The sequence below is a fragment of the Artemia sp. Qi Xiang Cuo genome, chromosome 12, assembly GCF_049724085.1.
Source record: "Artemia sp. Qi Xiang Cuo chromosome 12, ASM4972408v1, whole genome shotgun sequence".
NCBI classification, from domain to species: Eukaryota; Metazoa; Arthropoda; class Branchiopoda; order Anostraca; family Artemiidae; genus Artemia; species Artemia sp. Qi Xiang Cuo.
The window spans coordinates 64,261,716-64,391,317 of record NC_142805.1 but is presented as its reverse complement, the minus strand read 5'-3'; the positions used below and the strand labels follow the sequence as shown (position 1 = coordinate 64,391,317).

The window sequence follows — 129,602 nt, the reverse complement described above, 5'->3', positions numbered from 1 at the left end:
GTTTTGGTTTCATCTATTCTTTAATAGTAATTTCTGATTGTTTCGAGTTTAAATTTTAAATGGTATTTGCATCTGCTGAGCTTAAGTTTAAAATGACTTTTACTTTTCTTTTGAAAACATATTTTTCGGAAAGTTTTTTAATTAATTTTTGTTCGTTTTTAATTGCAAAAAATTTCATGTTTTTAAAAATTTCTTATTTCATAATCATACCGAAAATTTCCAAGAAACATTATTAAATTTCTGCATTTTCCAAAATCCCACTCTACATTTCAAACTTCCAGTCAAGTGTTAACTGCTTTAGCCAGCTATGCATGCTCCCTCACCATATAGGATGAGCGGTCTATACTTACATTCTTAGGAGTGATTAATTATAAGTATGTTTACAGAAAATTTACGTTTCAGCAATTATTCAACTTTATTTCTGCTCTCTTTGCTCTCTTTATCTCTTTATCGTATTTATCGTAGAAAATAAAAATTACATTTGTTCATTTTCATAAATCTCACTTTACGTTTCCAGCTTTATAAGTCAAATCCATTGAAGTATTAACTACTTTTGCTTCTTTAAACTAAAATATAAACTCAGTCATAGCTGATCGTTTTGGTTTCATCTATTCTTTAATAGTAACTTGATTTTTCTTCATGAAACTAAAGTATAAGAATAATACTTACCTTTTTAGGAGTGATTAATTAGAAGTATGTTTACAGAAAATTTACGTTTAAGCAATTATTCAACTTTATTTCTGCTCTCTTTGATTTAATGTTGTAGCTCTTTACTTTTCATTGAAAAACATAGTTCTTGGAAAAGTTTTTTTCCTCGTTTTATCACAGACATTAAATCTCATACAGGCTTCTATCAATGACATTAAATCTCGCTCCGTATTTAAAATATAATAAAAAAAAAACCAACATCTGGCTAATTGATGAATTTTAGACATACAAAATTATAGATAAAATGAAAAAAATAAGTAACCCTGTTTATTACATTTATAGAACACCCCTCAGTATATTCATGAAGACTATACCTTTCCACAGAGCTTTTGACCATAGTGTTCTCAACCTTTTTAGGATGTATGGAGCGAGTGGGGGCTCACTATCGAGGAGGAGGAGAATCTTCTAGCTACATGTGCAGAGACCGAGAACATCGAGATCACCCCTGAGGAGGAGGAAGAACGTCTCTGTACATGTAGAGCGGTGGATCTCTTGAGGAGTGGGTCCTCGGTTCGAGTACATATCCCGCGAGTTCGAGTGCGTGAAGATTTATTTGCGGAGGAGATACCCTCTCTCATAAATATTGTGCCAGTGGAGGGGGATCTGTTGAGGAGTGGGTCCGAGGATTTATTTGCTGATGAGATACCCTCTCCCATAAATATTATATCAGTGGAGGAGGATGAGGTTCAAATAATAGAACCTCCTGAGGTAGTATACATAAAAACAGTGATAAATATGGATATTACAAAGGAATAAATATTTGAACATAGATTGTTTGTAAATTTGTTCATTAATAAAATGCATATATATATACAACAATGTCTTTAAATCTTCACTTTAGATTTCTTCATCTTCGATGTATAGGCAACTATCGTGAACCACTAATGCTGGTAAATCATTTGGATTCATTGTATGTTTATCTTGATTGACTGCAAAGTCATGGTCACATTTTCTTCCGTACAATGTAACTTCACTCTTGTCATATCTCTTTGTATATTCAATTATACTATTTTCATTCATATTATGAAATTCAAGAGTTTCAATCTGTCTATTTGAAGCAATATCACAAACAATGTTTTCAAGTGGTGAATCACATTCCGTCACAGCCAAATAAAAATCACTTGGTTTATAGTCATAGTAGGTGTTGTCTTCACAGCGATGACGTAGAAACCAAAGTGTCTTGTTAGCCCAACAGTTGAATCGTAAGCCAGAGTCCTAGTCCCAAAATAATTTAAATTCGCGATGTGACCAATCTCATAGCAAGAAACGGAACTCACATTGGGGATTCTTTCCGACCATAGTTGGGTAAGTGTTCTCCCACTGATCACAGTTATAATTGAGACACTTATAGCACAGGTGCCCTCTCGGATGAGAGTCACACACCTACTCAAGACATGAATTACATCCTTTAATTTGTACTGAATAGCCTCTATGTAATTTACAAGGATTACATAATTTACACTTTTCACTATAGTCATCAATATTTGTACAATTCCAACTGACAAGAGTGTAAATGCACAATGGACATATATAGAACATTATTCGGTTTCCTATGTCAACTCACTCACAGCTAAAACTAAAATGATCCTCTTCGTTCGATAAATTCACTGTGAGGGGAAATGGTGGGAGAGAGGAGTAGCTCTGTGACGTTACCTCCTTCGAATGATGGGGGGAGCCATCTACATTGAATCCATTGGTAATGTTTTCAAAAGTATATCCACAATATGATTCTACTTTGTTCAAATTAATATATCAACAAATTGATTATATGCATTTGAATCGCATTTTAAAAGCTTCATGCACTAGTCCAATGGGGGGGACTCACTCCTCATTATATTGTCAATTGTTCACCGACAAGAGAATATTCTGTGTTTAAGAGATAACTCGAGAAAATCATCATCCAAAATCAAATGTTTTTCCATAAACACTGGATTTGATATAATTATCTCTTTCTCAAATTTATTCATTTTTCAGTCCTTTCAATCAAACTGCTGACTCTAGACTGACCCTGCTTCATTAGCCCTAACCAGAAAAGAAAAGGGAACATTTTCGATTTCGAAACAATTTTACTGAATAATTACAACAACAACAACAACATCAATAATACAGAGCATGTACAATCAGCGATACTGTTTATTGTCTTCAATATGTTTCACCAATGCACTTAAAGCACATTGAAGTCTATTCACGTGTGCTATATCAACTGTAGCGGCGAAACATAATTGATCCTCCATTTTAAATTTGCTCAAGGATATCACATATCTTGCATATACTGCATCCCATTCCAGACAAAGCCGTGATCCTTTCGTGATTTCCACCGCAATGTTTGGTGCTCTTGTACTATTATCATCAAGTCCACTATCAACTTCTAATAGGGTAAACATTCCACTCATCGCCATCGTCAACACACACACAATATATATCCAAAATGAGTAAAGTCAAAACTGTTCTTCTTCTCACTCCTTTGAATTTTATTCACAGACTAATAAAACTATATCAAAAAAACCCGTTCCTTATATTCCCACCGCCCGCTAATATGTAAGCACGTCTCTGATTGGCTGAGAAGGGGGATGTAACCGACTCGCTGATTGGCTGAGAAGGACACACGTGATCTAACTGTTTCCCGTTATCGGATCAATAAAATTCCCACTCGATTACGCAATCAAGTTCTCGGAAATTCACTTCCCCCTCGAGTCCTAGATCAATAACACTGTTCCCGTTCGACTTCAATGCGCATGTGCAACCTTCGACCCCCCCGAGTTATTACACATAGAAACAACAAATATATCGACCGTGGAAAAAGAGGTCATTGACTGATTACGTAATCATTCCCCCTAGGGACTCTATGATCATATTGTTTCATAATTTCCCCCGCTCGTGAATCAATAATTCCCCCATCGATTATGTAAATCACCCCGCATGTCATTCGCACATGGCCAAACGATAACAGAACGATTGACCTTGACACACCCACATTAGACTCGATCGATAATCCTTGAATAAATTATGTCCCGTCAGCATTAAACTAAATTGTAGATGGCAGCAGGGGTGCGTGACACGAGCTCATGATAGGGTTCTACTTACGGGTATCTATTTCCTAATTAAAGTAAATATAAGAAACGAGTTAAGATTACTTTGACCAGTTCTAGTTCAGTCCTTTTCGTGTTAACTTTTTTTGTTCCAACTTATAAATTAAATATTAAAAAAACAAGTTTTTTCAACTGAAAGTAAGGAGCAACATTAAAACTTAAAACGAAGAGAAATAATTGCGTATATGAGGGGGTTTGCCCCCTATTCAATACCTCGCTCTTTACGCTAAAGTTTTTTTTAGTACTTTCTTAAGAGCTATCTATTCTAATTAAACGGCCTTTGTGATTCAGGAATTTGTGATTTGAACAAAATTCGAACTTTATCGTAAAGAGCGAGGTATTGACTAGGGGGCAAACCCCCTCATATACACAATAATTTCTGTTCTTTTTATGTTTTAATGTTGCTCCTTACTTTAAGTTGAAAAAACTTGTTTTTTTATTATTACTAAGGAATGGCTTATTTTGGTCTTTTTGTAGTCCATTTGGCACTCGGGTTCGCTAGAGCTACGAATTCGAAATAAATACCATGTCTCATGCGTGCTAGCAACGGATTGAGCCTCAGAAATGGTAAAGAAATAATTTCTCAGATAAAGTAACCGTAGGCACACATGAATATAGATTCGGCAGCCTATGCTAGTTTTTTCCAAGAACTAAACAATCTCTCCGGGTAGGGAAAAATGATCTAATCAAAATAAAGACAATTAAGACTAAGGAAAATAATAATTACCATTCATGAATCAGCTACAAATGGCAATTATTTCTCTTGAGCAAGTTTTTTCTTATGAACATGTTTTTAAAAATTTCGGTTACTACGGACTGTTTTGAGCCCCTTTAAAATTTTAAGGGCTGAAAATACAGTTTTCCTAAGAATCAATTATTGAATTATAAAAGAATAAAAAAAAACACATCAAGTGATATATCCACCTTCATCCTAGCTAAAATATATTATGAACTAAAAATTCATTGATTTGGCTTAGGCTAACAGTTTTTCTGGTGGGAATTCATTCAGAAATTCAGCGTTTATATTGCATCACTATTTTGGGTTGCTATTATTTTATTATGACTTTTGTCTCATATTTTTTTTATCTAATGTAGCTAAAAACCAAATAGAAAACTACCTTTCAATTTATAGAAGCAAACACGTGGTCAAAAATGCCAAAAAAGTTTACTTATATATGAAAAAAAGCACCCAACACCAGGGTTGCCACCCTGACCCGGAAGAATTTACTAATTCAGAGAGGAAAAATTTACTAGATCGCATCTGTTTTTACTAAATGGTCAAAAAAAATGTGGTGATGGTCAAAAAATGGTCAAAAAATGATGGTGCGCGTGCGGCTATGCCGCACGCGCACCATCAAGCATCAATTTTTACTATAGGAGGATGATCAATACGATTTTCACAATCTTTTTTTCTTTTTTTTTCTCTTTTCCTCTTTTCTTACGTTTTCATAGTATGATTGAAAATTCCGGAAACCTACAAGTTCAAAAATCCTTTTTTTGGATATATATATATATATATATATATATATATATATATATATATATATATATATATATATATATATATATATATATATATATATATATATATATATATATATATATAAATGTTACATTTCTACTTACTTTTAATTTCTCTCAGCAGGCTCCTTTTTAGACGCCGGAAGCGAAGTGTCTGCTTATGAAAATAGGTGACTGCTTGTCTGTCTCTGAGACAGACAAGCAAAATTGTAGATTGTAAAACAGACAAGCAAAAACTGTCATAAGTTTACGATAATTTTTTCCCCTGAATTTATGGAAAATAAAAAAAGTTTTGTTTACTATAAATCATGACTTTTTACTAGATTTCGGGAAATTTACTAGACCCTCTAGAATTTTTTTTTTTTACTAGATCTAGTAAAATCCTACTGACGGTGGCAACCCTGCCCAACACGTTTATAAGGTTTTTCCAACTGTTTGCTAACAGTTATTTGTTTGGACGACGGAAATATAATTGTCAACTACATGCTATTATTCCCCAACTAATATTTGATTCGTTAAGGATATTCTCTTACAATCTTAGCTAAAATTTCTAGTCGAAACGGAAAAAAAGCTACATTATTAGCTAGTAAATTTTGTTTGATCGGCAGATATACAAGTATTAAGCTGTAGCCTGAAATCAGAGTTAACTATTTTCAAGGCTAGTCAGCTTTTCAAAAATTGTTTAGTTACTTTATTTTATTTTCCTTCTAAACTTGTATAGTTGACAGGATTTCTTATAACAATGCAGATATATTAAGTTACCCAAATTAATATAATTGGTATAAATGTAAATCACAGAAAAAAAGTTTTATACAATATTTTTGATTAACTTATTATTTATAAAATGTTGGTCATAATACAATTTTTCAGAATCTACCTCAAATATAGCTGAAAATGATATGAAACACATATTCTGTAAATAAATTAACTCAAATGGAGAGTTGCAACACAAACAATGAGGCCAAATAGATATTTAATAACAAGAAGTTTCTACATTATTTCTTAGGATATGTCGTAAAATTAGAAAAGGGCACCTTCTTGGTTAAGGGTTTATAATTTTTGGGAAATTCACTTACCTTTAGAATTGAAAGAAACGTGAAGGAGTTTTAATTTTGGATCACCTATTGTCATCATGAACGAGGGGCTACGTAATTCGACTGACTAGTTTACTTTTCTAATATTTTACCAGAGTCTATTTGTAGTAGCCTAATTATAGGAAAGCCACTGATAGCTTTACAGTAACACCTTTGTTTGATAAGTTTATACTGAAAGTATTAGTACTCTCGGATTTTGTCAATTATATCGACCACAACCAAGAAGTGAAGTTAGGTTAATCCTAATAAAATATACCAACATATGATGCAAATATATTACTTTAGAATTTTTTTTATGGAAACTGCAACAGAGAATTATGGAAAGCAGGCCGCATAGAACGCATTATATAGGATACCTAACCTAACCAATTCTATATATTAAGCATTTAATTAAGATATATCTGTATTGTAGTTTATATCACTGAAACTAAGCTAATTATCTCCGAATGCAGATAGACAAACCGGTTTTGAACAAATCAAACGGATCAAACTTCTTGGTGTGGTCGACATAATTGACAAGACTTTCATATAGTCTCATGCAATACATCTTATATAATATTTTGAGGTGATAACAGCTTCATTTTGAATTTACACATGTACAGAAAAAATCATAGGCAGCGCAATAGAGCTGCTTAAATAAAGAGCTATGTGGGCAAAATGAATTATTTATATATTTATTTTTCTGACGAAGGCACTTCGTATAAAAAGGAGTTGAAGGAAACTTCGAAAGCAACTCATTGGATTGGAAATTAAAAATTCTGGTGGCCTTTTTAAGAGTTAAAAGTTATTGAAGGGCAGCCAACCCCCCTCCCGTCCCTGCAAGCCCATCATTTTCTAAACACATGAAATCAAATATTTGGAATTGTTTTGTCTTTTTGACTCGCCGTAGAGTTATTTCTTATAAATTGTTTGCCAAGACTACTTTAGTGCGCTCTGCTTGAAGATATTCTTTGTCTCTTAATAGCGTTGCATGTATACCCCGACAACGCGCCGATAAGGGAAGACCGGTGGTGGAGGGGCCAAAAATAGCAGTGGCGGCTTGCCGCCGGCGTGCCGCCAATAATTGTTTTCGCGCTGCCGGCGCGATCAATGTTGATTGCGACCATCAATGTTTTCATCAGTGTTTCTCAAATCCCAGCTTGAAGTTAAAAAAGATTCGGGCCTATTCATGAGTTAAAAACTTCGCAAGTCGCTTGCTGGACGCTGGTCTTCTTCGTTATTAAATAAAAAAAAGTTTTTTTTAACTGAAAGCAAGGAGCGACATTAAAACTTAAAACGAACAGAAATTATTCCATATATGAAAGGGGCTGTCCCCTCCTCAATACATCGCTCTTTACGCTAAAGTTTTTTATTGTTTTAAAAAATAAATTTGGGTGGCAGATTCAAACTTTATCGTAAAGAGCGAGGCGTTGAGGAGGGTACAGCCCCTTTCATATACGGAATAATTTCTATTCGTTTTAATTTTTAATGTCGCTTCTTACTTTCAGTTAAAAAAACTTGTTTTTTTTATGTAATTTCTGAATTGTTTTGAATTAATGCAGGTTTGATTTTGGCTCACCGTACATGAATAATTAAAACGAAATTTGCTCATTAATTTTACTTTTTTGGCTAAATGGCTTTCTCGAAATTTTGTTTTGACGTAACTTACGAATTAACTTACGTAACGAACTTCTACATTCGTATGTTTATTACGTAGATTAGGGAGTTTTCTCCCTAGTCTATACCTTGCTTTTTACGCTAAAGTTAAAATTTTGTTCGAATCACAAACTCCTGAATCACAAAGGCCGGTTAATTAGAATATATAGCTCTTTTGAAAGTACTAAAAAAAAATTTAGCGAAATGGGCATGGTATTGACTTGGGGGCGGACCCCCTCATATATGTAATAGTTTCTGTTTGTTTTAAGTTTTAATGTTGTTCCTTACTTTCAGTTGAAAAAAACTAGTTTTTCTTGTTTAATTTCTGATTGTTTTTTAAATAATGCTGGGAAATCCAGCGCCCCCTTCATAGAAATATCCCTTCTCCCAAGGAAATATCCTCCATGGAAGGATCCTCCCCCGTAACCCCCTTTTCCGACACCCCCCCCCCCCCATCAGAAAAAAATCCTTCCTGAAACGTCTTTATACTTCCCATTAACCAACACTATATGTAAACAATGGGCAAAGTTCATAACTTCCAGCCCTGCCGGTGGGAACTGTTGGGGATTAAGTCATCCTCAAAGACATATTTATTAAATTTTCGACTATGCTAAACAAAATGGCTATCTCAAAATTTTGATTGGGTGACTTGGAAAAAAATTAGCATGGGAGGGGGCCAAGTTGCCCTCCAATTTTTTTGGTCATTTAAAAAAGGCACTAGAACTTTAAATTTCCGTTCAAATGAGCCCTCTTACGATATTTTAGGACTACTGGATCGATACGATCACCCATAGGAAAAAAAAAAATATATATATAAAAAAAAAATAGACACGCATCCGTGATCTTTCTTCTGACATAAAATAAAAGAGTCCACTTTTTTGCAGATATGATCTTAAAACCTCCGCAATAGGGTTTTCTGAAACGCTGAATTCGATGCTGTGATTTTAATTAATGCTCTATGATTTTTTGGGGGTTTTTCCCCCTTTTTTCGAAAATAAGGCAACTTTTCTCAGGCGCCTAACTTTTGACATGTAAAACTAAACTTAATGAAACTTATATATTTGAAATCAGCATAAAAATTTGATTCTATTGATGCATCTATGAATATCAAAAATCCGGTTTTTAGAGTTTTGGTTACTATTGAGCCTGGTCGCTCCTTGCTTACAGTTCGTTACCACGAACTGTTTGATGAACTAGTTCCACTCTACAATTTTTTCTGAAAGTTAGAGATGCTGGACCACCAGTGGAACCCCCATTGTCGGACAATGCTACCATAGAACTACAAAGAAAAGAGGGTAGGCCTACTGCGCTAAGACCCAGGACTCACGAAAGAAAGACTACATCGAAATCTCAAAGCCGCTATTCATAAAGAGGTTTCCGCTGCATAGTGAGATATTGCTCACTCCGTGACAAAGATTTAAACTTTAGTTTTTTCGGGTTTAGGGGGACTCAAAGGTAACTAGGTTAGGTTAGATTAGGTTACGTATTTAATATATACTATGCTTTACCCCCCCCCCCCTATTGTGCAAATATATAGTCCAAATTTGTTCATAAACTATTATATTTTCATCCTATTTTGTTTTATTTCATTAGCATTAACGAAACTTTACTTCTCGCATGTGTCTTGGATTTTAGAACAGTGCCGAAAAGAGACTTCAGAGGACTTACAAACCCTTTGAAGTTATCTTCAAGCTTAAGGCTAAGTTTATAATCCTTAGATTTGGCTCTATTCTTTTCCAGTTTATTGAGAAGCATTATCTGGGGTAAATAAATTCAATCATGTACAAGAAGTCTCCAAACTAGCTAAATCCTCAACCAACAAAACCACACTGGGTGGGTCGGAACCACAGCTCTTCTATAATACTTCATTCACACAAGGAAATCAGCCGTAAATTCATCGCTCACCTGAAAAATCGGGCCAATGTTAATTACATTTTGCCGCCTTGGCGATGAAGTAACAACCAAAACTTCAGTGTTTGAATCAAACATATCCGTTTGCAGATCACCAAAAAAGCCTCCCCGTCTGCACGATGTCTCAATCCGTCCGGAAACATCTAATTGACATTGACAAATATTTGGACACTTTATTGCTGATGTTTGGGGTGTGCTCTTGTCTTCATCAGATGAGTAAGCTGATATTTTAGTCGCAAGTAACATGATAAGAAGATATGGTGGCCACACCTTACCTGCAAGAATTAAATATTTGCAAAACATAAATCAAAATAAAATAAGGCTTTCACGTTGATACTAATTTGAGAAGGCCACTTTTGATAGCGCAATATCATTTCCTCTCTTAATTTTGCATTTTATTGTTTCTTTACTTATTGTATTAGCATTTTTATCCGATCAGGTTTTGGTTTTGGTACTGTGAAAAACGTATAGTCTTTAGGTTCTTCATTTCTATGGATTTCAAGGCCGTATCCAGGGGGAGTTAGGGGGCTAGGAACCCCTCCCCCCGAAATGTTTGTCAAAGTCGTAAAAACGTAACGAAAATGAATATAAGCAAATTTTTGATGCGTTTTTAGATTTTTTTGTAGACCAGCCCCTAAAAAAAATCCCTTTGTATCCCCCAACCTCCTGAAAAATGAATCCTAGATACGGCCCTGATTGCTTTAGTACTGCTCCGACTCATCATTTCAATATTTTTTCCTATAATGGGTGAACTCTTCATCAACTTTCCGGGAAGGGAGGAGGGCTAAAAACAAATTTTCAAATTTTCAACTTGATTTTAGGAATATGTTCCCCGTTTTGAATTAATTATTTTCAAGGGTAAGACTGAAGTAATTTTTTAGGGGGGGGGGGGTAGAGACTAGAACCGACGAATTTTATTTAAATGTTTCAGATGTTTTTCCGCTTTTAGCTTAATGAATCGTTGGATCTTAGCAGGCTATATCTCATGGCTTTAGCCCCCTTCCGCAATGACATCCATTATTTACTTCTTATATAAACTTTGTTTTAAAATATTTGTTTTATAATCTCTAGTTACACCAAATACTGTGATATTTCTGCTTTAAACTCTTCCCCAAATTCACGCTTGTCAATCACAATCTGACATGCTCTCAGATATCCTTTTGTGTTTGTACTAGGTTTTAGCTGTTTATCCTTGATGCTGCACAGTCATTGAAGCAAGGGGTAGATCGTCACACATTGCCACAATGTAAATACAGGAAAATACCTTAATTGGGCTATCAAAAGTGAAAACACAGTATGTGCATTTCTCTGTAGTTTTTCGCATTATTTTCCACGTTTTTTTTTTGTAACAGTGGAGACAATGAGTCTACAGTTATCCGGCTAAAAAGTACACTGTTCTGAATTTGGTTCTCTTTGAGTAAAAAAGTTCCAGTTCCAATGTTGATTATTATTGTTATTTTTTTTTAAATAAGTAAGACAATATGTCAACACCTCCGTTTTCTTATCATTATCAAAAACATTTTAAATTTTTGCAGATGATAAAAGTTAAATTTTTCAATTTTTACTACTTACGATTGCGAAATTAAGATTTTCTGTGCCTTTCTTTAAGGAAGCTTGTAGCAATTCTACCTTTCAAATAGGGAATTTCGTTTACCATGCAGATGCAGCAACTCATAAAATGTAGAGGTGGCAAGGTTTTATTTTAGTGAAGCTTTGGCAAGGTTTTATTTAATAAAAATCTCTTTTAGTGAAGATACAAAATCACGGAAGTTTTTCAAAATCTAGGGAGGAGATATTTTTTTCAATGAAAAAAGGTGTATTTTTCAAAATCTAGAAGAAAATTAAACTTTTTCCATAAATTTTCTATTTGTATTCTGAAATATGATTGTCGTAGAAGTTCCCATTCAGCCTATTGGTCTTTATTCTCATATTATTAACAAACAAGTTTCAGAGAAAAAAAACCCAGCGTAGCTCGGTATTGCATTTTGCTAATTTGTGAGTATTTTCTTAGATGTACTTATCAATAATTGTTTATTTACTTTTTATATTTACTTGTATTGGCACATTTTATTATATTCACCTATTATTTGCCAATGCTCTTATATGTAGCCTATGTATTGCAATAATAAAATTTACCGCAAAGGACATGGGAAGGATTATTAATAATAGAAGAGGAACCAGTATTACAAAAAAGTATTGCAAAAGCTGAATAAATATCTGACAGCTTGCCCATTAAGATTGTTTGTTTCGTTTATTAGTATAAATTTACTAATTTAAAGTACATATTTAGACAATTTTTTGACCTTTTGAGGGGGGGGGATGAAACCAATTGATATAAAATTTAGCTAAAAACACAAGCCTTCTCCGTTCCCCCCCCCCCCAATAACAAAATGGAGTATCTTTACCAGGTAAAATCTGCCCAATTTGCCTAAAACCACCTTGGATTTTATTTTCGTAAGTTGCTTTATTTCTAGAATATTATTGTTTTTATTATATTGTTATTAATCATTATAAGAACTGTAACAGACAAGCTATTTATCATAAGAAGCACTCTAAAAGATTCTAAAAATACCGTGAATGATACATCCTTGACTAGTAAGCGTTAAAACAGTTTTTTTTAATTTTTAGAATATTATTGTTTTTATTATGCTGTTATAAATCCTTGTATTAATTGTAACAGCTACGCTATTTATCATAAGAAACACCCTATAAAAGATTCTAAGAAAAATACCGTGAATGATACATCAGTGAATAGTAAGCGTTAAAATATTACCCATGTATCCTATCTTGACAGGTTAACTCAGCCCCCTGCTTTGTAAACAAGGTAATTGGCACCATATTCATCAAAGAAATAATTCTTCAAGTCCAGAATAATTATAGATTACCTTCAAAATTACCTTTGCTTACCCACATTACCGCAAACGGGTCATAGCCTTAAGTGAAGATATAATGGACGATGGATGATACGCAGACTACGATTACATGACTGGACCACTGTCTTCTTTTATTACTACAAACAATATTAAGTATGTATATGCAGATTTACTTTTAGCTTCAGAAACATAGTTACCTACTGGGTTGTGGCATTTCAAAAGCTGTTATGTGACATTCTTTGGTAAAGTGGCCCACCAGGGCCGCAAAAACAGGGTTCATGATTGGAGTGTGTACGATCTAATGTACCCTATATTTTGCTGTCTTTTTTGGTTGTCAACATAATTAAAAGTTGCTAGATTTTCTTCCCAAAATGCACTCAGAGGCGCCAGTTCACGAAACTGTAGTGGGGGGGGGGAGGTGCGACAATTTTTTCATTTTAAATGAACAGGAATTAAAAAGTTTTTTTTCAAAATCTAAGAGAGGGGGGGGGTAATTCTGTTTTTCAATATCTATTATAACGAAAATTGAAGAAGGTGTATTTCATGGTCGCGAAGGGGGGGGGGGGGCAGGTAAGGAAAGATGGCCAAATTGGTGAGCCTAAATGCCCTGCATTTACTTTGATCGGTCCTATGAATAGTTGGCATGCAGAGCTTTTATTACCAAAACAATTTTTGTGGTAATTTTCGTGCCCAGAAAAAAAAACTTACCCTGTTAGATTGCTTCTTGGAGATAGCGAATAAACCCAAATCTCCTTTTTCAGTTTTGTCTGCTCTCACTCAAATCAAATTAACAAAATAATACTAAAGGCATCAAAACTACAGAAACACTCAAAGACACCAAAGCTATACTTGTGTTGTATCTCTAAGAAGTGAAAACCTTATCTACACAATTCGACTGTGATAATGTCGAACGATAATGTCGGACGATGTACCATTTTAGTCAAAAATAAGTTATGTATGTGTTGTGAGTAAATTCAAAACGAGGAATCGAATGGTGCAGTCAGAAATGCCCTACATAGTACCGCTAAGAAGATAAAAAGGAGACATGCGTCAGTTTTCACAGAAGATGATTATCTTATGCAGCTATAATATGAGGACCTGGTATTTGTCTCATTTTTTGTCAAGGTAAAAGGAGACATACGCCAAAAAATGGATCAATTTTTGAATTCCCTCACTAGACTTTTGACAGAAGGGGATCATCTTATCTATAGGAAAAAGGAGACATACGCCATAAAATGGAATAATATTGAATTTACTTGGAATATTTGAATGTAGTTTATACCACTGAAAGGAGGATAAAAATTTGTTTTTGCTCCCTTTATCTCCATTAGCCTCATCCTTCAGAGCGACCAGAGTTCGATTCCTTGTGCCACTGGGTATTTGGCATGGAACGGGGGTCAATGTTGTGACTGTTCACTCAGTCAGAGTCCACCCAGCTCTAAATGGGTACCTGGAGAAATCCGGGGGGGGGGGAACGGGAAGCGTCGAATGGTTTGTCCCCTACCACGCATTGTACTCCCGGCCGAAGGCATTGAATCAGGAGATTGGTACCTGCGCAACGTAGATCATTTTTTATATATATATACATTTGCCTAAATACCTCCTATGCCTCTTAAGAGGTAGAAATGAAACCCAAAATCCCTATGAATGTAAAATTTTTCATTGTGGGTTGCACTAGACTAGTCAATCAAAAGCCCAATCCTAAAAGAAAAACTGTTTTGTTTCTTTGGAATTTTAGCCTGAAAAATATCTAATGAACTCTGAATTTTTGTGTCAACTCAAGAAAAATCTTAAAAAAAACTTCTTTATTGATTTAAGCTTTGAAGTCTCGTAAGGACATTCTCTGAAAACAGGAATTCAATCTCTTAAAGGACAATAAACATGTCAAACATTTAATTATAAATTACATTCTTAAAAGTCAGTACGACTTTCCATACATAATTGTACATTTTCTTAACAGGGGTGCCAGTTAAGAAGAGGTGGCAATACCCCCGTCCCTGTATTTTGAGAAAACATTTTTCGTATTTTCAATACACAATGTCAAATCCCCCCTATCCCCCAGAAAAAGAAGCGTATTGTGACTTTCTATATTTTCTCTGCTGTGCATTTTATAAAGCTTATCCATTCGGTAAATTGTTTGTCTAGGAAAGATAATTATATTGTTGTTCAATTTCTTATTGGGTTGGAGATAATCCTCCAAATCCTAAAACTCTTTATATTGTGGGACGGAGGCCAGGCTGGTAGTCCTCCTACCCCTCCTTATAAGCTAACCATCATATTTAATTATGGTTAAGTAACGACGAAGACCACACCTCCTTTTAACTTTTGATCATACAAAAACAAGAAGTTACAGGGCAAGAGCACTTTTTTTTTCTGAACACAGTGATTATTCAATATAACTTAAGCAAACATTCGGTTAAATTACCAATAGCCGTCCTCAGCGAAATAGAAGAAAAAAGCAGAACAAAGAAACTAATAAAAGATCTAACTCGTAGTCAAAAAACTACTCGATAAAAACAGTGACAAACGAAAAACCAAAACTGAAATCCGAAGTTAACAGAGGGTAACTCCAGCTTTTTTGTAGTTATGGTTAAGCTAATAATTTAGATTTCCTCCCATCCAGTTCATTCTTGTCATTTAGACTTCCCCGATTCCTTCAGACAGTTTTACTTAACTATTTAAGAATTTCGGTAATTTTTCTATTTTCCATAACTTAAAAGAACTGGACACACTAAACTAACATAACAACTGGAATTCTAAGACGTGATAAGTTGAGTGGTGATTTTACATTGTCAAATACGTTAAGTAGCTTACATTACGGAAAAACGTAGAATCATGGCTGCTGCGTGCACACCTCGTATAATGAAGAAATCAAATTGTTCAGGAGACAATAAAACTGATTTAACGCGGTAATTATTTCGATAAAAATACCAAATAATTCCACATGACTGAGATCTTTTTTTTATGTAGATCAGAGGTATACGAGATATTGTCAGAGATTTTACGAGTTTTTACGAGGCGTAATTTATATTTCTGATTTGAAATTATCAGAGATATTACGAAGTGTGATTTTCTTACTTTGCCATCTAAATATTAGAGATGGATTTTTTTTCGTTGTCACCAGACGACGCAGCATGAAAAACTGCATCGAACCCCTAAAAAAAAAAAAAAAAAAAAAAAAAAAAAAAAAAAAAAAAATTGTTTTCGGTAAAAATTAATTATATAAGGTGTGCACGCAGCAGCCGTGGAATGGTCTATGATTGGTCGGCTAGAAATAATCTACCCCTTTTCTACGGACCTGATGTTAAACAAGTGTCCTACACCTTTTTAGGTATTGTGACCTTTTTGTTGTAATCAAGGGCGTATCCAATTTTGTTCGGGAGTAAGGGGGGGGTGACACTAAAAATCTTCAAAACACATTACAGATTTATTCATATTGTTTTTACATTTTTACGACTTGGATATTTTTTTTGTGGGGGGGGGGGGAGTTCAAAACCCGTACCCACCCCTCTGGATAAGCCTTGGTTATAATCTATTAATCTTTTTTCTGTCAGCTCAAGCTCTACTTGTGTAAGTAAAGCAGCTTAACACAAGTGTGAAAATATCCTCTATCAGATTAATAGATGCGAGGAATTTTGAACGAAAATATTAGCACTTCTTACATTTTATAGTCGGCGCTTTTGACCGTATTTAATAGTACCATCACCGCGTGTAACTTACTACAATCTGATCATGCAAACCGATTTAGAATCATTAATCTGAAAACTCTGCATTCTCCTCTATCATTTAGACTAGAATTTTGGACATAAACATGCATACAAATATTCCCAATCAATGGGTTTCATTGTGGCTAACTTTGAGTGGCATCACGAATGACATGATAGGGCTAAATTACCACGGTTGTTACGCTAGTTGGCATGAACTGTAAAAGGTTTCTGTCGTGTATAGAGTTAAAAACATGATGTTTGCCTCTGAATTTAGTAAGGAGATATTCACTATTCCGAGATACGGGCATCCAAAAGGCACTAAGTTACGAGGTACTAACGTTTAATCCCGACCACACTCAAGAATGTTAAGTTAATCATAGTGAAATATACCTAAATATGATGAAAATATAATACTTTAATAGCAAAATTATGGAAACTGCTACAGAGAATTACTGGAAGCAGGCCGTCCAGAATGCATTATATTAAACACCTAACCTAAACATCTTATATATTAAATATTATATCTGCATTGTAATTTTTATCACTCTGGCTAAGCTGATTATCTGAGAGTGCACACAAAAAAACCGGTTTCAAACAGATCAAATTTCTTGAGTGTGGTTGGAATAATACGTAAGTACCAGTTGCGAAGTAAAGATTTTGCATTTGAGTAAGAACACTAAAAATTAACTTCGACGTATTTTAGTTGTATAGTAATGACTAAGACTCTTTCTTTTAATATTCCTTCTACTTTCTACTACTTTTGTTCTATTCTTTCTAGACGAATTTTGAAACTTTACTTACATTTCACCTTATTTTCTGACTCTTTTTTTTAAGTAACCTCAAATGACGATTCTCACTATTATATAAGAAGAAAGAAAAAAAAACTACAGAACTTAAAGTTTGGATTTCAGGACTAAATTTGAAAAGTTAGGTTGAAACTGGCGTTAATGCTAAGTTTAATGCATCCAGAGTCAAATCGTGTCTTTTCTTCAAAAAGAAAATAGAGTTTTTTGAAAAGAATATTCAAGATCCTTAAATCTTCATCCCGGGAGACGATTATAGCAGTGACTGGATTTATAAAAGAGGGTTTAAAAAGATTTAAATAATGGGTTTCAGTAGAGAGGGAGGTGCTACTCGTGTCACCCACCCCTGCTGCCACCTATAACTTTTTTTACATAATTTATGCATGTTTTTATGGTTTTTGTCAGTGAGAATTTGAAAAACAGGAACTTTCTCACATTTATGGATATTTTTATGGTTTTTGTCATTGAGAATTTTAAAAACAAGAACTTTCTCACATTTATGTCTGTTTTTATGGTTTTTGTCAGTGAAAATGAAAAAGCAGGAACTTTCTCACATTTATGTCTGTTTTATTGGATGGTTATGTGTGTGGGTCGATTTATTTGATGTTTTTCAAGGATGTCAACAGCAATTTATGGTTTTTGTCAGTGAGAATTTGAAAAACAGGAACTTTCTCACATTTATGTCTGTTTTTATGGTTTTTGTCAGTGAGAATGAAAAAACAGGAACTTTCTCACATTTTTGTCTGTTTTGTTGGATGGTTATGTGTGTGGGTCAATTTATTTGATGTTTTTCACGGATGTTTTATGGTTTTTGTCAGTGAGAATTTGAAAAACAGGAACTTTCTCACATTTATGTCTGGTTTATGGTTTTTGTCAGTGAGAATGGAAAAACAGGAACTTTCTCACTTTCAATGATTATTGAGTCATTAATCAAATTGTTTCCGGGCAAGGTTAATTAATGTCTGACAGATGACGTCAAGTGAATTAATGTCCTTGATGTATTTCCAAAGAGAATGTTTCCGAGGCACAGTTTAGATCACACATGACAGATGATGTCATGATTGATTGATTGACATGAAAGGGGAATTAATTTGTTGTTTCTAAAGAGAATTGATTTGACACGAAAGGGAATTAATTTGTTGTTTCTAAAGAGAACTATCTCCAAGCGAATGTTTAGATCTTAGCGATGAATTGTTTTAGCGCGGGAATCAGGTTTCTTGGTAATTTGAAATGTGTCAGCGCAGAGATGCCAAACAAAAGGAACACGCTGAAATTACGTTTAGGGATTATTTGGGCGAAGCCGTTTTAGCCATCACATAAAGAAAGAAAAACGAGCAAAAATGGGGTTTTTATAGGCCATTTTATGGAATTATTTCTGCGAAACAGTTAGAGACATTTTAAAAGATGATTTAAAAGATGATTTTAGAAGAGAATTTGAGGGTGAAACTCTGTGGTCGTTATAATACACAAGTTTCATTCGAACAGCGTCGTGAGGTCCCCTACCCAAACCCCAAAGGGTTTCGATCCCCCTACCCCAACCCCGAAGGAAGCCCCCGGTGCTCAAAGGTCCCCCAAGCTCCCAAAGGGCCCCCGAACCCCCAAAGGCCATCCCCAGACCCCCAAAGGCCCTTCCTGGACCCCCAAAGGCCCTCCCCCAGTCCCCAAAGGTCCACAGGGATCCCAAAGGGCTACCCGGCCCTAAAGGACCCCCAGACCCCCAAAGGTCCCCCAGGCTTCCAAAGGTCCCCCGGACCCCCAGAGGGCCCCCAGACCCCCAAAGGCCCATCGGACTCCCAAAAGACCACCGGGCTCCCAAAGGACCTCCCGAACCCCCAAAGGCCCTCATCCAGTCCCCAAAGGTCCACCGGGCTCCCAAAGGACCAATCGGCCCTCAAGTGCCCCCCAGACCCCCAAAGGCCCACCCCGGGCCCCCAAAGGCCCATCGGGCTCCCAAACGACCACCGGGCTCCCAAAGGGCCCCCCGGACCCCCAAACGCCCTCACCCGGTCACCAAAGGACCACCCCGCCCGAAAGGGCCTCCCCAGACCCCCCAAGGACCCCAGCAGCGCCAAGGCCCCTGAGATCCCATTTTTTAATACTTTTTATGGCTTTATTATATCTTTTCAGAACAATTTTTTTTCTTAATGTCCATCCTAAACCCATTTTACAAGTTAAAGTTCCCATCCTTTTCACCCACAACTTTACTTTACAGATTTTTGAATGCCCAACACCAAACAATACTTTTCAAAAGCCATTTCAGAACAAGCTCTTTTCTTAGTGACCGTCCTAAACCCAATTTACAAATTGAAGTACCAATCCTTTTCACCCAAAACTTAGTTTTAGGTAAGAGTTTGAAGTTTTACCTTAGAGACTTAGCTTAGACTTTTAGTTTGGTTTAGTTTTAGTTAAAAGTTTAGAGTTTTTTTTAGCTTAGACTCTTAGCTTAGAGTTTTTGTTAGAGTTCTAGTTTATTTTAGTTTTAGTTAAGAGTTTTTAGCTTAGAGTCTTATCTTAAAGTTTTAGTTTGGTTTATTTTTAGTTAAAAGTTTAGAGTTTTTTTTTTATATTATAGTATTATCTTAGAGTTTTTGTTAGAGTTCTAGTTTAGATAAGTTTTGTTAAGAGTTTAGAGTTTTTAGCTTAGAGTCGTAGCTAAGAGTTTTATTCAGAGTTCTAGTTTAGTTTAGTTACAGTTCAGAATTTAGAGTTTTAGCTTAGAGTCATAGCTTATAATTTTACTTAAGGTTGTAGTTTGGTTAAGTTTTAGCTAAGAGTTTCGAGTTTTAGCTTAGAGTCTTAGTTTAGAGTTTTTGTTAGAGTTGAAGTTTAGTTTAATTTTAGTTAAGAATTTGATGCTTTACCTTTGAGTTTCAGTTAGAGTTCTAGTTTAGTCTACTTTTAGTTAAGAGTGTAGAGTTTTTATCTTAGAGTCTTAGCTTAAATTTTTAGTTTGGTTTATTTTTATTTAAAAGTTTGGAGTTTTTTTTTTTAGCTTAGAGTCTTAGCTTAGATTTTTTGTTAGAGTTCTAGTTTAGTTTTATTTTAGTTAAGAGTTTAGAGTTTTTAGCTTAGAGTCTTAGCTTAGAGTTTTATTCAGAGTACTAGTTTAGTTTAGTTACAGTTCAGAATTTAGAGTTTTAGCTTAGAGTCATAGCTAAGAATTTTACTTAAAGTTGTAGTTTGGTTAAGTTTTAGGTAAGAGTTACGAGTTTTACCTTAGAGTGTTAGCTTAGGGTTTTTGTTAGGGTTGAAATTTAGTTTAGTTACAGTTAAGAATTTAGAGTTTTAGCTTAGAGTCATAGCTTAGAGTTTTACTTAAAGTTTTAGTTTGGCTAAGTTTTAGATAAGAGTTTCGAGTTTTAGCTTAGAGTCTTAGCTAAGAATTTTTGTTAGAGTTCTAGTTTAGTTTAATTTTAGTTAAGAGTTTGATGTTTTACCTTTGAGTTTCAGTTAGAGTTCTAGATTAGTTTAGTTTTAGTTAAGAGTTTGGTGTTTTACCTTAGAGTCTTAGCTTAGAGTTCTAGTTTAGTTTAGTTTTACTTAAGAGTTTAGAGTTTTAGCTTAGAGTCTCAGCTTAGAGTTTTTGTTAGAGTTCTACTTTATTTTAGTTTTAATTAAGAGTTTAGTGTTTTTAAATTAGAGTCTTAGCTTAGAGTTTATGTTTAATTTCTAGTATAGTTTAGTTTTAGTTTAGAGTTTTAGCTTAGAGTCTTAGCTTAGAGTTTTTGTTAGAGTTGAAGTTTAGTTTAGTTTTAGTTAAGAGTTTAGAGGTTTTTTTTTGTTAGAGTTCTAGTTTAGTTTAATTTTAGTTAAGGGTTTGATTTTTTACCTTTAAGTTTCAGTTAGAGTTCTAGTTTAGTTTAGTTTTAGTTAAGAGTTTAGAGTTTACCATAGAGTCTTAGCTTAGAGTTTTAGTTAGAGTTCTAATTTAGTTTAGTTTTAGTTACAGTTCAGAATTTAGAGTTTTAGATTAGAGTCATAGCTTAGAGTTTTACTTAAAGTTATAGTTTGGTTAAGTTTTAGTTAAGAGTTTAGAGTTTTTAGCTTAGAGTTTTTGTTGAAGTTATAGTTTAGTTTAGTTTTAGTTAATAGTTTAGAGTTTTAGCTTAGAGTCTTAGCTTAGAATTTTTGTTAGAGTTGAAGTTTAGTTTAATTTTAGTTAAGAATTTGATGTTTTACCTTTGAGTTTCAGTTAGAGTTCTAGTCTAGTTTACTTTTAGTTTAGAGTTTACAGTTTTTTAGCTTAGAGTCTTAGATTAGAGTTTTAGTTAGAGTTCTAGTTTAGTTTTAGTTAAGAGTTTAGAAGTTTAGCTTAGAGTCTTAGCTTAGAGTTTTTGTTAGAGTTCTAGTTTATTTTAATTTTGAGTTCTAGTTTAGTTTACATATAGATAAGAGTTGGGAGTTTTACCTTAGGGACTTAGCATAGAGTTTTAGTTTAGTTTAGTTTTAGTTAAGAGTTTAGAGTTTTTTAGCTTAGAGTCTTAGCTTAGAGTTTGTGTTAGAGTTCTAGTTTAGTTTAGTTTTAGTTAATAGTTTGGTTTTTTACCTTAGAGTCTTAGTTTAGAGTTTTAGTTAGAGTTCTATTTTAGTTTAGTTTTAGTTAAGAGTTTAGAGTTTTAGCTTAGAGTCTTAGCTTAGAGTTTTTGTTAGAGTTCTAGTATTATTTTAGTTTTTGTTAAGATTTAAGATTTTTTAGCTTAGAGTCTAAGCTTAGAGTTTTTGTTGAAGTTGTCGTTTAGTTTCGTTTTAGTTAATAGTTTAGAGTTTTAGCTTAGAGTCTTAGCTTATAGTTTTTGCTAGAGCTAGAGCTGATTTTAGTTATATTGAGGATCTTGATTGCCTGGAATAAAGCCGTATACTGGAGTCTTTGCTAGAGTTCTATATTATTTAAGTTATGTTTCAGAACTTATATTTTATCATTGGAGACTTATCGTATAGTTCTAGTTTAGTTTAGTTTTTGTTAAGATTCGTTAGTTTTTAGATTAGAGTATTATATTATAGTTTAATTTAGATTTCTAGTTTAGTTTAGTTATAGTTAAGATTTTGGAGTTTTTTGCTTAGAGTCTTAGCATAGTATTTGTCGAAGATCTAGTTTAGTTTAGCAATAGTTAAGAGTTTAGAGTTTTAGCTTAGAGTCTTAGCTTAGAGTTTTTGTTAAAGTTGAAGTTTAGTTTAGTAATAGTTAAGAGTTTAGAGTTTTAGCTTAGAGTCTTAGCTTAGAGTTTTGGTTAAAGTGGAAGTTTAGTTTAGTAATAGTTAAGAGTTTAGAGTTTTATCATTTATTATTTTCTTATATTGTTAGTTTAGTTTAGTTTTTGTAAAGAGTTTCGAGATTTTTAGCTTATAGTATTAGCTTAGAGTTTTTGTTACAGTTGTAGTTTATTTTAGTTTTATTTAGGATTTTAGAGTTTTTTATATTATATTATTAGATTAAAGTTTTAGTTTAGTTTAATTTTATTTAAGAGTTTAGAGTTTTACCATAGAGTCTTATCTTAGGGTTTTTTTAGAGTTCTAGTTTAGTTTAGTTTTAGTTAATATTTTATAGTTTTTATCTTAGAGTATTATTTTAGATTTTTTTTTTTCATTTCTAGTTTATTTTAGATTTTTATCTTATAATTTGTTTTTTAATTAGAGTTCTAGTTTAGTTTAGTTTTAGTTAAGAGTTTAGAGTTTTAGCTTAGAGTCTTAGCTTAGAGTTTTTGTTAGAGTTCTAGTATAGTTTAGTTATAGTTAAGAGTTTAGAGTTTTAGCTTAGTCTTAGCTTAGAGTTTTTGTTAGAGTCCTAGTTAAGTTTAGTTATAGTTAAGAGTTTGGAGTTTTACCTTAGAGACTTAGCTTAGAGTTTTAGTTAAGTTTAGTTTTACTTAAGAGTTTAGAATTTTAGCTTAGAGTCTCAGCATAGAGTTTTTTTTATAGTTCTAGTTTAGTTTAGTTTTAGTTAAGAGTTTAGAGTTTTTAGATTAGAATCTTAGTTTAGAGTTATTGTCGAAGTTATAATTTAGTTTAGTTTTAGTTTAAAGTTTTAGCTTAGACTTAGATTTTTAATTAGAGTTCTAGTTTAGTTTAGTTTTAGTTAAGAGTTTAGAGTTTTTAGCATAGAGTCTTAGTTTAGTTTTATTTAGAGTTCTAGTTTAATTTAGTTTTAGTTAAGAGTTTAGAGTTTTACCATAGAGTCTTAGCTTAGAATTTTAGTTAGAGTTAAAGTTTAGTTTAGTTAGAGTTAAGAATTTAGATTTTTAGCTTAGAGTCATAGCTTAGAGTTTTACTTAAAGTTATAGCTTAGTTAAGATTTAGTTAAGAATTTTGAGTTTTAGCTGAGTCTTAGCTTACAGTTTTTGTTAGAGTTCTAGTTTAGCTTAGTTTTACTTAAGAGTTTAGAGTTTTACCTTAGAGTCTTAGCTTAGAGTTTTTGTTACAGTTCTAGTTTAGTTTAATTTTAGTTAAGAATTTGATGTTTCACCTTTGAGTTTCAGTTAGAGTTCTAGTTTAGTTTACCTTTAGTTAAGAGTTTAGTGTTTTACCTTAGAGTCTTAGCATAGAGTTTTAGTTAGAGTTCTAGTTTAGTTTAGTTTTAGTTAAGAGTTTAAAATTTTAGCTTAGAGTCGTAGCTTAGAGTTTTTGTTAGAGTTCTAGTTTAGTTTAATTTTAGTTAAGAATTTGATGTTTTACCTTTGAATTTGAGTTAGTGTTCTAGTTTAGTTTACTTTTGGTTAAGAGTTTAGTTTTTACGTTGGAGTTTTATCTTAGATTTTTAGTTAGAGTTATCTTTTAGTTTAGTTTTAGTGAAGAGTTTATAATTTTAGCTTAGAGTCTTAGCTTAGAGTTTTTGTTAGAATTCTAGTTTATTTTAGTTTTAATTAAGAGTTTAGAGTTTTTGGCTTAGAGTCTTTTGCTTAGAGTTTTTGTTGAAGTTCTATTTTAGTTTAGTTTTAGTTAAGAGTTTAGAGTTTTAGCTTAGAGTCTTAGCTTAGAGTTATAGTTAGAGTTGAAGTTTAGTTTAGTTATAGTTAAGAGTTTAGAGTTTTTAGCTTAGAGTCGTAGTTTAGAGTTTTGTTGGAGTTCTAGTTTAGTTTACTTAAGAGTTTAGAGTTTTATCATAGAACCTTAGATTAGAGTTTTTGTTGAAGTTTTAGTTTAGTTTAGTTTTAGTTAAAAGTTTAGAGTTTTTTAGCTTAGAGTCGTAGCTTAGAGAGTTCTAGTTTAGTTTAGTTTTAGTTAAGAGTTTGGTGATTTACCTTAGAGTCATAGCTTAGAGTTTTAGTTGGAGTTCTAGTTTAGTTTAGTTTTAGTTAAGAGTTTATAATTTTAGCTTAGAGTCTTAGCTTAGAGTTTTGTTAGAGCTATAGTTTAGTTTATTTTTAGTTAAGTGTTTATATTTTTTAGCTTAGATTATTAGATTAGATTTTATATTGACTCTTTAGCTTACTTTAGTTTTAGTTAAGAGTATATCCTTTAAGCTTTGTGTTCTTGATTAGAATTTATGATGGAGTTTTAGTTTAGTTTTAGTTGAGTGTTTTGAGTTATAACTTAAAGTCTTAGATTAGACTTTTAGTTAGGGTTGAAGTTTCATTTAGTTTAGTTATAGTTAAGAGTTTATAGTTTCAGCTTAGAGTCTTAGCTTAGAGTTTTAGTTAGAGTTATTGTTTATTTTAGTTTTACTTAAGAGTTATAGCTTAGAGGTTTAGTCTAAAATCTTAGCTTAGAGATTTAGTTAGAGTTGAAGTTTAGTCCAAACTAGCATAACCACAAAATTACACAATATTGCATAGAAATACCAAAACCATAGGTTAGATTAGGTTAGGTTAGGTTAGAGGTTTGGTTTCTCCACGTTTAAGTTAGGTTAGATTAGGTTGGCTTATCATGAGCGCTCATGATAAGCTAACCTAATCTAACCAAACTTAAACGTGGAGAAACCTAAACTCTAACCTAACCTAACTAGAACTTCAACAAAAACTCTAAACTAAGACTCTAAGCTAAAAACACTAAACTCTTAACTAATACTAAACTAAACTAGAACTCTAACAAAAACTCTAAGCTGAGACTCTAAGCTAAAATTCTATACTCTTAAGTAAAACTAAACTTAACTAAAACTCTAAGCTAAGTCTCTAGGTAAAACTCCAAACTCTTAACTATAACTAAACTAAACTAGAAATCTAAAAAAAAATATATTATAAGATTATAAGATAAAACTCTAAACTCTTAAATAAAACTAAACTAGACTAGAACTCTAACAAAAACTCTAAGATAACACTCTAAGCTAAAACTCTAAATTCTTAACTAAAAATAAAATAGAACTAGAACTCTAATTAAAACTCCAAGTATAAGCTAAAACTCTAAACTAAACTAGAACTGCAACAAAAAACTCTAAACTAAGACTCTAAGCTAAAAACTCTAAACTCTTAACTAAAACTAAACTAAACTAGAACTCTAAAAAAACCCTAAGATAAGACTCTATGGTAAAACTCTAAACTCTTAACTAAAATTAAACTAAACTAAAACTCTAAGCTAAGAATCTAAGCTAAAAAACTCTAAACTCTTAACTATAACTAAACTAAACTAGAACTCTAACAAAAACTCTAAGCTAAGACTCTATGCTAAAAAACTCTAAACTCTTAACTAAAACTAAACTAAACTAAAACTCTAAGCTAAGACTCTAAGCTAAAACTCTAAACTCTTAACTATTACTAAACTAAACTTCAACTATAACAAAAACTCTGATCTAAGAATATAAGATAAAACTATAAACTCTTAACTATTACTAAACTAAGCTAAAACTTTAACAAAAACTCTAAGCTAAGACTCTAAGCTAAAACTCTAAACTCTTAACTATTACTAAACTAAACTATAACTTCGACAAAAACTATGCTAAGACTCCAAGCTAAAAACTCTAAACTCTTAACTAAAACTAAACTAAACTAGAACTCTAACAAAAACTCTAAGCTAAGACTCTAAGCTAAAATTCTAAACTCATAACTAAAACTAAACTAAACTAAAACTCTAACTAAATGTCTAAGCTATGACTCTAAGGTAAAACACCAAACTCTTAACTAAAACTAAACTAAACTAGAACTCTAACAAAAACTCTAAGCTAAGACTCTTCTAAAAACTCCAAACTCTTAACTAAAACTAAACTAAACTAAAACTCTAACCTAAGTCTCTAAGGTAAAACTCCAAACTCTTAACTATATCTAAACTAAACTAGAACTCTATCAACGACTCTAAGCTAAGACTTTAAGATAAAACTCTAAACTCCTAACTATTACTAAACTAAACTTCAACTCTAACAAAACCTATAAGCTAATACAATAATCTAAAACACAACGATAAATTCAGCAACTAAACTAAACTAAAACGTCAACAAAAACTCTAATTCTGGACTATCAGGTAAAAACCCTTAGATCGAAGCGAGAACTAAAATAAACTAGAAATCTAACAAAAACCCTAAGATTGGACAAACAGCAAGAAAATCTAAACTCTCAACTAAAACTAAACTAAACTAGAACTCTAACTGAAACTCTAAACTAATACTCTAAGTTAAAACACCAAACTCTTAACTAAAAATAAAATAAACTATAACTCTAACAAAAACTCTAAGCTAATACTATAATATAAAAATGTCTAAAATATAAACAAAAACTACACTCAACTAATACTCTAAGATAAGTCTCTAAGGTAAAACTCCAAACTCTTAACTATATTTAAACTAAACTAGAACTCAAAACTAAAATAAACTAGAACTCTAACAAAAACTCTAAGCTAAGACTCTAAGCCAAAATTCTAAACTCTTAACTAAAACTAAACTAGAACTCTAACTAAAACTCTAAGCTAAGACTCTAAGGTAAAAAACTCTAAACTCTAAACTGAAAGTAAACTAAACTAGAACTCTAACTGAAACTCAAAGGGAAAACATCAAATTCTTAACTAAAATTAAACTAAACTTCAACTCTAACAAAAACTCTAAGCTAAGACTCTAAGCTAAAACTCTAAACTATTAACTAAAACTAAACTAAACTAGAACTTCAACAAAAACTCTAAGCTAAAAACTCTAAACTCTTAACTAAAACTTAACCAAACTATAACTTTAAGTAAAACTCTAAGCTATGACTCTAAGATAAAACTCTAAATTCTGAACTGTAACTGAAACTAAACTAAACTAGAACTCTAACTAAAACTCTAAGCTAAAACTCTATGGTAAACTCTAAACTCTTAACTAAAACTATACTAAACTAGAACTCTAACTGAAACTCAAAGGTAAAAAATCAAACTCTTAACTAAAATTAAACTAAACTAGAACTCTAACAAAAAAAACATCTAAACTCTTAACTAAAACTAAACTAAACTTCAACTCTAACAAAAACTCTAAGCTAAGACTCTAAGCTAAAACTCTAAACTAAAACTAAACTATACTAGAACTTCAACATAAACTCTAAGCTAAGATTCTAAGTTAAAAACACTAAACTCTTAACTAAGACTAAAATAAAGTAGAAACTCTAACAAAAACTCTAAGCTGAGACTCTAAGCTAAAACTCTAAACTCTTAAGTAAAACTAAACTAAACTAGAACTCAAAGCTAAGACTCTAAGGTAAAACACCAAACTCTTAGCTAAAACTAAACTAAACTAGAACTCTAACTGAAACTCAAAGGTAAAACACCAAACTCTTAACTAAAACTAGAACTCTAACAAAAAACTCTTAACTAAAACTCTAAGCTAAAACTCGAAATTCTTAACTAAAACTTAGCCAAACTAAAACTTTAAGTAAAACTCTAAGCTATGACTCTAAGCTAAAACTCTAAATGCTTAACTATAACTAAACTAAACTTCAACTCTAACTAAAACTCTAAGCTAAGACTCTTAAGGTAAAATTCTAAACTCTTAAGTAAAACTAAACTAAACTAGAACTCTAACAAAAACTGAGCTAAGACTCTAAGCTAAAAGTCGAAACTCTTAACTAAAACTTAACCAAACTACAACTTTAAGTAAAATTATAAGCTATGACTCTAAGCTAAAACTCTAAATTCTGAACTGTAACTAAACTAAACTAAACTAGAACTCTGAATAAAACTCTAAGCTAAGACTCTAAGCTAAAAACTCTAAACTCTTAACTAAAACTAAACTAAACTAGAACTCTAACAAAAACTCTAAGCTAAGACTCTAAGCTAAAAAAAAAAACCTCCAAACTTTTAACTAAAACTAAACCAAACTAAAACTTTAAGCTAAGACCTTTAAGCTAAAAACTCTAAACTCTTAACTAAAAGTAAACTAAACTAGAACTCTAACTGAAACTCAAAGGTAAAGCATCAAATTCTTAACTAAAATTAAACTAAACTTCAACTCTAACAAAAACTCTAAACTAAGACTCTAAGCTAAAACTTGAAACTATTAACTAAAACTTAACCAAACTACAACCTTAAGTAAAATTATAAGTTATGACTCTAAGCTAAAACTCTAAATTCTGAACTGTAACTAAACTAAAATAGAACTCTGAATAAAACTCTAAGCTAAGACTCTAAGCTAAAAACTCTAAACTCTTAACTAAAACTAATCTAAACTAGAACTCTAACAAAAACTCTAAACTAAGACTCTAAGCTAAAAAAAGAACTCTAAACTTTTAACTAAAACTAAACCAAACTAAAACTTTAAGCTAATACTCTAAGCTAAAAACTCTTAACTAAAACTAAACTAAACTAGAACTCTAACAAAAACTCTAAGCTAAGAGTCTGAGCTAAAAAAAAACCTCTAAACTTTTAACTAAAACTAAACCAAACTAAAGCTCTAAGCTAAGTCTCTAAGGTAAAACTTCAAACTCTTACCTATAACTAAGTTGTGGGTGAAAAGGATGGGTACTTCAATTTGTAAAATGGGTTTAGAACGGTCACTAAGAAAAGAACTTGTTCTGAAATGGCTTTTGAAAAGTATTGCTTGGTGTTGGGCATTCAAAAAGCTGTAAAGTAAAGTTGTGGGTGAAAAGGATGGGACCTTCAACTTGTAAAATGGGTGTAGGATGGACATTATGAAAAAAACTTGTTCTGAAAAGATATAATAAAGCCATAAAAAGTATTAAAAAATGGGAACTCAGGGGCCTTTGGGCTGCTGGGGTCCTTGGGGGGTCTGGGGGGGCCCTTTAGGGCGGGGTTGTCCTTGGGGGACGGGGTGGGGGCGTTTGGGGGGCGGGGGGGCCGTTTGGGAGCCGGGTGGTCTTTTGGGCGCCGGGTGGGCCTTGGGGGGCCGGGGGAGGGCCTTGGGAAGGCGGGGGGGCACTTGAGGACCGCTGGGGCCTGTGGGAGCCGGGTGGACCTTGGGGGCCGGGGGGAGGGCCTTGGGGGGGCCGGGGGGCCCTTTGGGAGCCCGGTGGGCTTTTGGGAGTCCGTTGGGCGTTTGGGGGTCTGGGGGGCCCTTTGGGGGTCCGGGGGCCCTTTGGGAGCCTGGGGGACCTTTGGGGGTCTGGGGGGGCCCTTTAGGGCCGGGTGGCCTTTTGGGAGCCCTGTGGACCTTTGGGGACTGGGGGAGGGCCTTTGGGGGTCCGGGGAGGGCCTTTGGGGGTCTGGGGATGGCCTTTGGGGGTCCGGGGGCCCTTTGGGAGCTTGGGGGACCTTTGAGCACCGGGGGCTTCCTTCGGGGTTGGGGTAGGGGGATCGGAACCCTTTGGGGTTGGGGTAGGGGACCTCACGACGCTGTTCAAATGAAACTTGTGTATTATAACGACCACAGAGTTTCACCCTCAAATCCTCTTCTAAAATCATCTTTTAAATCATCTTTTAAAATGTCTCTACCTGTTTCGCCGAAATAATTCCATAAAATAGCTAAAACGGCTTCGCCCAAATAATCCCTAAACGTAATTTCAGCGTGTTCCTTTTGTTTGGCATCTCTGCGCTGACACATTTCAAATTACTAAGAAACCTGATTCCCGCGCTAAAACAATTCATCGCTAAGATCTAAACAATCGCTTGGAGACAGTTCTCTTTAGAAACAACAAATTAATTCCCTTTCGTGTCAAATCAATTCTCTTTAGAAACAACAAATTAATTCCCCTTTCATGTCAATCAATCAATCATGACATCATCTTTCATGTGTGATCTAAACTGTGCCTCGGAAACATTCTCTTTGGAAATACATCAAAGACATTAATTCACTTGACGTCATCTGTCAGACATTAATTAACCTTGCCTGGAAACAATTTGATTAATGACTCAATAATCCATGAAAGTGAGAAAGTTCCTGTTTTTCAAATTCTCACTGACAACAAACAGACATAAATGTGAGAAAGTTCCTGTTTTTCAAATTCTCACTGACAAAACCATAAATTGCTGTTGACATCCATGAAAAACATCAAATAAATTGACCCACACACATAACCATCCAACAAAACAGACATAAATGTGACAAACTTCGTGTTTTTTTATTCTCACTGACAAAAACAATAAAAACAGACTTAAAAGTGAGAAAGTTCCTGTTTTTCAAATTCTCACTGACAAAAACCATAAATTGCTGTTGACATCCATGAAAAAAATCAAATAAATTAACCTACACACATAACCATCCAAGAAAACAGACATAAATGTGAGAAAGTTCCTATTTTTTCATTCTCACTGACAAAAAACAGACATAAATGTGAGAAAGTTCCTGTTTTTCAAATTCTCACTGACAAAAACCATAAAAACATGCATAAATTATGTAAAAAAAAGTTATAGGTGGCAGCAGGGGTGGGTGACACGAGTAGCACCTCCCTCTTTACTGGTTTCAGGTTTTTGTTTGTTGTTAGTAGTTATACCATTTATTTAAGTGTATGCCGGCTGTTGTCTTATATAATCATTGTAATGTTTGTGCATGGCCTAGCGTCTGAATAAATTATCTATTTATCTATCTATTTTCAGATGTATGTTTTTTCAACATTCCTTTTCATATTTTAAGGTAAGGATTTTGCTAATCATCTTGAGATGTCATTTACTTTCTCCAAATATAATCCTTACTCCATGTAGGCTACGTACCTTCAGCTTATAATGTATCTATGCTTTAGTCTGAATTTTCTAATCAAGAAGATATATTTTACCTTCATTGGACCTCATTTCATCTATACTTCTTTCACAATGAAATTCATTTCATTTCATTTCATCTATACCTCATTCACAATCAAATTAATTTCATTTTATTTCATCTATACCTCATTCACAATGAAATTTTACTAAAACCAAGAAGAAGCTAGCGCTAATTTAAGCCAAACAGAATTTTTCGAAGATTTTATCAGCCATTCAAAAGATTTTATGAAAAATCTGAGCAGCTGAAATTAGCGCCAATTAAACCTCGGTATTAGTAAAATCTCATTGGGGTCAGGTCGTAGTACTTCAATCTGATACCAAGCAAGCTCTTTCAACAATATTACAGAATAATTTAAGATTAGTTTTGAGAATGGCATCAATTAGGGGGAGTATTTGAATGTAGATTTTGCCCCCTCCCCCTTGTTTTTTGCCCCCCCCTTACATTTCACAAAATACCTTTTCTGGCTAATTTCATTGGAAACTACCCTTGTTTTTGGAAAAAAGAGAATTTCTTCCCTAGACCTTGAAAAGTGTATTTGGTCCCCCCCTTTCAACATTTTTATAGATTGGCATCATTGAATTTTGATCTGTCGGAAATCTGCTATCAGTATGAGATCTGCTATCTCGCTATTATCTGCTATCCCGCTATCTCAAAATCTGCTATCTCGCTATTAAAGCTCAATGACAACCCTATCTTTGTCTTTTAAAAAGGAAAAAAAGAGGCGAAGTCAAAAATAAGACGGATGATATAAAAGCAAATGAAAATGCAAAAAAAGTGACAGAGAAAACGAATCAATTTACGACTTCTTTCAAATAAAGACCTGAAAAAAAAAACCCGAAAAATTTGTCGTTTATGGCAGCCATGGATCTAAAGGACACTGAGTGGTGTCAATCGGTGGGGGTGGGTTGATTAACCCGTTAGACTTCTTCGTTTCTTCATTAAAAAAAAAATCATAAGGTCTCCACTCCCTCAACATTTTCTTGAATTTTCGTCACCAAGGTTAACGACTTTTATCATATGAATATGCTTGAAATATTGAACAAATAAAATAATATTCTGTATTAGGAAAGAAATTCCAGATATTATATAAATACAAATATTCATAAAGCTGAAAAATATAAGTTTCTTGGCTAAGTAAACTTTTGAGCCCACTTATTTTTGAAAAAAAAAAATGCCAGTGCTGAAATAACGGTAACGGTTCACGGTCTTAGTACCCGTGCGTTAGTTCCCCCAGTTGGGGGAATCCGGCTTCCTTGTGAATTGCCAGTTCTTTGAGCCTGAATAAGAGTAAAAAGACCCCAGTGAAAAACCAATCCTTCTGACATGTTTCCAACACAAGGAGGCTTAGCTACTAATTCTAGATTTTACTTTATCTAGTACGCATAAAGATATTTTGTACGAGTTACCATAAATATATTATTTTTTTTTTTGGGGGGGGGGGGAGAGGGGGAACCTTTTCAAGATAAAAAGAAAAAAATATTTAAATTTTGATACATCTTGGGAGAAAATTGGGTCCAGTTATCCAGCACGTGTTTATGCTAAAATGTTCTTGAGGCGTCTCAAATGACAGTTGAAAGTCCTAAATTGTTTTTTACAAATAGATTAAATAAAAAAACGTTTTTTTTAACTTAAAGTAAGGAACAACATTAAGACTCAAACCGAAAAGGAAGAGTTGCCCCCTCCTCAATACCTTGTTCTTTACGCTAAAGCTTTTAGCCCTTTTAAAAAAGCTTCCTATTCTAATTAAACGGCCCTTGTGTTTCAGTAGCTGTTATTAAACAAATGGGAGAAATAGTAAAAATTTAGCGTAAAGAGCAAGGTATTGAGGACGGGGCAACAGTATACGGAATAGTTTCTGTTTGATTCAAGTTAAAATAACTTGTTTTTTATATTTTATTTTTGTTCGTTTTTCAAATAATGCAGGGTATTCTGGCTCACCCTCTATGAAATATACCCCCTTCCCTCACGGAAAGCTCCTCCGTGGACATTTCATCCAACGTAAAGTCCATACACTCCCCCGTAAAGTTCCCTCCAGACAGTTCCATTCTCGCTGAAATTACTCCCTCGCCGTAAAATGTCTTGCAGACGATTCAGCCTGAAAAATCATCCTTAACTTACTTTCATTTGAAAAAGACTTCATCTCTAATCGGTTTCTTGATCACTCCAGAAATGCCCTTTTCCGTGGAACTCTTTTCCGGGAAATCAAAACACGCGTAAAATAACCCTCCCGGATCATTCCTCTGGAACATCTCCACATGGAAAATTGAGTTGGCAAAGAGAATGTAAGACAATTAAAAAGAATTGTACATAGGAATTCTGTCAAATCCCCCGTTCCCCCAGTGTAAAATTTTCCCTGGAAAATTAACCCCTCCCCCCAATATTTCCCTCCTCAAGGAAGATCCTCCTTATGGAAATCTACCCCAAGCACAAAATCCCGCCCAAAAAATGTCTGTCCCAATAAAAAATCCCGCCCCAATAAAAAATACTATACGTAAACAATGGGCAAATTTCAAAACTTACAGGCCTCTCCCCACGGACTGCGGGGGATGATTTTACCCCTAAAGACGTATTTATTTGATCTCTTAACTGATCTCTTAAAAAATCCCGCCCAAAAAATGTCTGTCCCAATAAAAAATCCCGCCCCAATAAAAAATACTATACGTAAACAATGGGCAAATTTCAAAACTTACAGGCCTCTCCCCACGGACTGCAGGGGATGATTTTACCCCTAAAGACGTATTTATTTGATCTCTTAACTATACTGAACAAAATGGCATTCTCGAAATTTTGATCAGATACCTTTGGGAAATAAATGGGCATGGGAGGGGGGCCAGTTGCCCTCAAATCTTTTGATCACTTAAAAAGGGCACTAGAACTTTTCATTTCCATTCGAATACACACACACTCTTCCGATCTTCTAGGACCGTTATTTCAACACGATCACCCCTTAAAAAAAAATATAAAAAATAAACGCATCTGTGAAAATGGGCAAAAATCCATGTTTTTGTATATAGGAGCTTGAAACTTCTACAGTATAATTCTCTGGTACGTTGAATCTGATGGTGTGAATTTCATCAAGATTCATTGAAGTTTATGGGGGTGTTTCCCAAGGCCGTATCCAGGGGGGAGGGTTACCCGGTTTGAACCCCCCCCCCCGAAATTTTTGACCGACTCGAAAATAAGTCGAAAATTAGTAAAACCTAGGTAAAAATACATAAAATTAGTCGAAAACTGAGTCAAAAATTAGTACCCCCCCCAAAAAAAAGTCAAAAATTAGTCTAACCCCCCCTGAACAAAAATCCTGGATACGGCCCTGGTGTTTCCCCTTATTTCCAAAATCAGGCAAATTTTCTCAGGCTCGTAACTGTTGATGTGTAACACTAAAGTTGATGAAACTTATATATTTTGAATCAGCATGCTAAGCTGATTATTTTAATGTACCTTTTGATATCAAAATTCCGTTTTTTAGAGTTTGGGTTACTATTGAGCCGAGTGGCTCCTTACTTACACATCGTTACCACTAACTGTTTGATGAAAACTTATTGTTAATTGATTATTTTGGCATTCACACAAACAAAATTTGTCTCTGCACAGAGATATTAGGGATTATTAAGCAGTCAGTCACGCACAGCAGTTTATCCCGGACATTGGACAAAACTAACTTCCTTTTATTTCAATTTCCGATCCAGGAAATTAGTTCTTTCCTTTGTAAGTCTTTCTGTGCAAAATCAGATTACTATTATAAACTGAGACGCACCTCAAAAACAGATACTGGGCAGTAAGATTTTAATTTAATTGTAAACACTCCTCAGGCAAGATTGTGGTCGATGTAGCAGTTTCAATTGTTGTAAAGGCGGTGTACCAAACAGCTTTTTCTGAACCTATGTAATTCAGTAAAGACAGGGGCATAGCTCCAGCATTTTTACTGGGCGGGGAGAGGGAGGGGCCCCTATCTAGATAGGCAAGAGGCATGGGCTATATAATAATATGTTCACCAAATTATTAGGGGGCGCAACTGCCCCCTCACCTCCGAAACGACACCCCTGAGTACAGAAGGCAAAGAGTTTATGTCGGTTGCTTGAAACTTCCAAATGAATGCCTAATTGTCGAAACTGTTTACAATCCTCCAAATTCCTGCAAGTATTCTTCGGATATGTCTTAGGAATATGTTCTAAGGCTGTGAATGTCCTTCTTGGCAAATTGAGCGTTCACCATTATAATAGGCTTCACATCTGAGTTCCATAAATGGAATATTCAGACTTGTAAGATATATTTATATTTCACATACTAGAGTATTATGACACCTGAATTGGGCCTAAACCACGTATGGACCTGTTTATTACGAGCCTCGCCACAAGTGCTAGCGGGGTCACTAGCAACCATGCATCTATTTTTGTCCATGGAAACTTCCGTAGTCTATCGCTAATCAAAAGTGAATTTTGCTGTGCCAAAAAGGAGACTGGGACGTTGATCAGTTGATAGAAAAGTGTGGTAGCGCTAATTGACCTTTGTGCAAAGGATCTTAATTAGCTTGAAAAATATAGCAGGTGGGATTCGTAAAAATAGTGGTCGGTAAAATAGTGGTGCCTTGTACCACTATGTTAATTTATCATTTTTTTTATAATAATATTTTTAGGCTATTTTTTTAAGGGCAAATGTTCATATGTAAACATATGACGTAAGTTCAATCAAAGAACATCAGTCTCTATAGAACAAAAAAGGAATAAGTTTAAATAGTAGTATCACCAAATCAATTAGTAAAAATGACCAATCAGTCAGTAAAATCTCCCCTCCCCCAACGGCTAGTGACACCTCTGGTCGGCACCAAACCAAGTCCACGGAAAGTAATTACTCGTACTTCTTTGTCTCAGCCTTGTATTGCTGTGCACTTCCATCATAGATAGACTCTTCTATAGTTGCCACTAAACTCATATTTTTAAATTATTTTCTTTAACCTTTATCTCACTCTGCTAGATTAACTCAACCCCAAAAACATGAAAAAGTGAATAAATAAATACAAATATAAAAATACATACTTTAGGCTAATCTATACCATAATTCTGCCTCTTTGGGACAGGAGTTTGTTTTGCTAGTCGGTTTAAGATAAACGATGTGTGCAATTATCTTTCTTTTCTAGCATTTATCTTATTATTATCTATATTATTATTATAATATAGATATATAGATATATATATATATATATTATTATATATATATATTATTATTATTATAATAATATATATATATATATTATTATTATTATTATATATATTATTATTATATATATATTATTATAATATAGATAATATAGATTATTATATATAGATAACATTATCTATATTAAATAGCTGGGAGTGAATCAGCTTTCACACTGAAAAGAATAGCTCTGAGGTTATCAAAATTACTAATCAAATGAAAAACCTCTTAATGAGTTTCCTTGATGCCAAAAGCTATGGAGTAATATTAAATTAAATAAAAAAACAAACCAAAAACAAAGCACACCTTACCTAGAAATAATATAATTTTAATAAATAAGTAAGACCTATCTTAATCAAACATATTGCTTTATTGAAATACAGATCTTTCAAAACCAGTTTATTGACATATGTCTTTTACGCTAAGTACGGCAGTAGAGACACCAGAGAAATTGAATAGAGTCACCTTTGACACAATAATTTAATCTGTATTATGTTTAGACATCCAAGACATCCGCTTAAGACTGATTACTGTCTCAAAGCTAACAAAAGAGAGGCACACCGTTCCAACACACAAAATTAAAAGAAGGTGAACACCTTTCAATCAAATACATCATATTTCAACAATATTACAATAATAGACATGACGGAATTCTTGCTACCTTCCATCGATTCATCAAATCATAATAAGATAGGTCTCTGGAGAATGCAGAATGAAGTGGGACGGGGAATCAAAATATGGTATTTATTCAATACATTCCTGGACATCTGTCACTGTAGCAAAAGTAACGCTGATTTATAAAATATGTCGACCCTTTGTTAGCAATTAGCAACAATCAGGGTTCATCCCCAAATTTACAAGGAACTTGCCTCTTTATTTTGCAAACATTTTGAGAGAAAACCAAGCGTGCAGTGGGATAAAAAGGGATATGTCAAAATAATAATTCGGGGCACAATCGTGTTCGTTGCCGTTGTATGAGTGGAAATGGGTAATTATTTCATTATGTTTGTCACAAATATGTCCACAATCTTGGGGGGCAAAACTTTATGCTATTCGACACACATCATTGATGCGATTCAGGCTCTTTGGTATAAGCTACTCAATATAAAAAATCACTAATTATGGTTTGAAATCATGCACAGAGTAATAAATTAACCGTAATATATTTTATAAATTATGATTTCTATTCCAGACGATAGTAAATGTTCAGTCACAAAATGATACACCTTTTATTGTTAGCAGAAGTGTAGTGGAGTTTTCTAGGATTTTACCATATGTTTTCTGTTTTAGTAAAATTTTTAAGTTCTCTGGTAGATTTCCTAAGTTAAAGTCCAGTAATCCCTTAAGCACTAAAAATAAAGGAAGCGAGAATTATTCGTGTCAGCTTGATCAAGGAGAAAAGGAATGATCGCATAGCCAGGAGAGTCGTCCTATCTCAACTTCCAATCACCCCAACTCAACTGCCAGTCACCCCCACTCAACTGTCAGTCACCCCAACTCAACTACCAATCCCCCACTGAACGTTCTTGCCAGTCCCTCTTCCCATACTTACCCAACCAGAAGAGTCGTCCTAACTCAACTGCCAGTCACTCCGACTTAACAGCCAGTCACCCCCAACTTAATTGCCAGTTGCCCCAAGCTCAACTGCCAGTCTCTTGCTGAACATTCTTGCCAATTTTTTCCCAGACAGTAGAGTCGTCCAGACACCCCGACACATCTGCCAGTCACCCCAAATCAACTGCTAGACGCCCCAACTTAACTGCCAGTCGCCCAAACTCAACTTCCAAACCCCCCAACTCATCTGCCAGTCGCCCCAACTCAACTGCTAGTCGCCCAAACTCAACTGTTGAGTTGTCACCCACTGAATGTTCTTGCCAGTCTCTCTTCCCAGATTCATGGCTGAAATATATATATATATATATATATATATATATATATATATATATATATATATATATATATATATATATATGCATCATACACACATAAATAATATTTTCTTTCAACTGTAGGTGAAACAAACTTAAAGAAGAAGGAACATGAACCTAAATACAACGGAGTTTTCTCCGTTCGAACGGAGTTCTATATATATATATATATATATATATATATATATATATATATATATATATATATATATATATATATATATATGCATCATACACACATAAATAATATTTTCTTTCAACTGTAGGTGAAACAAACTTAAAGAAGAAGGAACATGAACCTAAAACAACGGAGTTTTCTCTTTTTGCTTTTGAATTAACTTTCTTCCATTAGACATCCCATAGTCTTGCACTCTATAATGTTTCTGTTGAATTATTTTGTAATGTGAGAGCTAACGCCGCCTTTTTATTAGTAGAGGAAGAAAAATAAAAAGAAAAAAAAGGCTGCAATTTTTGTTATGAATTCAGACTGTCGTAAATGAAAATACATCCTATCTGAAACCTATAGGAAAATAAAATCCCAGTGAAGACAAGCTGTGAAGATTTTCCCTGGGAAATTTCTCTTTTTAGGAAGCTTTCAGCTTAGGCGAGGTTGTGTAAGAAAATCAAATACGAACGTGTTTTACAGACACAAGATTTTGGGTTGAACCGTAGGTATTCAGATAAAATTAACGGAACTGTTGGTTTTATTCCTAGGTAAAAGTTATATATTAAAAGTGAAATATTATGGCATAGTTTCTTGATGGAAGAACACTTTTTTATACTGCCCTTTTTGCCAATGACTTATAAATTTATCATTGAATGAACTGTTTGTTTTTATATCAAAAGTTAGTTATTTAAAATCTAAGAATTATGAGAGGCCTTCTTGGGGGAACTAGACTTTTTTTATAAGTAGGTCTATTTTCTTGAGACCTGAGCATAAAAATACTTTTGTAATTTTGTTGGTTTCTTTGTAGTAAGTTTAAAAAAATCATTTTTAACGCAAATAAGCTTTTAAAATTCTGGCCCTCTAACTTCATTCTTATAGAAACTCCACTGATGGGGACATTCAGTTGAAAGTATTGGGAAATATCGAATATTAAGCAAGATGTGCCAAACAAAGCTTCATCCTTTTTGAAATTTTTAAAAGCAATTGCTGTCTCATAGAGACTAAAATAGAGACTGTCAAATAGAGACTTATTTTGCACCTTGGGAAGTTTCATCTTGATTCCAGTAAGTGCAGTGTTGCTCTTGCTTGTAGTAGAGGTATTTTTTGGTCTCAAGCCACGATTCACAGTTTTAGCTGGCAGATCTTCATTGTTAAATTAAATAAAAAACAAGTTTTTTAACTGAAAGTAAGGAGCAACATTAAAACTTAAAACGAACAGAAAATATTCCGTATATGAAAGGGACTGTCCCCTCTCAACGCCTCGCTCTTTACGCTAAAGTTAGATTCTTTCTCACAACGCTATTTTTTAAAACAATAAAAACTTTAGCGTAAAAATCGAGGCGTTGAGGAGGGACAGCCCTTTTCATATGCGGAATAAATTCTGTTCGTTTTAAGTTTTAAAGTTGCTCCTTACTTTCAGTTAAAAAACTTGTTTTTTTTAATTTAATTTTTGAACGTTTTCGAATTAATGCAGGTTTTGATTTTGGCTCACTGTACATGAATAATTAAAACAGAATTTGCATATTAATTTTACTTTTATTTGGTCAAACGGCTTTCTCCAAAGTTGTGAAATTTTATTTACGAACGTTTTTATTAGTAATAAATATATGTAACTTACGATTTAACTTACGTAATGAACTTCTATATTCATATATTTTTAATACGTATATTAGGGGGTTCGCCCCCTAGTCAATACCTCGCTCTTTGTGCTAAAGTTCGAATTTTGTTCCAATTCTTTAAAAATGACCTCTTAATCACAAAGGTCGTTAATTAGAATAAATAGCTCTTATGAAAGTCCTAAAAAGTCTTTGGGTTAAAGAGCGAGGTATCGACTAGGGGGCGAACTCAATCATATACGTAATAATTTCTGTTCGTTCTGAGATTTGGTGTTGCTCCTTACTTTCAGTTGAAAAACTTGTTTTTTTTTTATTTAACTTCTGATCGTTTTTTAAATAATGCTGGGAAATCCGGGGAAATCTTCCCAATAACCAATACTATATGTAAACATTGGGTAAAGTTCATAACTTCCAGCCCTCCCCCCGGGTGCTTTGGGGGACTAAGTCATCCTAAAAGACATATTTATTATATTTTCGACCATGTTGAACAAAATGGCTATCTCAAATTTTGATAGCGCGACTTTGGAAAAAAAATGAGTGTGGGAGGGGACTTAGTTGCCCTCCATTTTTTTGTCACTTAAAAAGAGAACTAGAATTTTTAATTTCCGTTCGAATGAGTCCTCTCACGATATTCTAGGACCACTGGATCGATACGATCACCCCTGGGAAAAAAAAAAAAAAAAAAAAAAAGCAGAACATAAAAAAAAAACAAATAAATGCGCATCCGTGATTTTTCTTCTGTCAAATAAAAAACAAAAATTCCTCATTTTTGCAGATAGGAGATTTAAACATCTACAGTAGGGCTCTCTGATATGATGAATCTGATGGTTGGATTTTCATTAAGGTTCTATAGCTTTTAGGGGGTGTTTCAGCTCCCTTTTTTCGAAAATCAGGCAAATTTTCTCAGGCGCGTAACTTTTGATGGGTAAGACTAAACTTGATGTAACTTATATTTTTGAAATCAGCATCAAAATTTGATTCTTCTGATGTATCTATTGGTATCATAATTTCGTTTTTTAGAGTTTCGATTACTTTTGAGCCGGGTCGCTCGCAGCTTTGGGCTTCTGGGATTGAGCAAAAACTCGGCAACACTGAAACAAAAGTTTATGAGCTGTTTCGTATCACAAGGAACCTCTGGACTATGACCCATAGACTGGCGGAGCGCATTTGCTAGTGCCGAACAAAATGACGAAAGTCACGCAGTCCAGTTTTTGTATGCGTCTCGACAAGCTAACCATTTGGTACATATGTTCGATACCACCCATATAGGTGTTGCAGTCTGAGACTACTAGGGGCTTTTCATACTATTTTTCCTATGTCTCATCTTCTGTGTCTTTGCAGTTGGAAGCTAGCAGATCCCGTTCGTTATTACACCATTGAGTAATGAATACGTTTCTTTCTGAGCAAAATAAAAAAAAAACATGTTTTTTTTAACTGAAAGTAAGGAACGACGTTAAAACTTAAAACGAACAGACATTATTCCATATACGAAAGGGGCTGCCCCCTCCTCAACGCCACGCTCTTTACGCTAAATTTTTTTATTGTTAAAAAAAAAGAGTTGTGAGAAAGTCAAACTTTAGCGTATAGAGCGAGGCGTTGAGGAGGAGACAGCTCCTTTAATATAGGGAATAATTTCTGTTCGTTCTAAGTTTTAATGTCACTCCTTACTTTCAGTTAAAAAAACTTGGTTTTTTTAATTTAATTTCTGAACGTTTTTGAATAAATGGAGGTTTTGATTCTTGGCTCACAGTACATGAATAATTAAAATAAAATTTTCATATTAATTTACTTTTATTTGGTTAAATGGCTTTCTCGAAACTTGTTTCATTTTATTTACGAACGTTTTTATTAGTAATAAATATACGTAGCTTACGAATTAACTTACGTAACGAACTTCTATACGTAACGAATTACGTAACGAACTTTTTAATAGGTATATTAGGGAGTTCGCCCCCTAGTCAATACCTTGCTCTTTAAGCGAAATTTTGATTTTTATTCCAATTCTTTAAAAATGCCCGCTTAATCACTAAGGCCGTTAATTAGAATAAATAGCTCTTATGAAAGTACTAAAAAATCTCTGCCTTAAAGAGTGTGGTATTAAATAGGAGGTGAACCTAGTTATATATGTAATATTTTTTGTTCGTTTAAAGTTTTGATGTTGCTGCTGTTGCAGTTGAAAAACTTGTTTTTTTATATTAAATTTCTGATCTTTTTTTAAATAATGCTGGCAAGTCCGGCGTCCCCTTCATAGCAATGTCCCTTCCCCCATGAAAACTTCCTTCATGGAAAGATCCTCCTACATAACCCCCGACCCCCCCCCCCACTACCAGAAAAAATCCCATATGAAAACGTCTGTACTGTAGGCCTATACTTCCCAATAACCAATACTATATGTTAACATTGGGTAAAGTTCATAACTTTCAGCCCTCCTCCCGGGAACTCCTCACGGGGACTTGGGGAAAAAAATGAGCGTGGGAGGAGGCCTAGTTGCCCTCCAATTTTTTGTCACTTAAAAAGTGCACTAGAACTTTTAATTTCCCGTCCAATGATGCCTCCCACGATATTATATGACCACTGGGTCGATACGATCACCCCTGGGAAAAAAAAAAACAAATGACCACGTACTCGTGATCTTTCTTCTTGCAAAAAATGCAAAAGTCCCCATTTTTGTAGATAGGATGTTGAAACCTCTACAGCAGGGATCTCTGATACGCTGAATATGATGTTGTGATTTTCATTAAGGTTCTATAACTTTTAAGGGGTCTTTCCCCCTTTTTTCGAAAATCAGCCAAATTTTCTCAGGCGCGTAACTTTGAATAAGTAGGACTAAACTTGCTTAAACTTATATATTTGAAATTAGCATTAAAATTTAATTCTTTTGATGTATCTATTTGTATCAAAATACCGTTTTCTAGAGTTTCGGATACCATTGAGCCGGGTCCCAATAACCAATAATATATGTTAACATTGGGTAAAGTTCATAACTTTCAGCCCTCCTCCTGGGGGATTCGAGGGATTAAGTCATCCTAAAAGCCATAGTTATAATATTTTCGACCATGCTGAACAAAATGGCTATCTCAAAATTTTGATCCGATGACTTTGGGATAAAAGTTTGTGTAGGAGGGAGCCTAGTTGCCCTCCATTTTTTTTGGTCACTGAAAAATTTCACTAGAACTTTTAATTTTCATTCCAATGAGCTCTCCAATGATATTCTAGGACCACTGGGTCGATACGATCACCCCTGGGAGAAAAAAAAAAACCAAAAAAAAAAAACGCATCCGTGATCTTTCTTCTGGCAAAAAATGTAAAATTCCACATTTTTGTAGATAGGAGCTTGAAACCTCTAAAGTAGGGTTCTCTGAAACGCTGACTTTGATGGTGTGATTTTCATTATGGTTCTACCACTTTTAGGGGGTCTTTCCCCCTTTTTTCGAAAATCAGCCAAATTTTCTCAGGCGCGTAACTTTTGATAAGATTAAACTCGATGAAACTTATATATTTGAAGTCAGAATTAAAATCTGATTCTAGCCAAATTTTATCAGGTGCGTAACTTTTGATAAGATTAAACTCGATGAAACTTATATATTTGAAATCAGAATTAAAATCTGATTCTTTTGATGTATCTATTGGTATGAAAATCCCGTTTTTTAGAGTTTCGGTTACCATTGAGCCGGGTCGCTCCTTACTTACAGTTCGTTACCACGAACTGTTTGATAATGCTGGGAAATCCGGCGCCCCCTTCATAGCACTGTCCCCTCTCCCATGAAAACTTCCTTCATGGTAAGATCCTCCCACATAACCCTAGACCAACTCCCCCCCCCCACTACCAGAAAAAATCCCATATGAAAACGTCTGTATACTTCCCAGGCGCGTAACTTTTGATAGGTTGGACTAAACTTGATGAAACTTATATATTTGAAATCAGAATTAAAATTTGATTCTTTTGTTGTATCTATTGGTATCAAAATTCCGTTTTCTACAGTTTCGGTTACCATTGAGTTACCATTGAGCTCCTTACTTACAGTTCGTTACCACGAACTGTTTGACATATACGTCAGAAAAGTCCTCATTTCCTTTTCAGCTAAAGTGTTGGGAAAATTATTGTAGGTAGGAAAGTAAAAGTATTGGGAGTATCCACAGATGAGAACAAGGAGGTTTAGGAGGCTCAATTAGAGCAACTGTTCAAACTATTTGCTGGAAAAACTTTCTATTTGAAATCTAGAATTGAAAAATTACACCTTGTTTTCTTAGTACTTATTCTTAGCACTTTCCTTTTTATCTTTTTTCTTGTCTTTACTTTTTTCACCTCCAAATTTAAGCTTTTTTTGGGTTAGCAAAACAGACACTAAAAGTCCGAAAAGCTTTCTGAAAGAATTGTAATAGGCATATCCTTTGCATAAAAAATCCTACAAGGGGCTGGGATTTCAACAGACCGGAAATCCCAGTTTCAGGAAAGCGTTATTTTATTGAATAGTCACACCTTTAAAGGCCAGAAATCGTGATTTAAAATGGATGAAGATGTTGAGAGATTGATGTATGCCATGTTTGGCTTTTGTATCCAGGGACGATGTTGGCTCTCATATTTCAAAATGGTTTATCGGTAACATTACCGGGTTTAAAACTGGGGTAGGTCTAACGGAAGAAATTAAATTCAGAGAGACAAAAAAACCTTCGTTTCTTTTGTTCTACTTCTTTTTTTCAGTTTACTATTTCCTTATATTCCTTTAATTCAGAAATACCCTCGAAAATCATTTAAATTTTCAATTTCGAAAATTTCGAGTTTTGTTTCGAAGAAAGTTTTAGTTTCGAAAACCCTCCCAAGTTCTTACGACCACACCTTACTTACAGTAAAGTAAATAGGAGAAAAATACGCAGGAGGCGCTAGGTTCTTTGCTGAAGAAACACTAGCTGCTGTTTTGTCGCCATTTCTAATTTCATTATTAGCCTGTCTAGCATGCATGTTTTATAGTATATCGGTTCGTTTCAGTGTGCCCCCCAGACTACAGTCGTCCTACGACAGTAGCTTCCACGATGTTTTGCCCCAGATGTGATGCAAGCAATGATGGTGATGAGAGATAGTAGCACATTAACGTCTAAGCTTGACTCAGCAAAATGTCATTTAGGTATCCGAATATTCTAATAGAATTTTTGGCGTTATTGGGGATGCTACCAATTCGACTAACCGTCACAAGCACTAAACGTCATAACTTCTAAAATGAAAATCCGTCAGAACCACTAACCGTCATAACATCGACCAAAAATTTATAAGTTTATATAATAGCAATAAGTATACAATAGTTTAGAAACAAATTTAGGCTATATATTTGCACATCAGGGGGCAGTGGGTAAAGCATAGCATATAGAAAGGTAAACCACGACAAAACACAACTGAAATATTCCAACTCTTGCATTTCAACGAAAGAAATCCAAAATGAACTTTGAAAAATCAAGAGAATGTAAGTATGACAAGGTAAACTACGACAAAACACTACTGAAATATTCCAACTCTTACATTTCAACGAAAAAAATCCAAAATGAACTTTGAAAAATCAAGAGAATGTAGGCGTGACAAGGTAAACCATAACAAAACACTACTAAAATACTCCAACTCTCGCATTTCAACGCAAAAAAAAAAATTCAAAAAAGAACTTTGAAAAATCAATAGAATGTAACTCTGACAATGTAAGCCATAAATACACTACTGAAATATTCAAACTCTTGCATTTCAACGAAAGAAATCCAAAATGAACTTTGAAAAATCAAGAGAATGTAACTGTGACAAGGTAAACCATAACAAAACACTACTGAAATATTCCAACTCTTGCATTTCAATGAAAGAAATCCAAAATGAACTTTGAAAAATCAAGAGAATGTAAGTGTGACAAGGTAAACCACAACAAAACACTACTGAAATATTCCAACTCTTGCATTTCAACGAAAGAAATTCAAAATGAAGTTTGAAAAATCAATAGAATTTAACTATGATTTTTTTATTTTGTTTTAAGTATGCTTCATCTCATTCAAAGACATGTTAAAAAAAAGTTGAAAAAATATATCATCTTAAAAAAAAAATAAAAAAAAATTCAAAAAAAAATTTAAAAAAATGAATTCAAAAAAATAGTTTGAAGGGAGGGGGGGCGCCCTTCGATCTTGGGGATAGGGGACCTTTGGGGGGTTGATTTATCTGCTGGTTAGGGTCGTTGGTGCTTATGATCCTTGATGGTTCATACTCACATACACCTTACTACTTGATTTGCAAGGATTTCTAAGGTTTGTTCTGAATTTCATTATTAAAATTCTTTTCTTGCCATCTACATCTCTCTTAGTATCAACTTTTTGGTATACTATTACGTTAAACTTTATTTTAAATTGACAACAATATTCAAACGTCACTTCTGTATTATACAGAACCCATCGAAGAAGTAAAGCTAGGTCAAGTCATAAGACCATTTTATCATCGTTAACCATTTCCATAGATTGATATTGTTCTAAATTTATAATAAATATCTCGCTTTTTTGCAATGTGCACGTGAAACTGTCCTCCATATTCTTTTGCAATTCCATGTGAACTTTCAACCAATAGCAAAAACCAGTCTGATTGTCTTATACAATCTCGACTATAGTCTCAAAACGTGTTTGACCACTTTATAGGTTTGAACGCTTTTTGCAATGTGCACGTCAAACTGAAGTGTATATTCTTGTGAAATTCCTTGTGCAATTGATATCAATAGCAATAACCAGTCTGGTTGTGCTATAAAATCTCGACTATAGTTTCAAAACATGTTTGACCACTTTATAGGTATAAAAGGATTGGTCGCTTTTTACAATGTGCACGTGCAACTGTAGTGTATATCATGTGAGGGGGTACTCACTCTCTATGAAAAGGTACATAGCTTCCATAGAAATGTTTTCCTATAGCTTCAAGCAAATAGCATGGTAATTCCTATACGTCTTTTAGAATAGCATGGTAATTCCTATACGTCTTAGAAATGGTACATACTACTCTACCAATATCTAAATCACACAATAGCATAATTATCCTGTTATTCTTTAGTTTTAATTCAAATTTCCGTTAGCAATTAGATGTTATTTTTGTTCGTTCTCGTTCCATGACTTTTTCTTTAGCTGTTTAGAATCATTTGCCATTTTGATTCATTTACCATTTTGGAAGAAAATCCATAAGAGTAACTTCATATCTATATGTATTTAAAAACTACGTCATTTTCCTCCAGCACTGGTCGGATCACCTATAAATATCTATGACACACGCAAAATTACAAAAGGAACAAAGCTAAGAATAAAATACCAATTATAATGAATCTATTTACATACGGTGTTATAAGCAGTTTCTTAATATCTAAAGCGCAAAAACGTAAAAAATATCAACTGAGATAAGATCAAGAAGGCAGCCTTACACTGCTATGATGATTCAACACGAGCTATATATATATATATATATATATATATATATATATATATATATATATATATATATATATATATATATATATATATATATATATATATATATATATATATATATATATATATATATATATATATATATATATATATATATATATATTATGTCGATCCGATGGGCCCGGTCGTACGCCCTGAAGTGTCGTAACGCCACCGGTACGTCGGAGGCATGCCGCTGAAGGCAGAGGAGGCGGCGTTCGCTCGACTTCAAATTAATTTTGCGGCAATTCTTTATTGCGTCAACCGTAAAGTCGGAGCTTTTCCTTCTCGTGTGGTTTACTATTTCTATTTCCTAATTAGAAATCAAGCAGGGCTTGCACTATCCCCGAATTTTTGGGTATTTCCCCGAAAATCTATGCGTCATCCCGAAAAAACATTTAGTTCCCCGAGTCCCCGAAAATCACGCAATCACGGTGCCACCCCTAGCGATTTATCACCAGTGACTTTCCCTGCCAAATATTACTTTGCATACCATAATTCTTCACTACTCTCTTGTTCGTTAGTTTTCGTTTCTTTTGTTACTTTCCATAAAAACCAGACAGATGCAATATGCAATTACAAATATTGCAATATACACAGTTCTTCATATGTTGACAAAAAAGTATCGTCTTTATGAAATGACTTGAAATCATTTTGAATGCAGTTTCCTAAATGGTATTTCTTTCATCATTCGTAGTCAAGTATTTTATTTTCAAGTTGAATAGAATTATAGAACGCATTCACTACTATACAGCTTCAGCCTTCAGTTGGATTTTGAAATTGACAGCCGACAGATTGTTTCTACAGCTGAATTGTAAATTTGCAGATTTTTTGTGCTGTTTTTAGATAAGATTTTCTTAATGTTTAATACTCAATTGTTGAACGCCAGATAGAAAATACAATATTCTTTCTGAAACATTTTTACCCCCCCCCCAAAAACTCTTGTATTGAGACAAAATTTAGCAATAGACTAAGCTATGTACAAGATTGGGGAATTAAAGATTGAAACGGAAGTTACCTCAAAAATATGATTCATGAATAAATTGTAAATTATTGACTATAGGGGTGGATAGGGGGCTATAATCTTTAAATGATAATACCTCATTTTTTTTATTGAAAGCAGGGATGCCAAAAATATAATTATTTTTTTCATTTAAAGTGGAGACAGAAGAAAATGATCTCAAATTCCCTGGGAAACCATTGAAATATGTTGATAGACCCAGGGCCCCCCCCCAGTCGGACGTGTTCATTGTCTTGGGTATTTTGCGATTTATGATAGGCTACTCACCTAATTTGGCTTTTGTGTGTGCTCCCTTTTAATTAGATTTTTTGGATCTTATTGAATGCCACGGCGAATCTATGACTCAGTTTTCCAATAATTTGAGGTATATCTGAATAATTTCGACATTTTTGTTGTTGTCTTTCTACCCCTTTACTCATACCCTCGATTTTTTTTTTCAAGGAACACTAAGCTGTTTAACGTTATTTTGCGTGTTTGTTTAAACCGTATAGTGACCTAGTTAATTATTAAGTAAAGTATTTTACTAATGAAATCTGAGACGGTATTCTATCAAGGTGGTATCCTGAGGGTGGGGTTGGGAGGTATTACATTTAAATGATAATATCTCGATTTTTTTTATTATTGAAAGCAGGGATCCCAAAAAGTTTTTTTTTATTTAAATCAGAGACGGCATCCTATCAAGGTGGTATCCAGAGGGGGAGGGGGTAGTGAGCTGTCATATTGAAATGATAATATCTCGATTTTTTTTTTAAAGCAGGGGTGCCAATAAGTTAATTTTTTTTTTATTTAAAGCAGAGAAGGTATCCTATCAAGATGGTAGCCAGAGGGGGGGTGCATAGGGAGTTATCATATTTAAGTGATAGTACCATAAAGTTTTTTTTATTGAAATCAGGGATGCTAAAAAATTGAAAAGTTTACAAAAGTGAACAAGCTTGTTTTGAGTGTTACTTCATACAGCCCTCGAATGGTTTCATCGTCAAAAGGAAAAGGACCATATACCTCAAGCCCGTTTTTTTCTTATTACTGAAATTAGTACACTTTGAAAACATTCATTCATAAGTACCAGGCAGATTCACATTAAAACGAATTGGAGTGACGAAAGCGATATCGACATCCCCACCGAACGTTGCGCTCGAGTGACAATGGCACCCTTTGTCCAGTGCCCAAGTTACATTAAAAGGCTAGGTCATAATACAAGCTTTCAATTTGGGAGGTTCAACGAGGAGTCTTTGACAGTCTTATGACCTCAGGGTACTAGATGTTGCAACATTCTTACGTATCTACAGTGGTTTAAAAAATTCGATCACCCCACAAATTAATCCCGAAAATATGCACAAATATTACAAATGTAACATTTGGAATATTATAACGCTTTTTTCAAAGCTTTGAAGAAAAGCAAAAAAGGATAAATGCCCCTAACTACACTTGAAAGCTATTTTAAAAGGAAACTCTTTGGAGATTTCAATGGAAATGACCATTGCAGAAGCTTTGAGCCTGGGTGGGGATCAAAGAGGAGTCTTTGAGTATTTTGACCACAGGTGACTTATTGTTGCGACTTTCTTAAATTTGGTAATTTTTGTGAGCATTTAGGAATCAAAGCTTAAACTCAATAACTGATACTAAGTGTCTTAACATTTTGCTTGGATTAAAAGTGACGAACTAGGATGAAAATCTCAACATCTTCCTGGAGCTACTTCAGTCTGCATATTATTTCATTTAATTAAATTTAACCCGGATGAGCTTTTCATTTTTTACCTAAGAAAATAGCTGGCACTTCAATTTTCTTCATACCGAATAAACCATTAAGTGTTTTTTGTTTCATTGTAATTGAAATGTTCTCATGTGAAGTGTTCATCATGTATTTTTTAATTTGATAAATATACTCCTTTTAGATGCACTTTATAATTTGACTGATATTAGGTATTTATCAGTTTATAATTTGGAATGAATCCCCCCCCAAAAAAATGAATAATATCCAAAAGAGCAGCCAAAACCGTTAAAAAAGCAGCAGTTCAGCCTTAGCCTACATGACATATATTCTACAAAGAAGCAAAAAAACTTTAAAATACATTTTTTTTAAGTATTATTAAAAACCAGTTTTTAATACAAGAAGGCTTTTTAGGAATCCAAAAGAGCAAAAAAAATAATCAATATCAAAGTCGCCCATTTCAACTATTTTAAATGTGACAAAACAGATATGGGCAAAGGGCATTATGAAAAAAAATTAAGCTTCTAAGTTCAAAGTTATATTCAAAGTTTTTACCCAGATAACTGACGAATTTTGTGATACGGTATTTGAAGTTTTGTATGCAGTAATGCCCGATGAAAAAAACTACTATTTTTGATAATTATTTATATTAAGAATACATAGCGAATAGATACTTCAACTACTCGTATTATGAAAGGGTTCTGAAACGCCACAGCCATTTCGTTTCTGCCAGATTTCTTCTTCTCTTGATGAATAACGAAGAAGACCAGCTTCCAGCCAGCGACTTGTGAATTTTTGAACTCATGAATAGGCTCGAATCTGCTGTAAATTTAAGCTGTGATTTGAGAAAGACTGATGAAAACATTAATGTTTGCGGTCAACATCGATCGTGCCGGCGGCGCGCCGCCGAAATCTTACCGGCGGCGTGGCATGGCTCGTGGTTTTTGGCCCCGCCACCGCCGGTCTTCCCTCATCGGTGCGGCGCCGGGGTCTATATATATATATATATATATATATATATATATATATATATATATATATATATATATATATATATATATTATACTACTACTGGCAACGCTGGTGCGATTACGTCTCTGAGCTATTCCTTGCGAAATAATATTGTTTTCAACGGCAAAAGCTACCGATTTCGCGTGAATCAGATATCAATCGACTCCCTAAAATTCAATGAATCGACTGTGATAAAAATCCCGACTGCAAACCTCCATCTCGTCTCATTCCTGGATCTTTCATTTCAAACAAAATGGCTACTCCGTTGAGCAGTGTTGTCAGAGACTGATTTTTGAACTTTTGAAGGTGTGCCCGAATTTTACTGTGCAGTGTTGCCACGTGCTGTAGTGAAGGTACAAAAGTCCAAAGCCCCCCCCCCAAAAAAAAAGACGACAGTGACGATTTCCCTAATAAGCAAGCAGAAGAGGGGAGGTTTCTTGTTGCAAGTGCCGTCGTACCTGCCGGGAGTGGGGTCTCCCTTAAGCTGCGGGAAATAGGTAGCAAGAACCTACGCTTCCCTTGCTTATCGGCGCTGAAAATGGCACAGACGAATTTACATCTCAACCAAATCCTGAACTTCCCCCAGTCAAACAGAAAGCTGGATCTAGCGTTGCTGTCAAAAATGACTTGCGATTTCTTCGAGTTAACAGCATTACGCGACGCTAAATTGGAGCTCATTCAGATAACATTCCCTGCAAGAGCCTCTCAAGCTACGGAAAGCCGAACAAAAGATTCAGCGACATCAGAAATCCTGGATTTGCTAGCTGAATGCGACCGGAACAACATCCGACTTCCAACTTTTGTCATCACTCATCCTTCCCAAGTCCCACAGGTCCCCGAGAGCAATTTCTCTATCCTGCTAGGAGAAATAAGGGATCTGAAAAGCTCTATGTCCGTGGTCAAGCAGTATACGACTGGTGTTAAATTGACTGCCTCCTCAGACATTGGCGCTACAGCAGCAAGAAACAACGAGCAACCGATTTGTACTGTAATCGCCGAAGACGCTCCATGTATGGACCCCCTGACTAGACTACAAACATTTGGTCAACTGCAGTCTGAAGATGGCATACAAGGGGTCAGGCAACTGAGAAATAATAAGCCTCAAGTCAAATTCAGTGACGTTGTAAAAGCCAAAGCTTTTTGTAGTGAAGCCCCTATCGTCCTTTCCGCAAAATTGCCAAATGGCAGCCAAAACAGCATAAAGTGCAAACTGAGGGAAGAAAAATCTTTTGGCATAATAACAGGACTTTACGTTGATGTGGATGCTAATGAACTGGTAAAGCATAATCCAGGCCTTGTAGAGGAAGCTCTCCGCTTCGGACAAAGCGAAACGGTCAGACTGACTTTCAAAAATAAACTGACCATGAACTTTGCCATGTCTAACGGAATCAAGCTTGACTTTTTCCGAGTAACGAAGTACAAGGAGGCCCCAAGAAGATGATTCAGATGTCAAAGCTACGACCATCTCATTGAAAATTGCAAGAACAGTCCCAGATGCTATAGATGTGCTGAATCTCACACTAGTAACAAAGACACTCCATGCAACGAAGACTCCAAATGCGTTTCTTACGAAGGATCTCATGTCTGCTTCAGCCTAACATGCCCTAAATTAAGAGAGATTCTGAAAAAAAAGAGTAAACAATGAATAGGCCTCTTAAAGCTCTTGGTCTGAATAAAAATGGTTGTCGCAATAAAGAAAAGGCCATAGACGATCTTCTCCAGATTTATGACGTAATGTTTATCCAGGAGCATATGCTTTCAGGACTGAATACAAACTTCCTAATCAGATCCCGGTCTCACGATGTCTTCATACAACCCGCAGTATCTACGGCAGGGCGTCCGTCTGGAGGCCTGGCAATATACGCTAGGAAGGAACTATCGGCTAAGCCATCGATTAGATGCAGTAATCTATTATGTATCTCTGCTCAGGGAATTGAGTTCATCAATGTATACATGCCCATTAACTACAACAATGCTGTCTCTCTAAAGAAATTCTCAAAAGCAGCAGATGTCCTTGGACGACATTTGGAGTCTCTTGAGCATAGTGGGATTAAGTGGCTAATAGCTGGGGACCTCAACTGCGACCTTACCAAGGACCATATCCTGTCTGATATCTTTCTAAACTGCCTCCCAGCCTCTTACAATATCTGGCCGAAGTCCCTGGATTTTCCGTACACCCATACTAGTGGTCATACGTCAAATATTGACCATGTACTTTCGTCCACATCCATCCCTGGTCCCCCAGTTATAGTGTGCTGTCGATCCGATTAGTGGCCTTGCTGGAATTTCGTTCCACCTGCATTCAGCACAGAGCACTAATAGCGCCAATTCCAGAATGTTGGTCTACAAACAAAACCTGCAGAAGTGCAATATTGCCCTATATATTGCTACTGTTGCTTCTGTCATTAGTAGCATAAAAGTTCCGTTTTATCTACTCTGTATTGGTCCTTCCAAAATGGTAGCCTCTAACGAACTCAAAACTTACTATCATCAAGCTACCCACGCTCTGAAAGCTGCCGAATCGAAAGCGGTTCCTACAAGAAGAGTCAAAATTGGAACAGAGAAACCGATGTGGTCCGAATCCATCGAACTCCAGACGGCAAAACGACGTGCTAAAATGTGGCTAAACATTTGGATTGCTTGCGGAAGACCGTTACGCGGGACTGTATTCGAGCTGAAGCGGAGTACAAAACGCAAATACAAAGCTGAGATGAAAAAGTACCGTATTATCGGGCAACTGTTCACTGAGAACTAGAAATCATGGCGAAGTCTAATTAGACCGGACGACTGTGCACCTAATACTTCCTTGACACTGCATGACTGGCACTCTTACTATGCTTCGGTATACGGAGACGAGAATCTTGCCATAACCAACCAGTATGAAAAGAAAGTCGCCAGCTGGCTTGCGCGCTTCTCGGGACAGCGCTGTGTTGTTCCCATATCCCTGGAAAAGATCAAAATCGCGGTCAAAAAGGCACTTTCCAATGGAAAAAATGGCACAGATGGCGACGGTCTCACAACAAAACATCTCAAGTACTTACCTGAAAGTTTCTATTCCCACCTTCAGCTTATCCTCCAGATGTGCATCTCCAGGGGTTTTGTACCAAAAATTTTCCTGAAAGGAGTCATCACTTATCGCCAAGAAAGGAAAAGATCCCAATGACTGTAAATTTTACAGACCCATAACAGTCTCTTGCATCCTGAGAAAAGTGTTTGAGTATGTGGTCTTCTCCGAGCTGGATACTGGAGATTTCGGGGATAATCAACTTGGATTCCAGAAAGGTCTCGGTTGTCCAGAGGCTCATCGCCTTCTTGCTAATGTACTCATGGACTCAGAGAGAAACAAGTCGCCTCTCTATATGTGTACTATAGATATTTCAAAAGCGTTCGACAGCGTCAACCACATGCAAGCAATGAATGCTCTACTACTGAGTGGTGTAAGTGTGAGCGTAGTGAAAACATGGAAATTCTGGTATGAAAATTCAATAGTTTCTGCCAAATTGAAAGATAGAACATCAGATCCCGCCAAAATCAAAAGAGACGCGAGGCAAGGGAGCGTTCTTAGTCCTCTCATTTTGAACCATCCGATTTCCAAGATTCTGGACCGCATCTCGCCCTCCCTTCTACTTCACGGTACCTACCTGTCTTACCTTGCATACGCTGACGACGTCCTTCTGCTCAGTAGATCGAAAGCTGGCTTACAAGATAACCTGAGTCGACTCCACAGTGACTTTCTTTCTATCGGACTCTCTATCAATATAGAGAAGTGCGAGTTTTTAATCTTCAACGCACCTAAAAGTGAATCTGTGACCCTCGCAAATCATGCAGTCCCTGCAATGTCTGAGCTACGATATCTGGGTATCATGATTGCAGAAACGATCAGTAAAACCGGGCAATCCATAGTCAAGCAAACAACTACCGCCATTAAACGTACTTACGCGTCTATAGTGCCGAATCGTAGACGCTACTCCAGGAAACCTCTAGCCTCAATTTATCGTTCAGTTTGCCAGCCACATGTAATCTACCTTGCCGGTGCATCCCATGTGCTGACAGTGAGAGACTGCGAAAAAATCCGAAAGTGCTACTATAAGTATGCAAAATTTTTACTGTATATATCCAAGCGATACCGGAATTCTCGACTGGAAAAATATGGACTTCCGGAGCCATCCAAGCAATAGTCGACCATTCGGGACAATTCAGTGTTCAAAGTCAGATTGATGAGACGTCGTTTTTCACCTGCATTTGTTTGAGTTTCGTATCTTTTTTCTTTTTTGTTGTGCTCCACTATAATCTTTTTGTAGATGGTGGGTAATTAAATTATTATCATTATTATTATATATATATATATATATATATATATATATATATATATATATATATATATATATATATATATATATATATATATATATATATATATATATATATATATATATATATATATATATAAAGTCTATTGATATTCAACACCATGTATCATATGTGTATTTTTAAACATAGCTAGAATTTTCCACAATCCCTTCTTTTCTTCATTCTTTTTGTATGACTTACTTTCACTTTGGCTGCTCAGTTTTACATATTGGGAAAATTTTCCAGGGGGGAAGTTTCCACGAGAGAGAATACGCTGAACATTGTTTATATGTCTAGAATTCGCTTCACGGAGAGAAGCTCGGTCCTGTGGTATTACACATTTATAATCCTTAATAACATATTTAATTTTTTTTTTTTATTTAGGGTTTTTAGTCATGTTTTGACAGCACTTATTGACCTCACTGACCTTATGTATGTGTTCTTTCAAATGACATGTGTCTCTAATGGTTCTTTCAGGTGCTCTCGAAAATACTTTAAAGCATCAAGAACATGATAAAATTGCTTCCTGGACCCATCTTAGTTTTATTCATGCCTGAAAGTAACAACTTTATTACATTTTCTATTTAGTTGTTTCAAAATGTTAAAATATTCAGGGCAACACCACATTTTCGTCAGTGTTGCCACGTTGAACCATGAAAATAAGCGAAACTTATTACTTAAATTTGACAACACCTCTCGTCTGTAAAATTCAAACATTGACAAACTGTTGATTCCTAAAGACAATTACATCTTGAAGGGAAAGCTACATATTCTTTAGCTATTTTTTCAGCCATGTTTCATCTTTAAATCTGACATCCTTTAACATCAAAACTGCATTACCGCATATGAATGTCTTTTTCATCAAAAATGTTGAATTCTTGATTTTTCTTAATTTTTTTTATTTATGTGAGTTTTTACTTAGCCCATTCAAACAACAAGATTTTTAGTTTAATTTACTATAAGATGTGGGAATATAGTAAGGTATTACATTAGAAATTATGTTTTTTTTTATCCAGAGCTCTTAGAACTTTAGAATCTTTTTGTATACATTTCTTATAAATATATTTTAGAGGATATTAATAAGGACAAATGATTTATTCTGTAAAGAACAGGGTTTTCTCTTTCAAAGAATGAAAGTTCTCATTGAACCTTGAGCTCTGAATTTCAAAAATCCTAGCTAAAGACTCGACCTCTTTTCATTGAGTATTCCATTTTAACTTAGAAAAGGGAAATGACAATATAAATCAGTCTTTAAACATCTGTGTCTATTTTAGATCATGATTTTAAACTTTGAAAGGCTATGATTGTTCAATAAAAATATTATAATTATAGAAAAAAGCTTAAATCGGGCAAAAAAGTATTTTATTTTTTTTATACGTTTCTAAATGTATAATTTTGTAGGCCAAACTTATCCATTCATTGGGTTTTACCTTGTTACCTAGGGTTCTTCAAACCCTAGATTCGAAGAACCCGTCAAAAACGCATGTATTCAGTTTTAATTGAGCAACCTCGCCTAAGTTCAAAGCTTTCTGAAACAAAAAGAATATTCGCATTAGAATATTTGTGGAGGTTGTCTTCACTTGGATTTTATTTTCCTGTAGGTGTCGGATAGGATTCATTTTCATTTACGATAGTCTGAATTCATAATATAAATTGCAGCTTTATTTCCTTTTATTATTCTTCCTCTACTAATAAAAAGGCAGCGCTAGGTGTCACATTTCAAAATTATTCCACAGAAATATTATCAGGTGAAAAACAATAGGATGTCTAATGGAAGAAAGTAAATTCAAAGGCATGAGAAGATAAATTCGCTTTTTATTCTTCTTCTTTACTTCAGTGTGTTTTGCCTACCGGAGGGCAACCAGCCCCCCACACACACACCCTATTCCCCCAAACTTATCCAGTCAAAATTTTAAGATTGACGCCTCTGGGGTTGATACCTCCCCCATCATCCGAGACAAGGCCCCGGATGATAAACTTTGGAGAGGGCTCGTTAGATCGGAAATTGTAAGTTCCAGTATCCTTTTAAGAGTCAAAAGTGATTGAAGGGCATCCACCTCTCACGCCCCAATTTCCAAACTAAATACGATTAAAATTTTGAGATGGCCATTCTAATAAAGCCATTCGTTGATAGCCAGTGATAGTCATTCGTTCAAAATACTAAAAAGGTTAAATAACTACACCTCCGAGGTTGACACCCACCCCTAGTACCTGGTGCAAGGGCAGTAAGTTATGCAAGTTACCCACTGTTAACATATAAGGATTTTTATTAATAAAAGAGGGTGTGTTTGATCCGGAATCTCCAAAAAAGTTTAGAGCGCTAAGGTGAAACTTTAATGAAATATTGAGAGGGATGGAAAAAAACACTATCAAAACACACTTTGTTCTTACTGGTTGTGTTAAGGGAATATCAGCAATATCTAAGGAACGGCTGATGGTATTAGGTTGAAACTTTCAGGGTATGTTGAGGGAATATTGAAGAGAGATTGGAGGATAACCAGCCACCTTCCTGCTTGAACATTTATGAGCACACTCTCCTCAGTAATGGTCAAAAATTTTTAATTGTCATTTTGTTCAAACTAGTCAAAAGGTCAAATTTTGAAATAGCTATCCTATTCAAAATTGTCCAAAGGTCAAATAACCATACCAATGGAATGACATAACCTTCCACAGCTTTTAAGAGGAATGCCGAACATAATTAACACATATTATGTGCATGCTGGTTGTAAAAAGGGCCTATCAGCAATATCTAAGAAATGGCTGAGGGCATTAAGCTGAAACTTAAAGGTTATGTTGAGGGGGATTTTGAAAAGTAATAAGAGGGAAGATTTTAGGTGGAGTCAACTATGATTAAAAGCAAAGAGTGGGTAAATTATTTGAGAAACATAAGATGAAATAGGAAAAAGCCGAAAACCGGAAGATATTTGGCGAATCAGGGAGAGAGTAGACAATTCATAGGTGTCCACTAGCTTACATGCCTAGCCTGAACTGTTTCTGTATCAATTTCTTGATTTTATTCTAATTTTAGGCTAGTGTATTTCAAGAGAAAAACCAAGAAGCAATTCTGTAATTTTTCCCACTTGGGAAGTTGGATTATTCCGGCTTACTGGATGATTGTTTCCATGGAGTTGGGAATTGTACGACAAAATTTACTTTTGGGTATCCTGTCCCTTCAGGGTTGTTCAGAATATGCGAAAGGGACCTTTGGTGTGAGCAAGCATAAATTATATTCGAAATACTTAAATAGAATTTCTTTGGAAAAGCATACAATTTCAGAATTCTCAGCTTTTTTCTGCATAACTTAATGAAAGCGATTACGAACCTTTTTTTCAGTAAAAAATCTAATGTAGAAAATGGGGTTTTATTTTAATGGAACCCATGGGCTATGTTTAACAGGAAACATGCTTAAGACACTAAGCTTGACTGAAGCTTAAAACTTAATCGGACCAAAAGACCTAGAAAAAACCTTGGAAGCTAATACTAAATGAATAACGTTGCAAGGTAGAAACATTTGAATAACGTTTCAAGGTAGTTACAAATCTGAGAGAATTCGCCAAATTTCAGAAAAAAATTGGGAAAAAATCCCCAGGAAGGACAGCAATCTTGATAAACATTACACAATAAAACTCAGCCAATATTCATGTCAAAGTAACCATCTCTCTCTGCAAAAATACCAAATTTGGCGTTTTTCCCGAAAAGAAAGTCTGGGATGGTTGTTTAGTCTTTTTCGAGGGCTGATCGAGTTGAACCAGTGGTTTAGGAATATCAGGGAAGGGCTCATTCAAACGGGAACCATGAAGGTCCTAGTGCCCTTTTTTAATAGCATGCAAAATGGCAATTTTGCCCTGAAAAGGGCCAAATCACAACTGAGGGAAAATTCTGAGACAGCAAACTGGTTTAAAACTTTCGACAAGCTATTTACGAAGCCACCCAGTTTCAAGTGCCATAATGCTTCAAGAGGTCATTTCCATCTCTAAAGATATATCCAATCAAGGGACAAAGGGAGGGTTGGGGGTGGGTCTTAAGTCCGCCTCTTCTGCAACATACATAACTTACGCAAATTAATATATGCTATTACTACTGCAACTACTACTACTACCACTACTAACAACTCACTGCAGCATCAAGCGGACTGAGGCCAACACAGCTCGCATGGTCCTCCTCCATCCCAATATATTCAAAAGATTCCTCTTTACACCTTCCCAAGAAGTTCCAATTTCACTTGTATCCTTCCTTACGACATCCACCCACCTCATTTGGAAAAAAAGACTGTTTTCGATTTGGCCCTAAATGGTTGACTGACAAGGACGATCTATGGCAATTTGTCATCCTTCATCCACAGAACGTGTCTTAGCAATCTCATCCTTTCTCGAAGCCCTAGAAAGCGGAATTGAACCACGTTTTTATACAGCTTACTGTTTGAAATACGATCAATCAGTCGGGTACCAAAAACAATCCATAGGCAATATCTCTGGAAAACATCTAGCAAACCCGTCTGTGTTTTTTCGGAGCGCCCATGCTTCAGAACCATCATTAACAACTGTCATCACTGTAGCTTCCAATATTCTAATCTTGATTCGCAGTCTTACTTACTTATTCTTCGGAACTGTTTTCAATATAAAAAAAACAGCTTGGGCTTTTACTATTCTACTTTTGACATCTCCACTGCACCCACCACCTTTACTAATAATATCACCTAGGTATGTGAAGCTGTTCACTTGATCGATCTTTTCGTTGCCCAACATCACCTTTTCATCTTCACTTATACCTAGCCTTAGCGACTTAGTCTTGTTAACATTAATTTTCAAACTCATTCTAGCACCCTGAACTCGCAAAATCTCTAAAAGTTCGTTCATTTTAGTTACACCTTCATCTATAGTGCTTAAACCATCAGCATAAACTAAATCCAGGAGAGTTTTACTTCCCCATTTGATTCTGTGTTATCCCATTGCCTTTGCTGTGCTCCATAAGACAAAATTTATCAAAATGATCCATATAAATTTAGGCCCGCCTCTTCTTCGACATAGAAAATTTGCCCAAATACCTGGATACTTTTTATTCAAATTATCAAATTATTTATTTTTATTATTCTCCCTCCCCGAAAATAAATTCTTGGGCACGTGCCTAAGAAAAATATTATCGAAAATCGTTTTTATATTTCATTGAACTGAGTTGATTCATTTGATTAATTATTGCAAATGGGCGCACAAGCTACTGGAAAAGAATATTCAGTAAATCTTCTTGTCGGCTGGGGGGTATGCTCGAAACGTAAAAAGGGCATTTTAGGGCCAAATTTTCAAAGTTTCAGTGTTTGGTCCTTCATATCTGTAAGGAGGTGGGCAAAAAAGGCATGGGTTTTAAACTTAATGGTTCGTGGTAACGAACTGTAATTAAGGATCGACTCGGCTCAATAGTAACCTAAACTTTAAAAAACAGATTTTTTTCTGTTTTTATCTCTTAAAAACATGCTATTTTTGCCAGAAGACAGATTACAGATGCGTGCTAATTTTTTTCAGGGGTGATGGTATTGAAATAATGATCCTAGAAGATCTGGAGAGGGCGCATTCGAACGCAAATTAAAAGTTATAGTACCCTTTATAAGTGACAAAAAGATTAGAGTTTAACTGGTCCCCCTCCCACGCCCCTTTATTTCCCAAAGTCATCTGATAAAAATTTTGACACAGCCATCTTGTTCAGTATAGTTGAAAGATTAAATAACTAAGGCTTTAGGGGTAAAATGACCCCTCACAGTCCGTGGGTAGAGGTCTATAAGTTATATAGTATTTGTTATTGGGAAGTATACAGACAATTTTTTTTGGGTGGGGGGGTGTAGATTTTGCGCTTGGGGTGAATGTTCATGGGGAGAATCTTCCTTGGTGAGGGGAATTTCCAGGAGGGGGTGAAAATTGAAAATTGTACACTGGGAGGATTTGACAGAATTTCTATACGAAATTCTTGTTAATTGTCTTATATTATATTTGCCAATTCAAAATTGCATGTGGATATGTTCCGCGAGAATTATCCGGGGGCTGTTTTCCACGTATTTTGATTTCTGAAAAATTTCTGCGAAAGGGCGGTATTTCCGGAGTGATCGAGAAACCGATTAGAGATTAAAGTCTTTTTTCAAATGAAAATATGCTACAAAGGATAATTTTTCAGGCTGAATTGTTCGCAAGAAATTTTGCGGGGAGGAGGATTTTCAGCAAGGACGGAACTTTCTGGAAGGAATTTGACGGGGGGTTTACTTTATGTTGGATGACATTTTCACGGAGGAGTTTCTCGTGAAGGAGGGGGGTTATTTCATGGAGGATGAGGCAGATTTGCCTGCATTATTTGAATAACGAACAAAAATAAAGTTTTTTTTTAACCTGAAAGTAAGGAGGAACACTAAAACTTAAAACGAGGGGTTACCCCTTCTCAATACGTTGCTCTTTGCGCTAAAGTTAGACTGTTTGTCCCAGTTTTTAAGAATGGCTACTGAAACACAGGGGCTGTTTAATTAGAATACGAAGTTTTTTTTAAGTGCTAACAACTTTAGCGTAAAGAACAAGGAATTGAGGGGGGGGGGTTAAAAAAACTTATTTTTTATTTAATTTCTAAGAAGATTCAGCCGAAGTTTAAATAATGAATGTTATTAAACAAAAAAATTAGTTCTTCCCCATTTTTGGTCGTTTTCCAGACCTTTAGCAGTAAAAACAAAATAATTTTCTATCGCAACTCAAAGGAAATGTCTGCAATTTACGATTTTTTAATACTTCCTTTTAATGAGGCCGCAATAGGTCATTGTCTGCTAATTTGAAAGGCATATTTATTCTCATGATTTCTTCAAGAAATTGAATTAAAAGGTTTTCTTTTAAATGAAATATTAAATCCTGCAAAGGTTCTTAACTGCCGGAGAATACCAATGGCTGCATCATAAAAAGAGAAATGATTTTGGAGGAGTAAAAATAGCAGGCAATTAGGGGAAGATTAAGATAGGTAAGGAATTGAAGGCTACAATCCCCTATGCCAACATAAAAATCACTTGTATTATATATGGTTCAAATGTTTCTACCTTGAAACGTTATTCATTTAGTATTAGCTTCCAAGGTTTTTTCTAGGTCTTTTGGTCCGATTAAGTTTTAAGCTTCAGTCAAGCTTAGTGTCTTAAGCATGTTTCCTGTTAAAGAGCCCATGGGTTACATTAAAATAGAACCCCATTTTCTACATTAGATTTTTTACTGAAAAAAAAAGTTTCGTAATCGCTTTCATTAAGTTATGCAGAAAAAAGCTGAGAATTCTGAAATTGTATGCTTTTCCAAAGAAATTTTACTTAAATATTTCGAATATAATTTATGCTAGCACACACCAAAGGTCCCTTTCGCATATTCTGAACAACCCTGAAGGGACAGGATACCCAAAAGTAAATTTTGTCGTACAATTCCCAACTCCATGGAAACAATCATCCAGTAAGCCGGAATAATCCAACTTCCCAAGTGGGAAAAATTACAGAATTGCTTCTTGGTTTTTCTCTTGAAATACACTAGCCTAAAATTAGAATAAAATCAAGAAATTGATACAGAAACAGTTCAGGCTAGGCATGTAAGCTAGTGGACACCTATGAATTGTCTACTCTCTCCCTGATTCGCCAAATATCTTCCGGTTTTCGGCTTTTTCCTATTTCATCTTATGTTTCTCAAATAATTTACCCACTCTTTGCTTTTAATCATAGTTGACTCCACCTAAAATCTTCCCTCTAATTACTTTTCAAAATCCCCCTCAACATAACCTTTAAGTTTCAGCTTAATGCCCTCAGCCATTTCTTAGATATTGCTGATAGGCCCTTTTTACAACCAGCATGCACATAATATGTGTTAATTATGTTCGGCATTCCTCTTAAAAGCTGTGGAAGGTTATGTCATTCTATTGGTATTGCTATTTGACCTTTGGACTATTTTGAATAAGATAGCTATTTCAAAATTTGACCTTTTGACTAGTTTGAACAAAATGACAATTAAAAATTTTTGACCGTTACTGAGGAGAGTGTGCTCATAAATGTTCAAGCAGGAAGGGGGCTGGTTATCCTCCAATCTCTCTTCAATATTACCTCAACATACCTTGAAAGTTTCAACCTAATTCCCTTAGCCTTTCCTGAGATATTACTGATATTCCCTTAACACAACCAGTAAGAACAAAGTGTGTTTTGATTGTGTTTTTTTCCATCCCTCTCAATATTTCATTAAAGTTTCACCTTAGCGCTCTAAACTTTTTTGGAGATTCCGGATCAAACACACCCTCTTTTTTAATAAAAATCCTTATATGTTAGCAATGGGTGACTTGCACAACTTACAGCCCTTGCACCAGGTACTAGGGGTGGGTGTCAACCTCGGAGGTGTAGTTATTTAACCTTTTTAGTATTTTGAACGAATGACTATCACTGGCTATCAACGAATGGCTTTATTAGAATGGCCATCTCAAAATTTTAATCGTATTTAGTTTGGAAATTGGGGCGTGAGAGGTGGATGCCCTTCAATCACTTTTGACTCTTAAAAGGATACTGGAACTTACAATTTCCGATCTAACGAGCCCTCTCCAAAGTTTATCATCCGGGGCCTTGTCTCGGATGATGGGGGAGGTATCAACCCCAGAGGCGTCAATCTTAAAATTTTGACTGGATACGTTTGGGGGAATAGGGTGTGTGTGTGGGGGGGCTGGTTGCCCTCCGGTAGGCAAAACACACTGAAGTAAAGAAGAAGAATAAAAAGCGAATTTATCTTCTCATGCCTTTGAATTTACTTTCTTCCATTAGACATCCTATTGTTTTTCACCTGATAATATTTCTGTGGAATAATTTTGAAATGTGACACCTAGCGCTGCCTTTTTATTAGTAGAGGAAGAATAATAAAAGGAAATAAAGCTGCAATTTATATTATGAATTCAGACTATCGTAAATGAAAATGAATCCTATCCGACACCTACAGGAAAATAAAATCCAAGTGAAGACAACCTCCACAAATATTCTAATGCGAATATTCTTTTTGTTTCAGAAAGCTTTGAACTTAGGCGAGGTTGCTCAATTAAAACTGAATACATGCGTTTTTGACGGGTTCTTCGAATCTAGGGTTTGAAGAACCCTAGGTAACAAGGTAAAACCCAATGAATGGATAAGTTTGGCCTACAAAATTATACATTTAGAAACGTATAAAAAAAATAAAATACTTTTTTGCCCGATTTAAGCTTTTTTCTATAATTATAATATTTTTATTGAACAATCATAGCCTTTCAAAGTTTAAAATCATGATCTAAAATAGACACAGATGTTTAAAGACTGATTTATATTGTCATTTCCCTTTTCTAAGTTAAAATGGAATACTCAATGAAAAGAGGTCGAGTCTTTAGCCAGGATTTTTTGAAATTCAGAGCTCAAGGTTCAATGAGAACTTTCATTCTTTGAAAGAGAAAACCCTGTTCTTTACAGAATAAATCATTTGTCCTTATTAATATCCTCTAAAATATATTTATAAGAAATGTATACAAAAAGATTCTAAAGTTCTAAGAGCTCTGGATAAAAAAAAACATAATTTCTAATGTAATACCTTACTATATTCCCACATCTTATAGTAAATTAAACTAAAAATCTTGTTGTTTGAATGGGCTAAGTAAAAACTCACATAAATAAAAAAAATTAAGAAAAATCAAGAATTCAACATTTTTGATGAAAAAGACATTCATATGCGGTAATGCAGTTTTGATGTTAAAGGATGTCAGATTTAAAGATGAAACATGGCTGAAAAAATAGCTAAAGAATATGTAGCTTTCCCTTCAAGATGTAATTGTCTTTAGGAATCAACAGTTTGTCAATGTTTGAATTTTACAGACGAGAGGTGTTGTCAAATTTAAGTAATAAGTTTCGCTTATTTTCATGGTTCAACGTGGCAACACTGACGAAAATGTGGTGTTGCCCTGAATATTTTAACATTTTGAAACAACTAAATAGAAAATGTAATAAAGTTGTTACTTTCAGGCATGAATAAAACTAAGATGGGTCCAGGAAGCAATTTTATCATGTTCTTGATGCTTTAAAGTATTTTCGAGAGCACCTGAAAGAACCATTAGAGACACATGTCATTTGAAAGAACACATACATAAGGTCAGTGAGGTCAATAAGTGCTGTCAAAACATGACTAAAAACCCTAAATAAAAAAAAAAATTAAATATGTTATTAAGGATTATAAATGTGTAATACCACAGGACCGAGCTTCTCTCCGTGAAGCGAATTCTAGACATATAAACAATGTTCAGCGTATTCTCTCTCGTGGAAACTTCCCCCCTGGAAAATTTTCCCAATATGTAAAACTGAGCAGCCAAAGTGAAAGTAAGTCATACAAAAAGAATGAAGAAAAGAAGGGATTGTGGAAAATTCTAGCTATGTTTAAAAATACACATATGATACATGGTGTTGAATATCAATAGACTTTATATATATATATATATATATATATATATATATATATATATATATATATATATATATATATATATATATATATATATATATATATATATATATATATATATATATATATATATATATATATAATAATAGATAATAATTTAATTACCCACCATCTACAAAAACATTATAGTGGAGCACAACAAAAAAGAAAAAAAAATACGAAACTCAAACAAATGCAGCTGAAAAATGACGTCTCATCAATCTGACTTTGAACACTGAATTGTGCAGAATGGTCGACCATTGCTTGGATGGCTCCGTAAGTCCATATTTTTCCAGTCGAGAATTCCGGTATCGCTTGGATATATACAGTAAAAATTTTGCATACTTATAGTAGCACTTTCGGATTTTTCCGCAGTCTCTCACTGTCAGCACATGGGATGCACCGGCAAGGTAGATTATATGTGGCTGGCAAACTGAACGATAAATTGAGGCTAGAGGTTTCCTGGAGTAGCGTCCACGATTCGACACTATAGACCCGTAAGCACGTTTAATGGCGGTAGTTGTTTGCTTGACGATGGATTGCCTGGTTTTACTGATCGTTTCTGCAATCATGTTACCCAGATATCGTAGCTCAGACATTGCAGGGACTGCATGATTGGCGAGGGTCACAGATTCACTTTTAGGTGCGTTGAAGATTAAAAACTCGCACTTCTCTATATTGATAGAGAGTCCGATAGAAAGAAAGTCACTGTGGAGTCGACTCAGGTTATCTTGTAAGCCAGCTTTCGATCTACTGAGCAGAAGGACGTCGTCAGCGTATGCAAGGTAAGACAGGTCGGTACCGTGAAGTAGAAGGGAGGGCGAGATGCGGTCCAGAATCTTGGAAATCGGATGGTTCAAAATGAGAGGACTAAGAACGCTCCCTTGCCTCGCGTCTCTTTTGATTTTGGCGGGATCTGATGTTCTATCTTTCAATTTGGCAGAAACTATTGAATTTTCATACCAGAATTTCCATGTTTTCACTACTCTCACACTTACACCACTCAGTAGTAGAGCATTCATTGCTTGCATGTGGTTGACGCTGTCGAACGCTTTTGAAATATCTATAGTACACATATAGAGAGGCGACTTGTTTCTCTCTGAGTTCATGAGTACATTAGCAAGAAGGCGATGAGCCTCTGGACAACCGAGACCTTTCTGGAATCCAAGTTGATTATCCCCGAAATCTCCAGTATCCAGCTCGGAGAAGACCACATACTCAAACACTTTTCTCAGGATGCAAGAGACTGTTATGGGTCTGTAAAATTTACAGTCATTGGGATCTTTTCCTTTCTTGGCGATAAGTGATGACTCCTTTCAGGAAAATTTTTGGTACAAAACCCCTGGAGATGCACATCTGGAGGATAAGCTGAAGGTGGGAATAGAAACTTTCAGGTAAGTACTTGAGATGTTTTGTTGTGAGACCGTCGCCATCTGTGCCATTTTTTCCATTGGAAAGTGCCTTTTTGACCGCGATTTTGATCTTTTCCAGGGATAGGGGAACAACACAGCGCTGTCCCGAGAAGCGCGCAAGCCAGCTGGTGACTTCCTTTTCATACTGGTTGGTTATGGCAAGATTCTCGTCTCCGTATACCAAAGTATAGTAAGAGTGCCAGTCATGCAGTGTCAAGGAAGTATTAGGTGCACAGTCGTCCGGTCTAATTAGACTTCGCCATGATTTCTAGTTCTCAGTGAACAGTTGCCCGATAATACGGTACTTTTTCATCTCAGCTTTGTATTTGTGTTTTGTACTCCGCTTCAGCTCGAATACAGTCCCGCGTAACGGTCTTCCGCAAGCAATCCAAATGTTTAGCCACATTTTAGCACGTCGTTTAGCCGTCTGGAGTTCGATGGATTCGGACCACATCGGTTTCTCTGTTCCAATTTTGACTCTTCTTGTAGGAACCGCTTTCGATTCGGCAGCTTTCAGAGCGTGGGTAACTTGATGATAGTAAGTGTTGAGTTCATTAGAGGCTGCCATGTTGGAAGGACCAGTACAGAGTAGATGAAACGGAACTTTTATGCTACTAAGGACAGAAGCAACAGTGGCAATATATAGGGCAATATTGCACTTCTGCCGTTTTTGCTTGTAGACCAACCTTCTGGAATAGGCGCTATTAGTGCTTTGTGCTAAATGCAGGTGGAACGAATTTCCGGCAAGGCCACTAATCGGATCGACAGTACACACTATAACTGGGAGACCAGGGATGGATGTGGACGAAAATACATGGTCAATATTTGACGTATTACCACTAGTATGGGTGTACGTAAAATCCAGGGACTTCGGCCAGATATTGTAAGAGGCTGGGAGGCAGTTTAGAAAGATATCAGACAGGATATGGTCCTTGGTAGGGTCGCAGTTGAGGTCCCCAGCTATTAGCCACTTAATCCCACTACGCTCAAGAGACTCCAAATGTCGTCCAAGGACATCTGCTGCTTTTGAGAATTTCTTTAGAGAGACAGCATTTTTGTAGTTAATGGGCATGTATACATTGATGAACTCAATTCCCTCAGCAGAGATACATAATAGATTACTGCATCTAATCGACGGCTTAGCCAATAGTTCTTTCCTAGCGTATATTGACAGGCCTCCAGACGGACGCCCTGCCGTAGATATTGCGGGTTGTATGAAGACATCGTGAGACCGGGATCTGTTTAGGAAGTTTGTATTCAGTCCTGAAAGCATATGCTCCTTCATAAACATTACGTCATAAATCTGGAAAAGATCGTCTATGGCCTTTTCTTTATTGCGACAACCATTTTTATTCAGACTAAGAGCTTTAAGAGGCCTATTCATTGTTTACTCTTTTTTTTCAGAATCTCTCTTAATTTAGGGCATGTTAGGCTGAAGCAGACATGAGATCCTTCGTAAGAAACGCATTTGGGGTCTTCGTTGCATGGAGTGTCTTTGTTACTAGTGTGAGATCCAGCACATCTATAGCATCTGGGACTGTTCTTGCAGTTTTCAATGAGATGGTCGTAGCTTTGACATCTGAATCATCTTCTTGGGGCCTCCTTGTACTTCGTTACTCGGAAAAAGTCAAGCTTGATTCCGTTAGACATGGCAAAGTTCATGGTCAGTTTATTTTTGAAAGTCAGTCTGACCGTTTCGCTTTGTCCGAAGCGGAGAGCTTCCTCTACAAGGCCTGGATTATGCTTTACCAGTTCATTAGCATCCACATCAACGTAAAGTCCTCTTATTATGCCAAACGATTTTTCTTCCCTTAGTTTGCACTTTATGCTGTTTTGGCTGCCACTTGGCAATTTTGCGGAAAGGACGCTAGGGGCCTCACTACAAAAAGCTTTGGCTTTTACAACGTCACTGAATTTGACTTGAAGCTTATTATTTCTCAGTTGCCTGACCCCTTGTATGCCATCTTCAGACTGCAGTTGACCAAATGTTTGTAGTCTAGTCGGGGGGTCCATACATGGAGCGTCTTCGACGATTACAGTACAAATCGGTTGCTCGTTGTTTCTTGCTGCTGTAGCGCCAATGTCTGAGGAGGCAGTCAATTTAACACCAGTCGTATACTGCTTGACCACGGACATAGAGCTTTTCAGATCCCTTATTTCTCCTAGCAGGATAGAGAAATTGCTCTCGGGGACCTGTGGGACTTGGGAAGGATGAGTGATGACAAAAGTTGGAAGTCGGATGTTGTTCCGGTCGCATTCAGCTAGCAAATCCAGGATTTCTGATGTCGCTGAATTTTTTGTTCGGCTTTTCGTAGCTAGAGAGGCTCTTGCAGGGAATGTTATCTGAATGAGCTCCAATTTAGCGTCGCGTAATGCTGTTAACTCGAAGAAATCGCAAGTCATTTTTGACAGCAACGCTAGATCCAGCTTTCTGTTTGACTGGAGGAAGTTCAGGATTGGGTTGAGATGTAAATTCGTCTGTGCCATATTCAGCCCCGATAAGCAAGGGAAGCGTAGGTTCTTGCTACCTATTTCCCGCAGCTTAAGGGAGACCCCACTCCCGGCAGGTACGACGGCACTTGCAACAAGAAACCTCCCCTCTTCTGCTTGCTTATTCGGGAAATCGTCACTGTCGTCTTTTTTTTTGGGGGGGGGGGGGGCTTTGGACTTTTGTACCTTAACTACACCACGTGGCAACACTGCACAGTAAAATTAGGGCACACCATCAAAAGTTCAAAAATCAGTCTCTGACAACACTGCTCAACGGAGTAGCCATTTTGTTTAAAATGAAAGATCCAGGAGTGAGACGAGATGGAGCTTTGCAGTCGGGATTTTTATCACAGTCGATTCACTGAATTTTAGGGAGTCGATTGATATCTGATTCACGCGAAATCGGTAGCTTTTACCGTTGAAAACAATATTATTTCGCAAGGAATAGCTCAGAGACGTAATCGTACCAGCGTTGCCAGTAGTAGTATAATATATATATATATATATATATATATATATATATATATATATATATATATATATATATATATATATATAGACCCCGGCGCCGCACCGATGAGGGAAGACCGGCGCTGGCGGGGCCAAAAACCACGAGCCATGCCACGCCGCCGGTAAGATTTCGGCGGCGCGCCGCCGGCACGATCGATGTTGACCGCAAACATTAATGTTTTCATCAGTCTTTCTCAAATCACAGCTTAAATTTACAGCAGATTCGAGCCTATTCATGAGTTTAAAAATTCACAAGTCGCTGGCTGGAAGCTGGTCTTCTTCGTTATTCATCAAGAGAAGAAGAAATCTGGCAGAAACGAAATGGCTGTGGCGTTTCAGAACCCTTTCATAATACGAGTAGTTGAAGTATCTATTCGCTATGTATTCTTAATATAAATAATTATCAAAAATAGTAGTTTTTTTCATCGGGCATTACTGCATACAAAACTTCAAATACCGTATCACAAAATTCGTCAGTTATCTGGGTAAAAACTTTGAATATAACTTTGAACTTAGAAGCTTAATTTTTTTTCATAATGCCCTTTGCCCATATCTGTTTTGTCACATTTAAAATAGTTGAAATGGGCGACTTTGATATTGATTATTTTTTTTGCTCTTTTGGATTCCTAAAAAGCCTTCTTGTATTAAAAACTGGTTTTTAATAATACTTAAAAAAAATGTATTTTAAAGTTTTTTTGCTTCTTTGTAGAATATATGTCATGTAGGCTAAGGCTGAACTGCTGCTTTTTTAACGGTTTTGGCTGCTCTTTTGGATATTATTCATTTTTTCTTTTGGGAATTCATTCCAAATTATAAACTGATAAATACCTAATATCAGTCAAATTATAAAGTGCATCTAAAAGGAGTATATTTATCAAATTAAAAAATACATGATGAACACTTCACATGAGAACATTTCAATTACAATGAAACAAAAAACACTTAATGGTTTATTCGGTATGAAGAAAATTGAAGTGCCAGCTGTTTTCTTAGGTAAAAAATGAAAAGCTCATCCGGGTTAAATTTAATTAAATGAAATAATATGCAGACTGAAGTAGCTCCAGGAAGATGTTGAGATATTCATCCTAGTTCGTCACTTTTAATCCAAGCAAAATGTTAGGACACTTAGTATCAGTTATTGAGTTTAAGCTTTGATTCCTAAATGCTCACAAAAATTACCAAATTTAAGAAAGTCGCAACAACAAGTCACCTGTGGTCAAAATACTCAAAGACTCCTCTTTGATTCCCACCCAGACTCAAAGCTTCTGCAATGGTCATTTCCATGGATATCTCCAAAGTTTCTTTTTAAAATAGCTTTCAAGCGTAGTTAGGGGTATTTAGCCTTTTTTGTTTCTCTTCAAAGCTTTGAAGTGTTATAATATTCCAAATGTTACATTTGTTATATTTGTGCATATTTTTGGTAATCATTTGTTGGGTGATCGAATTTTTTAAACCACTATAGATACGTAAGGATGTTGCAACATCTAGTATCCTGATGTCATAAAAATGTCAAAGACTCCTCCTTGAACCTCCCAAATTGAAAGCTTGTATTATGACCTAGCCTTTTAATGTAACTTGGGCACTGGACAAAGGGTGCCATTGTCACTCGAGCGCAACGTTCGGTGGGGATGTCGATATCGCTTTCGTTACACCAATTCGTTTTAGTGTGAATCTGACTGGTGCTTATGAATGAATGTTTTCAAAGTAAACCCGTTTCATTAATAAGAAAAAAACGGGTTGGACGCATATGTTCCTTTCCCTTTGGACGACAAAACCATGCAAGTGCTGTATCAAGTATAACTCACGACAATCTTGTTAATTTTTGTCAACTTTTCAACTTTTTGGCATCCCTGCTTTCAATAAAAAAAAAACTATGGTACTATCACTTAAATATAATAACTCCCTATGCCCCCCCTCTGGATACCATATTGACAGGATACCGTCTCTGCTTTAAATAAAAAAAAAATTAACTTATTGGCACCCCTGCTTTAAAAAAAAAAATATTATCATTTAAATATGATAGCTCACTACCCCCCCTCCTCTGGATACCACCTTTATAGGATGCCGTCTCTGATTTAAATAAAAAAAAAACTTTTTGGGATCCCTGCTTTCAATAATAAAAAAAATCGAGATATTATCATTTAAATGTAATACCTCCCAACCCCACCCTCAGGATACCACCTTGATAGAATACCGTCTCAGATTTCATTAGTAAAATATTTTACTTAATAATAAAATAGGTCACTATATGGTTCAAACAAACACGCAAAATAACGTTAAACAGCTTAGTGTTCCTTGAAAAAAAAAACGAGGGTATGAGTAAAGGGGTAGAAAGACAACAACAAAAATGTCGAAATTATTCAGATATACCTCAAATTATTGGAAAACTGAGTCATAGATTCGCCGTGGCATTCAATAAGATCCAAAAAATCTAATTAAAAGGGAGCACATACAAAAGCCAAATTAGGTGAGTAGCCTATCATAAATCGCAAAATACCCAAGACAATGAAAACGTCCGAATGGGGGGGGGCCCTGGGTCTATCAAAATATTTCAATGTTTTCCCAGGGAATTTGATATAATTTTATTCTGCCTCCACTTTAAATGAAAAAAATAATTATCTTTTTGGCATCCCTGCTTTCAATAAAAAAAATTAGGTATTATCATTTAAAAATGATAGCCCCTATCCCCCCCCTATAGTCAATAATTTACAATTTATTTATGAATCATATTTTTGGAGTAACTTCCGGTTCAATCTTTAATTCCCCAACCTTGTACATAGCTTAGTCTATAGCTAACTTTTGTCTCAATAGAAGGTTTTTTTTTTTGGGGGGGGGGGGGGGTAAGAATGTTTAAGAAATAAGATTATATTTTCTATCAGGCGTTAAACATATCAAAAATTAAGAAAATCTTATCTAAAAACAGCAAAAAAACTGCAAACTTACATTTCAGCTGTAGAAACAATCTGTCGGCTGTCAATCTCCAAATCCAACTGAAGGCTGAAGCTGTATAGTAGTGAATGCGTTCGATAATTCTATTAAAATTGAAAATAACATTTTTGACTACGAATGATGTAAGAAATAGCGATTGGGAAACTGCATTCGAAATGATTTAAACTCATTTCATAAAGACGATACTTTTTTGTCAACATATGAAGAATTGTGTATATTGCAATATTTGCAATTGCATATTGCATCTGTCTGGTTTTTATGCAAAGTAACAAAAGAGACGAAAATTAATGAACAAGAGAGTAGTGAAGAATTATGGTATGCAAAGTATTATTTGGCAGGGAAAGTCACTGGTGATAAATCGCTAGGGCTGGCACCGTGATTGCGTGATTTTCGGGGATTCGGGGAACTAAATGTTTTTTCGGGGTGACGCATAGATTTTCGGGGAAATACCCAAAAATTCGGGGATAGTGCAAGCCCTGCTTGATTTCTAATTAGGAAATAGAAATAGTAAACCACACGAGAAGGAAAAGCTCCGACTTTACGGTTGACGCAATAAAGAATTGCTGCAATTTGAAGTCGAGCGAACGCCGCCTCCTCTGCCTTCAGCGGCATGCCTCCGACGTACCGGTGGCGTTACGACACTTCAGGGCGTACGACTGGGCCCATCAGATCGACATATATATATATATATATATATATATATATATATATATATATATATATATATATATATATATATATATATATATATATATATATATATATATATATATATATATATATATATATATATATATATATATATATATATATATATAGCTCGTGTTGAATCATCATAGCAGTGTAAGGCTGCCTTCTTGATCTTATCTCAGTTGATGATTCAGTTTTTCTGTTTTGAGCAACTGTTTTTTACGTTTTTGCGCTTTAGATATTAAGAAACTGCTTATAACACCGTATGTAAATAGATTCATTATAATTGGTATTTTATTCTTAGCTTTGTTCCTTTTGTGATTTTGCGTGTGTCATAGATATTTATAGGTGATCCGACCAGTGCTGGAGGAAAATGACGTAGTTTTTAAATACATATAGATATGAAGTTACTCTTATGGATTTTCTTCCAAAATGGTAAATGAATCAAAATGGCAAATGATTCTAAACAGCTAAAGAAAAAGTCATGGAACGAGAACGAACAAAAATAACATCTAATTGCTAACGGAAATTTGAATTAAAACTAAAGAATAACAGGATAATTATGCTATTGTGTGATTTAGATATTGGTAGAGTAGTATGTACCATTTCTAAGACGTATAGGAATTACCATGCTATTCTAAAAGACGTATAGGAATTACCATGCTATTTGCTTGAAGCTATAGGAAAACATTTCTATGGAAGCTATGTACCTTTTCATAGAGAGTGAGTACCCCCTCACATGATATACACTACAGTTGCACGTGCACATTGTAAAAAGCGACCAATCCTTTTATACCTATAAAGTGGTCAAACACGTTTTGAAACTACAGTCGAGATTTTATAGCACAACCAGACTGGTTTTTGCTATTGATATCAATTGCACAAGGAATTTCACAAGAATATACACTACAGTTTGACGTGCACATTGCAAAAAGCGTGCAAACCTAAAAAGTGGTCAAACACGTTTTGAAAGTATAGTCGAGATTGTATAAGACAATCAGACTGGTTTTTGCTATTGGTTGAAAGTTCACATGGAATTGCAAAAGAATATGGAGGACAGTTTCACGTGCACATTGCAAAAAAGCGAGATATTTATTATAAATTTAGAACAATATCAATCTATGGAAATGGTTAACGATGATAAAATGGTCTTATACTTGGCCTAGCTTTACTGCTTCAATGGGTTCTGTATAATACACAAGTGACGTTTGAATATTGTTGTCAGATTTAAAATAGAGTTAAACGTAATAGTATACCAAAAAGTTGATACTAAGAGAGATGTAGATGGTAAGAAAAGAATTTTAATAAAGAAATTCAGAACAAACCTTAGAAATGCTTGCAAATCAAGTTGTAAGGTGTATGTGAGTATGAACCATCAATGATCATAAGCACCAACGACCCTAACCAGCAGAGACATCAACCCCCCAAAGGTCCCCTATCCCCAAGATCGAAGGGCGCCCCCCCCCTCCCTTCAAACTATTTTTTTGAACTCTTTTTTTTAAATTTTTTTTGAATTTTTTTTTATTATTTTTTTTAAGATGATATATTTTTTCAACTTTTTTTTAACATGTCTTTGAATGAGATGAAGCATACTTAAAACAAAATAAAAAAATCATAGTTAAATTCTATTGATTTTTCAAACTTCATTTTGAATTTCTTTCGTTGAAATGCAAGAGTTGGAATATTTCAGTAGTGTTTTGATGTGGTTTACCTTGTCAAACCTACATTTTCTTGATTTTTCAAAGTTTATTTTCGATTTTTTTCGTTGAAATGCAAGAGTTGGAATGTTTCAGTAGTGTTTTGTCGTCGTTTACCATGTCAGAGTTAAATTCACTTGATTTTTCAAATTACAATTTGTATTTCCTTCGTTAAAATGCAAGAGTTTGAATATTTCAGTAGTGTTTTTTATGGGTTACATTGTCAGAGTTACATTCTATTGATTTTTCAAAGTTCTTTTTTGAATTTTTTTTTTGCGTTGAAATGCGAGAGTTGGAGTATTTTAGTAGTGTTTTGTTATGGTTTACCTTGTCACGCCTACATTCTCTTGATTTTTCAAAGTTCATTTTGGATTTTTTTCGTTGAAATGTAAGAGTTGGAATATTTCAGTAGTGTTTTGTCGTAGTTTACCTTGTCATACTTACATTCTCTTGATTTTTCAAAGTTCATTTTGGATTTCTTTCGTTGAAATGCAAGAGTTGGAATATTTCAGTAGTGTTTTGTCGTGGTTTACCTTTTCACACTTAAATTCTATTGATTTTTCAAAGTTCATTTTTGGATTTCTTTCGCTGAAATGCATGAGTTGGAATATTTCAGTAGTGTTTTGACGTGGTTTACCTTGTCACACTTACATTCTCTTGATTTTTCAAAGTTCATTTTGGATTTCTGTCGTTGAAATGCAAGAGTTGGAATATTTCAGTAGTGTTTTGTCGTAGTTTTCCTTGTCACACTTACATTCTCTTGATTTTTCAAAGTTCATTTTGAATTTCTTTCGTTGAAATGCGAGAGTTGGAATATTTCAGTAGTGTTTTGTTATGGTTTACCTTGTCACACTTACATGCTCATGATTTTTCAAAGTTCATTTTGGATTTCTTTCGTTGAAATGCAAGAGTTGGAATATTTCAGTAGTGTTTTGTTGTAAGCTTTTTCTTGTCAAACTTACATTCTCTTGATTTTTCAAAGTTCATTTTGGATTTCTTTTGTTGAAATGCAAGAGTTGGAATATTTTAATAGTGTTTTGTCGTGGTTTACCTTTTCACACTTACATTCTATTGATTTTTCAAAGTTCATTTTTGGATTTCTTTCGTTGAAATGCATGAGTTGGAATATTTCAGTAGTGTTTTGTTATGGTTTACCTTGTCACACTTAAATTCTCTTGATTTTTCAAAGTTCATTTTGGATTTCTTTCGTTGAAATGCAAGAGTTTGAATGTTTCAGTAGTATTTTTTATGGTTTACATTGTCAGAGTTACGTTCTATTGATTTTTCAAAGTTCTTTTTTGAATTTTTTTTTCGTTGAAATGCGAGAGTTGGAGTATTTCAGTAGTATTTTGTTATGGCTTACCTTGTCACACTTACATTCTCTTGATTTTTCAAAGTTTATTTTGGATTTCTTTCGTTGAAATGCAAGAGTTGGAATATTTCAATAGTATTTTGTCGTGGTTTACCTTGTCACACTTACATACTCTAGATTTTTCAAAGTTCATTTTAGATTTCTTTCGTTGAAATACAAGAGTTGGAAAATTTCAGTAGTGTTTTGTCGTGGTTTACCTTTTCACACTTAAATTCTATTGATTTTTCAAAGTTCATTTTTGGATTTCTTTCGTTGAAATGCATGAGTTGGAATATTTCAGTAGTGTTTTGTCGTGGTTTACCTTGTCACACTTACATTCTCTTGATTTTTTAAAGTTCATTTTGTATTTCTTTAGTTGAAATGCAAGAGTTGTAATATTTAAGTAGTGTTTTGTCGTGGTTTACCTTGTCACACTTACATTCTCTTGATTTTTCAAAGTTCATTTTGAATTTCTTTCGTTGAAATGCGAGAGTTGGAGTATTTTAGTAAAGTTTTGTTATGGTTTACCTTGTCACATTTACATTCTCTTGATTTTTCAAAGTTAATTTTGGATTTCTTTCGTTGAAATGCAAGAGTTGGAATGTTTCAGTAGTGTTTTGTCGTGGTTTACCTTGTCACACTTACATTCTCTTGATTTTTCAAAGTTCATTTTGGATTTCTTTCGTTGAAATGCAAGAGTTGGAATATTTCAGTAGTGTTTTGTCGTGGTTTACCTTTTCACACTTACATTCTATTAATTTCTCAAAGTTCATTTTTGGATTTTCTTTCGTTGAAATACATGAGTTGGAATATTTCAGTAGTGTTTTGTTACGGTTTACCTTGTCACAGTTAAATTCTCTTGATTTTTCAAAGTTCATTTTCGGATATTTTTCGTTGAAATGCAAGAGTTGGAATATTTCAGTAGTGTTTCGTCGTGGTTTACTTTTTCACACTTACATTCTCTTGAGTTTTTAAAAGTTCATTTTGGATTTTTTTCGTTGAAATGCAAGATTTGGAATATTTCAGTAGTGTTTTGTTGTGGTTTACCTTTGTCAGAGTTACATTCTCTTGATTTTTCAAAGTTCATTTTGGATTTCTTTCATTGAAATGCAAGAGTTGGAATATTTCAGTAGTGTTTTTCGTGGTTTACCTTGTCAAACTTACATTCTCTTGATTTTTCAAAGTTCATTTTGGATTTCTTTCGTTGAAATGCAAGTGTTAAAATATTTCAGTAGTGTTTAGTTGCGGTTTACCTTGTCACACTTACATTCTCTTAATTTTTCAAAGTTCATTTTGGAATTTCTTTCGTTGAAATGCAAGAGTTGGAATAATTCAGTAGTGTTTTGTCGTGGTTTACCTTGTCATAGTTATGTTCTCTTGATTTTTCAAAGCTCATTTTGGATTTCTTTCGTTGAAATGCAAGAGTTGGAATATTTCAGTAGTGTTTTGTTGTGCTTTACCTTGTCACAGTTACATTCTCTTGATTTTTCAAAGTTCATTTTGGATTTCTTTTGTTGAAATGCATGAATTTGAATATTTCAGTAGTGGTTTGTCGTGGTTTACCTTGTCACAGTTACATTCTCTTGATTTTTCAAAGTTAATTTTTGAATTTCTTTCGCTAAAATGAAAGAGTTGGAATATTTCAGAAGTGTTTTGTCGTGGTTTACATTGTCACAGTTACATTCTATTGATTTTTCAAAGTTCATTTTGGATTTCTTTCGTTAAAATGCATGAGTTGGAAACGTCATTTGACAATTTTTTTACATTTTTCAATTTTGAATATTTTTCCTTGACAAAATTTTTTTATCAAGGAAATATCTGAATGCGTTTAAGGTATAGTACGAATGACTTGCAAAAAACACGAAAATACTATCAGGAAATACACAAAAATACACGAAAAATTGTAAGTAAGTAACTAAGTAAGTAAGTAACAAACTCTTTCTTGGATTAACCTCTTGGATACACAATACAGAAATTTAATTCAGGAAATTATGAAAAAAAATTGAACAAATTCTTTATTAACATTCATTATCGATTGATGTCCCTTCCTAGACAGACAATACAGCAATTTCACAAAATCTAAGTATAGGAGTGATTAAATTCTATATCAACATCCGTTTCTGGGATACATAGGAAAAAGTTGACAAAATCTAAGTGTTAGAGTGAATAAATTTTTTTATCAACATCTTTTGTCAGATACATCGGATAAAATTGACAGAATTTAATTGTCAGAGTGAATAATTTTTTTTATCAACATACTTTGTCAGATACATCAAATAAAATTGACAAAATCTAAATTTCAGAATGAATAAATGCTTTAACAACATCCTTTATCGGATATGTCGGATTAAATCGACAAAATATAAGTATCAGAGTGATTAAATTCTATATCAACAACCCTTCCTCGAATACATGGGATAAAATTGAAAAAATCTAAGCGTCAGAGTGAAAAAAATTTTTTTATACCATAATCTATTGTCAGATACATCGAATATAATTGACAAAATCTAAGTATCAGATAATAAATGCTTTATCAGCATCCTTTGTTGAATATATCGAATAAAAGTGACAAAATCTAAGTACCAGAGTGAATAAATGCATTATCAACATCATTTGTCATCTCCCTTCGCACGCAGCTTGCATTCTCACAATTATGTTATATTGTGTGGGGACTTCAACCGAATTGACATGGAGAGAGACATAGTGAAAGAAACTATTTTTGAAAAGGATTGGTCCAGCATGTTGGAATTCGATCAGCTTAAGGTATGCAATTTGAAATCGTGAAAAGCACACAACTGTGGCAGGGCGTAAATCCAGATCTATGGACAACGGCCTCTGCAAAGGGCTGCCTCGACCTTTTCGGGTACCTGCAAGACTGGGGACCTTGTGGTAAACTCTTTTCCCACTTGAGGAGTGGCGCCCCTTGAGAAAGTTATAGCCTAGTAAACAAAACAGCATTCGCACTGGATTCTGATTTATGGACAATTCTTCTGGGCTTGTTATGTTCTGATGGGCGTCTTTAGGCTGAAAAACCTCTTCCTAGCTAATTTATCTATTAAGGGTTTCCTCCCCGTATTAGCATAATATTTGTAGGCATGAATATATAATGAGTCGGAGGTAATAGGCTTGAGACTGTCTGTGCAGGATTTTGATTCTTGTTGATAGAAGAGCATCGCCAAGTGCTGAAAACCATGTTGTGAACAAGATGGGCCCGGTATTGCACAAAGACTCCATTCATGGAGGTCCCAGGGACTTCTTGCTGTCCGGTTCTAAGCCGGCTTAAGCATTTTCGGTGTAGACTTGAGAAGATATGTGATCCCCGTCCTGCACTGGTATCCGGGATCATTGCTTTTCCTGAGGCGAAAATAATTTCAATGATTTAAAGAACATGAAAATTGGAACTTGGAATGTTACGACATTAAAAAATGACTATCCTATCGACATTTTGACTGACGAATTCAGACGATTCGAACTGGATTTATTTACTCAGGCAGGAAGGATGGGGTGCATAGACACGGAGTAGGGCTCATGATGAATAAGGAAGCTGCTAAGTCTTGTTTAGGCTGGGAAGTTACTAATAATAGAATACTAATTGCTCATTTTATGACTAGAAAGTTCAGGGTATCAGTTATAGTAGTATACGCCCCTGTAGAAGCGACTGACGGAGATACTAGTGACTCAGATGAATTTTACTTACAGTTACAGGAGCAAATAGACAAGGTCCCAGGTAGAAATATGATGTTATTACTGGGAGATTTTAACGCCCAGGTTAGTAGAAATAGGGATAGATGGTATCCTAGCCTAGGTGAATTTGGTGTAGGAAAAGAAAACAGTAATAGCTACAGACTGTTGCAAATTTGTAGGTATAACAATTTAGTTATAACCAATACGGTGTTTGGTCATAAAATGGCTCATAAGTTTACATGATATTCCCGTGATGGTAAGACAGCAAACCTTATGGATTATGCTATAGTAAGCAGAAGACTGGCAGTATCAATACAACATACTAGGGTATATAGGAGTGCTGTTATTGATGTTACAAGTAAAGATCACCAACTAAGGGTTAATTTAAAGCTGAAATATAGGAAGGGTAACTTCCTTCCGTGAAGCTTTGACGGTGGTAGACTCCAGGATGAGAATTTGAGAGAAGCTTTCCAGGAACAGTTGAATACTAAACTTAAGAGTTTAAAATTTGATAATGTGGAAGATGGTTGGAATAATTTTAGAAAAATAATTTGTGAAGTTGCTGAAGGTGTATTAGGGAAGAAAGCTAGAACTGCAGCTAAGAATATTAGTGAAAAAGCTTTATGTTTAATAAAAAGGAGAAAGGACGTGTGTAAGAAATAACCGAGTGATAGATCATATAACAAAGAAAGGGGTGTAAGGAAAGCGGAAGAAGCATTCAAATATGAACTATTCATGAGTGAAGTGGAGACTATGGGAAAGATTGCTGAGGACCTGGAAGATGTGGCTAAACGACAGAAAAGTAAAATATTGTACTTGCATGTTAATAAATTGAGAAGGAGTAGTCTATCCGGACTTGTCGCAGTTAAAGATAGGAATTGGGTCGCAATTAGTGATAAGGAAAAAACTAAAGCGAGATGGGCCGAACATTTTGAGAACTTGCTTAACCAAGATAGAGTTGCAGGAACAAATATAGAGGAAAATGAAAAAGTTTGTGATACTTTGGATGCGAAGGAAGATTTGTTTTGTGAGGAGGAATTAGCAACAGTACGAAAGGCATTAAAAAATAGTAAGGCTCCAGATGCTAATAGGGTGGTAGATAAGTTTCTTAAACATAGTGGCTCTTATGTTAGAAATAAGCTACTGAAAATTATGAATATGATTTTTGAAAAAGGGGAAGTACCTAATGATTATAGGAAAACATTAATTAAGCCACTTTCTAAGAAAGGTGATAAAAGTAAGTGTTGTAATTATCTAGGCATAAGTCTGGTCTCAGTAGGTAGCAAATTACTTAGTAATATGATACTTTTTAGCCTAAGAGATGCCGTAGACAACGTTTTAAGAGAAGAGCAGTGCGGTTTTAGAAAAGGTAGAAGATATGTCGATCAAATTTTCACTCTTAGGCTAATAACTGAGAAGTGCCTGAGTTTTCAAACACCTTTGGTCCTCAGTTTTATAGATTATGAGCAAGGGTTTGATTTTGCTTATAGAAGAGCTTTAGTAAAGGTTTTATCCTTGTATGGTATACCAGACAAATACATTAAAGTGATTAGTGCTATGTACGAGAATAACACTGCTGCGGTTAAGGTAGGAGATGAGGTTAGCAGCTGGTTTTGTATTAAATCAGAGTACAGGGTTGTGTTCTATCCCCCTTTATATGGATTATTTTGATGGACTTTGTTTTAAGGAGCACAGGAAAGGCAATGGGAGACCACGGAATCAAATGGGGAGGAAAAAGTCTCCTGGATTTGGATTATGCCATTGATTTAAGCATCCTAGATGAAAGTGAGAGCAAAATGAATGAAGTTTTAGAGGTTTTGCGAGTTCAGGGTGCTAAAAATGGTTTGAAGATTAATGTTAGGAAGACTAAGTCACTAAGGCTAGGAATAAGAGAAGATGAAAAGGTGACGTTGGGTAATGAAAAGATTGATCAGGTGGGCAGCTTCACTTACCTTGGTAGTATTATTAGTGAATACGGTGGGAGTAGTGAAGAAGTTAAAAGTAGAATAGTCAAGGCTCAGGGTATTTTTTCACAGTTAAAAAAAGTCTGGAAGAATAGGAAGATAAGTCTACAAACCAAGATTAGAATATTAGAAGCTACAGTGATGACAGTGGTCAAATATGGCTCTGAAGCATGGACGCTCCGAAAAGCGGATAAAGATTTCCTTGATCTTTTCCAGAGAAATTGCTTAAGGATTGTTCTAGGTACCCGGCTAACTGACCGTATATCAAACAATAGGCTGTACTAAAAATGTGGTTCAATACCGCTCTCTAGGGCAATAATGAAAGAAAGGTTGAGGTGGTTAGGGCACGTTGTGCGGATGAAGGATGACAGATCGCTGAAGATTGTTCTTTACGTCCAACCATCTAGGGCTAAAAGGAAAGCAGGTCGTCCCCGTCTGGGGTGGGAGAAGGTCATAAAGAAAGATTTAAAGGAAACGGGAACTTCGTGGGTGGGTGTAAAAAGGGAGGCTTTGAATAGATTGGGGTGGAGGAGGAGCGCGCCTAGCTGTGTTGGCCTCAGGCGGCTTGGTGCTGCGGTGAGTTGTTAGTACTACTAGTAGTAGTAGTATTTGTCGGATATGTCAGTTAAAATTGACATGTCGGATAAAATTGACAAAATCTAAGTGTCAGAGTGAATATTTTTTTCTAAACATCTTTTGTCAGATATATCAAATATAAAACTCAAATACAAATTAGACAAAGTCTAAATGTTAGAGTGAATAATTTTTTTATCAACATCCTCTGTCAGATACATCGGATAAAATTGACAAAATCTAAGTATCAGACTGAATAAATGCGTTGTCAACATCATTTGCCGGTTATGTCGGACAAAAATTTTTTATCAAGAAAATATATGAATATATTTCAGATATAGTACGAATGTCTTGCAAAAAACCCTAAAATACTTTCGGAACGAATAAAGTCATTCTATCGAAATACGTTGTTGGGTATGTCTTTATGAAAAAAAATTGTAAGTAAGTAAGTAAGTAATAAACTATTTCTTGAATTCACCTCTTGGATACACAATACAGAAATTTAATTCAGGAAATAATGAAAAAAAAAATGAACAAATTCTTTATTAACATTCATTATCGATTGATGTCACTTCCTAGACAGACAATACAGCAATTTCACAAAATCTAAGTATAGGAGTGATTAAATTCTACATCAACATCCATTTCTCGGATACATAGGAAAAAGCTGACAAAATATACGCTATAGAATGAATAATTTTTTTATCAAATTCTTTTCTCAGATAAGTCGGATAAAATTGACAAAATCTAAGTTTCAGAGTGAATAATTTTTTTATCAACATCATTTGTCCTATGCATTCAATATAGTTGAAAGAATCAAAATTTAAGAATGAATAATTGCTTTAACAACATCCTTTATCGGATATGTCGGATAAAATTGACAAAATCTAACTATCAGAGTGACTAAATTCTATATCAACATACTTTTCTCAGATACATAGGATAAAATAGACAAATTCTAAGTGTTAGAGTGAATAAACTTTTTTTATCAACATCCTTTGTCAGCTGCCAAATACATCGGATAAAATTGACAAAACTAAGTATCAGAGTGAATAAATTCATTATCAACATCCTTTTTCGGATATGTTGGATAAAATTGACAAAATCTAAGTTTCCGAATGAATAATTTTTTTTATCAACATCCTTTGCCAGATACATCGAATAAAATTGATAAAATATAAGTGGCAGAGTGAATACATTTTTTTTATCAACATCGTTTGTCAGATACATCAAATGAAATTGACAAAATATAAATTTCAGATGAATAAATGCTTTAACAACATCCTTTATCGGATATGTCGGATAAACATGACAAAATCTAAGTATCAGAGTGACTAAATTCTATATCAACATGCTTTTCTCGGATACATAGGATAAAATTGACAGAATCTAAGTGTCAGAGTGAATATTTTTTTTTATCAACATCCTTTGTCAGATACATCAAATAAAATTGACAAAATCTGAATTTCGGAATGAATAAATTCATTATCAAAATCCTTTGTTGGATATGTCTGATAAAATTCACAAAATCTAAGTATCAGAGTGAACAATTTTTTTATGAACATCCTTTGCCAGATACATCGAATAAAATTGATAAAATATAAGTGTCAGAGTGAATAATTTTCTTATCAACATACTTTGTCAGATACATCAAATAAAATTGACAAAATTTAAGTATCAGAGTGAATAATTTTTTTGTCAACATCCTTTGCCAGATACTTCGGATAAAAATTGATAAAATATAAGTGCCAGAGTGAACAACCTTTTTTTTAATCAACATCCTTTGTCAGATACATCGAATAAAAATTGACAAAATCTAAATATCAGAATGAATAAATGCTTTAACAACATCCTTTATCAGATATGTCGGATATAATTGACAAAATATAAATATCAGTGTGATTAAATTCTACATCAACATCCTTTTCTCGGATACATAGATTAAAATTGACAAAATCTAAGTGATAGAGTGAATATTTTTTTTTATAAACATCCTTTGCCAGTTACATCGGATAAAAAATAACAAAATATAAGTGTCAGAGTGAATAAATTCATTATCAACATCCGTTGTCGGATATGTCGGATGAAATTGATAGTATCTAAGTATCAGAGCGACTAAATTCTGCACCGCCATAATTTCATTGGATGTATGGGATGAGATTGGCCAAAATTCAGCGTCTGTGTGTTCAAATGCCTTTTCAAAATGCTTTAAAAGAAATTTAAACATCTTTTTTAAAATGTGTCGGATGGAATTGACAAAACCTAAGTATCATATTGATTAAATTCTATATCAACATCCCTTTCTCGGGTACATGGGATAAAATTGACAAAATCTAAGTATCAGGTTGATTAAATTCTATATCAACATCCCTTTTCGGGTACATGGGATAAAATTGACAAAATCTAAGTATCAGAGTGAATTAGTTATTTTTTATCAACATCTTTTATCAGTTACAACAATTATAATTAACAAAATCTAAATATCAGAGTGAATAAATGCTTTTTCAGCATCCAATGTCGGATATGTTGAATAAAATTGACAAAATCTTAGTTCATTATCAACATCCTTTGTCGGATATGTCGGATAAAACTGACAGAATCTAAGTATCAGAGTGATTAAATTCCATATCAACATCCCTTTCTCGAATACATGGGATAAAATTGACAAAATCTAAGTATCAGAGTGAATAAATGCATTATCAACATCATTTGTCTGCTGTATCGGATAAAATTGACAAAATTTAAGTCTCAGATTCATTAAATTCTATATCAACATCTCTTTCTCGAATACTTGGGATAAACTTGACAAAACCTATGTATCAGAGTTATTAAATTCTATATCAACATCCCTTTCTCAGATACATGGGATAAAATCGACAAAATCTAAGTATCGAAGTGAATAAATGCTCAACAATATCCCTTAAATGCATTATCAACATCATAGGTCATAAATATCGGAAAAAATTGAAAAAATCTAAGTACCCGAAAGACTAAACTCGTTTTCATAGTTTTTATGAAATACATCACGTAACAGCCATAGAGCACAAGCTTTTTTCATTTTGAATTCATGTATCATTACGTTGAATTTAGGTTAGACAGGTTATAGATGTCAGCAGTGCCACTGGGAAAGCACCTCCGAAATATCAAAACCATAGGTAATGTTAGGTTAGCTTATGCGCGCACACGGATGTTGATAATGAATTTATTCAATCTGACACTTAGATTCTGTCAATTTTATCCGATTTATGTGACGAAAGATGTTGATAAAAAAAATTTATTCACTCTAACACTTAGATTTTGTCAACTTTTTCCTATCTATCCGAGAAATGGATGTTGATATAGAACTTAATCACTCCTATACTTAGATTTTGTGAAATTGCAGTATTGTCTGTCTAGGAAGCGAAATCAATCGATAATGATTTCTAATAAAGAATTTGTTCAATTTTTTTTTCATAATTTCCTGAATTAAATTTCTCTATTGTGTATCCAAGAGGTGAATTCAAGAAAGAGTTTGTTACTTACTTACTTAGAATTTTTTTTTTCATAATGACATATTCAACAAAGGATGTTGATCAAGAATTTATTCATTCTGATAGTATTTTCGTGTGTTTTGCAAGCCATTTGTACTATACCTTAAACGCATTCAGATATTTACTTGATAAAAAAAATTTGTCTGACATATCCGACAAATGATTTTGATAAAGCATTTATTCATCTGAAATTTAGATTTTGTCAATTTTATTTGATGTATTTCACACAGGATGTTGATAAAAAAATTTATTCTTTCTTACACTTATATTTTATCAATTTTATTCGATGTATCTGGCAAAGGATGTTGTTAAAAAAAAATTATTCACTCTGATACTTAGATTTTGTCAATTTTATCTGACATATTTTTATTATTATTTATTTTTAACCCACACTATACAGAGGTACAATACGTGGAGTATCACGGGGAAAAACACAAAAAATGCGACACAAGACAATATATAAATCAAAAATTACCAAATTACAGCGTAACACATAATAATTTAAAAGAAACAAGAGCAAAAAAAAAAGAAAAAAAAATTATAACGTGAAAGGAGGGGGAAAAGAGGAAAAGAGAAAAAAAAAAAAAAAAAAAAAAAAAAAAAAAACCTGACAACATGCAGAATCTAATAAGCAGGCATTAATATTATCATTATTGGATTTTTACTCACTCTTTACAAATCTAAATTGTAGAATGACCAAACAGAGAAAAACAACTAAACAAATAAAAGAAAAAGAAAAATAACTTACGACTGAAAAAACCTGATAAGGTGATGGTGCGGAGAAAAACGGATACAAGCAGGATTTGAAAGTTTTCTGTGTAGTGCTTCCAGTTTTTCAGTAATATTAGGAACAAGAAATTTATTAATAATTACCCGGATTTTGGTCCAAGGTGGAAGAAACAACAAAAATTTACAAAATCTAAAATAATTAATCCGGAGTCTTTTTAACTCAGTTTTCTTCAGAAGGAGAAAAATTACAGAAGCAAAAAGAATTGAATGGTCACAAAAAGTTGAATAGAGCTTGGCTAACGCGAGTTTATTATATTTACCTCTATTGGCAACAATCTTAGTATATCCTAATTTAATTTTCATATTAATATCTGAGACTGTGCGCTGGCGCAAGCTCGGAAGACTATTAGTAATAAAAATACCGAGCCATCGAAGAGAATCTACGAGAGGGATAATAAAGCCACTACAGTAAAGGGAAGTACTAGAAATGTTATTAAAAGAAAGAAATTTACATTTATCTACATTAAGAGAAAGACCTATGTTTGAAAAAGAAGTGGCAACACGAGAAACCATGTTAGATAAACCAGTTTTAGTACGGCTTATAAGAAGCAGATCATCAGCGTAAGCCAGGTAGGAAACATCAGAAAAACCGGAGAGATAGGTAGCTGAAATCTTTGCCAGAACTCCTGAAATACACAAATTAAAAAGGGTCGGAGATAAAACTCCACCTTGCCTTAAACCTCTTTTCAATTTAATATTAGATGCAGGCACAGATTTCAGCGGAAGAAAAGAATTAGAGTACCAGTACCGAAGAAGCAAAATAACCGATAGATTGACACCGTAACCACGAAGAACAGAGAAAAGCTGACTATGACATACACTATCAAAAGCTTTAGATAGATCTAAAGTACAAAGATATATACTCCTTCCCTTACAAGAATTTTCAAGGAGCAAAGAAGATAATACACGATGTGCGTGTTGACAACCTACTCCGGGCTTAAATCCAAACTGGTTATCTCTCTCAAGCATATTATTAGTCACAAAAGGTATTAAAACATGCTCAAGAACTTTACTAAAAGTGCAAGAGACAGAAATAGGTCGGTAAGAAGAGCAAATAAAAGGAGAATTCCCCTTCTTTAAAATTGAAGAGACAGTACCACACAAAAAACTCTCCGGTACACTAGAAGTACAAATACACATCTGGAGAAGTAGGTGTATATGGTTAATAAGGGGGAGCAATCTAATAAAAGGTGAAATCTAGATATACCATCATTATCAACATTATCTGATTTAAGTTTCTTAATTGCTTCAATTACAGATGAAAGAGAAATAGGAACACAGAGACGCTGAGATAGAGGGGTACTAAAAATAGCAGAAAGAGAATGAGAATACAAAGAATGCACACGGTAATTAACATTAGAAAAAATAGACGAGTAATGGTCATGCCTAGCAGATGAAGGAAGACAATCACTATTTGGTACATCACTTCTAATCGACTCAGAATTAATAACTTTTCGCCATTCTCTCTTTGACACTGGAAAATCCATACCACGATAACGCATAGATTTAAGATATTTTTTATATTCCCTGCGGATCTTACGCTTAAGATCAGAAACAATACCACAGGACGGTCTATCAAATTCATTCAAAACTTAGCTTTATTTTTCAGTTTTTAAACTAGGATCTAAAGACCAAATAGGCTTTTGCGTACCACGTCTAACACGTTGCAGCGGCACTGCAACTGCCTCGGCATCTTATAAACATTTAATTATTTGATTATAATAGCAATCCAGGTCCTTTTTGCAATTCCTTTGTATAGAGCTCTGAAGCAGATGATAGGGAACTCGTATAGCAGACAGCAGCCTTGTTAGTGTAAACGCATAAAGAGGAACATCAGCTTTCTTCCAATTACTTTTTTCAAACCATTTTGAAGACTGGGGTACTTTGCAGAAACTAGCAGGGTTTAAATTCAGCGTAAGAGTAATTGAGATAGGGAGATGGTGTAAGTTTTGTTCTTCAGCATGTACAAGCACTATTGATGTAGTAATATTAGGTGAGCAAATAATGTGATCAATATTGCTCTTACTGCCTGAATGGTGAATATAAGAATACGGATGAGTTTTGGGTATAATATGATAAGATGGAAGGCAATCCAACAACAAATCACATCTCACTGATGAGTTATTTATATCCGTATTGAGGTCACCAATGATCATATAATCTAGAGAAAAAGAAAGAATTTTTCCCACTAGAAACTTCAACGTGTTACAGGCTTTAGCAAATCTAGCCATCGATCTAGAGGCTAAATTCTTATGTTGATAAGAAAGTTTATTCACTCTAACACTTAGAATTTGTCAATTTTATCCTATGTATCCGAGAGAAGGATGTTGATATAGAATTTAGTCACTCTGATACTTAGATTTTGTCAATTTTATCCGACATATCTGATAAAGGATGTTGTTAAAGCATTTATTCATTCTGATATTTAGATTTTGTCAACTTTACTTGATGTATCTGAAAAAAGGATGTTGATAAAAAAAATTATTCACTCTGACATTTAGATTCTGTCAATTTTATCCGATGTATCTGACAAAAGAAGTTGATAAAAAAAAATTTATTCTTTCTAGCACTTAAATTTTGTCAAATTGTTACTATGTATTCAAGAAAGAATTGTTGATATAGCAGTTAATCAAACTTATACTTAGATTTTGTGAAATTGCTGTATTGTATGTCTAGGAAGCGACATCAATCGATAATGAATGTTAATAAAGAATTTGTTCAATTTTTTTTCATAATTCCCTGAACTAAATTTCTGTATTGTGTATCCAAGAGGTGAATTCAAGAAAGAGTTTGTTACTTACTTACTTACTTACTTACTCACAATTTTTTTTCATAAAGACACATCCAACAACGGATGTTGATAAAAAATTTATTCATTCCCATAGTACTTTCATCTTGTTTACAAGCCAATCGTACTATGCCTTAAACGCAATCAGACGTTCCCTTGATAAAAAAATTTTGCCCGACATATCCAACAAGTAATGTTGATAAAGAACTTATTCACTATGATAGTTAGATATTTTGTCAATTTTATCAGATGTATCTGACAGGGGATGTTGATAAAAAAATTATTCACTCTAACAATTAGATTTTTTCAATTATATTTGATGTATCTGACAAAAGATGTTGAGAAAAATTAATATTCACTCTGACACTTAGATTTTGTCAGTTTTATCCGACATGTCATTTTTAACTGACATATCCGACAAATGATGTTGATAATGCATTTATTCACTCTGGTATTTAGATTTTGTCTCTTTTATCCGACATATTCAACAAAGGATGCTGATAAAGCTTTTATTCACTCTGATACTTAGATTTTGTCAATTATAGTCGATGTATCTGGCAATAGATGTTGGTATAAAAAAATTTATTCACTCTGACGCTTAGATTTTTTCTATTTTATCCCATGTATCCGAGAAAGGGATGTTGATATAGAATTTAGTCACGCTGATACTTAGATTTTGTCAATTTTATCCAACATATCCGATAAAGGATGTTGTTAAAGCAATTATTCATTCTGAAATTTAGATTTTGTCAATTTTATTTGATGTATCTGGCAAATGATGTTGATAAAAAGTTATTCACACTGACACTTAGATTCTGTCAATTTTATTCGATGTGACTGAGAAAAGATGTGGATAAAAAAAATTTATTCAATCTAACACTTAGATTTTGTCAGCTTTTTCCTATGTATCAGAGAAATAGATTTTGATATAGAATTTAATCACTCCTTTACTTAAACTTTGTAAAATTGCTGTATTGTCTGTCTAGGAAGCGACATCAAACGATAATGTATGTTAATAAAGAATTTGTTCAATTTTTTTTTTAATTTCCTGAATTAAATTTCTGTATTGTGTATCCAAGAGGTGAATCCAAGAAAGAATTTGTTACTTACTTACTTACTTACTTACAATTTTTTTTCATAATGACATATCCAACAACGGATATTGATAAAGAATTTATTCATTCTGATAGTATTTTCGTGTTTTTGCAAGCCATTCGTACTATACCTTATACGCATTCAGATATTTCCTTGATAAAAAATTTTTGTCCGACATATCTGACAAACGATGTTTCCAACCCATATATGTCAACGAAACAAATCCAAAATGAACTTCGAGAAATCAAGAGAATGTAACTGTGACATGGTAAACCACGACAAAGCACTACTGACATATTCCAAATTGCATTTCAAGGAAAGAAATTCAAAAATGAACTTCGAAAAATCAAGAGAATGTAACTGTGACAAGGTAAACCACGACAAACCACTACTGAACTATTCCAACTCATGCATTTCAACGAAAGAAATCCAAAATGAACTTTGAAAAATCAAGAGAATGTAACTGTGACAAGGTAAACCACGACAAAACACTACTGAAATATTCCAACTCTTGCATTTCAACAAAAGAAATCCAAAATGAACTTTGAAAAATCAAGAAAATGTAACTGTGAAAAGGTAAACCACGAAAAAACACTACTGAAATATTCCAACTCTTTCATTTCAACGAAAGAAATCCCAAATGAACTTTGAAAAATCAAGAGAATGTAACTATGACAAGGTAAACCACGACAAAACACTACTGATATATTCCGACTCTCATTTCAACGAAAAAAATTCCAAAATGAACTTTGAAAAATCAAGAGAATGTAAGTTTGACAAGGTAAACCGCAACAAAACACTAGTGTAATATTCCAACTCTTGCATTTCAATAAATAAAATCTAAAATAAACTTTGAAAAATCAAGAGAATGTAAGTGTGACAAGGTCAAGCACAACAAAGTACTACTGAAATATTCGAACTCTTGGATTTTATATGAAATAAATCTAAAATGAACTTTGAAAAATCAAGAGAATGTAACTGTGACAGGTAAACGACAACAAAACACTACTGAAATATTCCAACTCTTTCATTTCAACGAAAGAAATCCAAACTGAACTTTGAAAAATCAAGAGAATGTAACTATGACAAGGTAAACCGCGACAAAACACTACTGATATATTCCGACTCTCATTTCAACGAAAGAATCCAAAATGAACTTTGAAAAATCATGAGAATGTAACTTTGACAAGGTAAACCACAACAAAACACTAGTGTAATATTCCAACTCTTGCATTTCAATAAATGAAATCCAAAATGAACTTTGAAAAATAAAGAGAATTTATGTGTGAAAAGGTAAAGCACAACAAAGTACTAATGAAATATTCGAACTCTTGGATTTTATATGAAAGAAATCCAACATGAACTTTGAAAAATCAAGAGAATGTAACTGTGACAGGTAAACGACATCAAAACACTACTGAAATATTCCAACTCTTGCATTTCAACGAAAGAAATCCAAAATGAACTATGAAAAATCAAGAGAAAGTAAGTGTGACAAGGTAAACCACAACAAAATACTACTGAAATATTCCGACTCTTGCATTTCAACGAAATAAATCCAAAATGAACTTTGAAAAATCAAGAGAATGTAAGTGTGACAAGGTAAACGACAACAAAACACTACTGAAATATTCCAACTCTTGCATTTCAACGAAAGAAATTCAAAATGAACTTTGAAAAATCAATAGAATGTAACTGTGACAATGTAAACCATAACAAAACACTACTGAAATATTCCAACTCTTGAATTTCAACGAAAGAAATCCAAAAATTTGAAAACTCAAGAGAATGTAACTGTGAAAAGGTAAACCATAACAAAACACTACTGAAATATTCCAACTCGGGCATTTCAACGAAAGAAATCCAAAATGAACTTTAAAAAAATCAAGAGAATGTAAGTGTGACAAGGTAAACCATAACAAAACACTACTGAAATACTCCAACTCTCGCATTTCAACGAAAGAAATTCAAAAATGAACTTTGAAAAATCAATAGAATGTAACTGTGACAGTGTAAACCATAACAAAACACTAATGAAATATTCAAACTCTTGAATTTCAACTAAAGAAATCCAAAATGAACTTCGAAAAATCAAGAGAAGGTAACTGTGACAAGGTAAACCATAACAAAACACTATTGAAATATTCCAGCTCTTGCATTTCAATGAAAGAAATCCAAAATGAACTTTGAATAATCAAGAGAATTTAACTGTCACAAGGTAAACCACGACATAACACTACTGAAATATTCCAACTCTTGCATTTCAACCACAGAAATCAAAAATGAACTTTGAAAAATCAAGAGAATGTAACTGTGACAAGGTAAACCATAACAAAACCCTAGTGAAATATTCCAACTCTCGCATTTCAACGAAAGAAATTCAAAAATGAACTTTGAAAAATCAAGAGAATGTAACTGTGACAATGTAAACCATAACAAAAAACTACTGATATATTCAAACTCTTACATTACAACGAAAGAAATCCAAAATGAACTTTGAAAAATCAAGAGAATGTAACTCTGACAAGGTAAACCATAACAAACCACTACTGAAATATTCCACCTCTTGCATTTCAACGAAAGAAATCCAAAATGAACTTTGAAAAATCAAGAGAATGTATGTGTGACAAGGTAAACCACGACAAAACACTACTGAAATATTCCAACTCTCATTTCAACGAAAGAAATTCCAAAATGAACTTTGAAAAATCAAGAGAATGTAAGTGTGACAAGGTAAACCACAACAAAACACTAGTGTAATATTCCAACTCTTGCATTTCAACGAAACAAATCCAAAATGAACTTTGAAAAATCAAGAGAATGTAAGTGTGACAAGGTCAAGCACAACAAAGCACTACTGAAATATTCGAACTCTTGGATTTCAATGAAAGAAATCCAACATGAACTTTGAAAAATCAAGAGAATGTAACTGTGACAATGTAAACCATAACAAAAACTACTGAAATATTCAAACTCTTACATTACAACGAAAGAAATCCAAAATGAACTTTGAAAAATCAAGAGAATGTATAGCTTTGTCGGATCAAGGTAAACCATAACAAAACACTACTGAAATATTCCACCTCTTGCATTTCAACGAAAGAAATTCAAAATGAACTTTTAAAAATCATGAGAATGTAACCGTGAGAAGGTAAACCACAACAAAACACTACTGAAATATTCCAACTCTTGCATTTCAACGAAAGAAATTCAAAATGAACTTTGAAAAATCAATAGAATGTAACTATGATTTTTTTTTGTTTTGTTTTAATTATGTTAAAAAAAAGTTGAAAAAATATATCATGTTAAAAAAAAATAATAAAAAACAATTAAAAAAAAAATTCCAAAACAATGAGGGGAGGGGGCCAAAAAGTTGGAGGGGGAGGGGGGCGCCCTTCGAGTTTGGCGATAGGGGACCTTTGGGGGGTTGACGTCGCTGCTGGTTAGAGTCGTTGGTGCTTATGATCCTTGATGGTTCGTACTCGCATACACCTTACTACTTGATTTGCAAGGATTTCTAAGGTTTGTTCTGAATTTCATTATTCTTTTCTTGCCATCTACATCTCTCTTAGTATCAACTTTTTAGCATACTATAACGTTAGACTCTATTTTAAACTGACAACACTCTTCAAACGCCACTTGTGTATTATACAGAACACATCGAAGAAGTAAAGCTATCCATTATTAAAATTCTTTTCTTGCCATCTACATCTCTCTTAGTATCAAGTTTTCAGTATACTATAACGTTAAACTCTATTTTAAATTGACAACACCGTTCAAACGCCACTTATGTATTATACAGAACACATTGAAGAAGTAAAGCTAGGTCAAGTCATAAGAACATTTTATCATCGTTAACCTTTTCCATAGATTGATATTGTTCTAAATTTATAATAAATATCTCGCTTTTTGCAATGTGCCCGTGAAACTGTACTGCATATTCTTGTGCAATTCCATGTGTACTTTCAATCAATAGCAAAAACCAGTCTGATTGTGTTATTAAATCTCGACTATACTCTCAAAACGCGTTTGACCACTTTATAGCTTTGCTCGCTTTTTGCAATGTGCACGTCAAACTGTAGTGTATATTCTTGTGAAATTCCTTGTGCAATTGATATCAATAGCAATAACCAGTCTGATTGTGTTATACAATCTTGACTATAGCTTCAAAACGTGTTTGACCACTTTATAGGTATAAAAGGATTGGTCACTTTTTACAATGTGCACGTGAAACTGTAGTGTATATCTTGTGAGGGGTACTCATTCTCTTTGAAAAGGTGTATAGCTTCCATAGAAATGTTTTCCTATAGCTTCAAGCAAATAGCATGGTAATTCCTATACGTCTGTTAGAATAGCATGGTAATTCCTATACGTCTGTTAGAAATGGTACCTACTACTCTACTGATAGTTCAGAAATTACAGCGGAATAGGGAACGGGTTATTTTCGTGTCTGTAAAGGATAAAAAGGAAGAAGGAACTGAATTCACGCCAGAATTTCTAAATTCAATTGAAATTGCTTATTTGCCACCCTTTGACTTGAAATTAAAGGATGGAACAATAATTACGCCAATGCGTAATCTAAATATTCCAGAGAGCACAGGCAATGGCACATTTCTAGTTGTTACTAAATTAAATAACAAGACAATTAAACAAAAAATATAACAGTATGTAAGAGATAAACCTGAAGGAAGAATTCGTTTTTAAGTATCAGTTACATGTGCAAAATTACACAAGATAACAAACGTTCCTGAACAGCTAAATAAAAGGCCTGGAAAAAGAAAAAGCCAAAGTCACATTGAGTTACAAACGAATAGGTGACTGAAACTACAGAACAACACGATAATTATGCTTTTGTGTAATTAAGATATTTCAAATATTAAAATGGAACAAGGCAAGTGTTATTTTACCGTATAGGATAAACAGGAAGGAGGAATTCAATTCACGTCAGAATTTCTTAATTCAATTAAAATTGTTGATTTGCCAACCTATGACTTGAAACTACACAATGAAATGATAATTATGCCAATGTGCAATTTATATATTTCAGAGGGTATAAGCAATGGAAAATTCTTGCTTGCTACTGAGTTATATAACAACGCAATTAAAGCAAAAATATAAACACTGGAAGGAATCTGAGAAAGAATATTTTCTTGTATTTGTGACGTCATGTGAAATTACACGTGATTTTGATTCAATCTGAACAGCTAAGGCAAAAGGCATGGGAAAATTTATGAGGTAATGATGGACGAAAATGAAGCATAAATGAGATTTATGGCTAGACAACAAGTGACAACAAGCCTCACAACGATTCCCAATCAAAATAACAAAGAAATAAAGTGATTTGAAAAAAAACATTTATAACATCTCAGAAAACTAAATCAGGGATTACAAATACTTCATATAAACATTTTGAATGCAGAATAGATCAAAAACTGCATTCTCACAAAAAAAAAATTGTACCATAGAATTCATAATACGTAATTTCAATGGTATTTAAATATTCGCATCATGTGGTTAATTACAAACTCCCACTAAGGATCTTATTTCATAGGATAATGAATCAAGAGAAACTATAAGCCAACGAATGGAACGAAACCAGAATTTTTGAAAAACACAAATACAGTTTAGAAGGTTCTGGTATATAAAGACAGATTAAGAGAACGACAATTTTGTGATTACTACAACTAGGTGTCCTTGCCATAGAAAAGGTAAATAAATAAAAACTATTAAAATTTGGAAAAAGTTAAACAGACAAAATGTGTACCTTAAAAATGAACTTAGTAATTACAACAATACCCTAAATAACTAAAGGTTATTGGAATCCCCTTAAAGAGTCCAACTGAATTTATTTTGCCAATATGGGATCTATTTCAGAATACAAAAATTTGACTTTAGTAGATGTTATCTTGTAGTTCATGGTGATGAATGTAAGTAAGATCTTTGTCAATAGAAACCGAGACTAAAAAATTAAAATTAATAAAGTTTGACAACAATATATACATCAGAAGAATCTAAAATAATTTTGATACCAAGCTTAATGAATATTATATATAAAATGACATCTTTTGAGCTGAAGGTTACCCATAAAAATTGCTCATAAAAGCAACATGTCAATTTACATCAAACTATTCCATAAAATACAAATTTTTCTCTACCCAGGACCAGAACACAATTGAGTAAAATTTCCAAGATGGCCTCTAACCTAACCTGTCATCATCAAACCTTGAATTAAATTGAAAAAGTTGATTGACAACGCTGACTAAATCCAAGAAGAAAAAAAGGTATATCGGAACATTTACCGATGAATTATATACCGATGATTGAATTGATTGATTGAATGTCCACATTCACCAATTTGCGGACATTCACGGTAACATATGCAGTCCACTCACACAGAATGAAAATTTATTACAAAACGCATAAAAAACATGGGGAAGTAATTGGATCTTTTTGTTGGAGGAGGGGGTGCCTGACCCCTCGAATAATGTATTTTGGCCAATATTTTCCTGTCTTTCGAAGGAGGCTTTTCAGATCAATATGGACGGGAAGTCTCCTCAAACATCCCTACATTTTGAGGAATATATATGGACGAAACGAGAAATATTAATTATGAGGGGGCGGTAGCTTCAATTTTATTGAAAAAGCATTTTGAGTGTGAAATTAAACATTGGATCAATATTTTTAACTGCAGAGATGTTGAACCGACTGGAGCAAGATTTGTCCACTGAAACCGCTCTGCCCTTTATACATTAAACATATTATGGCATGCAAAATTATTTTGGCAAGTAAGGCCCCTTTGGCCAATAAATAATTAGGGGACGAAATTTTTCATGACTGGCGGTCATTTTTGAACATTTTCAAACTAAGTATAAACATTTTGGGATAAAGGGAGTCGCTTTCAAATAAAGTTTTTTTTTTTCAGTCGAAGGTAAAGAGCGTTATTAGAATTTAAAAAGAACAGAAATTATCCTATAAATGAGAGGGAATAACCCCTCACGCAATCTCCTGCTTTTACATTTAATTTCCAATATATAGGCTATACTACTACTGCTAACAACTCACCGCAGCACCATGCCGCCTGAGGACAACAAGCTACGCACACTCTTCTTCCGCCCCAATCTAAACAAAGCCTCCCTCTTTACCCCCTCCCAGGAAATTCCTATTTCTCCTTACGACATCCTCCCACCCCAACAGGGGGACGAGCTGTTTTCCTTTTAGTCCTAGACGGTTAGCCGAAAAAGTAATATATGCAACTAATGAAACATGATTATAAATAATAGGATCTAGATATTTTAAGTTAACTCAGATATTATTATAGCTCAATCCATCCAGCATAACAGAAACATTTTCTTTTTCTCCCGTATCTGGAAGCGCTTCGGGATTTAAAAGAGTTTGGAAACATTTTTCTGAAATATTTTCTGTGTTGATGCCTCTAGTGGCTGAATCGAGTAATACTAAGTTTAATAAGAAAGAAAACATTATCTTTGCAGTATATCAAATTATTCCACGGAGTTAGACAGATTTTTTAAGTTTTTCATGTCACATGAGATATCCACAAAATTAGCTGTATCTCAGTGCTTATAGAACTTCTTTAAAATTGGTTCATCATTTTGTTAGTTTTTGACAAGCGAAAAAATAGCAAAATGCAAGGCAAAAAGTATTTTAGTGTAGCCAAATAATTTTAAAAAGAAAGGATTGCTAAGGTTTAATCAAAATGCACAAATAGTTAAATGATACATTAAACACCTCTATAGTAACAAAATATTGTAAAAAAAAACAAGGTTGTAAGCGTGATAAAAATCTCCAACAGTTGAAAAAATTTGAGTAATTAGAGAGAAAATTTTAATTTCGTCAAATATCAAATTTTTTCGCAGAGTTAGAAAGAAATTATGAAGTTATCGTCTATCATCAGCTTTATTGGTAAGCGTTTTTAATTATTTCTTCCATATTCTAATAAAAATTCCGCATCTCACTCATTTTTGAGAAGTAATAACAGAAATCCAAGGTTTTGACAGCTGAATTATGACTTTTTTAATTTTTGTGTAGATGTCTCTTATACTTTTACTATGTAATAATCCCTTGAAATAATTGCCTGAAAGCCCCTGGTTGACTTTTAGCTTCTTATTTTAGATAAAAATTCCGTTTGAAGTCATATTGAAACCCTAAAATGATGAAGAGTTGTAAATGTATGGCCCCAGATCCCGATGGGGATTACTCTTGTCCCAGATGTAACCTAGGTATTGATGATGTGGCCCGAGTGCCTGCAACTTTCTCTTTTAAGGCGAAAGTATTTTGAGGGTGGTAACTTGGAGTTTCCGGGAATCCTGCAGACGACTGTAAAAAGGACAATCAGGCAGTTATGTAAATATGTAAATGAAGTGTTGAAATCAATGAGTGCAACTTGATATTTATGTTATTTTTCTTGTGGAGTGCATTTAAGAATACTGTACTGTGTTGCCCGTTTTTTTGGCTTATTAAATAAAAAAAAACAAGTTTTTTTAACTGAAAGTAAGGAGCGACATTAAAACTTAAAACGAACAGAAATTATTCCGTATATGAAAGGGGCTGTCCCCTCTTCAACGCCTTGCTCTTTACTCTAAAGTTTTTTTATTGTTAAGAAAAAATTGACTTGTGAGAAAGTCAAACTTTAGCGTAAACAGCAAGGCGTTGAGGAGGGGACAGCCCCTTTCATATACGGAATAATTTCTGTTCGTTTTAATTTTTAATGTCGCTCCTTACTTTCAGTTAAAAAAACTTGTTTTTTATATTTAATTTTTGAACGTTTTTGAATAAATGCAGGTTTTGATCTTGGCTCACAAAAAAAGAATAATTAAAACAAAATTTTCATATTAATTTACTTTTATTTGGTTAAATGGCTTTCTCGAAACTTGTTTCATTTTATTTACGAACGTTTTTATTTGTAATAAATATACGTAACTTACGAATTAACTTACGTAACGAACTTCTATATTCATATATTTTTAATACACATATTAGGGGGTTCTCCCCCTATTCAATACCTTGCTCTTTAAGCGAAAGTTCAAATTTTGTTCCAATTCTTTAAAAATGGCCGCTTAATCACAAAGGCCGTTAATTAGAATAGATAGCTCTTATGAAAGTACTAAAAAATCTCTGGCTTAATGAGTGAGGTATTGACTAGGGGGTGAACCCAATCATATATGTAATATTTTCTGTTCGTTTAAAGTTTTGATGTTGCTTCTGTTGCAGTTGAAAAACTTGTTTTTTTATATTTAATTTCTGATCTTTTTTTAAATAATGCTGGGAAGTCCGGCGTCCCCTTCATAGCAATGTCCCTTCCCCCATGGAAACTTCCTTCATGGAAAGATCCTCCTACATAACCCCCGACCCCTGGCACGTACGCAGGAATTTTTTTCGGGGGGCCCAATTTGTTTCAGGGGGGGCAAATCCTTCAAACCTATTATTCTGTGAGAAAAATCAGAAAATTAGGGGAAAATGAAAAAAATCGTGAGATTTCGGGGGGGGGGGAGGCGGCCCGGAGGCCCCCCCTGCGTACGTCCCTGCCCGATCCCCCCCCCCTCCCCCACTACCAGGAAAAATCTCCCCTGAAAACGTCTGTACTGTATACTTCCCAATAACCAGTACTACATGTTAACATTGGGTAAAGTTCATAACTTTCAGCCCTCCTCCCGGGAACTTCGGGGGATTAAGTCATCCTAAAAGACAAACTTATAATATTTTCGAACATGCTGAATAAAATGGCTATCTCAAAATTTTGATCAGGTGACTTTGGGAAAACAATGAGCGTGGGAGGGGGCCTAGTTGCCCTCCATTTTTTTGATCACTTAAAAAGGGCACTATAACTTTTAATTTCCATTCCAATTAACCCTCCCACGATATTCTAGGACCACTGGGTCAATACGATCACCCCTGGGAAAAAAAACGCACCCGTGATCCTTGGTCTGGCAAAAAATGCAAAATTCCACATTTTTATAGATAGGAGCTTGAAACCCTCTACAGTAGGGTTCTCTGATACGCGGAATATGATGGTGTGATTTTCATTAAGGTTATATAACTTTTAGGGGGTCTTTCCCCCTTTTTTCGAAAATCAGCCAAATTTTCTCAGGCGCGTAACTTTTGATGGGTAGGATTTGATGGCTTGATGAAACTTATATATTTGAAATCAGCATTAAAATCTGATTCTTTTGATGTATCTATTTGTATCAAAATACCGTTTTCTAGAGTTTCGGTTACCATTGAGCCGGGTCCCAATAACCAATACTATATTTCAACCTTTCAGCTCTCCTCCTGGGGGCTTCGAGGGATTAAGTCATCCTAAAAGACATAATTATAATATTTTGGACCATGCTGAACAAAATGGCTATCTCAAAATTTTGATCAGATGACTTTGGGAAAAAAATGAGCGTGGGAGGGGGACTACTTGCCCTCCATTTTTTTGGTCACTTAAAAAGAGCACTAGAACTTTTAATTTCTTCTACAATGAACCCTCTCACGATTTTCTCGGACCCTCGAGTCGATAAGATGACCCCTGGGAAAAAGAAAAAAAAAAACAAATAAAAATGTATCTATGATCTTTCTTCTGTCAAAAAATGAGAAATTACACATTTTGTAGATATGAGCTTGAAACCTCTACAGTAGGGTTCTCTGATATGCTGAATACGATGGTGTGATTTTCATTAAGGTTCTATAGCTTTTAGGGGGTCTTTCCCCCTTTTTTCGAAAATCAGCCAAATATTCTCAGGTGCGTAACTTTTGATAGGTAAAATTAAACTTGATGAGAGTTATATATTTGAAATCAGAATTAAAATCGGATTCTTTTGATGTATCTATTGGTATCAAAATTCCGTTTTTTAGAGTTTTGGTTACCATTGTGCCAGGTCGCTCCTTACTTACAGTTCATTACCACGAACTGTTTGATAATAAATTCTTATTATTATTGTTATTATACATAATTATATTCTTTGTTATTATTGCTGGTTATATTGTTGGCTATTTTGTTGGTTTTGTTATGTTTATGTTCTGTTTTTTTTTTTTCCTATGGCCCGATGGCTTTTTTTGGAAATACATACATACATACATATACATAATTATATATTTTATCAAAATACTCGTAGGCATAAAAATAATAGCTATAATACAATAATTATGTAATTAATTATATATTTAATCATATATATTAATAATTAAAAACCAATTTCACTTTTATACTACATTTTACCGATTTTTTTTTTTTTCACAAGCAAACACAACAAAATGCCAAAAATTTCTCACGCCAGACGATAGGTGCAATATCACTGTCACGCCTACAGGTCGTATCTGGCAAAGATTGTATAAAATATAAATTATATAAATAATTTCATAATAATTAAAATACAATAACTGTATAAATAATTACATATATAATTGCAGATACAAATATTTACAAACCAATTTCCCTTTTATGCTAAAATTTATCAATTTTTTTTTTCATAAGCAAACACGTGAAAATCCCTAAAATTTCTCCCGCCAGAGGATAAGTGCAATATCACTGCCACGCCAACAGGTTGTATAAAATATAGATAATATAAGTAATTATAATATAATAATTACAGCACAATATTTGTAGGCATGAATATAATAATTATACGATAATAATGATATGAATAATTATATATATATATATATATATATATATATATATATATATATATATATATATATATATATATATATATATATATATATATATATATATATATATATATATATATATATATATATATATATATATATATATATATATATATATATATATATATATATATATATATATATATATATATATATATATATATATATATATATATATATATATATATATATATATATATATATATATATATATATATATATATATATATACATATATAATATATATGTAAATATTATATTATATACATATATATATATATGTAAATATATATATATATATATATATATATATATATATATATATATATATATATATATATATATATATATATATATATATATAGTATATATATATATATATATATATATATATATATATATATATATATATATATATATATATATATAAATATTATATTATATATATTACATATATATGTAAATATCATATATATATATATATATATATATATATATATATATATATATATATATATGTAAATATTTATATATATATATATATATATATATATATATATATATATATATATATATATATATATATATATATATATATATATATATATATATATATATATATAAATATTTACAAAACCAGTTTCACTTTTATGATCAAAAGATAAAAATGTTTTTTCATAAGCAAACACGAGAAAACCCAAAAAATTTGTCCGCCGGATTATAAGTGCACTATCGCTGTCACGTCCAAAGGTCGTATCTGGCAATTGCCAAAATCTGTTTGCTAAACTGTTCTATAGGGCTGTTTAAAAAAGGGATGTGAATAAGGAGGATCAAAGTGTGACTAAACATACATTGCCCCACTTATCCTCCCTTTCAGAACAGCCTACTAAATAGTTTTTGAAAATTTACATCAGAACTGTAAAAATGTCTGATACGACCTTTAGACTCAACTGTGAAGACATGACCGAAATTGGATATATATTATTTCTGTTTTCTTTTTCTGTTTAATGGAGTTAATCAATTTGGTAATGCGCATCATACATTATAAATCATGATTGCAGTGGTAGCTGCAAGCTAGTAAAGAACGAACCACGGCCCAAAGTAACAAAAATTTCAAAATGGTTTAATTTAAAAACATGGATGTTTATAAACTATTATATATTCATCCTATTTTATTTTATTAAAATAAATTATTCCCTTTTATGCTAAAAAAAGGGAATATTTTAATGGCTCAATTTTTTATTAGGTAAATGGACAGATGAAAATAAAATCCGTAAGATTAATGTGAAAGAAAATCGGCCTCAGTCGGCAAAAACAAAATGAAGTAATCTTACAGCAACGTCGCCCCAATCAGTAGGTAAAAATGACCGGCCAGTCGTAAACAACCGTTGACCGTTGGTAGCACTGGTCTGTCTCCCGTTTTTTTTTTTCTTCTTTTTTTCAATAGGCCTGGCGGGCTACCAGAACATCATAATAAGATGCTTAACATAAGATTCGATTAAGCAATGAAAAGGGACTTTCAAAACCGATCCAAGGGAAAGTGTGTTTGAGCTTCCTGAAAATACCGATACTCCTGCATATCTTCATTTTAATCAAATATAATACTAATGAAAATTGTATTGTGAGAAAAATTGCCATTTGTAGTTGATTCAAGAATGGTAACTGCTATCTAGATTACTCTTGATAGTAAAATGTTACTTCAAAACCAAACTACTGGAAATTTTGAATAAAAGGCTAAATCCCCTAAAAAAAAAAAGTCAGATCAAAACAAAAGTACACCATAGGTATCACCATGGCAAAAGACCCTGTACAGGAAACTTACAGTCCATGTCTTGAACAAAAAGGACAATAAATTTTGCATGGGAAGTGTTCGAGTTCGGAAAAGCGTGGAAATATCTTTGTTCCAAGAGAATCAAAGCTTATAAGCTATATTCTTTCCAATTTTTAAACCTTCTAATAAGCTTTTCCTAGCTTCTCACAAGAAAATCGTAGAAATTTCTTTCCGCATTTGAGGGATGACGTTACAACCAAATCAAATGTCATGCTTTTTCGTCTCTTTTCCGCGCTACTTCTTTTATGAATTAGTAATTTATAATTATTATTTATAATTATAATTATTATTATTCATAGCTTCATAAATTATGAATTAATTTAAGTAATCTGATAACTGAGCACTTCCTATTTTGTAAATATGATATCAAGTACGGAACAGCGTAGAAGTATCTTTCTTCTAGAGGAATCTCAGGTTATGGGCTATATTCTTCCCAATTTCTGCACAGTCTTACAAGATCTCTCTCAGGAATTGAAACTATATAGCTATGACCATAATCCAATAAATGGAGGATTTTATCCTCGTGAGCTCTCAAAATTGATTGGATGAGATAATAGAAATTTGAAGTCAATTTCGCAGAAAAGAGGTTATCCTTCTGGCTGCATAGGAGATAGGTCCTGAAGTACTAAGCTAGGAACTAGAAAGTTATATTAGAAAGTCTATTTTTCTATTTTTCTTTCTTTAAAAAGAGGCAAAATATCATGAAAGCCAAACGGTTTCAATGATTGACCTTTGAGCTTATAAGGGAGAAATGATAAACCAGGTTAAATGCGGAATTAGAATCAAACACTGAATGGGGTTCGTTTCGAAAATAAAAGACAGTGAAATTCTGTTGGCAAGCTTTTCAATCAAAGAGAATTGCGCCACAGGGAACTCTCAAAATTGTCAAATTAATCAAATGACATTTATTTTGAGCTGAATTTGGTATTTTCTTAGGAGTTACGCTAGAACATTTTAAAGACTGTCCTTTCCTGAACTTCAAAAAGAAAATTCAGCTCCGGTCAGTCAAAAAAACAAAACTCATACTGTCTATTGATATAAGTTTCATTAGAACTGAATAACTTTATCTCCGGTACACAACAAGAGAAGTTAGATCCTTTTTCTAAGAGTGCCGGGAAAGTGGCTAACGGCTTTTAGTTTTCTGGCGTTTATTTGGCTCACTTGTCTAATCTCTAGAAGTTGTGGCATAAACTGCAAAATAAATTCAAACAGTTTTGCCCCATAAAATAAAAAAAGAACTTTATAATGTACGAGATAGGATGACCTTTTAAGGTATCGAGTTCACCTAAAAAATGTGCATCAATTCCATTGGTTGAATTCTGTATGAAATATTGGCGTAAGCCAGTCACGCTAATCTTGTTGTTCCGTTTTGTATTTGCCCGTTTTGTAGTTACCCGTTACCCGCTATGTCAAATTATGAGCCAGTAAAAAGGACGTTAAACCTGATAGGTTTGTATGTATAAAATTTTAGGCCATAATATTAACAAAACGTTTTTGAGCCGTAATATTTTTAACGAAACGTTTTTGAGCCATAATATTTTTTGTAAGTTGACGGTCTGTTTCTTTGTGATGGAACACTATCCAAAACACTAGAAACCGTAAAATATAGCAAGATCTGATTGAAATTAACATGATTTTGGAAAATAATACTACTTTTTTAATTTTACCTATCGAAATGGCCATTGACTAACTCCTTTATATTACCTATCTGGATAGCCTCCCTTCTTTCCATCACTAACAAAAAAGAAAAAAAAATCTCCTCTTTTAGCCTTTTTGAACTAAAATATTAAAGTCGTATTCAAAATTTCTATTACAAATGTCACATTTTATTTATGTAAAGAAAAAGGAATTATGGTGTTAATTTTCTAAACAAAGCAAGAAAACTGTATTCACTTTCATTTAAATTTTAAGGGTTATTTAAGAAAAAAAGAGAATTTTATTTCGAAATTTGACGTTGCTAAAACCATGGAATTTTTTTGGAAAACCATTTGAAGCATCAGCAGTAATACTAAAGACAATCAGTTTTCAAAAAAAAGATTTAGAGAAAATTTTGATTTATTTCGGATATTTTTTTAATTGATTATGAAATCAATTAATAAACAATTGTTGATTGTGTTTTTTAATGGATCACTAATATAAACGTTAAAAAAAAAACGTTAAAAAAAAAACTAAAAAAAAGTCAATTTGCAAAGACGAAAATCCAATTAAGTCTAAATTTCAAGATTTATTTTTAACATTTTTAAGAGAATTATAACCAAACATTTAGCCTTGTAAAAATATGGGCCCTTCGGAAACCATTTCAATATCAGCAGGGATAGAAAAAATAATCAGACTCTGTGAAATAGTTCTGAAAAACTTTTTAATTTTACCTTTTTTTAAGTTAAATTATGCATTTAGTTCTTAAGTACATTTAATTGCCCATAAGAAATTTCTCAATTAACATTGCTTTAAATTGTACTATTTAATGATTGATTTGTGAAACTATTACGAAATAAAAAAAGCAGGAGCTATCAACCAAAGTCCATTGGAAACTAAAGTTGTGTTTACGATTTGTATGAGAATAATTGTCCTATAAATGGGTTGCAAAAATCATGGAATTTTCAAATAACTGTTTCAAGCATCAGCAGGTATAGAAAAAACAATCGACTAAAAGATTGAACTGTCTCCAAAAAAACAAGAAACCAGTTCCAAAACAGGCTTAGAAACGACCCATAAAGAATAATTATGTTTAATATAAAAGAAAAGACTTTGAAAGGTTACAAAAGACCTTTCAAACATTTCGTGGTAACGAACTGTAAGTAAGGAGCGATCCGCCTCAATGGTAACCGAAACTGTAGAAAACAGAATTTTGATACCAATAGATACATCAAAAGAATCAAATTTTAATGCTGATTACAAATATATAAGTTTCATCAAGTTTAGACCTACCTATCAAAAGTTACGCACCTGAGAAAATTTGGCTGATTTTTAAAAAAAGGGGTAAATACCCCCTAAAAGTTATAGAACCTTAATGAAAATCACACCATCATATTCAGCGTATCAGAGAACCCTACTGCGGAGGTTTCAAGCTCCTATCTACAAAAATGTGGAATTTCACATTTTTTACCAGAAGAAAGATCACGGATGGGTGTTTATTTATTTTTATTTTATATTTTTTTCACAGGGGTGATCGTATCGACCCAGTGGTCCTAGAATATTGTGGGTGGGCTCATTCAAACGGAAATTAAAAGTTCTAGTGCCCTTTTTAAGTGACAAAAAAAAATGGAGGGCAACTAGGCCCCCTCCAACGCTCATTTTTTTCCCAAAGTCACCCGATCAAAATTTTGATAGCCATTTTGTTCAGCATGGTCGAAAATATGATAACTATGTCTTTTAGGATGACTTAATCCCCGAAGTTCCCGGGGCGAGGGCTTGAAAGTTATGAACTTTACCCAATGTTAACATATAGTATTGGTTATCGGGAAGTATACAGACGTTTTCAGAGGGGATTTTTTCTGGTATTGGGGGGAGTGGTTAGGGGTTTATGTGGGAGGATCTTACCATGAAGGAAGTTTTCATGGGAGAAGGGACATTGCTATGAAGGGGGCGCCGGATTTCTCAGCATTATTTAAATAAAGATCAGAAATTATATATAAAAAAAACAAGTTTTTTAACTGAAAGTAAGGAGCAACATCAAAACTTAAAACGACAGAAAACATTACGTATATGATTGGGTTCATCCCACTAGTCAATACCTCGCTCTTTAAGCCAAAGATTATTTAGTACTTTCATAAGAGCTATTTATTCTAATTAACGGCATTTGTGATTAAGGGGTTATTTTTAAAGAATTGGAACAAAATTCGAACTTTAGGTTAAAGAGCAAGGTATTGACTAGGAGGCAAACCCTCTAATATATGTATTAAAAATATTAGAACATAGAGGTTCGTTACGTAAGTTAATTCATAAGTTACATATGTATATTACTAATAAAAACATTCTTAAATAAAATTAAACAGGTTTTGAGAAAGCCATTTAACCAATTAAAAGTAAAATTAATATTCAATTTTTTTTAATTATTCATGTACGGTGATCCAAAATTAAAACCTGCATTAATTCAAAAACGTTCAAAAATTAAATAAAAAAAAACAAGTTTTTTTAACTGAAAGCAAGGAACGACGTTAAAACTTAAAACGAACAGAAATAATTCCGTATATGAAAGGGGCTGTCCCCTCCTCAGCGCCTCGCTCTTTACGCTAAAGTGATACTTTCTCACAACTCTATTTTTTTAAAACAATGAAAAACTTTAGCGTAAAGAGCGAGGTGCTGAGGAGGGGACAGCCCCTTTCATATACGGAATAATTTCTGTTCGTTTTAAGTTTTAACGTCGTTCCTTACTTTCAGTTTAAAAAACTTGTTTTTTTTTATTTAATACCTACAAGAGCACGACCTTGGTCTACAAAAATCAAATTTGGATAAATATGTGAAAATCTCAGAGTAGAATAAAACTGAGATACTAAATTCTAGATATTTGAAAACCAAAAAAATTTGTTGGACCTCTTCAGCCAAAAGAGGAAAAGTTCCCAATCAATCTCAGAAACAGAGGAAATCTCGAAAATAAGTACTGGGGATACGAGAAGGACTTTCAAAAGATAATTTCAAAAGTGATTTCTATAGAATCGGGTAAAATAGCACATAAACAAAGTTGTACTTCAAGAACAATTCTGTAGCCCAATTGAATAGGAAAGGGAGGATGGGGGTTGATAAGTTCAAGGTTGTGATATAAGATTCAAAGTAAGACATAACTTGAAAATTAGAGGAAAGCCAATTAATACAGATTCATCAGTACAACTTGATGATAACCTGAAACTATTGGCAAAAGTAGGAAATGAAATAATTGAACATCAATAATTGACAGGAATTTTTCTGAAAGTATTTTAGGTAGGGCGCAATAAACAAGGCCAGGGGCAATTACAAGTGCTTTATTTTTCGAACGCTTTTCAAAACACTTGAACTGAAGACTTTATCGCTTTAAACAAATGCGAATAAATAAGCTCTTTCATTCTCGAAGTATTGGGATATAAATGGGCTACATTTTTCAGATTAATCTTGCACTGGGCAAAAACTGCATAAGGTTTTTGAATCTAATTATGTGCTAGAACAAACAAAACCAAATGCTGCTGCAAAGAAATATCACTTCATAGCGTCATTACCGCACGCTCAGTCGTAACAGATTGCTCATAATGAAGGGAGACAAGGGAATAAGTTCCTTTCTTCGGATCGTCAGAAGGGTTTCCCACTAAAAGTGGGACCTTATGAACCTCGAAATATGTATTTTGAGGTTACGTAGCCCCTTCCAGTTTCAAAAGAAAAAAAATTGAAAATAAAGAATCTTTCTAACATAATTATTTAGTTTTGTTTACTTGGAGTTGCCTTGTCTGGACAAAATTGCTCAATTTCCATAGAAAACTCTTGCTTAAAAATCTTGCGGACGTAATTTCCTGGCTTTTGCTAATTTTTATGCTAACAAAGATTGTTAATTATTCTATAGAAAATTACTGAGTAACCAAAAAACAACATTAATGATAAGACCAAGCAGTGAGGTCGGAAAAGTAACTCCAACGCCAAGTGAAAATTATGAAAATATACTAACTTTTGGCAGATTTCTAGATTATAAAAGAAAACCAGAAGTATTGGCGGAAATTCAAGAGATTGCTTTTTAAATTAAACAAGCAGTATTAGTTTAACTAAAAACGTAAAATTCAAATTATCATTTGAATTTTTCGTTCGTTTCAAATTGAAAAATAATATCGGATCCCTGCCAATTTTTATCAATAAGGAAAGAGAAGGAAAGGGAAAGAAGGAAAGAAGGAGAAGGAGGTGGCACCAAGAGTAGGAAAGACCATAGAAACAGGCTGTAGAAAATAATTTTCTTTGAAAATTTTCTATAAAAAAATAATAAAAGATTTTATAATGAAATTTTCAAAATTTAATTATAAAGGTAAATCTAGTCCATTTTAGTATATAATGTAAAATCAGATGTTTAGGGGGTTGAACCGTCAGAAGCAAATTTATTATATAGCACTCTAGATAAAATAACAAGTTTATTAAACATAATTTTCACGGTCACACATTTCCTTAAAATCGGTATGATGAAAGTACAAAATTAAAGAAAGCAAAACATAAAAAAAAACTAATGCTGAAAAATTAGAGTGTTAAAAAACATGAAAATGAAACCTGATAACAAAAACTAAAACATACAACTTAAAAATATATCATAAGTGGGATCCCTCTCCCCATTTTAACTGTTTCCTATTATTTCCTCTTTTTCAAGCACAAACAGATTTTTATTATCAACTGTCATTCAAATATATTTGATTAGAAGAACAGGTGAATTCAGGGATGTAGGAGGGGGAAAAATGTAGAAAATGTAGAAGGGGGAGAAAAAGTAGGAGGGGAGATAATGATTTTTTTTACATCTTTAAATGAAGAAATAGAAATCTTTCAATTTCTGTGGTGGCAATAATATTCCCCCCATCAAAAGGAACCATAAGCGAATTATATAGAAAACGTAATCTCAAACAATTTTAATGAATAAAGAACAAGAGAGTGGACTAGTAAATTAAATACAGTAGTATTGAATGCAAAAAAGGTGTAAACAACCAATAAACTCAAACCTAGCTGGAAAAAAGAGAACTGATATTGTTCAGGTGGAGAATAAGAGGGCTGAAACAAAACAAAGATGCAAAACAAAAACAAACAAAGACAAAACCAACGTTACACCCCGAGCATCTGATCCCTCACCATTATGATATTGTATTATATTTCCCTTATTAAATCCCATCCCCCTTCTTATTATATTCCACAGTTTCATTTTTTTATGCATAGACAGCTCAACATCAGTCATTTGACCCCCCCCCCCCCCCTGTATACGGCCTTGGCAAGAGTTGAGTGTCTTCTTAAGACATCTTCGGTAGATGTACATTTCGAGAAGTAGCATGAGTTGAGTTACAGCGCACAAGAACTATTCCCATTATATTAAGCAATTTATATTATTAAATCTAGAAAGGGGACCCTGAATGACGAGTTGACCCTTTTAGAAATATTGCAAGCAATCTTAGAGGGTTCACAAGCTGCAGCAAGCTGCAAAGTAATTCATATAAAACAGGCTTTGTGTTATAGTACAATAATGCCGTAGTGCAGCTGTCTTTAAGACACAGTTTAGAGTACCGTTGAGGGGGTAATGATCGTTCCATAATTACTGATTTTGAAATTTGATGGAGTCTTCTAAAGAATAAAATGTCGTGTTTTTCATATTTCTTGGCGTTTCTTTAATTAGTGACACATCTATTTGTATTCATTAATTAACAACAGATTAGGCAGATATATATATATATATATATATATATATATATATATATATATATATATATATATATATATATATATATATATATATATATGTATATATATATATATATATATATATATATATATATATATATATATATATATATATATATATATATATATATATATATATATATATATATATATATATATATATATATATATATATATATTTATGAGTCAATTTTGCTTTGCTAGGAATATAATTTGGTTTTCAGCGGCTAGAAAGGCTCATAGTTTAAACATGAATGAAGCAAAATTATTTGTCTTCGTAATCATAGGTTAGAGTACTTACCTTTTCTTTTCGTAATCATAGGTTAGAGTACTTACCTTTTCTTTTCGTAATCATAGGTTAGAGTACTTACCTTTTCTTTTCGTAATCATAGCTTAGAGTACTTACCTTTTCTTTTCGTAATCATAGGTTAGAGTACTTACCTTTTCTTTTCGTAATCATAGCTTAGAGTACTTACCTTTTCTTTTCGTAATCATAGCTTAGAGTACTTACCTTTTCTTTTCGTAATCATAGCCTCCATTCCAAATAGTGTGCTCCTTTCTCCGAGACATTAAGAGAGTCCGCTGAAGCTGGTGGTAATTAATCCGGTTAGTCAAGTCTTTCAGTAATTATCCAATTTACAACTATGTTTGCTTTTTATTGTTCATGATTGCCCCTACAATGACTTTTTACAAGGTTCACTTATGGCCAGTTTCCTTCAGCAAATTCTAAAAAAAAGGAAAGATAATAAAAAAGAGGAAGACAAACTAATATTTAGATAATTTCTTTTTCAAAGAGTTGACGGTAATAAAAGCAAATATTAGCAAAGAGCAACCCTGACTGACAGAAACTGAGACACACACACACACACACAAGAAGATACAGTTTTAAAACAAAATGTACTTTTAAGGATTTAACTTTAGTGGAAATTATACATTTTCTTCCAAGGGTGATTATACCGAAGTTAGTCATAGGAAATGGGAGAGAGTGCTCACTCGAGTTGAGAATTTAACTGCTTGTGCCCTTTCTAGGAACCAAAAAGTTATTAAATTTCCAAGAGGTAAAAGATGCAAAAAGAAAATTTTATTTCCACCACACAGTCACAAATTTAGCCCAAATCTCATCAGGTGACAATCATAGTAATACCTGAACACTAGGCTAGAGGCCAACCAACAAAATGTTTGTGGATTTTAAAGAACCTGAGAATCCGCGGAAACGAAGCACAGATACCTTTCCCCCTCTCATTCTACACGTCCTTGTATGCAATGGCGTATCCAGGATTTTTTTTCGGGGGGTGAGTATTTTTAGGGGATGTTTTACATAAAAAAAATCTAAAACAGCAAAAATTTAACTAAGCGATATTTAACTAGTGATATACTGTGAACCAATGTCATAATTTACATAGTAGATAAGCTGGATTGCAGTTGCAGAGAGTAAATTTCTAGAGTGAATATTAAGAAATGGTTCCTTCACTTCAAAACATAAGTTGCTTTTTAAAGCTAAATTTTACTTATAAATTTTTTTACTTTAAAAATCATATGCTATTTATAAATAAGCCTCATTTGCTTGCATATAAATCCTTTCTCTACAGCGCAGTTTGAAGAATGTCCAGTTTGCCATAACTCAAAATCGAAGAGAAAAATCGTCAGAAAGCTGATCTCTACATTTTACAGCCCAGAGTTACAACTTTTCGGCTAAAATACTTCGCTGAACCCGCAATACTTTACAACAGCGTAAACAGATTTGCTCCCTTGCCTTTGTCCGGTTTCATAACAAACATTAAAGACTTTTCTAGTTTTTACTGAATGAATTAATCCCTCATTTTCTTATGATAAAACAAATACATCTTGTTTATTGCATAAAATGTCACAAATCACTTCAAATATACTCCCCTCCTCTGTTTTTTTCCGAAAACTAAAAGAGGTCTCCTTTCGTAGCTTTGCACAGAACTAGACAAAAGGTTGGTTTCACCGGCTTTGTATCATTCCTCACTACTCAATCAGAATTTTCTTCCTCGCAAACAGACTTAGATTTTGGAAATACACCCCAATTGCCCCTCAGTCCACTTGTTCGATCTAATGCTCTGGCGTTCGGCCGTTACCCGCTTTCTATTATTACGTTACATTTATGGTTTTTTGTTTGTTCCGAAACTATTCTGAATCAGTGTTGGCGTTCCTAGCTTCAAAAAATTAGCATTAAAATTACCCCAACGAAATATAAATCAACAGCACTTGATTTTATTCATAAAGATGATAAAGTTTTTGTTTTTACCTTTTGCTTTAGAAGTAAAAATGAAACTTTTTTCAAGCCCCTTAAGTAAAGAGAGTAGTGACATAGTCCTTCCTATTTTAAATTCTGTCTAATGATGACGCTAACATAGAGAAACAATAGACTACAGCACTTGTAACAAATCTGTAATCTAACCTTTCACTCTTTTTATTGGATTAGAATTTAATACAGAAACACAGAAGGAGAACCAATGAGATTTTAAAAAGGCAGGATTATTTGGCTCCCTTTTCTAACATGTACTTAAAGAGTAAAATATATGGCTTGCAAAAATTTCGTCACAGGCATAAACCAATGAAATAAAGTACAATTTTTACAACAGAGCGATAGAAATTAATCTCTCTTTTTGAAGTTTTGGTAATGCAATCACAAAGAATTATTAACGACTATAATTAGATCTAACTAATTTAATTGTTGTTATTCATATAAGTTCGCCCTTTTCCTCATTTTTATGTTTTAATATCTCTTTTTAATTTACTAGTTTTATTTGTTTTGAAATTTTACATTTTATGACTCGCATATATATTTACATGTTCTTATTTTTTTTTTTTTTTGTACGATTTTGATAAAATGACGGTGCATTCTTTAGTTGGTTTTAAGTGCAAGGTGGTTTTTAATGTTTTTTTTTTGTATGATTGTTTTTAAACCTTTTTGAAGTTATTTTCCTGTTTTTTGTTTGACCTCAAATATGAATCCAGCCAGGCAGGGCTTGTGATATTCTTTTTCGTAATAACTGTCTTTTCTTATTTCGATTTAGATGTGTAGACTCACTAGAAATGAATCTTCAAAGAGGACAGAAGAAATGTACTTCTAAAACATTTTTATGTATGCTTAGAATGGAAAAGTGGATTATGCACTAACTGATGAAATGAGAAAACCTCCTTAAATGATTAAAATAGGAAAAAATCTTACATGTTACATTAAACTCATAATAACACGAGTGGCTACCGTTAGGTGCTTAGTCAGGATTTCATCTTAGAACGAGCTCGGTCCATTGCGAGGGTGCCTAACTATAAAAAATTGCCTTCTTATTAATACTAATCAAACAGTGAATATAGTTGTATTATTCTCTCACGTAGGATGATTAAGGAACTCTGAACCTTCAAAGTGCTGCATCTATAACGGAACAGTCCTGATTCAACCGATGCACGTGGATGTTGTTTCCGAATAGGAAAATTACCGAAAATTTTAGAGACTCGTATCGCCTAGTCATTTAGGGTTGTTAAGCTGTCACAGAAGTTATACAAAATAGGTGCATTGGCAGAAGGGCTGGTGCAGGGGTGGACCCAGGGGGTGATTTTAGGGGCACGTGCACCCTCCCCTAAAGGTTGAAAGCTGCATCGATTATGGAGGTGGGGGAGCCAAGTTTCGTTGGTTCTCCTCCCAAACACTAATTCTATATTCCCCTCTGCATTGGGGTAGCTGAGAGATTGTGCGTTTGCCAGACACGGTTTCAAAGATGCTCCGAAACGATTGGGAACCAAATTCAAATATGTTTTCGGCTCATATAGGATATTCGAATCTGATTTAGATACAAAATAAACAAAAATAGGCGCAGTGTTTCATTTACAGTCCGACGGAATTCCGAATGGATAAACAAGGCCAAACAGCTTTTATTCTCCGCTAATCTTGTAGATCAAAAAAGTAGAAAAACTATTAAATTTTGTCCGACTAGTATTTCTTCAAAACTTTGCCCTCTCACTTCCCAGGAAAGGTCAGCAGACTTGTCCCTCTTCAAAATTTTTTGACTGTGCCATTTTATGGGATTTTCCTTTTACTATTCATTAAAACAATCTAAATAAATTTAAGCTGTCCATAGTCTAAAAAATCTTCCCTTCAAAAACATGTTTTGAGCTATTATACGCATAATACATGGTAACAAGTTGCTTTATCAATTAACAGCTTAGGGGTATCCCTTCACGGTAAGGTATAATTTAAAAGGGGGGATAAGATAAGATTTATTCTTCATTAGATACACATACAATATTATATCCTATTATTCCCCCAAAGGCTCATTGGCTTGTACAAAGGGGGAAGGACTTTTTATAAGGTATTTCTTAATGAAAATAACAAGAAAATATTTGTCAAAATAAGGAGGGAATTACCCTCACCTTCCAATTGGCGTGCCTCTGGTGATTTCACCAGGGGCTGATAAAACCACCAGATGTTCCCTTATCTGGATATTTTTTTTCTCTGCCATCAAAAAAGTTTAAATGAAGCAGCTAGAACATTGTACAACAGGAAATGCACGTGGATTTTTTTGCGGCTGAGTTGTGCACTTGTGAAAGTTCACTTTGTGGCTCAATTTTTAAAGACTAACGTTTGTGTTTTCCTCACACAGTTGAATTTGCGAACTACTTTAGAAGATAACTGAAAGAGGAACCATCATTATCAAATAGGAACATACTTTTGCATAAAATAACATCAGTATCCTTCGGAGATTTCTACATATGTTTAGTATTCAACTGCTGGCGAAGAACTAATCTTCCTAAGTAAAAATGAGTAGTCACTGTCGCTAGTTACTGCTCCGGAGAAACAGCCACGCCGCAAAGCCACAAGTTGACTAATTCTTTCACCTATCTTATGCATATTAGCGGGTAGATACTAGAGAGTGCCGAACCAAATTTGTAATTCTCATTGATACTTTCCTGCTGTGCTTGCTCTTAAAAATTTTCAGAAACATATTCAAGCCCAAAACATGAGAAAACGTGATATCTTAGAAAACTTGAAAGCATGAGATTTTGAATGAAAAATTTTCCGGAAGATTCAAAGTATCTGTGCAAAGAACTACACTTACTAAAAACGTCTCAGAAAATTGCAACTGAAAATTCACATTCTGATGGGTTGGGGCCCCCTCCCCCTAATAAAGAACCATTGACTTAGCACAGTAACAATGGACACCGGCAGGGGGGCCATTTTCTCCCCTGTAAATTCGGGACTATAATGTAATTATAAGGAAACCAAAGGAAATGGAGCAGATTAGGGAAACCATGGAAAAAATGTGTGTTGCCTAATTGTTGGCTACTTGCCAATAGATTTTGACCCTTAATAAGGAAAATATAATATTTACTTTGTGACTGAGTGACCCCTTTCCAGTTTTCCACAAACATTTTTCTATATTATTTTGATGGACTAACAAAAAAAAAAAAATCAAATCCTTCGTAGTAAATGGATGGTAATTAAATAACGATCCTTGTCAGTAACGAAAGTATAAGAGCCTAACTATTGGTAACATGCAATCAAAGAATGAGCTTTTTATGGTGATCCTGAATATGTATTTGTTTGTAAGTAATTAGTACATTTATTAGTACTCAAAAAAGTTCATGCAATATAGAAAACATAAGGAAAACAGCTTAATAAGGGGTAATGTCGGTAAAAATATGCCGTCAACTTTTGCTTGCATTGCGAGATTTACCCATGAGCTGATATATGAAGCCAAAATAGTCAGAAATGTTTCCCCTGAATGGAATGCTGGGAATTTCTGTATTTTAACCCTGAACGGATACGTTTTTTATTTTCATTATCATTTTTTTCCAGATAGGATTGTATTTATCTAGTTGTCAGTTTGAAAAAGATTTAGATTTTTACAGTTATGAAGCATAAAGGTGTCAAAAACAGAGGTTTTTTGTGTCCACAATTAAATTAAAAATATAATTACAAAATTTTATTTCATTTTTTTATACTTATTTTTAATGTTTTACTTTGAACAAGCTACTTTGATAATGCATTACTTTTTATAAACACTGAATCTAAAAGCATTAAATATTTTGGCGTTTGATAACTAAGTTCCAAACTCTCGATATTGTTAAAAAATATCCGTCCAACGCTTCGGCATTGCTCAACAGAACTGAATGCTGAGAGTTTCTCGCTTTTTACGCTAAAGTTTGACTCTTTCTCACAAGTTTATATGTTAAAACAATAAAAAAAAACTTTAGTGTAAAGAGCAAGGCATTGAGGAGGGACAGTCCCTTCCATATATGGAATAATATCTCTTCGTTTTAAGTTTTAATGCCGCTCCTTACTTTCAGTTAAATTTTTTTATTTATTTATTGTCTGAACTTTTGAATTAATGCAGTTTTGATTTTGGTTCACCATACATGAATAATTAAAATGAAATTTGCACATTAATTTTACTTTTTTTGGCTAAATAGTTTTCTCGAAATTTTGATCTGACGTAAATTAGGAAATAACTTACGTAACGAACTTCTATATTCCTATATTTTTATTATGTAAATGAGGGGTTCTCATTGACTAGGGAGAGAACTTCTCAGATACGTAATAGTTTCTGCTCGTTTTAAGTTTTTGTTGCCCCTTACTTTCAATTAAAAAACTTGTTTTTTTTTAATTTCTGATCGTTTTTATAAATAATGCTGGGAAATCCGGCGGCCCCGTGATAGAAATGTCCCTTCCTCAATAAAAATATCCTCCATGGATATATTCTCCTACGTAGCCTCCTCCTCCGATCCCCCTCCCCACCAGAATAAATCCCTCCTGAAAACAGCTGCATAGTTTCAAGTAGCAAATGCTTTATGTAAACAATGGGTAAAGTTCATAACTTGGAGCCTTTCCCCCGGGGACTGTTGGGGATTAAGTCATGCTCAAAGACATATTTATTAGATTTTCAACTATGCTGAACAAAATGGCCATCTCATAATTTTGATCAGGTGACTTTGGGAAAAATGAGCGTGGGAGGGGGCCTAGTTGCCCTCCAATTTTCTGGTCACTTGGAAAAGACAATAGAACTTTTAATTTCCGTTCGAGTGAACCCTCTCACGATATTTTATGACTACTGGATCGATACGATCACCCCTGGAAAAAAAATCTTTCTTCTGGCAAAAAATGCAAAATTCCACATCTTTGCAGGTAGGAATTTAAAACCTCTACAGTAGGGTTCTCTGATACGCTGAATATTATGGTTTGATTTTCATTAACATTCTATCACTTTTAGAGGGAATATTTCCCTTTTTTCGGTAATAAGGTAAATTTTTTCAGGATTGTAACTTTTGATGGTTAAGACTAAACTTCATTAAACTTATATGTTTGAAATCGGCAGAAAAATCCGATTCTTTTAATGTAGCTATTGGTATCAAAATTCCGTTTAGACAAAACTCATTAGAGTTTTGGTTACTATTGAGCCGGCTCGCTCCTTACTTTCAGTTCATTACCACTAACTGTTTGAAAATTGACTGAACCACACTACGAGCAAATGCTGGATATTGAAGATCAGATGTATAGTGGTAAACTTGAAATCATCTCCGTAGCAGTTTTTACTTTTTTACTTTAATCAAACATTTCGTGGTAACAACTGTAAGTAAGGAGCGACCCGGCTCAATGGTAATCGAAACTCTAAAAAACGGAATTTAAAAAAAGAATCAGATGTTAATTCTGATTTTAAATATATAAGTTTCATCAAGTTTAGTCTTACTCATCACAAGTTACGCGCCTGAGAAAATTTGCCTTATTTTCGAAAAAAGGGAGAAAGACCCCCAAAAAATTAAAGAACCTTAATGCAAATCACACCATCAGATTCAGCGTATCCGAGAACCCTACTGAAGAGGTCTCAAAGACCTGGGTCCTATCTGCAAAAATGTGGAATTTTTCATTTTTTGCCAGAAGAAAGATCATAGATGCGTGTTTATTTGTTTTTTTTTTTCCCAGGGGTGATCGTATCGACCCACTGGTCCTAGAATATCGTGGGTGGGCTCATTGGAACGGAAATTAAAAGTTCTAGTGCCCTATTTAAGTAACCAAAAAAAATGGAGGGTAACTAGGCCCCCTTCCAAGCTAAATTTTTCCCAAAGTCACCCAATAAAAATTTTAACATAGCCATTTTGTTCATCATGTTTGAAAATATAATATCTATGTCTTTTAGGATGACTTAATCCCCCAAAGTCCCCGGGGGAAGGGCTGCAAATTATGAATTTTACCCAATGTTAACATATAGTATTGGTTATTGGGAAGTATACAGACATTTTCAGGGGGGATTTTTTATGGTAGGGGGGGGGGGTGCGTCGCGGGTTATAGGGGAGGATCTTTCCATGACGGAAGGTTTCAAGGGGGAAGGGACATTGCTATGAAGGAGGTGCCAAATTTCCCACCATTATTAAAGAAAAAGATCAGAAATTAAATAAAAAAAAAACAAATTTTTCAACTGAAAGTAAGGAGCAACATCAAAGCTAAAAACGAACAGAAATTATTACGAATAAGACTGAGTTTACCCCCTAGGCAGTATCTTGCTTTTTAAGTCAAAGAATTTTTAGTATTTTCATAAGAGCTATTTATTCTAATTAACGGCCCTTCTGAATAAGGGGTCATTTTTAAAGAATTGGATCAAAATTCGAACTTTAGCTTAAAGAGCAAGGTATTGACTAGGGGGCGAACCCCCTAATATACGTATTAAAAGTCAATGAATATAGTAGTTCATTACGTAAGTTAATTCGTAAGTTACGGATATTTATTAATAATAAAAATGTTCATAAATAAAATTAAACAACTTTCGAGAAAGCCATTAAACCAAATAAAAGTAAAATTAATATAAAAATTTCGTTGTAATTATTCATGTAAGGTGAGCCAAAATCAAAACCTGCATTAATTCAAAAATGCTCAAAAATTAAATAAAAAAACAAGTTTTTTAACTAAAAGTAAGGAACGACGTTAAAACTTAAAACGAAGAGAAATTTTTCAGTATATGAAAGGGGCTGTGCCCTCCTCAACGCCTCGCTCTTTACGCTTTGACTTTCGCTTTGACTTTAAGTTTGACTTTCTCACAACTCTACTTTTTTTAAACAATAAAAAACTTTAGCGTAAACAGCAAGGCGTTGAGGAGGGCACAGTCCCTTTCATATACGGAATAATTTTTGTTCGTTTAAAGCTTTAACGTGGTTCCTTACTTTCAGTTAAAAAAACTAGTTTTTTTTATTTAATAAATAAAAGATTTTCTGGGATTGATATTGGGTTTTATTTTTCCGTTCAACTTCAGGAGGTATAAAATTAAATTACAAAATACTGTTTGTGTCAGGATTAAAAATTGTTGAAAAAGTTTCTCCAGCATACAAATAGCAAGACAAACCATGGATTCTTATAAAAAACCGAAAAGATACTAAATATTTTTTTTTCCATGAAAGAGGCTATGTCAATAAAAACTAGCAGAAATTAATTTGAAAAAAAAACTATTTCCACAAAACAAGTTTCTCAAGGTAAAGTAAAGAGCTCCATTAAGCCAAACACGAGCAGAAATAAAGTCAAATAATCTTCCAAGCGTAAAACTACCACAAATCACTATCAATAAACAAATGAAACTGAAAACGAATAGAAATAACATCAAATAGCGAAGTCAAACTCAAAACGAGCAAAAGTTAACATGATTAGGGCTTACAGACCCCATCCCTTCTCAAAACCAGAACATAATTTGCACTTTACTGAAAACAAAATAGGTTTTAAAAGTTTTTACTTTTTTTTTACTTTAATAAATAAAAGATTATTAAAACTTGAAGGAATAAATAGCAGATGTAAATTCAACTGACAAACCACGGTCATTTGTTTTTTCATTATTTCTTTTTTTCCGTAAAGCGCAAATTATGCTCTTGTATTGAGAATGCATGGGGGGTTATCAGCCCTACTCATGTTAATTTTTGCTCGTTTTGAGTTGGACTCCGGTATTTATTGTAGTTTCTGCTCGTTTTGGGTTTCGTTTATTTATTGATGGTGATTTGTGGCATTTTTTCGTTTAGAAAGTTATTTGACTTCATTTCTGCTCAATTTTGGTTTAATGGAGCTCTTTACTTTTCATTGAAAAACTTATTTTATGGAATTTTTTTTAAAATTAATTACAATAAATAAGCAAGTGAAACTCAAAACGGTCAGGAATTAACATGAGTAGGGCTGACAATCCCCATGCCTTCTCAAGACCAGAACATAATTTGCACTTTACTGAAAACAAATACATTTTAAACATTTTTTTAATTTTTTTTTTACTTTGTTAGATAAAAACTATTAAGATTTTAAGGAATAGATATTAAACTGACAATCCAGGTTCATTCTTTTTCTCGATTAAGTCCAAATTATGTTTTAAGTGATTAAATCTTTTTTAAGAGACCAAAAAGATTGCACGGCACCTAGCCACCCTCCCACGCCCATTTTTCCGAAGGTCCTCAGATGAAGACTTAGAGATAGCCATTTTGTTCAGCATAGTTGGAAAGCCCAGTAACTATGTCTTTAAAGGTAGCATGACCCCTTTCCCCCAGTCTCGTGAAAAGGTCTGTAAGTTATGAAATAAATACATTTTTGAGGTTTTTTTTATGGGGGTGGGTTTTCACGGGGGAAATATTCCGTGGAGAAAAAAATTGTCCAGTGTAAATTTTCACCGGAATTGAATTGTCTAGAGGATCTTTCAGGGGTATGGGGATTTTTCCGTGGAGGTGGAACCTTATTTCTGGGCATCATTTTAAAAAGGATCAGAGATTATATAAAAAAACTTTTTTAACTGAAAGTAAGGAGCAACATTAAAACTTAAAACGAACAGAAATTAATAAATATGTGAGGGGGTTGCCTTCTCCTCAAAGCGTAAAAATCAGAACCTGATTTCTGGGCATCATTTTAAAAAGAATCAGAAATTAAATAAAAAAAAGCCTTTTCAACTGAAAGTAAGGAACAACATTAAAACTTAAAACGAACAAAAATTAATAAATAAATTCTTCTAATAAATTCTTCTCGACTTTTTGCGCTTTTAAGTTTGGATTTTCTCCCAGTTGTTTAATAACGACTCATGAAACACAATGGTCGTCTAATTAGAACAATAAGGAGCTTTTTTAAAAGTTAAAATAAACTTTTTCGTGAACAGTGAGGCGTTGAGGAGGGGGCAGCCATCCTCATATACGTAATAAATTCTGTTTGTTTTAAGTTTTAATGCTGCTCCTTACTTCCAGTTGAAAAACTTAATTTTGTATATTTAGAACCAACAAGTTCTAGATCTTGTTGATTGTGTACTCCCTAAAATTATTACTCCTAAAATACAAGGTGTCAGTATCAGCTTTTCAAATCCTCTTTCGATTAGACACGCATAATCCGATTAAAAAATTCTATTGTCGTCAAATTATTTTTGTATATGCCTCAGCATCTCAGCTGGTGATGTGACATAAAAACGTTCGCCGAATTATCCCTCAGCCGAGCAGGGAACAATGGATATTGCCAATTTCAAATCCCTTGATCTAGATTTGACATTGATACAATGTGCAACCCCACGGAAACGAAATAGATTGAGGGGTGACTAAAAATCAAAACTAACATTTTGGAAAATGATTCCTTGTTCTGATAAGGTTTTCCCCGGATTTTATAGCATTCAACTACGAGTGGCATAGCATGCAGATTGACAATATGTTTGATAGCATGTGTTTATATATAGTTCAGCTAATCTTAAAGGCGGGACAGACTTAGATTTTTTCAAATTAAAAATGGCCGTATTTATTCAATACGAGCGTATTTTAAGTCAAATTTCGAATTCGGATTTTCTTTGTTAAGTTCGTTAAGAGCATTTTTTCATACTGAACTTTGAGTTTGAAAGGTTTTCTTATTATGTTGGAAGATTTGTGGAGGTACTTACTTGCTCACTTAATATACAACTTGATAGCTTGGCCAAGCAACCCCTTAAATAAGCTAGAATATTATTTGAACCTCACTGAAAAGAAAATCTGTTTTATACTTGTTTTCTTTTATGTTATATCTATAACAAATTATATAATCATCGAACTTTCAGAAATTCTTTAAAATCAATATTAGTTGTTTTGTAACAATAAAATTATTTTTGTTTGTGTAATTTAATAAATTAAAATAAACATAAATTTTCCACAACTGGTTGTCGTTCCCCTTTAACCACCCGCTCTTTACGCTAAACTCTTAGAGAAAGCATTTTGAAGCACAACAAATATGACTAATTGGTACTCGGAAGTGCTTTACCAATTGCTTTTCAGAACAACTGAAAAAGTTTTTGTTAAAAGGACTTGTATATCAATAGGCCTTCACAATTTTGTGAAAAGAAATTTATCCGTTTACCCTTGCTTTAAAGGATTTGTTCTTGAAGTGCGGTGACAAAAGTCTAATTAAACGGTGATGTGCAGGGTTCTAAGATAGGGATAGCCTTATATACAGGATATCTGACTGTTATTTGAAATTTTTATATTTATTTTATTTAATTCATAATCATTTATTACCCCATAAAGCCTTGTTCTTGACATAAAGGAGCTATTGTCCCATCAGCCTCCACTCTTTACGCCGAAGTTAAGCTTTTAGAAAAAAATGACACGATAAAAACGTTTCGTTCAACTGTATTTGGTTTTCAAATAAAACAGTATTTTCCTAAATAAAATCGAAACAAACCTACGGTTTTTAAACTTACATTGAACTACGATTCACAAAAGCTCAATTTTTTTTCACTACTTTTTTTTTAACAATTCTCGTCCCTACAATAACGGAAGAGAACGAGGAGTTTTCCACTTTTCGCCAACTGGTCTACATCTCGAGGCGCAAACTGTACCGCACACTTGCACTAGGCGTGGCACAGTTCTACTACGTTTAGCGTAGTCCCCACAACGCTTGGCACAGTAGTTATGTCACAGTATGCCAAGCCTTCCTGAAAGCTGGTGATTCCTCAGCAAAGATTCGAATCCCTCAGTACCAATATTGTAGGCGTCAGTAGTGGAAGGGGTAAAGGTCCAGGGCGCCTCATTATACAGAAGAAAATTGGACTCCGAGCAGAACACCCCTACCGTGTATTTCGACCATGCACATATTTACAGGGGAACGGGACTCCAAATATGGGAGAGTAAAAATAGCCACAACCAAGAGGCCCTAACAACAGCTAATAGCAACCAAAACTAATGTAAGGACGGATTTTCAATGTAATTCATATTAGTAAGAGAACAGAATTCAAAGAAAACAGTTTGATTATACTCATTTATTTGACAAGATTAATTAAAAAAGGCTTTTTCCACAGAATAAATTTTTCGAAGAAAAGTAAACAACTCCATTAAACCAAAAATGAGCAAAAATGAAACCCAAAACGAACAGAAATTACAATAAATAACCGAGTCAAACTCAAAACGAGCAGAAATTAATATGAGTTGGGCTCAAAACCCCTATGCCTTCCCAATGCCAGAACATAACTTGCAACTTACTGAAAAATATAAATGTATTTACTTTTATAACTTTAATAAATCAAATAATATTTACATTTTGATGACTAAATATCAGTATATAAACTAACAATGCACATTAATTTGTATTTTTTTCTGTAAAGTGCAAATTATTTTCTGGCCTTTGATAGCTTGGATACATTTGCGCTATTTTGATTTGGTTAAATTTTAAGAGCAGAAGTACCCCCGAAAGTTTGAACATAATACCCTTGGTATTATGTCGTTCTTGGGATATTGCTGAGATGCTTTATTGGGAATTAGCATTAAAACAGTATATTTTGATTTAATCTTAAGCTAACATTTAGTCTTTAAACATAATGGGCACATTGGTGGGGGGGCGTGGGAGGGGGATTAGTTGCCCTCTAATCAGTTTCGACTATTAAAAAGGGCATCATCCCTTTCTATTTACAATCGAATGAGCACTTTTCGAAGTTCCTACGACAGCCCCTTCGACACGAAGTGCCCTGGTCTAAGAAAAAAAATTTAATAAAATGTACCCGCATTGATCTATACTATAACTAATTAAAAAAAACTTTCCAAAAAATAAGTTTTTCAAAGAAAAGTAAAGGCCATTTTAAACTTAAGCTCAGGAGATACAAATACCTATTTGTATCTGATGTAGGAGATGCAATACCTATTTGGGTTTCATTTATTTATTGATACTGATTTGGGGTAGTTGCATGCTTGATAGATTATATGATAGTCCGGACGCCAGGTGTTGAAAATGTGAACCACACCACGACGGTATGGGGCTGCTACGAGACTTAGCCTACACCTCCACCCCCTAAATTGACCATGCGGATTCAAAAATACCAATGGCACTTGCTTGCGAGTGGCGGAACACTCCGAAACTTGACATTTTATTATATTTTGGTGTTTCATGCAAGAAAATGCATGTTCCACAAAGATTGAGGTGCAGTTTTCTGCTCAAATAGAAATGCCTAGAAGCTATAAAATGTTTTCATAACAAACTAACACGATTAGTTACAAAAAATGGCAGAATTAATAAAAAATGGCAAAACTATATGAGTCTTGAACAGTCTTGGAAAGTATAAACAAAATCAAATTGAATATTAGATATATAATGTTATTAATTGTTGAAAGATCCCTTAGTTCAAGATTTTATTTTCGCTGTAATTTTTATTTTCATTTTCAATTCTGAAAGGACAGGAAAAGAATAAATTTGTAATATACGAGTAATTCGTTTTCAGTGAAGTGCCAATGGCGCAAAAGGCTTTAGGTTTTTACAGTTAAAGAAGGGGGCAGTATCCAAATTTTGTTTGTAGTGAAACTATATTTGTCTTGACCAATCTTGGAAAGAACTAATAAATTAAACTGAATATTTGATGTATAATGATATTAATTGCTGAAATCTCATCATTTCAAACTTTTACTGTAATTTTAACATTTATTTTCGATATTAAGTACAAAAGAAAACATTTGTAATAAAATTCGTTTTCAGTAAAGCGCCAATGACGCAGTAGGTTTTAGGCTTCTGCAGTGAGACGATACCCAAACTCTTGTTTTTAGTTATTTTTATTCGATTCAAACTTGATTTGCATATTCAATTTAAGTTTCACTCGTTTTAAGATTTAATTATTCATTTACATCAATTTATATTTTATATTTGTTCGCATTGACTGTTCATTTAATTTCTGTTCATTTTAAGTTTCATTTATACTTTAACAGCAAAATATCTTTTTTCGTTTTAAGCTTGATTTTCATATTAAATTTAAGCATTACTTGCTTTAAGATCTATTTAGTAGGGCTCAAAACCCCCTATGCCTTCCCAAGGCCATAACATAATAATTTGCACTTTACTGAAAAAATAAATTTTAAATGTTTTCACTTTTATAACTTTAATATATCGAATATAATTAACATTTTAGGGAATAAATATCAGGATATATATTTAAACTAACAATGCACATTCATTTTTATTTTTTTCAGTAAAGTGCAAATTATGTTCTGGCCTTAGGAAGGCAAAGGGGTTTTCAGCCCTACTCATGTCAATTTCTGTTTGTTTTGAATTTCATTTATTTATCGATGCTGATTTGTTGTAGTTTTACGCTTGGTTTATTGGATTCTATTTTTGCTTATTTTTAAATTAATGGAGCTCCTTACTTTTCTTTGAAAAACATATTTTGTGAAATAAGTTTCTTTATTTAATAAAGTTGATATAATAAATGATGTAACTTTAACAAAAATCCTACGAATAATACGAGGAAAAATAAATTTCAGTTGAAAAATCGTCAGACACAAAAGACATCTTTCATTTATAACGGAACTTTTAGTTACTAGTATGTCCTTGGACAACAAAACTGATCAAATCCAAATTTCCATCAGCCTTAGAGAAGTCAAATTACGTGTAAAGTTTTGGGTTAGTTTGCCACCGAGAGTCAGGTTAGGTAGCCAAACAATAAAACACAAATCACGTTAAAGCCTTTTGAAGGGTTAAGGGTGGCATTCAAGGGATGGGTGATATTTAGTTTTCAAACTCCTGTTTGTAGTTATTTCTGCATGTTTTAAGTTTCTTTTCTTTAAAGTTACCTTTCTCTTAAGTTTGTTTTTGTTAATATTTCTGGTATGTGTTATCGAGCAACAATTTAATTGCAATAACAGTTCCAGTATCAACTCCATACAAAATAAACTGTTAAAAAATAAAATTCCATCTAAAGTTTTTTGACAAAATTGTTGTACTGTTTACTTTACTATCCATGCAATTAAGGGAAGCTTTGAACTAACAGGACAACATTAAGTAATTAAAGATGATAAATTATGATTCTTCCAATAAACTAAACGTCATAAAAAATAACAATAGATACCTTGGTCTGGTGTAGTAGAAGTAACCCTGCTTGTCAGATGGTAATACTAGAATTCAATTCCGCATGGGCCAAGGAAGTCAGAATTGTAGATCGTGAAATTTAATTTTTTACTCATTTTCAATATTTAATACTATTATAAATTATATCTCAAAGGGTGATCTTTTGCCATTTGTTTAAAAGGATCCTAGCTAATATAAACAAACAACAATTTTGGTTCGTCACGCTTTATCAATTTTAGAGTTTACTCCTTAAATCTTCCCTCGCTATAAATTTGCTTTAGTTATACAAGATTCCCACTGTTAACGTTCGTTACATGAAGTCTTTTATTGGGACGGGAAGCAAAAAGAAGCTAACATTAAAGGAAGCAAAAATAAATGTATTCCTCTCCCATAGATTGGTCTGAAAGGCCCCTTTCCCCCAAAGGATTTTGAAAAATTTATATCCTCCACGGCATATTCTCTCTCTCAAAGGCTGATCTGAAAACCTCCACCCTCCTCCTGTTTGTATTTTTAAAACCCTTCTTTTCACTAGGTCTCAAAAATTACAGTACTTAACTAATGTTTTTTACTGTTACACTGAAAAAATGTCACGTTTTG

General features: G+C 33.8%; 1 protein-coding gene across 1 annotated transcript; it reads right to left on the bottom strand.

Moving 5' to 3' along the window:
• Positions 1-9,659: 9,659 nt before the first annotated feature.
• On the bottom strand, positions 9,660-117,525 carry LOC148946404 (uncharacterized). Its single transcript, XM_089098102.1, has 3 exons — positions 117,403-117,525; positions 113,223-113,437; positions 9,660-10,233 (listed from the first exon to the last, which is right to left on the bottom strand). The coding sequence occupies exons 2-3, from the start codon at positions 113,248-113,250 to the stop codon at positions 9,917-9,919; spliced, it is 345 nt and encodes a 114-aa protein (XP_088954228.1). The 5' UTR covers positions 113,251-113,437; positions 117,403-117,525; the 3' UTR covers positions 9,660-9,916.
• Between the last annotated feature and the right edge of the window lie 12,077 nt (positions 117,526-129,602).

Coding starts and splice junctions, on each gene's coding strand:
- LOC148946404 (XM_089098102.1), bottom strand. CDS start 113,250: ATGGAGGCTATGATTACGAAAAGAAAAG. Junction 10,234..113,222: donor TATGATTACGAAAAGAAAAG/GTAAGTACTCTA, acceptor TAATTCTTGCAG/GTAAGGTGTGGCCACCATAT.